Below are 125,165 nucleotides of genomic sequence, written 5' to 3' on the forward strand. Positions count from 1 at the left end.
AAGTACAAGATACTGTTTTATTATTACAGAGAAAAAGGAAATCATTTTTTTTTTTTACCATTTTTGACTAATTTGTTAAATATTCAAAATATAAATATATACAGTATATATATAAAATAAATATGTCTATGGGAGACTGGCTTCCCGTAATTCAGAGCTTTCTGTATAACAGGTTTCAGGATAACGGATTCCATATCTCTAGCAGTTTTGGATACACGAACTGGGTGTCACATGCCCCTCCACCCCAAATTCAAACCAATTGTGGGGCCTTCTTGTATGTCTGACCTATGTCTTTGAGCTTTTGATAGACCAGTAGTACAGTTTTGGTCTCCATCACTCAAACAGGACATTATTGTATTAGAGAGGGTACAGAGAAGGGCAACTAAGCTGGTAAAAGGTATTGAAAATCTTAGCTATGAGGAAAGACTGGCCAAATTGGGGATGTTCACGCTGGAGAAGAGGCGCTTAAGGGGTGATATGATAACTATGTATAAATATATAAGGGGATCATATAATAATCTCTCTAATGCTTTATTTACCAGTAGGTCTTTCCAGCTGACACAAGGTCAACCATTCCGATTAGAAGAAAAGAGGTTCCAGCTAAATATTGGGAAGGGGTTTGTTACAGTGAGAGCTGTGAAGATGTGGAATTGTCTCCCTGAATCAGTGGTACAGGCTGATACATTAGATAGGTATAAGAAGGGGTTGGATGGTGTTTAGCAAGTGAGGGAATACAGGGATATGGGAGATAGCTCATAGTACAAGTTGATCCAGGGACTGGTTCACATTGCCATTTTGGAGTCAGGAAGGAATTTTTTCCCCTCTGAAGCAAATTGGAGAGGCTTCAAATGGGGTTTTTGCCGTCGTCTGGATGAACTGGCAGTTAGGCAGGTTATATACAGACTTAAAAGGTTGAACTTGATGGATGTGTCTTTTTGTCAACCGAACTTACTATATAGTAGTGAATTTAATCAACAACTAAAGGACTGCTGTTTGGTAGAACTGTTTAAAACTACTGTTACCATCTCCTCTTACTTCTGCCATCTTGTCCGACTACATCTGCCTTTCTTACCTATTACAAGTCATTGAAGAAAGAATACAGCGTATTAACCATCAACTAGGAATTATGGGCGGTGGTATTTATAACATTCCATGTCACTGATGGTATCATGGCATCTGAACCAGAGCTAAAGCAGTAGAGCTGTGGCATAGCACCAAATATACAGAACTATAATAATAATACAAAGGGGCAAATTTACTAAAGGGTGAAGTGACTAATGCGGGCGAAAATTCGCCAGCATGACATAATTTCTGTACTTCACCAATTTACTAACGGTCACTGATATAACTTCGCTAGCGAAGGAGATAGACTCTAGCAGTACTTCGCTCCCTAACACTTGGCGAATTTGCGCTCTGGCGGATTTTATTGAATGTTACCTCTTGCACCAGACTTACCTTCACCAGCTCAGACCAGGCGAAGTGCAATAGAGTAGATAGGAGTTCTTTAAAAAATAGTTTAAGTCCCAAAAAATGCTGGCGTCTTTTCCTTTTTCAGGGTGATAGGCTGAAAAAGAGCATACATTTTTTTTGGGGTAAATGGCTTCCCCCCTACATTTCCTAATATATGGCACATAAACTATACACTGGGCTCATGTGTAGGGCAATAGAACAACTTTATTTTATTTTATTAAGGTTTCCTGGCCTTGTGTAATGTAATGTATTTGCTGCAACATATACGCCCATTGAAATTTAACTTCCCTCCATATGCTAATTAGCTAACGCTAGCGCAAATTGGCTTCGCTTGGCGCAATAACGCTAGCGCAACTTGGCTAGCGTTCGGCGCCCTGGACGCAACTTCGGATGAATGATGAATTTGCATTGTCCTGGCGAATATACACCTGGCGAAGTGTTGAAATGTGAGTGAAGCCGTCGCTGGTGAATTTTCGGAGGTTAGTGAATTTGCCCCATAGAGCCTGTTGCCACTTTATTAAATTATGATATTTCTTCGGCGACAGACATGCTAAAATTATTTGCATCATCTGATGTGCTTCTGCAAACCAAAGGAATTTATTCATTGGAATTGGTTTGTATAGAATACAGAGAGGGTGAAGCACTTCCTATGGGAGACGGGAAGAAATCACGTTAAGACAGGTTGGAAAGCCAAAAAATACAGTGTGATACAGCAGTATCTCTAAGGCCTGCTGAGTTTAGTGTTTTCAAGAGCTGAGACAAGCCTTCTTAGAGGAATAGGAGATCTTTGGCCTTGCAGACGAAGACTACAGCTCCCAGCAGCCTCTGCCAGTAGGTATCTTAAGTGTTGTACGTTGTAATACTACTAATAAAAAGAGAGCAGTTCAGTCATAGTATACAGCAAGACTTACCTTTTATAAGCTACATTTCCATGCCAAATCTGCAAGATTCTATAATAATAAAGCATAATAAAAGATATTAATAAAACTGAACTAGAAAATTGCTGTTCGGCTCATGGTTCATGTTTAGAATGTGAATACACACGCACAAATGTCATTAATAATAACACAACACGAGCTTACAAATAGTGAAAAGTGATGTCTTAGTTATAACCGGTACTTTGTGACGTCACTCAGGGGTGTGAAAATTAGCAACATGCAATTTAAGTTGGTGCTAAATAGTTCTTCATCTTAAAGGTGCTGAGAGCCCAAAAATAGTTTGCTCTGAGGTTCAGTAACGTCTAGGAATGCCACTGATGTAAACATTACGCCCCCCTACAGTCATGTTCATCCAAAAGACAATTTTCATTAGGAGGAAATGCCATGCCTTCAACAATGTATTTCATAACCCTGCATTATTTAAAGGCCTCAATATTCCCATTATGTTTTGTGTAGGATTTTAGTGGGTTCCTCGGCTCTCAGACACACATATGGGTTTTTCTATTCATTTGAGTTATGTTTTAAAACAAAAGCTTTAACCTTTTAAATGCCACAGATCGTAGAATCTACGTTCTGTGGCAAAGGTACTTGAAATGCCACAGAACGTAGATTCTACGTTCTGCAGCATTTCCTGTTTCAGGAGCGGAGGAGCGGCTGTTAGAGCCGCTCGCTCCGTTCCTGCTCGATCCCCTGCCCCTAGGCAACGAGCAGAGCAGGGGATCGAGTGGCCCCTGGGGCGCGATCGCCCAGGGGCCCAAAAACAGCAGCAGGCACGTGTTACTTACGTGTCCTGCTGCTGCAGCCTGCACCGGATCGTCGATCTCCGCCCCCACAGCACACAGACAGGAACCACGAGGCAGATGTCTTCCAGGGGCTCTTCCTGATCGCCTGCAACAGTCTCCAGCGATTTTTTCAGGTTAGTGCAACAATTACACACACAAACACACCAACACACACTTATTACAGTAATACACACTTAGATTCACACTTACACACACTTACACATACATTTTTGGGGATTGGGGGGGTCACTTACACTCACTGCACTTACACACATGTGCACACGCACACACGCGCACATAACATGTAATTTACCATTTGTACACACGCACACGCACATACATGGCATTGTGGCCTTTTTTTTTTTTTTCTTATCGCATCGTTTCTTTTTTTGGCTGAAAAAAATGTTTTATTGCCATTACGCATAGCGTATTCGCTAACCGTACTGTGCAATACCTTTTGTATGTTATTTCGGTGATTATATTGCAATTTTGGGTATTTTGGTGCATTTTTAGCCATTTTATTGAATTTTTAGCCATTTTATTGCATTTTCAGCTCTGCATATATTGTGTTCACTTTTTTCTAGCCGTATAACCTGTTTGGCCCATCTAAAATATTCAAACTGTGATTCTGACAGCTGATAACACTAGTCTGGAAAAAAAACATTGATTTTTGTGGTTTTATTGGATTTTTTTGCATTTCACCCTTTACTGCCTTATTTTGTTTTGCCTTGTAAATTTTATCTACTATATATCCATTTGGGGGTCTCTGTGCGCCACATAGTTTGGTATATCTATGCATTTTGGGCATCAAAGTGTTCAGTAGACCTCTGGCGTTCATATTTAGGATGTTTTATGCTGATACGTTACGAAATGTGGGGCATATAATGGGGTAAAATTCAAGCTTTCTGACAATTTTCAGAAATTTGATAAAAACCGTTATGTTCAGCATTGCTTTGCAGTTTGGCAGTTTGCAGTAGAAACACTTATTTACCCATATTGGATTCGTCAGAATGTGTACTTTCTGAAAATATATGGTTTTCTGGGGTCTTTGTACTGTTAGGGGGGTCTAATGTCGCATAATACACACACCAGGTGCTTATATTGCAGCAGCCAGCGCGTCAGCTGTGAAAATGTATATACACTATTGTCATTTGGGGGTCTCTGTGCGCCACATAGTTTGGTATATCTATGCATATTGGGCATCAAAGTGTTCAGTAGACCCCTGGCGTTCATATTTAGGATGTTTTATGCTGATAAGTTACGAAATGTGGGGCATATAATGGGGTAAAATTCAAGCTTTGTGACGATTTTCAGAAATTTGATAAAAACGGTTACGTTCAGCATTGATTTGCAGTCTGGCAGTTTGCAGTAGAAACACTTATTTACCCATATTGGATTCGTCAGAATGTGTACTTTCTGAAAATATATGGTTTTCTGGGGTCTCTGTACTTTTAGGGGGGTCTAATGTCGCATAATACACACACCAGGTGCTCATATTGCAGCAGCCAGCGCGTCAGCCGTGAAAATGTATATACACTATTGTCATTTGGGGGTCTCTGTGCGCCACATAGTTTAGTATATCTATGCAAATTGGGCATCAAAGTGTTCAGTAGACCCCTGGCGTTCATATTTAGGATGTTTTATGCTGATACGTTACGAAATGTGTGGCATATAATGGGGTAAAATTCAAGCTTTCTGACAATTTTCAGAAATTTGATAAAAACCGTTATGTTCAGCATTGCTTTGCAGTTTGGCAGTTTGCAGTAGAAACACTTATTTACCCATATTGGATTCGTCAGAATGTGTACTTTCTGAAAATATATGGTTTTCTGGGGTCTTTGTACTGTTAGGGGGGTCTAATGTCGCATAATACACACACCAGGTGCTTATATTGCAGCAGCCAGCGCGTCAGCTGTGAAAATGTATATACACTATTGTCATTTGGGGGTCTCTGTGCGCCACATAGTTTGGTATATCTATGCATATTGGGCATCAAAGTGTTCAGTAGACCCCTGGCGTTCATATTTAGGATGTTTTATGCTGATAAGTTACGAAATGTGGGGCATATAATGGGGTAAAATTCAAGCTTTGTGACGATTTTCAGAAATTTGATAAAAACGGTTACGTTCAGCATTGATTTGCAGTCTGGCAGTTTGCAGTAGAAACACTTATTTACCCATATTGGATTCGTCAGAATGTGTACTTTCTGAAAATATATGGTTTTCTGGGTCTCTGTACTTTTAGGGGGGTCTAATGTCGCATAATACACACACCAGGTGCTCATATTGCAGCAGCCAGCGCGTCAGCCGTGAAAATGTATATACACTATTGTCATTTGGGGGTCTCTGTGCGCCACATAGTTTAGTATATCTATGCAAATTGGGCATCAAAGTGTTCAGTAGACCCCTGGCGTTCATATTTAGGATGTTTTATGCTGATACGTTACGAAATGTGTGGCATATAATGGGGTAAAATTCAAGCTTTCTGACAATTTTCAGAAATTTGATAAAAACCGTTATGTTCAGCATTGCTTTGCAGTTTGGCAGTTTGCAGTAGAAACACTTATTTACCCATATTGGATTCGTCAGAATGTGTACTTTCTGAAAATATATGGTTTTCTGGGGTCTCTGTACTGTTAGGGGGGTCTAATGTCGCATAATACACACACCAGGTGCTTATATTGCAGCTGCCAGTGCGTCAGCCGTGAAAATGTATATACACTATTGTCATTTGGGGGTCTCTGTGCGCCTCATAGTTTGGTATATCTATGCATACTGGGCATCAAAGTGTTCAGTAGACCCCTGGCGTTCATATTTGGGATGTTTTATGCTGATAAGTTACGAAATGTGGGGCATATAATGGGGTAAAATTCAAGCTTTGTGACGATTTTCAGAAATTTGATAAAAACCGTTACGTTCAGCATTGCTTTGCAGTTTGGCAGTTTGCAGTAGGAACACATATTTACCCATATTGGATTCGTCAGAATGTGTACTTTCTGAAAATATATGGTTTTCTGGGGTCTCTGTACTGTTAGGGGGGTCTAATGTCGCATATTACACACACCAGGTGCTCATATTGCAGCAGCCAGCGCGCGTCAGCCGTGAAAATGTATATACACTATTGTCATTTGGTGGTCTCTGTGCGCCACATAGTTTGGTATATCTATGCATATTGGGCATCAAAGTGTTTAGTAGACCCCTGGCGTTCATATTTAGGATGTTTTATGCTGATAAGTTACGAAATGTGGGGCATATAATGGGGTAAAATTCAAGCTTTGTGACGATTTTCAGAAATTTGATAAAAACCGTTATGTTCAGCATTGCTTTTCAGTTTGGCAGTTTGCAGTAGAAACACTTATTTACCCATATTGGATTCGTCAGAATCTGTACTTTCTGAAAATATATGGTTTTCTGGGGTCTCTGTACTGTTAGGTGGTCTAATGTCGCATAATACACACACCGAGTGGTTATATTGCAGCAGCCAGCGCGTCAGCCGTGAAAATGTCTATACATATTGTCATTTGGGGGTCTCTGTGCGCCACATAGTTTGGTATATCTATGCATATTGGGCATCAAACTGTTTAGTAGACCCCTATGTTTATATTTAGGATGCTTTATGCTGGTAATGATACATGGACAATACGATGCTGGAAAGTTGAAGCTTTGAGGCAATTTCCAGATATTTCACCAAAACCGCCAAATTTGGCAAAGCCTTGCGACTCAGTAGTTTGGAGCAGAAAGGCATGGGTACCCATTTTAGATTCCGTAGAATGTGTACTTTCCAAAAATATATGGGTTTGGGGGGTAAACATATATTTCTGTGTTTTTACCCCGCAAAAATGCAGTCAATGTGTTGATTTTTCATTAGCTGAAGTTACCCACGGGACTGTTTGTATGCGCTAACTTCATTTTGGGGCCTCTAAATGCCAGATACTTTGGTAAACTTATGAACAATGGCCACCAAAATGTTCAGAGGAACCCTGGCAATCATATTTAGGGTGCTTTTTCTTAGTACGTAATGACACATGGGTGATATGGTGCTGGGAAGTTGAAGCTTTGAGGCAATTTTCAGATATTTCACCAAAACCGGCAACTTTGGGAAAGCCTTGCGACTCGGTAGTTTGGAGCAATAAGGCATGGGTACCCATTTTAGATTCTGTAGAATGTGTACTTTCCAAAAATGTATGGGTTTGGGGGGTAAACATATATTTCTGTGTTTTTACCCCACAAAAATGCAGTCAATGTGTTGATCTTTCATTAGCTGAAGTTACCCACAGGACTATTTGTATGCGCTAACTTCATTTTGGGGCCTCTAAATGCCAGATACTTTGGTAAACCTATGAACAATGGCCACCAAACTGTTCGGAGGAACCCTGGCAATCATATTTAGGGTGCTTTTTCTTGGTGCATAACGATACATGGGTGATATGGTGCTGGGAAGTTGAAGCTTTGAGGCAATTTTCATATATTTCACCAAAACCGACAAATGTGGGAAAGCCTTGCGACTCAGTAGTTTGGAGCAGAAAGGCATGGGTACCCATTTTAGATTCTGTAGAATGTGTACTTTCCAAAAATGTATGGGTTTGGGGGGTAAACATATATTTCTGTGTTTTTACCCCACAAAAATGCAGTCAATGTGTTGATTTTTCATTAGCTGAAGTTACCCACGGGACTGTTTGTATGCGCTAACTTCATTTTGGGGCCTCTAAATGCCAGATACTTTGGTAAACTTATGAACAATGGCCACCAAAATGTTCAGAGGAACCCTGGCAATCATATTTAGGGTGCTTTTTCTTAGTACGTAATGACACATGGGTGATATGGTGCTGGGAAGTTGAAGCTTTGAGGCAATTTTCAGATATTTCACCAAAACCGACAACTTTGGGAAAGCCTTGCGACTCAGTAGTTTGGAGCAGAAAGGCATGGGTACCCATTTTAGATTCAGTAGAATGTGTACTTTCCAAAAATATATGGGTTTGGGGGTAAACATATATTTCTGTGTTTTTACCCCACAAAAATGCAGTCAATGTGTTGATTTTTCATTAGATGAAGTTACCCACGGGACTGTTTGTATGCGCTAACTTCATTTTGGGGCCTCTAAATGCCAGATACTTTGGTAAACTTATGAACAATGGCCATCAAAATGTTCAGAGGAACCCTGGCAATCATATTTAGGGTGCTTTTTCTTAGTACGTAATGACACATGGGTGATATGGTGCTGGGAAGTTGAAGCTTTGAGGCAATTTTCAGATATTTCACCAAAACCGACAACTTTGGGAAAGCCTTGCGACTCAGTAGTTTGGAGCAGAAAGGCATGGGTACCCATTTTAGATTCAGTAGAATGTGTACTTTCCAAAAATATATGGGTTTGGGGGGTAAACATATATTTCTGTGTTTTTACCCCACAAAAATGCAGTCAATGTGTTGATTTTTCATTAGATGAAGTTACCCACAGGACTATTTGTATACGCTAACTTCATTTTGAGGCCTCTAAATGCCAGATACTTTGGTAAACCTATGAACAATGGCCACCAAATTGTTTGGAGGAACCCTGGCAATCATATTTAGGGTGCTTTTTCTTGGTGCGTAACGATACATGGGTGATATGGTGCTGGGAAGTTGAAGCTTTGAGGCAATTTTCAGATATTTCACCAAAACCGACAATTTTGGGAAAGCCTTGCGACTCAGTAGTTTGGAGCAGAAAGGCATGGGTACCCATTTTAGATTCGGTAGAATGTGTACTTTCCAAAAATATATGGGTTTTGGGGGGTAAACATATATTTCTGTGTTTTTACCCCACAAAAATGCAGTCAATGTGTTGATCTTTCATTAGCTGAAGTTACCCACGGGACTGTTTGTATGCGCTAACTTCATTTTGGGGCCTCTAAATGCCAGATACTTTGGTAAACTTATGAACAATGACCACCAAAATGTTCAGAGGAACCCTGGCAATCATATTTAGGGTGCTTTTTCTTAGTACGTAATGATACATGGGCGATATGGTGCTGGGAAGTTGAAGGTTTGAGGCAATTTTCAGATATTTCACCAAAACCGACAATTTTGGGAAAGCCTTGCGACTCAGTAGTTTGGAGCAGAAAGGCATGGGTACCCATTTTAGATTCAGTAGAATGTGTACTTTCCAAAAATATATGGGTTTGGGGGGTAAACATATATTTCTGTGTTTTTACCCCACAAAAAATGCAGTCAATGTGTTGATTTCTCAGTAGCTGAAGTAAAGTCCTGATCAATTTGGATGTGCTAACTTCATATTGGTGTCTCTAAATGCCAGATACTTTGGTAAACCTATGCATAATGGGTATCAAACTGTTCAGTGGACCCCTGGCAATCATATTTCAGGTGCTTTTTCTTGGTACCTAATATAGTTTGGGATATGCGGAGCAGCAAAATAAAACCTTTGAAATGATTTTTCAGAATTTTGAATTTTTTTTTGAAAAACCGCTATTTTCAGACAAGCTTTTATGTTTGGTAGTTGGGAGTAGAGAGACATAGTTACCCATTTTGTAATCGGCAGAATGTGTACTTTTCAAAAATGTATGGTTTTCTGGGGTAAACCTACGGTTTCAGGATTTTTTGCCTTGGAATCTAAAGCATGCCGTTTTCTGCCTTAGTGCTTTCAAAATTCGGTAATATACTGCCGGGAGTTTTTGCTGTACAGAAATCCTAAATCTCCCTAAAACTATACATATCTGGTATTGGCACGTTCGAGAGACATAAGGCTTTCCAAATCAGTTGGATTTTCATCCCTAAAATGAAATATTTTTCTGGTATAAATTGATATACGATGAAAAATGGTAATTTTTCATTTTTTTTTGGTATTTAGCACTATAAATTTTTTTGCACAGGTGGAAATACATGAAAACTCCGGCAGATTTAGAAAGCTCAGTTTCTACCGAAAAAAACAATGTATAGTTTTCCTAGGTAAACTATAGGTTTCCCCTCAGAAAATGCCCCTAAAGTGAGAGAGCACAAAATGTTTCAAAAACGGCTGGCATTTCGCGTAACCAAAATGTGAAATTCTGCTGGCACTTAAAGGGTTAAAGAAGGTGCTAATATAACAGAAAGAAGTGGTAAACTTTGCAACAAGCATGTGTGTGTAGAACTGTTGAGTATTAAATGATGTACGTCCCTCCATGTTTTGTGGCCTACCCCACCAATCAGAAAGGAAAACCAAGCAGGTACAAGATATAAAAAGTCCTCTTGTACTTTTTAAACTCTGGGGCCTCTTACACCTGTCTAATATCCTTATCAGTTACAGTAGGGGGTACATTATCCCTTATAATACATGAGTGATACTCAGAGTTCCCTGTATAACTCAGCCTGCAGCCTTGTGCCTTTATATGGTCACAGAACAACTCCTCAGTGACTTCTAATATCCTTATCATTTACAGTAGGGGGTACATTATCCCTTATAATACATGAGTGATACTCAGAGTACCCTGTATAACTCAGCCTGCAGCCTTGTGCCTTTATATGGTCACAGAACAACCCCTCAGTGACTTCCAGTATCCTTATCGTTTACAGTAGGGGCGGGGGGTACATTATCCCTTATTATACATGAGTGATACTCAGAGTTCCCTGTATAACTCAGCCTGCAGCCTTGTGCCTTTATATGGTCACAGAATAACCCCTCAGTGACTTCTAATATCCTTATCATTTACTGTAGGGGGTACATTATCCCTTATAATACAAGTAATACTCAGAGTTCCCTGTATAACTCAGCCTGTAGCTTTGTGCCTTGATACGTTCACAGAATCCCTCAGTGACTTCCAGTATCCTTATCATTTACAGTAGGGGGTACATTATTCCTTATAATACATAAGTGCTACTCAGAGTTCCCTGTATAACTCAGCCTGCAGCCTTGTGCCTTTATATGGTCACAGAACTCCTCAGTAACATCTAATATCCTTATAAGCAGGGGGTACATTACTACATTTCCTTTCTATCAGTCAAATTAGGGAATAAGGAAAAATAAAAAATATGTTGAAACATTCGTACATCCAGATAAGGACTGCGCTAACTGATTTAAAGGTACAGGATGGTGAATCTGGAATATGAATGAGCATTTTCTTCGCTGGATATACATGTTTCTTGGAAGGGACTTGTTGAGCGTGATGAGCGACACCCCACTGTCCCAGGGAATAGTCTTATCGCTAGTAACAGATACAGGTTGTGAGATGTGAAAGAGCAGCCTATAATTACTGCATGTTCTCTTATCAGCTACAGATACAAAAAGGCTCACCACCTTTTCTATAAGAAATCTACTTGCCTTCCTATCTGTTATATTTCAAGAGCATTAGCACAAAGTCTCCTTTATTCCAGTTAAACTGGTAAAATGCCAGGCTGTTGGCAAATCTAAATATAAACACTACAGATGCCTCATCTTTTTCAGAGCAAAAAGCTAAGGGTCGGCATAACAAGAGCGAACCGGGGCCCTGCCCCCAACCCCCAAGGGAGAGGAGCCATGGGGAGGGGGGGTATTGATTTTACTTCGCAGTCTTGGCCCCTCTGTTCCCCAGGCTGCCCCTCATCTGGATCTGGCTTCTCGTGCCAGTACCCTAAATAAATCATCAAAACAAACATTTATAATTTATATATCTTTGAGAATATCTGGTGGTCTAGAGGAGCAGTGGGGACGCCTGTAGTGCTCCTTGCCAGGAGCAGTCTTTTTGTGTTGACACGCGCTGCTTACGTGTTTGACGCACGCACATCCTTTTACTTGTGGCACGCCATGGGTGACATCATCGTTGGTGAAAATTCAATTATTTAAAGGCCCCTTATGGCCAAATACCCAACGTAGGTCTATTTTCTGATAGTTCTTGGGTGTGATTTGTGTCTGATTATCTGTTCTTTGACTCTTGACTGTTCCTGACCTCTGATTGTTCGCTGCCTGTACCGACCTCTGCCTGCTCCTGACCTTTCTCTCTGATCCTGACCTTGTACTGCTTTTCTGTTTGGTTTGACCCTGGCCTGTGTCTTGACTATGCTCCTGGTTCCTGATTCAGTACTGCACTGCCTGATTGGTATCGACCTCAGCCTGACCTTCAACTACGCTCTCTGTTCCCTTGTCTGTCCAGAACTTCCCCCTTGGTCCTCTCACTTTAGGGCCTGGTGCAGGGTCCGACGGGACACCGGGAAAAAACCCGGTGGGCCCTGGCTGGCCCAGAAACACAGTTTCCTGCGTTGCCGCTGTGTTTGCACATGTGTGCTGCGCGTCATTCACGAATGTGCTTTCGGGGGTGAGAGTTTGGAGGTCGGGATGGGGCCCCCGGGAACTGCCAGGAGGACCCTTCATTTTGCAGCCCTGGTGGGCCCCCAAGGCTCCAGTCCGAACCGGACCTGGCGGCATCCGAGAAGCGGAGGGCTTCTCTTGAAGCAAAAGGTGGTTGTTATAGGCAGAAGCATGAGCTTAGACTGGGACTTTGTTCTGGGTTTTGGGATACCATACGTAACAATATCCTTGCTTTAAATATGACAAACTACATCAGGACAGTGAGGGGCATCTGTAAACTGACAATCGGAGTGGCCTAGACCCATTTCAACATTTGTTACCCCTCACCTGTCATTAGCTCACGTGAAATCCAAGAATCTAAATCAGCATATGACCCCAAATATCTCTCAATTATCCCTTTGACTGGGAAGCCAATCCAATGCATTGTTCTCCCCCCCCCCAAAAGAAATGTGGCTTGCTACATTATTTGGGAACCACTTCTCAAGTAGTAACATTGCTGAAAATAACCACCTTACCATAAATCCCATATGAGCAAAGCCATTTCTTTTGATGGTCATTCTTAAGTTGGTCATACACATTCAGATTTTATTCGTCGTACAGCGAACGATTGGATAATGATCATGAGTTTTAATGCAACAATCTAAAATGAACACTCAATTTTAAATTGCAGGATTAAAGTAGGAAAAATAACAAATCAATGTTCTCCCCATTAACTGACATGCAACAATCGTACAAAAGTTATGCCCGACAAATAGTAGTGACAGTCACTCATGGATATCGTGAGACAGGCAACCCATTTATTACAGATATCATTTTCCGACAGAAATGTCTGTCTGATCGACTTAATGACCGATAGCCAAGGTACGAAAATTGTCAGGAAGATTATTTGAAGCCCACACACGAAAGGGATGTATGTCCAGCTTTATAGTGAGTGAAGAACTGCAACAGTAACAAGAATGATAACCTTTCACCATTAAAGGTGGGTGTGGAACAGCATTTGAAGCCTTCACACTCTCTGTAAAACATTAACATCTAAATCATTTTATTGAAGCTCCCTGACATTTGCATTCCTTAACAAATCACACAAAAGTCTGTCATACCCAGTAGGAAGTTACAGTCGTATTTCTGCTAAAATACCATCCTGGCAGTTTAATTAACTCACCAACAGGGCCTTTAATCCAGTCTCCAAATAAACCCCTGGAATGAAAAATCATAGCTGAACAATTAAGCCATTAGCTGCAGAGGAAAGTGCACAAAATAAATGATTCTGGAAACAGAATGTAATGGAAATGAAATTGATTGTGGTTCAACACAATGCATCTTATAAGACTTTAGTCAATAGTATTTTTTTATAATTGTAGAGTCACTAGCCAGTGGGCTGCAGTTCGGTGCGTCTTTATGCATCAGGTAGGGGTTTAAAGGCAAAGCACAATATGTAGATTGGCAACCAAAAGGTGGTTTGGCAACGTTCATGCTGAATGTTTCTCTCCGGTTTAGCTCCATTCATCTCTGTCTCTCTGTGCACACCAGCGGCCTATATTTAAATCCGGCATCAGGCAGACATTGCTCCCTCATTGGATACTCGCAGTTGTTCAGTGTACTCATCCAGCAAGCATTTACCCCATAGTACAATTATATTATACACTCACGAGCATCACAATCTGCAGAATCGTTGTTTGGGATGTTTCTCTCGTGTCTGTCGAATTAATTAGCGTTGTCCCTTTCGTTTTAGGTAAATGCCTTGATTTCATATGAAAGGGGCAGAACAGGTCCTCAGTGCCCACAGTTCTAACCAGGGGGCACAGTCAGCAGAGGGTCCCGGTGCAGAAACAGATTAAAAGCCCCATATAGAGAAATACCTTTCTACTAGTTTCACGCTAAGGGGCACATTTACTTACGTGCACATTTTCACTTCAGAAGTCTCTGGCAGACTTCGCACAATAGTGTTGTGCGGACCGACCCGATGCCCGCAGATGGTGGACGGGTACATGTTGAGCTCTTCTCCTGCTCTCCCCGACCACCACCGTCAAATGCCGGCTGCCGACTTCTTTTATAGACGATGCGCCTGCTCGCCCTGCCCCGTTTGGGACGTAACCGACGGGGCAGGTCGCGCAGGCCTATAAAAGGAACCCGGAAGTCGGGCTCCGGCGGGTGCAGGTAGTGGGTGGTCGGGTGGCATGTGCGAGGAAATCCCGACCCGCACATCACTATCGCACAACTACGTAAGACGCTATTTAGTGACAAATACACGTATTCATAAAAAAGCGCAATTACATCTCAGCAAAATAACGTTGGCATACTTTCATCAGCAATGATTCACTGGTGCGCAAATTTAATAACGAATTTTCTCTAGCGTAACTTCCTTCTAGGGATGCATCGAATCCACTATTTTGGATTCAGCCAAACCCCCAAATCCTTCGCAAAAGATCCGGCCAAATACCAAACCAAATCCTAATTTGCATATGAAAATTAGGGGTGGGAAGGGGAAAAAGTTTTCATATAGTCAAATACAAAAGTCCTCTGCACTCAACCCATTATCAATATATTTAAGACAGAGACATTTTGTGCATACTGCTACTGAAAAATGCCTTACCCTTTAAACAAAACAGGGATTGTTTGTCCATATATTGCAATATATTTAAGCTGCCAACTACGTCAAAGTCATCCCATATCTGGCCAGTCCTATGATTAATTTTCATCTGATTCATTAAGAATTCTATTGCTTCATTATACATTTTACAAAGGGACTAGGTTTTACCTGCAACTTACTTGCTGCTTTCAAAGTAAACCTCCATACTTGGCTGCCCTTATATTAGACACCAATGGGATCACCTGACTATAGCTGGAGAGGGGGTGGGAGCTACAACATGGAGCTGGTCACTGCTCCTGTATAAACGATAACAAACAAGGGAAAGTTGTGCTCACCACTATTTTTTAAAACCATTAGGCGGGGGAAAAAGTTTTCACTTCCTTGTTTTGTGAAAAAGTCACGCAATTTCCCTCCCTGCCCCCAATTTGCATATGCAAATTTGAATTTGGTTCGGCCGGGCAGAAGGATTCGGGCGAATACGCATCCTGCTGAAAAAGGCTGAATCGCGAACCGAATCCTGGATTCGCTGCATCCCTACTTCTTTCCTAGCGAAACTTCATTAACTTACGTCAATTGAAAATTCAGTGGGTATATAAAAGTAATATGTTGTGATGCGCTGATCACTAGTCATACATATGTATTTATAAGTGATGTTGCTGAAATTGATGGAAGTGCCCACTTTTTATTAAAATGTCCAAGAAAGTTATGAAAAACAGATCCTCTATTGTCCTAGTGCAAATAAGATATTTTTTTTGTAAATTTTTAAATTGTAAACATAATCCCACTTTAAATATGAATAAATGCCAGCGATTTGGCTTTAGCTTTTTCACACTTCGATGAACTAGTAGATTTACGATTGTTCGCCTGAGCGATAATTTGCCTGGAGAAATGCAGAGAAAGTTCTCCAGCGACAAGGTAATTCGCTAGCGAAGTCTGTTTTAGTAAATAGGCGGTCACTGTGAATTATCTTTTTAGCAAAAATTAAGTCAGAAAAACACAGTTCACTTTTTAGTAAATGTGCCCCTAAATGTCTAAAGCCTGTGGGACGAGGATCCCAATAAGTGATGAGCGAATCTGTTCCGTTTTGCCTAGAAATTTGCAAACCACACTGAAGTCAAAGGGCATTTTTCTCCATGTTTTTTGTTCATGCAAAATGCATTACAGCAGCAGCATTTTGTGAAGTAATTTGCTGATGGAGAAACAAGTAATTCAACTACTGCAAATCCATTCCTGACAAAAACGTTACTGATCTCTAGTCCCAGTGCAATAGATGCAGTTACCCATAAAGTGGTACCTTTGTACAGGTATGGGATCCCTAATGCGGAAACCCAATATCAAGAAAGCTCTGGATTATGGAATGGCTGTTTCCCATAGACTCCATTTTATCCAAATTTTTAAAAATGATTTCCTTTTTCTGTGTAATAATAAAACAGTAACTTGTACTTGATCCCAACTAAGATATAATTAATCCTTATTGGAGGCAAAACCAGCCTATGGGGTTTATTTCATGTTTATGTGATTTTCTAGTAGACTTAAAGGGATACTGTCACGGGGAAAACATTTTTTTCAAAATGAATCAGTTATTAGTGCTGCTCCAGCAGAATTCTGCACTGAAATCCATTTCTCAAAAGAGCAGTTTTTTTTATATTCAATTTTGAAATCTGACATGGGGCTAGACATATTGTCAATTTCCCAGCTGCCCCAGGTCATGTTTTCTAATGTTTTCTAATGACAGGATCCCTTTAAGGTGTGAAGATCCAAATTACGGAAAAACCCAGGCCCTGAGCATTCTGGATAATAGATCCTATAGCTGTACTAGTTCCACTCATGCCTAATGCTACCTTGTAGAAAATATTCTCAGATGGAGGGCACTCCAATATGACAAATATACAATATTATTAACTTATGGGTGCAAATAAAGCCCAAATAAAGCCCCCATACAAGGCCAAACACAGAATTATGTTAACAAAAAGGGCCTGCCCTCCAAATAAATAGATAGACCAAGTGGTATTTGAATAGTCATATATTTATATATTAAAAAGAAATACATGCATAAGACAGGGCAAAAACATGCCAGAAGATATCACAGAAAATCAAATGTACATACCACTCAAAATATGGTAAAACAGCAATATGAAAAAGAAAGCGGATACACCTGCCCTGAGAGGAGAATCACCCCGACGTTTCGGCTTTTAGCCTTTCTCAAGGGCAATTCTAATGCTACTTGTCCCATTACTGCCTCCATCTCTCTATACACTGCCTCCCTCTCAGTCTCATACCTCTCCCATCTCTCTATACACTGCCTCCCTCTCAGTCTCATACCTCTCCCATCTCTCTATACACTGCCTCCCTCTCAGTCTCATACCTCTCCCATCTCTCTATACACTGCCTCCCTCTCAGTCTCATACCTCTCCCATCTCTCTATACACTGCCTCCCTCCGTCCTCAGCTTGTCCCACACTCGCCTCCATGTCTCTCTATAGTCTATACATTACTTCCAGCCAGTCCAACACGTGCCCCCGCCATGTCTCTGTACACTGCCTCCCCACTCTTCCATTCTCATTCCTGCCCGTCTCTCCATATACACAGTTTCCCCTCTCTCCCAGCCAGTCCCATTTTACCTGTCTCATCTCTCTTTATTTACACTTCCTCCCATACCTGCCCCACACACCGCCAACCCTTTCCTCTCACTTACAGCGCCTTCCCCTTCCTCCCCAGACAATGGAACCCTCCCCCCTCACACGGGTCCGTTCATCCTAACGGTCCTAGGTATCTGATTGGCTGAGCAGCGGACTTGCTGAATTTCTATTGGCTACTCGCGATGAGTTGTCAGTCGGACCCCAGCCCTTGTGCCAGAGCCTGGGAAGCGGCGAGCAGAGAAGCAGGAAGCGAAGAATTGCTCCGAGCGACAGCCATGGGAGTGGATCTGGAAACTATCTCACCTGGAGACGGTACTGTACCCCCTCTCCTCAATTCTTTTGTATCCCCAATACTCACTGACTTCTATGTGACGTATTTATATCATCTGTCAGCTCGTGTCAATACTGAGCGATCAGCTCAATCCCTGAGATCCACCTGCTCTTTACTGTCATCTCTTCTCTATTCCCCGTATCCCACGGCCGTGCCCTCAATTCCAGATCTGTCTACCGATCTCTCTACCCAATGTGTCTACCGATGTATCTACCGCTGCTGTGCCCTCTATACCCGATCTGCCATACACTGTACCCTCCTCTCTGCCCTAAATATCTAGTGACATGTACTTTAAGCTCAACTCTTCTTCCAGATTCTTCCTGATCCCCCACTTATCTATATGCACTGCTGTCTCTCCCCTATCTCCTCCCATGTACTATATGCACTGCTGTGTCTCCCCTATCTCCTCCCATGTACTATATGCACTGCTGTGTCTCTCCTATCTCCTCCCATGTACTATATGCACTGCTGTCTCTCCTATCTCCTCCCATGTACTATATGCACTGCTGTGTCTCCCCTATCTCCTCCCATGTACTATATGCACTGCTGTGTCTCTCCTATCTCCTCCCATGTACTATATGCACTGCTGTCTCTCCCTATCTCCTCCCATGTACTATATGCACTGCTGTGTCTCTCCTATCTCCTCCCATGTACTATATGTACTGCTGTGTCTCCCCTATCTCCTCCCATGTACTAAATGCACTGCTCTTTTGACCCTGCCATGTACTTTATAAACTGCTGTTCTCCCTTCCATGTATTGTAGGCACTGCTGTACACAGATTTAAACCTTCTTATCTTCATTTATATTCTTATCTTCATTTATATTCCCCTCTCATATTCTCCATACATGAACGCACCGTGTGGTTAGCGTGTACCCATTACTTCCTATAACCTACTCCCATCTTGTGCAGAGATTCCTGCCTTTCTTTAAAGTGACTAAGTTGCTTCCTGCACCCTCCCCATGGTTCCCTCTTTGATTATTCCATCCTTGTATGGAGCCAAGTGCTGCATTCTTGTGCTATCCCATTTCATTATATACTGTGCTTTCCCACTGACCTATACACAGCCAACTACTCTACTGCCTGTGCTGTTCCCTGACTTGTTTTATCCTGCCCTGTGCATGTAATGCATTTAGCTCTACCCCTGCCAACCTTGCTCTTCTCCCCCCAACACTTCTTTCCCTATCAGGCACCAGCCAGACTTGTGCCCCAATCCTACATTTCCTGCCCATTCTCTGTGTACCCCTCTTCTCCAGACTTATCTCCCCTGCACATACACAGTGCTTCATTTCTGCACTTCGCCTACCTCTGCTGCCCATGCACAGTGCACCCCTCTGTCCATGACCTACCTCTGCTGCCCATGCACAGTGCACCCCTCTGTCCATGACCTACCTCTGCTGCCCATGCACTGTGCACCCCTCTGCTCCGACTTACCTCTGCTGCTCATGCACTACTTTTCCTGCCCATACACAGTGAGACCTTCCTGCTGCCAGTCTACCTTTTTTGCCCATACACAATGAAGCCTTCCTGCTGCCAATCTGCCTCTCTTACCATGTAGCCTTTCTGCCCCTTACTTACCTCCTGCCCATGCACAGTGCACTCTTATGAGCCTGACCTACCCCCCTGCCCAATGTGCAGCTTTTCCAGAGCTGCACATTGCAGTATTATTCAACCCAGCCTACCTCTTATATTGCAACCTTTCTGCCTCACCTACCTGTCTTGCACACACACACCAGCCTCTTCTTTACATCCCCTAATGGAGGCCTCTTTACCCAAATGTATCTGTTGCAGACTTTCACAATGCTCTGTCCAACTGAATTGTATTGCCCCTTTTGCACCTACCCATCATGTAGCAGTTTATCCACAGTGCTGCCCTGTATGATCCTCCCTTCTGTCTTGTAGATTTAATATGCCTTGTCTGTGGTTCCTTGTTCTCCTCCTGCAGCTCTGTACACCTTGTGTTATGCCATCTTTATACCTAGGCAAGCCTGGCACAGATACCCCCATAAATCTAACACCTTGTGGGAAAGGTCTAAGGTTTCTCATATATCTTCTGCAGGCTCAGTGCATGGACACAAACTCATTCAATGCCAGGCCTTTCTGTATAGCCTGGTTGTGCCATGGCAATTAATCTGGATTCCCAGACAGTAATCGGTTAGATACGTGGTGTGTGTGTGTGTGTATATGTGTGTCTGTGTGAGAATGTGAAAATGGAACTGAGCAGCTGCGTTACACACACATTATATATATATATATATATATATATATATATATATATATATATACTGTATTTATGGAAGAAGAGACTACAGTTACATATTTATTTGCTAATCATAATGCCAGTGTTTCCGGTGCTCTACTTTCCCTCAGATTTACCTTTATTTATGCAGAATCAGAAGCCATATATTTTGCTATAAAGAGGTTTGTTTATAAAATTCTCCACAGGGATGAGATATAAAGGCTGCAGCAACGCTCAAGAGTAGCAATAGAGACTCCAGCTGCAGAGTTATATAAAGCCAGACATGAGCAATCTGCCATTATATCTCTCAAAATCAGCTGTGGGCGGTGTTGGGAGTTGTAGTTGTAGATTGGAAAATCCTTTAATAATAAATAATGGGGCTCGTCAATGTCTCTTTTACCCCAGGCCCCAGTATAGCTTAGAACAGCCCTGATTATAACATTATTAAACATCCACAATAGAGAATCAGGAGAATCTTCATATATTCCCAATCTCTCCGTGTTGTCAGCCATGTTGTGCATGTTCAGCGGGTGTCGACTACAACAAGTCTTCTCCAGACAGGTCTGCATTATAATGCATTCAGTAGTTGTGGAACAAATCCAGGGCAGCAACTTGTCTGCAAAGTTCTTTATTGGGATAATGAGTGGTAACTCATTATCCCAATAAAGAACTTTGCAGACAAGTTGCTGCCCTGGATTTGTTCCACAACTACTGAATGCATTGAACTATTGGGTATTACACACAGAATACCTGTGGAAGAAGCCAACAAAGAAATTCGGTGAGCTTGCTCTGAATACTATAGGTCTGCATTATAGTCCAGTGGTTGGCCCCCGAGTTCAGTTGGATCAACCTGATTTGGGATGGCAGGGGGATTGATCGGTGATCCGCTTGGCAAAGGAGTGCAATGTATGCCCAGAACGGAACAAAGCTTTCCACCTCCTGGGCTGTTAGTTTTGGTGATTGCTGTGGGAAGGGACTGGGTTTATAGTTTGTCGTTCTCTTTATGTGTGACATTCATACCCTGCCGGCTGTGTAACAGGACCTTCCACTGAAAATTGACAAGGGAAAAGGTCAGTCATAAGATGTTACTGTGTCTAACACTCTCTGCCCCAGCAGCAAAGGAGTTAACCATTTATTTCCAAGGTGGAATATCATTTATTTTTCTATTTTTATTTGAACAAAGAGAGTAAAGTTTAAAAGATGTGTTACGTGCTTAGTTCCCTCTTTTTATATTTGCATTATTGAATCTTTCTGTACAAACCCTTCCTTATTAAAGGACTTCCGTCATGATTTTTATGATCTAGTTTTTATTTCTAAATGATACTGTTGACACTGGAAATGATTCACTCTACAATATAAAATGTCGTTCCTGAACCAGTAAGTGTAATTTTTTTTATTAGTTGTAATATCGGTGTGTAGGTGCATCTCAGGTCATTTTGCCTGGTCATGTGCTTTCAGAAAGAGCCAGCACTTTAGGATGGAACTGCTTTCTTGCAGACTGTTGTTTCTCTTACTCAATGTAACTGAATGTGTTGCGGTGGGGATTTTTCTATTGAGTGTTCTTCGACCAGGCAGCTGTTATCTTGTGTCAAGCTGGCCATAGACGCAAAGATCCGATCGTACGATCTTGATATCACTTCAACTTGCGGTACAGCAGTAAAGAGTGACTGAAGTTTATCAGAGCACAAGTCACATGACTGGGGGAAGCTGGGAAATTGACACAATGTCTAGCCCCATGTAATTTTTCAAAATTAAATATAAAAAAACCTGTTTGCTCTTTTGAGAAATGGATTTCAGTGCAGAATTCTACTGGAGTAGCACTATTAACTGATGCGTTTTGAAAAAAAAAATAAAATTCCCATGACAGTATCCCTTTAAGCGTAACTATTGCCCACTTACTGGGATAGTGGTTTTGGGAGTGTTCAAGTCCTTTCTCAAACTCATGCCAGGACAGGCCCAGATTAAGAAGGGGTAGGCTAGGGTGGATACAGATGGGAAAACGTACAACCCGTGCATCGCTAGATCGCATCTAGGCCCAGATTTAACTAGCCAGCTTCCCAAGGCCTCTGTCACCGGCTCGTCATGACTGCCCCCTCCCCTTCACGCATGAGCAAATTCCCCTCCTTATCTGAAAACCCTCAGGTCCCAAACATTCTGGAAAACAGGTTCCATACCTTTACTTTAATTCCCATCCATTAGTGAATAATGGTAGATGCATGTAAGTTGGATGGCAGTTTAGACCTTCTAGTGAGAAAACATGGAACTGTTGTGAAGTCCACCTGCCAAGGAAATGGTCTCCATGATTGTAGCAGTTTGTGTGTGGGTTACCTTGAATACTTATATGCACTAGAGTATAAACTCTTCTTCCCATGCAATAAATTATCGACTTCTTTGTACATTTGTCAATGGAGGCCCTTTCCTGTTTCAGCACAATAATACCCCCATGCACAAAGTAAAGGTGGCCATACACTGAGATATCTGCTGGTTTGGCGATGTTGCCAAACCAGCGGATCTCTCCCCGATATGCCCACCTTGAGGTGGGCAATATCGGGCTGATTCCTTTGTGGGCCCTAGGGCCCAACGATCGGATCCTAGTGAATAGCAATGGGTGGTCAGATCGCAGGACCGCATCAATGAATAGATGCGGCCGTGATCCGACGGGATTTTTCGTCCCATCCGATTGAGATCTGGCCGACTTTCAGCCAGATCTCGATTGGTGAAGCCCGTCAGGGGCCCCATACACAGGCCAATAAGCTGCCAACAGCGTATGTCGGCAGCTTTTATCGGCCCGTGTATGGCCACCTTAAAGTCCATGCATAACTGGTTTATAGAACTGGGAATGTAAGAAGTTGTCTGACCTGCACAGAACCCTGAGCCCAACCCAACTGAACACTCATGGATAAATTAGAAGGATAACTGGAAGCCAGGTCTGATTCCCAGCAACAGTGCCCTCTTACATTTGAATGGAAGTTAAATCCCATCAGTTGTATCTAGTTAGAACCTTTTCAGACTAGCGGTAAAGGCCATTTTGGCAACAAAAATAGGACTGGCTTCATATTCCTACCCTTGGTTTTGGAATGAGAAGACAGACAGTTGTCCACATTGTTTGGACTTTAAAGTGTATGAATGCCCAAAATGCTACAAGAGAAACCTCTCTGGAAAAATATCCACAAAGTAGGCATGGTATAATCTGTATTCTTTAAAAAGGTCCAACTACTCTAAAAAGTTTAATCCATCACAGTTATTAAATGATTTAATCAAAGGTACAGTTAAGTAATTTCAATTTTTTTTTATTCTACAGGTAGGACATTTCCAAAGAAGGGCCAAACATGTGTAGTCCATTACACAGGTAAGACCATTCTTGTCCGTGGGAAGCAAGTACTAAAGCTAAATAACCAAAAGTAATCTGGTACTGCTGTTGGCTTTTATCATTATGAAAGTGATTGGGATTAGAATTAAGTAAAATGAATATTATGATTATGGCAAGTGTGTATGAATCTAGTTGGACAGCTAGAAAACAGGAATAAATGATAGACGGACACCATGATATGGATACTGGAACAAAGTCAAACAGAAGTTGTATATTGGAGGCACTTAAATACATTTTTGGATTATGTGAAAAGGGAAAAAAGTTGGATGTGTTGGTAATCAAGAGCTAAATGTGAGGAATTTAAAAGTAAAGATGCACCAAATACTTTAATAAGTTTTGGAGTTGGACAAATGGCAAACTAAAGATTCAGAAGAATACAGAACCAAATTCACAATAGAGCCATTCATTTATTTGTTCTGGTTTAGTTTGGCTGAGCAATTTGGTTTTTGCTAAATCCTTCAAAAAGTCCTGGGGTTGAGTCAATTCTAAAACCAAATCTTGGATTTGGTGCATTTGAAGGTAGCATTTGAAGAAAGGTTGCCTGCCACCTGTCCGGGTTTGACCTGAACAGCCCGGTATTTTCAAGGGCTGACTGACGTAAAACTGTCTGCTGGTTTTCCAAATTCGGAAAACCTAGCAGGATTCCCTGAGATTGAAGAGGCGATGTGTGGAGTCATAGCCCCGCCCTATATAGACCTGCTCTGTAAGGCAACAAATGTATAGTTATTCGTACTTTTTATTACTCATCTTTCTATTCAGACCTCTCCTATTTATATCCCAGTCTCTTATTTAAATCAGTGCATGGTTGCTAGGGGAATTTGGACCTTGCAACCAGATTGCTGAAACTGCAAACTGGAGAGCTGCTGAATAACAAGCTGAATAACTAAAAAAAAACACATTTAATCAAAAAATGACTGCAAATTGTCTCAGAAAGGTTAACAACCCTTTTAAAGCTTAACAAAGACTTAGTTGAGAAATGTTGTACATTATGTTTTGGGCTTCTGTACCAGCCCAAGGCCCTTAAGACCTTTCACTCCAAAATGCCCACAGTAGCTCCCCATCTTCTTATCTGCAGTTCGACCAGGAAAAACACCAATAGATGTTCTCTCACCATTTGTACCTGAGCAGCATGTTTGTGTTGTTTGCAGCAGGAAAAAACCAGTTACCTTGCAACTGAAACATGAAACATCTGAAAACAATGAGAAAATTGATCTATACAGCTACAGTTTATTCTCTTCTTCAAATTGTGCACGTTAAACCGGTAAACCTGTAAAGCCGAATCCATAGAAGGTGTAACCAGCGTTTTCTTGTTAACTGCTCGTTCAAACGTTGGTCACATTTCATCTGGTACACAAGCAGAGAATATAGATTAAGCTACTGCAGGGCTTGAGATAAAGCATTGCTATTGATTTAGGGGGAGTCTTGCCTCCAGCACCAAATCCTTTCATATTCTTTTAGAAAGTGCTGTATTCCTTCTTTGTTAATGGATGGAGTACATTGTGAGTATCTCAAGCCTTTGGCCTCGGTCCTTCTGGAATCATGAGCTTGCGAGTCGGAGAAGGATGAATAAAACATAGCCCGCTCTATACATTTTAATGGATTGCGTTTTCCACTACTGAGAATTGTTTGAGATATACACTCCAGTGATAGCGAGTTAGATAATAATGAGCTTACCTCCTGACGGGCATTCTACTAAATAATTCTTTCTTGCCACCAGCTGGGGTACTCTTCATCCAGAGATGCACGTGCTCCTTTAATAATGCCATTTCTGAAACGACGGGTGGCTCTGGGAAACCTCTTATAAACCACCATTTATTCTTGAATTTTCTGATTTGCAACATATCAGGAATTCTCTCCCAGCAGGCATTCATGGTTTCAGATCCTTGTTATTATTGTGTTCACTTGCAGCCTATTTCTGCATAGAAGGGATAGCATCTCCGGTATGGGATTGGTTATCTGGAAACATGTTATCCAGAAAGCACCGAACTACGGAAAAGTAGACACCATTTTTATCCAAATGGGATCAGTTATCCAGAAACCTGTTATCCAAAATGGTCTGAATTAGGGAAAGGCTGTCTCCCATAGACTCCATTTTATCCAAATAATTTCCTTTTTCTCTGTAATAATAAAACAGTAGCTTGTACTTGATCCCAACTAAGAAGTAGAAGTAGCTCCTGTCCAATAGGATAGCACGACTGTTGACACTACTCCCCCCAAGCATGGCCACTCGTTGGGCAGCAGTATGTTTAAAAATGGGCCATCTAGCGTTACCAAACCAGGCATATATGGCCGACTTTAGTAATTTGGCCATAAAATCTCTTGCATTTTCCTTCTTGTTGGTTTTGGCGTATCATAACGTTAAATTTTTAAAGATGTGGTTCACCTTTACGTTAACTTTTAGTATGTTATAAAATGATCAATTCTAAGCAACTTTTGAGTTGGCCTTCATTTTCTTTCTTTTCTTTTTTTTTATAGTTTCTGAATTTTTTTGCCTCCTTAGGGGGGGTCACTGACCCCATGTAAAAAGCAAAAACTCTCTAGGCTACAAATGTATTGTTATTGCTAACTATTATTGCTTATTTATTATTATTGCTATTTATTATTCTATTCAGGCCTCTCCTATTCATATTTCAGTCTCTTATTCAAATCAATGTATGTTTGCTAGGGTAATGTGGACCCTAGCAACTAGATTCTGCAAACGGGAGAGCTGCTAACTAAAAAGCTAAATAATGCGGAAACCACATACCTGAAAACCAATAGAGAATTGTTTCAGAATATCACTCGCTATATCATACTAAAACATCATTTAAAGGTGAACAACCCCTTTAACTCCTAAATTACTGAGCCTTATATACACCTTTCATGGAGAAGACACCCACACCACTGTGAGCTCCAATCACAAACGAGATAAATGTTCATACATTTTAATTAACATTTCTTTACAATCCAAAATATTATCTCCCGTTTGTCTATTGCTATAATTTGTATATGTTTGTATCATTGCAAAATCTGGGACAACCACGATTATCGTAACTGCTGGAAGGACTGCTAATATTTTCTGTCGTGCATTATTCACTGTTAATAGTGACATTTGGGGAGGAGAGGCCCGTGGCATTAACTAGCGTTTAGTAATTGAAGTGCGTGGGCAGTACGACACATTAATCTGTTAGGAGCAGTGCGTTTGTGTGTGTGTGTGTGGGGCTGAAACATTTTATGCGCCAGGGAACAAAGATTTCATTAGCATAATAATCTACAAATGTGTATGGGAGACGTGTCTATCAGCCCCGACACACACGGAGTGATGCAGGATGAGCCTCAAACCTAATAGGAATATATCAGCCTTGTTTATATTATTGTCTTGAAGGATATGCCTTGCCAGCAGCAGTTCTGTTATTGTCATTTCTCTCATTACTCTTGTACAGGTATGGGATCCAGAAACTAAGATATAATTAATCCCTATTGGAAGCAAAACCAGCCTATTGGGTTTATTTAATGTTTACATGACTTTCTAGTAGACTTAAGGTATGAAGATCCCATAGCTGTACCAAAAAATTTAGCATTACTCAGTCTATTACGCTTTTTCCCCGTGCAGTAATCCATAGCAACCACTCAGCAGTTAGCCGCAACTGGTCTAGTACTGGTAAAGCTTGCCCCTGTTTTTACCAAACCCTCTTTAAACAATTCTGCATCCTGTAATGCAGTGATCCCCAACCAGTAGCTCGCGAGCAACATGTTGCTCTCCAACCCCTTGGATGTTGCTCCCAGTGGCCTCAAAGCAGGAGCTTATTTTTGAATTCCGGGCTTGGAGGCAAGTTGTGGTTGTTTAAAAACCAGATGTACTGCCAAACAGAGACTCAATGTAGGTTGACAATCCTCATGGGAGCTACCAAATCGCCAATCACAGTCCTTATTTGGCACCCCAAGAACATTTTTCAAGCTTGTGTTGCTCCCCAACTCCTTTTACTTCTCAATGTTGCTCATGGTTCAAATGGTTGGGGATCCCCTTTGTGTAATCTTTTCTACGGGATCTGTTCAGCCAAACTAAATACAAAACCTGAAAGTCACAGGACTTTACAGCTCTGGACAGCTGCAATTTATTTTCTGAAATTCGAAGTTGCAAATTCGGGTTCATAATCGTTTGGTATTCGCCTCGGCTCAATATTCGGATTGGGTGGGTGCATTCCTAATTGTTTGTTCTTGATATACAGTTACAGGACCTATAATCCAGAATGCTCGTGACCCCCATGTGAAAGCTGGAAAGAGTCAGAAGAAGAAGGCAAATAATTCAAAAACTATAAAATAGAAAAGTTGAAGGCCAGTTAAAAAGTTGCTTAGAATTATGTAAGCAATTCCTATTCCCAGGTATTTAATTACAGTAAACAACTAGAATTAAGCTTCCCTGTTGTTATTTGTGACATCTTGGCATATTGTTGTCCCCCATGGAACAAATGAAAGCAAATACTTAGGCGTATAGTCATCATTATTTTTGCCCCTTCTTGCCCATACTCATTAAGTTCTATGACATATGTAGCCTGATGTTGCTATCAGCAACAAACGTGTGAGTTACGTGGTTGCACATTAGTCCTGCATTTTTTTTATGGGCTCATCACACGAAAAAAAGATATTTGCATTCTTTTCAAGGTCACTTTGTCCCCCCCACATTCCCCCACCTTTTTTGCCGCAGAGAAACACTAAGGGGGTTATTTACTAAAATCTGAATTTATCTCATTGTCTCAATAAAAAAAGCCTGACCAAACTCCCATGCCGGGTTTTGCCTTATTTATTAATAAATGAACTCGATTTATTTGGATCGGTAAAATAAATTGCGTGAAAAGCTCAATATTTTCGAGTTTTTGCCCAAAAACGCCTAAATCATCGGATTATCGGGCTACACCAAACGCACATACTGTAGGGTTGCCAGCTTTTCTCCTCCCGTGGAATCCAGGCATCAGGCGGGGCCGTGATGCGGTGGGGGCTGGGTGGTGACGTGGCAGGGGTGGAGCTGTGACATCAGGGGCAGGGCTATGACACGCAATCGACAATTGGCCGGTCATGCATCAATTATAACAGGGCTGTCCGGGTGAAAACCTGGCAGGTGGCAACCCTAAGCGCAGACCTTAATACCTTCCATTTGGTATAGGGACCTCTGCCATTGACTTATACAGGACCTAGACAGGTCTGAGATGGCAGATTTGCGAATTCGGGCATGTTGCAGCATCAGGGTATAATAAATCTTGAAAAATGTGAGAATTTTTTTTCCACAAAAAAAATTTAGTTTTTGCCCCAAATAACCCCCCAAGTGTGAACATTATCCTTAACATATTTGTATGGGCAGCATCATTATCCATGGGACCATGAGTGATCCAGAGCACAGGAGGATTTTTGAGGCGGCCAAGGAACTGGCTGAATATTTCATGATGTGTGGTCTGTACATGTACTGCTGTAAATACACACAGCTCCTCACAATGATATAATACATAAGTGGGAACCATAACAGTGTCCTCCTTCCCCCTCACTGGCTTTGATTGAAAACATTGCTTTCTGCGATCCATTATATACTTGTTATTGTGGTTAGAGACATCGCACACAATGCAGCGTGTTGGCGACAAGTACACCATCTTGAATGCTCCACGGAGCGAGAGAGAGAAACCCAGGCATTTGTGTTCATCAAAGGAAGATTCTCTCAATGAAAAGTTCATTTTTAAAAGCTTTTATTTGAATTCATTCGTTCAATACAGGAAAGCAGAGACTGCAGCAATAATGCCGGTTAGATGGTTGTGGATTGTTTACGAGCTGGTGATTTCTGTTGTAGTAATGGTGTTTTAGAAGTCAGTTCCCTCCATTTTAGCACCAGTAACTGTCTTCTGCATATCTAATATGTATCCACGCCAGACTTCCCTGAAAAAGAAATGATACCCACTATCGCTGCTTACCCCAAAATGAATATATTCATACATATTCTGTGGGACTTCTTAATAAACTGGAATATATATTTGTTAATACTGTCATTTTACATCTCTTGCCTTGAGCCACCATTTTGTGATAGTCTGTGTGCTGCCTCAGAGATCACCTGACCAGAAATACTGCAGCTCTAACTGTAACAGGAAGAAGTGTGGAAGCAAAAGACAGAACTTTGTCCGTTAATAATTGGCTCATGTTATCTAATGTATGGTTTGTTAGTGTGCACCGTAAATCGTAGGATCCCACAGAGAAGCCCTTATTTCTTAAAATGGCAGTTTTCTATTAATGATTACCCAATGGCACCATAAATCAGGTGTGGGACACTTTACCTGGAAACCCGTTATCCAGAAAGCTCAGAATTACGGAAATGCCATCTCCCATAGACTCCATTTTATACAAATTATCCAAATTTTTAAAAATGATTTCCTTTTTCTGTGTAATAATAAAACAGTAACTTGTACTTGATCCAAACTAAGATATAATTAATTATTATTGGAGGCAAAACCAGTCTATTGGATTAATTTAATGTTCACATAATTATCTTGTAGACTTAAGGTATGAAGATCCAAATTACAGAAAGATCCGTTGTCCCATACCTGTACTAAAAAACTATATTATTATGAAAATGTTTTAATTACATAAAACACCTACTTGCTCTTCTAGATACTGACCCTGAACAAAAAAGTCTGACAACCATTGTTATAAGGGTTTACATTCAGTTTAACTGAGCACTGAATTCAGCAAACAAAAGCATACAATTTATCAAAATTCTGAACCAAACTGCTGCATCTCTACAACTTTATTATTTTTGAGTGGGCTTTTAATTAGGGATGCACCGAATCCACTATTTGGGATTCAGCCTAATCCTTTGCGAAAGATTTGGCCGAACCGAATCTGAATCCTAGTTTGAATATGCAAATTAGGGACAGGAAAGGAAAAAGTGGAACTTTTTTTTTTTTTTTTAATTTCCTTGTTTTGTGACGAAAAGTCACTTGATGTTAGGATTCGGATTTGGTTCTGCCAGGCACAAGGATTCTGCAGAATCTGAATCATGCTGAAAAAGACCAGGTGCATCCCTACTTTTAATACACCCTATATTCAGAGTTTAAAGGAGAAGGAAAGGTCATCTAACTTGGGGGTGCCAAATGTTAGGCACCCCCAAATAATCCGATGTATTTACCTGAAACCCCGGTGTCATGAACTGCACCCAAAATCCAGAACCGATGCTAGTCTCCCTGGTCTCGGCTCTTGCTTTCACCTCGGGAGGAGCCCTCAACTAATCTGATACCGCCGGAAAATCTTTCAGAATGGTCAAAATGAGTATGAATGAAAAGTCCCTTTAAATACCTCGCACCAAGTCATGACGCCGATGCCAAGTCATGACGCCGGCGATATTGCGCGTGTAAAGCCCGGAAGTATACGCCGCACGCGCCCTAAGGCAGAACAGTGCGAGCATTAAACAGGATGCATCACGCGACGGACGTCCCCGCAGGCCCACTGGACCACCAGGGTGAGTGGCCCTTACACCCGGCCGGTGCTCCAATCAGAAGAAAACTGCACCAGCCCGGGATTATTCCAGCGAGCACCACGGAGCGATCGGCTTCCGGCTTCTACTATCTTCAAATTCCCCAGGGCAGACACATGGGCAGTAGAATGAAATAGCTGACTTTTTAGTAAAAGTTCGGCTTTTCGTGCCACTGCACATGCACAGCCGTGAGACAAAAGAAGAACCAGTAGAGGATCGATCTGTGGTGCCCGCTGAAAGGATCCCAAAAGTTAGACACCCCCAAGTGATTGCATGTTCTTACCTGAAACCCCCGGGCCAGTTCTCCTATCGGAAGAAAACTGCACCTTCTCCTTTAAGTTTTATTTCTATGTTTCTGGAGGTCATTCAAAAACTTGGGTGTTGGGTTTTATTGAACTGAAACCTTTGACTCAGAGATGGACTTGAATTGAAGCTTTTTCCTAAAGATAATTCCGGAAAGTATTTTTATTCCCAGACAGCCTTGTGTCCATAAGATGGGGCAGATAGAGCAGCCTTCTAACATTTCCCGTGCAGTTGCTTTTTTCCATGGCTAATTATAGGCGCAAGCGGTGGCAGTGTGCAAGTAATATTGCTTAATGGGCATTATGCGGTGGGCTTGGAAAACAGCAGACACATTAATAGGACCTGCCAGCTCCAGACAGATTTGTGCCGGATTCTCTTACTGTGAATACTACTGTACGAGTACAATCCATACTGTATGCTGGCAACTTTCAGACGGGTTAATGGACAGTAATGCATTGGATTTGAAAAAAGCCAATTATATATTACTGACTGGATCTGAAACATGACGTCAGGCCCCGGCGGAATTAAAGTGAATTGTTTGGGGAACTTTACTTCCTGCTGAGAAGATATAACTCCATTATCATATTTAATTTTGCAGGATTAGCAGACATAATGCTATTTGGGAGAGCTTTGCCATTGGAAAAAAAAAAGAACTGGGCGGCAGATGTGATTGTGTTTAGAAGCTGGGGGTGAATAATGTAGCTTTTAATAAGCTTAATGACGTGCCAAGGTACAGCATTAGTGAACAATATATAGCTGCCTAATCTTTTTCCAAATGTGTCTACATGCAAGGAGGTTATTTAAAAGTTGGTGTAACTTCACTCCCACTTTGTATTTGTTAAATGGAAGGATTAAAGGAGAATGAAGAACATTTAGACAACCTCTGCAGAAGCTTCCCTCCTGCCCCCCAACCACCGACACCTCCAGTACATCCCCAGTCCCCATTGATAACAAACCATATTGGCAACACCATATATAAGTCTAGCGCTGCCCTAGGTGCCAGACCTCTGACCACCTCCTCACCACCATCACCAGTCGTGGAAGACAGGGGTGCCTGGATGGGGGGGATTTATTTTAGTAAGCATTTCCCCCCTATATAGACACCTGAGGCCCACCCCCTTAAATGGGGGGTTCACCTTTAGATAAACTTTTAGTATCTTATAGATAGATGCCATTTCTAAGCAACTTTTCAATTGGTCTTCGTTATTTAATTTTTTTAGTTTTATGATTATTTGCCTTTTTCTTCTGGCTATTTCCAGCTTTAACATGGGGGTCGGTGACCCCATCTAAAACCAAATATTCTGTAAGGCTACAAATGTTATTGTTATTGCTGCTTTTTATTACTCGTTTTTTTATTCAGGCCTCTCTGTTATTCAAATCAGGGCATGTTTGCTAGGGACCCTAGCAAACAAATGGCTGACATTACAAACTGGAGAGCTGCTGAATAAAAAGCTAATTAACTCAAAAACTACAAATTGCAAATTGTCTCAGAATATCACTCTCCACATCATGCTAGTGGTCCAGGGGCAAAGGGCCCAAACTGTCCAGGGGTGCAGTCTGATATAGAGCAGAGGCAAATCCTTCTGCTTTAATGTGTAGCCATAGACAACTCTTGCTCTTACCCTACTCTGTAAGCTGCATCTGTGTGTTCCAATCTTATAAGGCTTGGGGTGAAATTGCTTTTCCCTAAATATGTCTGTTAAAGTAAGTGGTCCTAAAACATATGGCCAAGACATGTAGGGGCAGATTTACTAAAATTAAAATTGTAAATTCAATTTTTCTAAAAAAAAACTTTTGGTCAAAATTCACAAATTCGAATTTAAAAGCAATGAATTTGAATGTGAGTTTTATCACACCTCGACCCAGGAAATGGTTTTAATTCGACTATTCTCCACCTAAGACTTGCCGAGTTCACGTAGAAGAGTCCCTTGAACTATTTATAGTAGTGATGAGCCAAATTATTGACACGTTTCACTTCTAAAATGATGCCCCATAGACTCCAATGGGAGAATGCAATGTTTCGCATCAAAAAAAATGTGTTGTCCAAAAGTCGAGTTTTTTATTTTCTGGAGGAAAACTCGAATTCGATTAGAGTTTTTCGGTCGGGACAATTTGATCGAATTTTAGACGATTTTTTTCATGGATAATATACCATTTCGAATTGTTAATTAGCTTTTTAACATCAAATTTATTAGAGTTTAAAAACAAAAATCACATTACCCTAGAATTCGACTTTTGATAAGTAACCCCCGTAGTGTCAGAAATCTGGTCACTGATTTGTGCATGGGATCTGTTTCCATGACCTCGGGCACAAGCTGTTGGCTGCCCTAGAAAACTATGGTGGAAATTATAGAAAGAGGGGAGTGGGACTGTTAAAGGAGGGGGTCATTTGTTTCAGAAGTCAATAGGTGAAAGGATTACAACACTGAGGAGGGGGTAGACTTTTTTCACAGTTTAACAAACCTGCCCATAACCATTGGAATGTTGTGGGTAGTCCCTACAAAGACACTGATGATGTGTCGGGGGTATCTGACTTTCCTTCAGGGCAGAGACACGTGCTTCGATTCGGGGATTAGTCGCATGGCGACAAATCTCCTCTTCTTCGGGGCGACTAATTTGTCCGAACTGCCTTCCCGCCAGCTAGAATGAAAATCGCTGGCTCGGAGTGCTTTGTTTTCCCAAGTCACCCGAAGTTGCCTCGAAACATTCGGGCGACTTTGGAAAACGAAGTGATCCGAGTGCTATCTCGCCGGCGATTTACATTCTAGCTGACAGGAGGCAGTTCGGGTAGATTAGTCGCCCCAAAGAAGAGAAGATTTAATATCCCCAAATCTGACCGTGCGTCTCTGCCCATACTGAAATAGTACTCAATTAATCGCTGCTCTCCTTCCCATCCACCAGACAGAAAGAAAACCACCTACTCCTTTTTAGTGACTAATAATTATGTGGGTCTTTGTGACATGCCTTGTTGGAAGGAGCAGGCTGTGCTATTGTTCCCTTTGCTTGGCTGCATGCAAATGCCTTAACCCACACACTCCTCGCCAGGCACTTTTTCCTTTCACCGGAGTTGGAGGGATTGCCATTAGGCGCTGGCATATTCGTAAGAGAAGCCAGCTTTTTGTACATAATTGGAACCCGGCAAACTTCCCAAAAAGTAATAAAGATCTGAGCGTCTCTACTCGATTATTGTTCTACTTCTACGCCTTCTGTGCAACCGCACTGCCATAGCCACCAACTGACTCGTATGATTCTCAGGGAGCTGATGGTTGGACATTTGTCTGTGACGTCTTATGTATGACTTGTGCCTTTATATGCTCATGAACTTGGTACTTATTTTTTATTAAAAGGGGTACATTGTTTTCTGTATATTACACGAGAGCAGTTAGCAATCAGTGACATGTATACTTCCAAACAGTGCTTAGTAATGTCATCTGTTATAATAATTATTGTTGTAAATATAAGGATGGGATATTAGAAAACACCTCCAAGATTCCTCAACTTGTACAGTATATTGTATCTCTATGTGGTGACAGAATCTCTCAATGACTTCTATTATCATTATAATTTACAATAGGGAATGCATTATCCCTTATAATACATGAGTGATACTCAGAGTTCCCTGTATAACTCAGCCTGCAGCCTTGTGCCTTTATATGGTCAAAGAACTCCTCAGTGACTTCTAATATCCTTATCATTTACAGTACGGGGTACATTATCCCTTATAATACATGAGTGATACTCAGAGTTCCCTGTATAACTCAGCCTGCAGCCTTGTGCCTTTATATGGTCACAGAACAACCCCTCAGTGACTTCTAATATCCTTATCATTTACAGTACGGGGTACATTATCCCTTATAATACATGAGTGATACTCAGAGTTCCCTGTATAACTCAGCCTGTAGCATTGTGCCTTTATATAGACACATAACCCCTCAGGGACTTCTAATATCCTTATTTACAATATTTACTCTGAGTTCCCTGGCCTGCAGCCGTATGCCTTTATAAGCTCCAATTACTTGTAATACTTTACTCTTGATGGGTGTATATACTCTCCATATAATTTATAGTACAGTATGGGGTACATAATATATATGCATCACATAAATTAATATAGTCACTTTTGTGCCTCATTTAGCATCTATACCACTCCCCACACACATATATAATCATTAGGCAGATATAGATATTTAAAAAGCTAAATCCAGCCCAAGTATTTCTTTCCCTTGGGTGTTTAGTTTAGTACAGGTATGGGATCTGTTATATGGAAAACCTTTATCCAGAAAGCTCTGAATTATGGAAAGGCAGTCTCCTATAGACTCCATTTTATTCAAATAATCCACATTTTTATTTTCTCTGTAATAATAAAACAGTAGCTTGTACTTGTTCCCAACTAAGATATAATTAATCCTCATTGGAAGCAAAACCAGCCTATTGGGTTTATTTAATGTTTACATGATTTTGTAGTAAACTTAAGGTAGGAAGATCCAAATTACGGAAAGATCCATTATGCGGAAAACCCCAGGTCCTGAGCATTCGTGATAACAGGCCCCATACCTGTATTATCTGAAATGATGTTGGTATTGAACTCCACCAGGCACAGCGCACATTTTTCCATTTATGCAAAGCAGAAAAAAGCACAGGCAGTCGTCTTATTGACCTTATCTAAATGTACAAGGAAGTGCTTACAAAACCATTATAGTGAGAATATGGCTTTCAGCCAAGTGCTCAATAGCATTTTGATGGGAGACACTAGGCAAGGTAAAGCATATGGTTCAAGTCACCCTACGGCCTAAACACACTTGATTTCTTATTCTGGCATGAATGTTAATTCTATATATATAGTTGCAGAAAAATACACACACACACACACACGTGTGTGTGTTGTGTGTGTGTTGTGTGTGTGTGTGTTGTGTGTGTATTTTTTAGCATAGTTTGTTGCACCCGTGCACAGCATATCATATAAGCCACTTTAGGCTGACAAAGTCTTTAGAAGTTATGTAAGGGTTTGGGTTAAAAATAGATCATCCGAAAATTGTAGAAGCCAGCAGTGAAATGTTAGTAGCCTGTTATTCCCAGAGCTGCTCCTTGTACCCAGCCAAAACAATCTGGAAGGAAGAGACTGAATATTTCAGTAGGAAAGGCAACCCCCATTGCTTTGGGATAAGTTTAATTTGAAGATTTTTACTAAAGGAATGTTAAATTGTTAATAAGTTTTTTTTTTTTTTATCTTCATAGTTCAGAGCCTACAAAAGGGCCACATTTTTAGCCAGCTGCTTTCAGATTGGTTTGTTCCCAGTTCATCATTCTGTCTCTGAAACGTGAGCCGAAACAGGGAGTTGTCTCTGGTAAATCATACGCGGGGTATTTCCCTAGCCATGAGCTAGAACAAAGATACCAGTGTGATATATTGTCATAGGTATAGAATCACTTATCCAGAAACCTCTCACTCATGGGAAGATCATCTCCCTCCCATAGAGTGTATTTTTCATTATTTCCTGTTTCTCTGTAATAAGAAAACATTGACTTGTACAGGTATGGGACCTGTTATCCAGAATGCTCAGATAACAGATGTTTCTGTAATTTGTATCTTGATACCTTACGTCTACTAAAAAATCATTTGAACGTTAAATGAACCCAGTAAGCTGCTTTTGCTTCCAATAAGGCTTAATTATATCTTAGTTGGGATTAATACAAGCTACTGTTTTATTATTACACAGAAAAAGGAAATGTTTTTTTTTTTTATTTGGATAAATCGGAGTCTATGGGAGATCCCGTAATTCAGAGCTTTCCGGATCCCATACCTGTACTTGATGGTAACTAAGCTGCGTGAATCCATATTGGTGCAAAAACAATCCAATTGGGTTTATTTAATGATTATATATTTTTAAGTAGAATTAACGTATGGTGGTTCAAATTATGGAAACTTTTTTCTCGAAAACCCCAGGTCCCAAGCATTCCGAATAATAGATCTGTGTTCATATAAAGGCACAAGGCACAAGGCTGAGTATATACAGGGAACTCTGAGTATCACTCATGTATTATAAGGGATAATGTACCCCCTACTGTAAATGATAAGGAAATTAGAAGTCACTGAGTGGTTGTTCTGTGACCATATAAAGGCACAAGGCTGAGTATATACAGGGAACTCTGAGTATCACTCATGTATTATAAGGGATAATGTACCCCTACTGTAAATTATAAGGATATTAGAATCACTGAGGGGTTCTGTGACCATATAAAGGCACAAGGCTGCAGGCTGAGTTATACAGGGAACTCTGAGTATCACTCATGTATTATAAGGGATAATGTACCCCCTACTGTAAATGATAAGGATATTAGAATCACTGAGGGGTTCTGTGACCATATAAAGACACAAGGCTGCAGGCTGAGTTATACAGGGAACTCTGAGTATCACTCAAGTATTATAAGGGATAATGTACCCCCTACTGTAAATGATAAGGATATTAGAAGTCACGGAGGGGTTCTGTGACCATATAAAGGCAAAAGGCTACAGGCTGAGTTATACAGGGAACTCTGAGTATCACTCATGTATTATAAGGGATAATGTACCCCCTATTGTAAATTATAAGAATATTAGAAGTCACTGAGGGTTTCTGTGACCATATAAAGACACAAGGCTGCAGGCTGAGTTATACAGGGAACTCTGAGTATCACTCATGTATTATAAGGGATAACGTGCCCCCTATTGTAAATGATAAGGATATTAGAAGTCACTGAGGGGTTCTGTGACATTTTAAAGGTACAAGGCTGCAGGCTGAGTTACACAGGGCAGGGAAGTCACTAAGCACCATTAAGAATAATTTATTTAATGTTATTCTTGGCTTTTGTGTATTTGGTTGCTATAATTTTATCTCTGAAAGAGAGAGAGACAATATGAAGCACTATTATTGTAAATCAAAACTGATAGGATGAAGTTATAGAACAAGACTTTTAAAACAAAAATGTATTAATTAATAATATGTTGGTGTTTTATAAATAATAATACAACTAATAAAAACATCTGTTTAAGAAATGGCAAAAGTTAAATAATGTTAGGAAAACATCTCCTCCACAATATAATGAATGGCAGCAGCTGGTAGAGGAAACTAGAAAAATGGAAGAGATAACAGATATATTACAGAATACAAGAAAAATGTTCTGGAAGACATGGGAACCCTGGCTAACCTTTCTTAGAAGGTAGATTTTTAGGTTGAGAATGTATAGAGCACCAAAATTGGATTTCCCAGTACAGAGGGAGTTCTAAAATTAGACAAGGGGCTATATTAGAAAGAATATCAGAAATATTAGTACAATTGTATAAATGCTTACGAGTATAAAGTGATGTTTTAAATACCATATTATATAAAGGTAACCATATTTTATAAGAATTTCTTCTTCCCCCTCCTTTCCCCAACCTTTTTACTTTCTGTACCCTATTCCTTAAAATGTTTTTGAAAAATATAAATAAATAATAAAATAAAAAAGGTTAAATAATGCTAACTGTTCTTGTGTGCAAAGCAAGTGAATAGCAGGAGTCAGGTCCGGACTGAATTAAAATAGGCCCACACAGAGGCCCAAACAGCCCCCATCAGCCCACTAAATACTGACTTTCTATGGCACCTTATAGCAGCCCCTCTGGCATTTGCCAGAACCCACAGATTGCCAGTCCAGGCCTGGCAGGAGTGCAACAGAAATAGGAGTCAGCTATGATGAAAATGTATCCGTTGCTAAATCGGTACATAGAGGCACCGGGTTAGTGAAATGTGGCCGTTAAAGTGACTGACGGCTCCAAAGTAACTTTCACTGTGTCACAGATCTCCACACATTGCTTTGTACTGTTTGGAACTATTTGTTTTGTCTCATGTGGCAGCTCAATAACTGACAGATAGCATGGATGACAGCGTGGGTGAAGGTCCTGTAGGGTTGCTGACCTAGATCATCTTCTTTCAGTGCAGACCTTTAGCCTATTTAGTTGCAACAGGGGCAGGGGGGCCTGAAGGCAAGTTAGGGTCAGATTTGGTGAAAAAATCTATTTGCTCTCTTAGATACACCCTAATCTCCAACTTGAAGGCCAGTTTGGGTGAAATTTGATAAAAAAATCTTTTTGCTCTCTTTGATAAATCTAAAAACACAGCTTAAATGCCAATTAGGATGAGTTTTGGGGAGAATACTTATTTGCTGTCCTAGATACACCCAAAAGCTCAACTTGAAGGCCAGTTAGTGTGGGATTTAGAGAGAAAATGTATCTGGTCTCCTAGATACATATAAAAAAAAACCCATCTTAAAGGCCAGTTATGGTGAGATTTGGGGAGAACACCTATTTGCTCTCCTAGATACTCCCAAAAGCCCAGATTGAAGGCTATTTAGAGTGAAATTTGGGGAGAAAATCTATTTGATCGCATAGATATTACTGAAAGCCTGGCTAAAAGGCATTTAGGGTGAGATGTGGGGAGAATGAATATTTGAGATTCAAGCTGTGTTTTCAGTTGAGAACAGTTGGGGTGAGATTTGGGGGAAAACATTTGCTACCCTAGATACTTTAAGAACTATGGCTGAATGGTTGATACACCAATATTATATTAATTTATATCAATAATATTGTAATGAGCTATGGGGGGCCCTGACCCATGGTTGGAATTACAACCAGCATTGGTTTTAGGACAAAAGAACAGAGCTTGGAAGCCACTAGGATTTATTTTGGTAATGGGCTGCAGTCTGAAACACAGGGGCACCACCTTTTCACCAGCGCCCATTTGGCTAACCCTTACTCCAGTATAGCTCACAGCCCTCTAAGTAGGATTCCATGGGTACACATAGATACCCTCACACCTCCATGAATAAAATACAAGGCATTCATCCAGAGAGCACCTATACACTGCCACGTCACACATAATGCATTGATAATTATTTAATGAAGTATATAGATTAGGCACATCAATTATATCCTATAGAATGAACATAGGAGTGATTTCACCATTTCTTGATCTTCCGAAGCTCATGAATCCCATAGTACATTCTCCTGTCCAGGCCGATGGTTTCCATGTTAGAATGTATGTTCTTGCTCTCAGCCAATTGAGCAGTCAGACACACGGCATTCCATCTCACCTTGGAAAATAGATAAGAAGGGATGGTTCGAGCTCAGTTGAGTGGAGATTATATCTGTTGCAGCTATTGTCAGACATGGCTTTATTTATAGAAATAGACAAGTACGGAAAGGTCTTCAGCAGATAAAACACTAAAAAAGGGAATAGAGCAACCTTGAAAAGGTAATGTCAAAGGGAAAGTTTATTTTCACACAATTACACAATTCTAATTTCAAATTGATATTCTTGTCAAAGAGAGCAGTTTGTTGGATTTTCCCACAAGCAGGAAAGTGCCCAAAAATACATAAGTGCCATCACTCTAAAAGCCTTAGGGTAAGGACACACAGGCAGATTTGGGAGATTAGTTGCCTGAATCTCCCCAAACTGCCTTTCCCTACCTTCCCGTCGGCTATAATGAAAAATGACAAGCGGGATGGCACTCACGGCTCTTCATTTTCCGAGGAAACTTCGGGCAACTTCAGAAAATGAATCGCTCCGAGTGCCATCCCGCTGGTGATTTACATTTTAGCCGGTGGGAAGGCAGGGGAGGCAGTTTGGGGAGATAAGTTGCCCTGAAGAAGAGGATATCTCCCTGAATCCGCCTGTGTGCCCTGACCCTTAACCACAAATGTAAACATTTAAGTTGGTCAAACAAGAGTCAGATCTTAACAAACAACCTTTTAGGATTTCATTAAATCAACTGTAAATAGCATAATTAAAGGAAAGGTCTAATCAGTCCACTGTGTTAAATGCTTGGAACCCATCCCATGATTATAATAGCTTACCTGAGGCCCTGGCCCGGTGATCCTGTTGGCTGAAAATGGCACTGGTTTGTGGTACAGGTATGAGAGCTGCTATTCAGAATGCTCAGGGGTCTTTCCGTAATTTGGATCTTCATACCTTGTACACTAAAAAAATCATTTAAACATTAATTAAATAGGATTGTTTTGCCTCCAATAAGGATTAATTATATCTAAGTTTGGATCAAGTACAAGGTACTGCTTTATTATTACAGAGAAAAAGGAAATCATTTTTAAAAACTTTAATTATTTGATTAAAATGAAGTCTATGTGAGATGGCCATCCTGTAATTCAGAGCTTTCTGCATAATGGTCTTTCAGATAATGGATCCCATACCTGTTCAACTATCGGAACACCGTGTGGCAATATTCTTATAGTTCCTCACAGTGGCCCTGGACCGTAAGCAAACGTACAGTAGAGACGATTGTTTAAATGTACGATTTGTCCGTCAACTAAAAAGACCATTTCAAGCTATAGTGCCAGGAAAACTGAGGGGAGCTGCCTGGTTGGCATCTTTGCGTCTATGGGGATCTTTAGGGCAGATACACATGCTGCTATTTCGGGAGCTATTCGTCCAGCTATAAATCGCTTCTTCGGGCGACTAATCTCCCCGGACTGTTTTACCGCCGGCTAGATTGAAAATCACCTGCGAGATGGCACTTGGATCACTTCGGCTTTTTCGAAGTCACTGAAGTTCCCTCATGAGGTGACTTCGGAAAACTAAGCTACAGAGCAGAATGGACACGCATTGAGGGTTAAATGTGTAAATGCCCCCCAAGGGGTATTTCTACATCAGGAAATCAGTTATTGCCATAGTTGTAAAAGTATTTGTATCTCTTTGTGACTGGTGGATACTTTCTGCAGTAAATTATGTTTTTAAGGGGAACTAAAGTCTAAAATAGAATAATGCTAGAAATGCTGTATTTTGTATACTAAACATAAACATGAACTGACTATACCAGAAGCCTAATAAAACACATGATTTATGCTTTCAAAGTTGGCCACTGGGGGTCATCATCTTGTAACTATGTTTAACATCTTTTGCAAGACCAAGACCACGCACATGCTCAGTGTGGTCTGGGCTTCAGTTGATAGGTTAAACTTTGGGAAGTAAGGTGGGGGCTCCCCCTGCTGTTTGAAAGTATAATCAGTTTCCCTGCAGTGCAGTTAGGGACCGTCCTATCCTCAGCAGTCAGAGCAAGTAAAACGAAGGGGGAATTTCTCATCAGGTTTCTTATAAAAACTGTACACATTTTTTAATTGAAGTATATTGAAGATAGATTCCTTTTTCATTAACAAAAGTAAAAATTGGATTTCATTTTTTGCATTTGCATCCCCTTTAAGAGCTGGATTATTAATCAGACCTGCATATAACCTGCCACTGCAATGCTGGTTCTGAATTTTGAAACAATTTAGCAAAAGCCAGCTCATTAACAGATGCATGACAGGTATTTTGGGTTAATTTTTTTATGTTCTTCTTTCTGATTGTAGTGTGTTTTTAAAGGAAAGCAAGTACAGTCCTGGTGTCTTTCCTTTTCCAGCCAGCAAAGGTCAAAGTCAGACTCTGGCTTTCCAAGATCTGTGTAGCAAGACATTTTTCTAGGAAGTCAGCATAAGGGCAAGCTCTTCATTACAGGAAGGTCTGAGCATTCAGCCCTGCGGTATAGACCTGCCGAGCAAAACGTATCTACTGAATCGAATCGAAATAACCAATATAGGAAGAGCTTTGCCAGGGCTACGGGTCACATCTTGCCGCTCTTTAGTAAATGCTATAAGTCATGTCTTTGCCTCTGTGAACAATGATAATGCTTTCAGATTGTTCAGCCATCCGTCAGACTGAAAGGGAGTCGATTCAGCACAGGGTTTCCCAGGGCTCAAAGGGCAAATTGCCATGTTGGGGAGCAGAACGCCTTTCTGATAACAACTCCTTTCCCTTAACTTGAATAATTTAAAAAAGGACATTTATTAGCATAAATTATGAAAACAGACACATTTATCACATGTTTCTGAACCAGTCTCCTTCTGATATGTTTAATTTCTAACAGGCAGAACAGAACAAGGGGCTGTATTTACTAACGGCAAGCACAATGCTTGGTATAAAAATGCCACCCACAGAGCATTTGCAACATGCAGAAACTCTGTAGCACCTAGTGTGCCACCCATTCATTATAACCGCAGAGCATTGCTATAGACTGCCTTTGAGCACTCAGAGGAGCAGGTCACCATAAAAAACTAATCATTTTTAAATAGTACATCATAAATAATGACTATTTCAGTTTTCTGTATATTTTTTTGACGTTTTTCTATATTTTAGGCTTTAATTAAGAATTACTATGTCAACATGCACCAGCCCACCCTCCGGTCGTCTGCCAGCTTTCATTTAAATATTTGTGTATTAAAGAAACCAATGTATGAGTTGTCACCGCTACTCTGTTATAGACTTTATTAAAGGGTGGTTCATTCTTAGAATGGCATATTCTATTCATATTCTAGTGTCTCATACAAATCACTGCTGGTTGCTATGGGAAATTTGACCATAACAACAAGATACAGTAGCTTCCCAAACTGGAGACCCGCTGAGCAATAAGATAAATACTTTTTTTTTTTTTTTTTTTTTAAAAACCAGAAAATAAAAAATGAAGATTTTTTTTGCAAATTGTCCCACTGTCTGCATTATACTTATAGCTTGTGTAAAGGCAAACTACCCCTTTAAAGCTCAGTTAGCATTATTCAATAGGGGCTGAAACTGCTGCTGAGAAATCTGTTAATATATTGTATCAGTTTGGTCATGGATCCCACTTACTGAGATGCAAGTGGTAATGAAAAGGAAAAAATAATGGTAAACTATAGAAAATAGAAAGAAACTGGGAAAAGTCTTTTGTGAAGGTGAACTGTCTCTTTAAGTCCTAGAATGCCTGTGTGCTTAGAACATGGATGCTATTTCTTTTGTACCTATAATTGACGTGCCGAATAAACCCATGGTGTGCCTAGGTATTGCTATATTGACAAAATGTACATTACAAAAGAACGTTAATTTCATCCCTGTATTGGTGCAACTCTTACACCTGACTGCTGTAAAAATAAACACAGCTAATTCAGTGGATTTTACTCCTGGCCCTTTGTACACTGATATCAAACATTCTCTGACAGTAAAACAAAATTGGCCTGGTTTCTCATTGTATATTGTCTCAGCTTCATATGAATGCATACATGAAATACATGGGCAGTTTAAGTGGCCCCTGTCAACCACATTATAGAAAACTTTAAGTACATAATAATAATAGTAGGAAATTGTTATATCCTTCTTTATGCTTTGGAACATACAGATGTGAGCTAGTGGCCACCCATGTTGAGTGTCGTCTCTATAATGAAAAAAACCTTACAGAGTATTTCTGCATGTATTTGCTTTTCAATCGTTTTTTTTAGACCCATGAAAGAAAGATAAAACTATATGAATTTCCTATTAATTTCCATGAATTTTCCTGCTGCTCTGCATTCATGCGGCATACCTAATTATTTTCTAAAAGGAGGTTTGTCAGAATGGCCCCCCGAGAACTAGAGAACAGAACACTTGCTAATTATATCTGGATCCATGCACAATAATTCCATGTGGGAAAGTGACTTTGTGTTCTGTTCCTCTGCACTGTGTCACATTGAGCGAGAGACAAAAAAAAAAAGGTGAAGTAAAACTCTGCAATGATTTCTAGAATGTTTTCCTCTGTCCTTGTCCAAAACCTGCACAAGGGATGGAACATTTGCAGCTCCCATTGTTCAGCTGGGGGTTATACAGTACAGTGCCGGAAATACAGTAATCTGGGAGCTGCTAGCAGGAAAGGAAAGAACAGTTCAGCCTTTCTCTCAGGCTACAGGAAAATACTTAAAGGTACAGTTATATACAACATGCTCTAAATTGCATATTAATGACTTTTCTTGAAAACATATATTTTATATATGATATGAGATTGTGTAGATTATATTAAGGCAATGCAGCAAATCCCTGGTGCATTACACCTAGACCCCAGAGATTGCATAAGGAAAGGGCTAACTGCAAGTGTTTGTGTATGGGACTTTAATGCCCATGATTTTGTGGCGCTTAAAGGAGAACCAAAGCTTAACTAAAGAAGTAGCTAGAAATGCTGTACATTACGTTTTTCGGTTTCTTTACCATCCCAAGGCAACCACAGCCTTTTTGCAGGGAAGATCTGTGTCTCCAAAGAAACCCCAGTAGCTCCCCATCTTCTTTTCTGCTGATTCACTGCACATGCTCTGTGCTGCTGTCACTTACTGAGCTTAGGGACCCACTCACAATATACAGTACATATAGAATAGAAATGTCACAATAAGCCTGATTAATAATTAATACAGATAATTACTACATGACCGCACAGAAACCAGTGCAACTAGCATCAGAATGTAATAATCAGCCATGTTGCATCAGCTTATTTATATTAAAGGCCAACCTCATTTTCTGCTTGATAATTTGTGACGACCCCTAAGATTAGCTTCTCAACAGCTGCTCAGAGCCCACTGAGCATGTGAGTGTCGCGAACACTTTCCAAGATGGTGACCCCCTGTGACAAGTTTGAAGTCCTGGATCATTGCTGCTATTGTGAAGCTGAAACTATACGCTGGTGCAATACGCTCAGTATATAAAATATGCCATTTTTAGCCATATTCATTTTTAGGGTTTAATTCTTCTTTAAAGGGGTTGTTAATTTTCAACTTGTATTATGATGTAGAGAGTGATATTCTGAGACAATTTACAATTGGTTTTCATTTTTTTTATTACTTGTGTTTTTTTTTTGTTATTTAGCTTTTTATTTAGCAGCCCTCCAGTTTACAATCTGGTTGCTAAAGTCCAAATTGCTCTAGACTAGTATACATGTATTGATTTGAATAAGAGATTGCAATATGAACAGGAGAGGGCCTGATTAGAGACATGGTTTATAAAAATAGCAATAACAATACATTTGTAGCCTTACAGAGCTTTTGATTTTTAGATGGGGTCGGTGACAAAGTTAGACAGAGTCAGAAGAAGGCAAATAATGCAAAAACAATAAAAAAATTAAGGCCAATTGAAAAGATTATTAGAATTAGCTATTCTATAACATACTAAAGATTAAATTGAAGGGAAACCACCCAGAGGAACTGTTCTTAAACAGAACAATCAAATAATAGATCTACTTGTTAGGAAAACAGGGAAATTGTGGCTTTGTTTCTTTATACCAGGAGTAGCATTAAGGTGACAGAATTGCATCATACAGACTAGACGGACCACAGACAGCTCAGTTCCTTTTTTCAATAACTGTCTCCACCAAAAGTAGCTCTCAAATCCGACAAGCTCAATAAAGAAATAGTAGAGTGAAAAATAATCTTTTATTTATGGGTACAGAATGTGGCTGTAATGTATCCCACCGCTGGGAATTGATGTGTGAGAGGCACAAATGTTGAGGCTGATACTTGCCATTGAGCCAGGTTGTTTATGTGAGTGGAGCCTTGGAATAATTCAAGCGCCGACAAGCTGTTCTGCTGCCAATCATATTAAAGAGCAGCTTTGGACTCTGTGCCTAAATTGAAGCCACATAGGTATACATTAAGAGCTTAATTAACACCTATAATGGCGAGCACTGAAGAAGTGCACCTATAAATTGGCTCCCCCCATCATCAAAGACTCTGTCTATGGAAATGTGACCAATAAATGCTGCCTGCAAGGGTGATGCCATGTGGCTCTTTGCTTATGAGGGCAATGATGTATGTTTCTACTTCAGACCTCAAATTGTTGCTCAGTTGGAACGTTCCCAGCTCTATAAGAGGTTTGTGACTTGTAATTATAATTACGCCAATGTTTTTTTTTATATCTGATAATCCAGCTCTAGCCATGAAGCAGTCTCTTTCATTATGGGTCTGTGCCGGTCTGCTCATAAATTCATATCACTGTTGCACATGATCAACTTATGCAAACAAATATATACTAGAACACCCACCTCGACTTGACTGGCTGAGACACGTAGGCATATGAACATGCATGTATAATTTACTCAGAGTCTAAAAGAGATATGTGCTGGCTTCAATAATAAGTAGTGGTACGTATGGAGAGTGCCCTCGCAAAGGCAAATGTACTGGTAGCCATGGGTGCTGCCAGTCATGTTTTTATATGTAAGTATTAAGTAATTTTAAGGCAAACATTTAAGGATATAAGTTGGTAGGTAGTTTTAATCAAGACCTATTGATTTGCAGAATATTAATGTAAATGTGTAAAGTGCTTGCCTTAGAATGATCTCCAGGTTTCTGTAGAGCCACATTTGCTGCTACTTTAAAATAACAAATGGATACACATGTTCTGTTTGAAGTCATTTAGACTGGTAGGCTGTTGTGTTCATGTACAACTTGTATAGCTTCCAATGGAACACTGGGAGGCTGTACTCGCCCAATAAGTAATGACCATCACTCATAACCTATGATGGCTGTGCTTAGGTATTTGTCAGTTCCCTCTTTGCATCACTGGCCCATGTCTGAAATGTGCATGAGATGGTAATTACATCAGGGTTGGAATCAATTCTATTAAAGCTATGATGTTCTTCTTATTACAATTACCATATAAACAATCCGCCTGGATACTGATCTTGTGTTGTACTGACTGATCATTTGCATTTTACTTTCTATTAAAGAGCTTGAATTAGGAGACCTCACGCCCATCGTATTCAGGTTTGGGCTTGACTTGTTCTTATGTTCCAGAGTTTCACAACAAAGGATTGGTTGTTTTTGAGACATGCTATCATACCTCTATATGAAAACTGATACATAGCTTTTATTCTAATCTAGACCTCCATTGCTGGTAGCCAGATCAATATCTGTTTTAAAGGGTTTGGTCACCTTCAAACAACTAGTTGTTTTCTGATAAATCACCAGAAATAACGACTATTTCCAATGACTTTCTATTTTCTATTTGTGACCCTTTTTCTAAAATTGAAGTATAATGTGTAATTTTTCTCCTTCTGAAGCAGCTCTGGGAGGGGGGGAAAACTTCTGGGTATGTAAACTGAGGTTTCACTGAACTTTCACTGCACTGTATACAAATGCCTTATGTGGTCAATAATACTATAGGAAGAAATAAAGAGCAAACCTGCTGAAACAGAAGCTACTGTATGTAAGAGCAGCCATGTGTTTGTTGGTTTTCTTCCCCCCCAAAATAATGTTATGAAAAATCAGATTTTGCTGAAATTCTGGAGCTCAATAGTAAGCGGGTGTCTGTCAGGCTTGGCAGCAATGCAGAAGTTTTAATACATGACTTTGGCTTCAGGACTAGAGCAGGAAATGGAACAGAAGGTGGGTTTTTTCGTCAGATTGCAAATCACACATCTGAGATCATTTTGTGTGTTCCGTCCTGGCCTCTTACATGTGGGAAGGCCACCTGCCATTACATGTTGGCTTTAATGCTTTTCCGAGAGATGAAAACCTGTTGGGCCATCTCTGCATGCATGCTCCAGCTCCTATCACCTGTTAGCCAGAAAGATCAAATCAACAAAATTGGACAAGGAGTTAAATAATCACTAGAAGCATTATTTATTAATGCTAGGGTTAAAGCTCATTGTTTTTGTTTAGTTAATTATCTTTAAAGGAGTACTATACATTCCAAGTGAAAAATAAACCAACAGACTTATAAGAATCTTCAAATTGGCATATACATATCAGAAAATATTGCACCTCTACATCTGTTACCTTGAGCCACCATTTTGTGACTAAAGGTGGCCATACACAATAAAATCCGCTCATTTGGCCAGGTCGACAAAGAGCGTAGCTTAAACCGATATTCCCAACAAAGGAAGGGCGATATAGGGTTAATTTGATTGTTCGCCCTAGGGCAAAACAAACGGATTACAATGAAGGAAATGGGCGCAGATGGGACGAGGACTGCATCAACTAGCCAATGGGGTCCTCGATCGCCAAAAAAATCAAACCTGCCTGATTGATATCTGGACGATTTTTGGCCTGATATAGATCAGGAAGGCTCATTGGAACACCCCCTACACAGCCAGATAAGCTGTCGATTGATCTAAAGGACCGATATTGGCAGCTTTAATCTGCCCATGTATGGCCACTCTTACTGTGTACCACTCACTGATCAACTGACAGGAAATAACGCAAGTTCTTCCAGTAACAGGAAGAAGCGTGGGAGTAAAAGACTTGCTCTTGAGCCACCATTTTGTTTGTTCTGTGTGATCACCTGACAGGAAATAATGCAGGTTCTATCTGCAAAATGAAAAGATGTGGGATTAAACAATGCTCTTGAGTCACCATTTGTGTTGTTCTTTGTTACTCACAGATCACCTGTAGGATCTAACTGTAACAGAAATAAGTGTGGGAGTTAAAACACTCTTGAGATACTATTTTGTGATGTTTGTGTATCATTCACTGATCACCTGACAGGAAATAAAGCAGGATCTATCTGTAACAGAAAGAAGTGTGGGAGTTAAAACACTCTTGAGCCACCATTTTGTGATGTTTGTGTGCCAGTCACTGATCACCTGACAGGAATAGGGCAGGTTCTATCTGTAACATGAAAAAGTGTGGGATTAAACAATGCTCTTGAGTCATCATTTGTGGTGTTCTTTGTTACTCGCAGATCACCTGTAGGATCTAACTGTAACAGAAATAAGTGTGGGAGTTAAAACACTCTTGAGATACTATTTTGTGATGTTTGTGTATCATTCACTGATCACCTGACAGGAAATAAAGCAGGATCTATCTGTAACAGAAAGAAGTGTGGGAGTTAAAACACTCTTGAGCCACCATTTTGTGATGTTTGTGTGCCACTCACTGATCACCTGACAGGGCCAGACTTTAGTACTTGTGTTTAGGGTTGCCATCTAGCCAGTATTTTACTGGCCTGGCCAGTAAAAAATTATGCTTGATGCCAATGTTATTAATAGGAAAAACAGCAAGAATATAGGAAGGCCATTATTTTTTTCCAGAAAAGGTTTCAACTCTAGCAGTGTTTCATTAAGAGATTATCCAATGACACCTACTAAGAGAAACATATAATTGGAGCACTGTTAATAAAGGGGACATTTACATACATTTTGTCTATTTGTAGCAATAATATTTCTTCATGGGGCCAGGACTCCACAGTGTTTAAAAATAAATAAGGCCAGTACTGCATAAGATAAACAGCACAATATAATAATTTATAAATAGGTAGGGCCATATTATCTTTTTCTATCTGGGTGCTCCCTGAACCAAAGTTATCATTAATTGCCCTCTTTCTATAGTAATGTCCAAACCTTTCAGCCTGTCTCAGTAGAACAAAATCCCATGGTTTAATAGAACAAAACTATTTATCTTTCCTTTCTAGTTTTCAGTATCCCCCTGTGCCCCATATTCCTGGTTCTGCTCGGAGCACCTGCCAATTCCAATAATGCATAGAAGTGTGGAGTGAGGATCAGATAGGACAGGGCCAATGGCACGATGCTGCTCGGAGCTAGATATTCACACAGGGTGCATCAGTCTTGTCGCTGATAGCTCAGTTACATGTGTAATCCTGTTCATCCATCAGGCACACACCTCATGAGACTGGAGGCTTTAGTTGTTGTTAATGCACATGCCCTCTTAGCATATGTAAATTTAACTTATACATGATCTTGTCCTCATGTGTTAATTCAATTTCACTTATTACTTACCCCAGAAGAGGGTAAAAAGAAAAGGCAGAAGAGGGAATCGTTAGCAATGTGCACACTGTTCTATTTCATATTCTTAAGCTGGCCACAGATGCAAAGATCCGATCGTACGAATCAATCTACCATCGGACTTTCCCATCTCCCGACCTACCACTAACCATTCAGATCAAAGTCTTACCATTCCGACCAAATAAAGTAGTTAAAGAACAGATCAGCCGATGTTCTGCCCCTGACAGCAATCGTACGATAGACAAAGCTAGTGACAGTCTCCCACAGAAAATCGTACGATCGGCAATACATGCAGAGATATTATTGGCAGCCGTCAGAAATTTTCTAACCTGTCCGATCAACCAAACGACCGATCTCCGCCAGGATGAAAAATGACGGGACTCTCCACACACGTTCCGAAAATCCAGCTAAAGGGCCTTGCCTATATATCACACAACCGAATGAACTGGGCAAAGTTTTCCCCAGCTAAGTAAGCAAGGGTGCCCCGATTCCACAATTGCAGGATTTGTCTAAATACGAAATACACCACAAAAGAGGCTGCCAAATCTGAATGATATTTTGCATATTCAAAATCATGGGGTAAAAATCAGGCTCAACTTCGACCAAACCCCAAAATGGGGATTCAGGGCATCCCTGCTAGAAACCTGAAGCCTCCAATCAATAGCTATCATGAAAAAGTGGACCTAAAGTGGGTCTACTGCGATCCTTCTGATTTAGCACTGAGAAGTTGCAAGGGCAGTACAGTCAGCCCTGTTAGCTTGGGGGATGAAAGGCAAGTGATAGGCAGAATGCAGGTACACAATAACCCATTATGTTACAATGCATGACAAAAGTTGTGTGCTTGAATGAGAGATCAAAGTAAAATGAATCTATCTATCTTGGATTTTTTATTAGCATATTTGAACCAAAAAGCTTAGCTACTGCAGAACGTCAACTCCCAGAAACCTCCAAGCAGGTCAGGCTGAAAACCCAAATATTCATAGCTTTGTACAAAACAGGATTTCTGTTCCTGCCAAAATAGCAGGGGTGTATTTACAGGAGGAGGTGAAACTGTTTTAATTCAGGCGCTGTCAGCAGTGCCGCCTGCCTCTTTGAGACGCACAAAGATAACAGGAGCCAGAGGCGATGGAAAATTTGACATAACAGAAGAGATGGAGATTGTATTGACTTGTCAGGTTCCAGTGGAAGTCCTAAGTGTTCTTTCTCTATCACTGGGGCCCACATTCCCCATTCCTCTAGGAGATTCACTTCATTAATAGTGCAGTACTGTTCCCCCCTACCCCCATCATTGTTGTAGTTGCGTGGGGTGAGTAGGTTGCCGGCTTGGTTGCCTAGGGTGTTCAGTCGGCTTGGCCCCTCCCTGTTAGTCTATCAGCTCCAGTCTATTAAACTTCATCATATATTTAATCACTATTATTAACAGATTTTTAGAGCGCCAACATACTGCGCAGCGCTGATTTATGAAACGCATTAAAAGCAGCTCATTGAAACAATAGATCACTGGTGCAATGAAAAAGATTTAAAAGCGGAAGTATACTCTAAAAGTCTCAATTTTTTTTTAATCACATTGAAGAGGGAAGCTACTTTTAAACAAACATATTTCATTGGCGGGTGACCTAATCTGTGCAAATTCAAAGCTGGTTTTATGCAAGTTTATTTATTTATTCATTTATACCATCTTCATTTCATTGTGTATTTTGACATGTATAAAGCGCCTGTCTTGTTGCTGTGGCTTAGAGACCCTAGCCACAGATAATGGATAAGGGTTATGGCACCTCCTTGTCACTGAGACCTATTGAAGCATGTTTAGTGTCAGGCATACTGTGGCACTAAAAGACTCTCTTGAGGTCCAGCTGTCACCATTCCTTGTGTGTCCAATATGGCTCTTTTTATTCTCTACTCTCAGGAGCAATGATAGGTAGACATTTGTCTGCCATTGTTTTCCGCCAGAGACAGCAGTGGACAATTGCCTTGTGTCCCCTACCCTGTAATGCCTGAACATCATCCCACGTGCCATAGCTTCAATTTGCTGCCCTGGATTTCTCCGAGAGACAGCAAGTGACCCTAATGAAACCTTATAGCTCCGTCTGGAGAAACTGAAACCTTTCCAGGAAAGACTTAGTATAACCACTGCAAAATAACGGCCGCCCCTTGGCTTTTCTTTTGTTGCACAAGGAGAAACAATGTTTCTTTCCCTTCTGTATTGCTGCCGTTGTACAGCAGCCAAAACCGTAGAGGATTCCAAGATCTTTATAAACACATTTGCACTTACATAGTAACATAGTAAGTTAGGTTGAAAAAAGACACACACGTCCATCAAGTTCAATCTTTTATGTCTATATATATATATATATATATATATATATATATATGTCTATATATAACCTGCCTCACTGCTAGTTGATCCAGAAGAAGATCTTGGGCCGTAAAAAGGAGAACTTCCCTGTGACTTTCACTGTGCATTATTTCCTATGTGTCGCACAATAGTTCAAGGTTCAATCGTAATAGTGGCTGTAGATACAGATACAATGAGAGTAGCTTGCAAGTAGAAGTACAAAAGCACACTGGCACCTAACTGACTGATATCTGCTATCTACTCTGTACATTTACTTCTCTGGGTAGCTTTTTCACTTGGGGGGGTTATTTACTAAACTCCGGTAAGGCTTTTTGGGACATAATCAAATTTTGTTGTTTAAAAAAAAAAAAAAAAAAGATCTATTAAAGCCAGATGCAGCAAAAAGCCCAAATCCAAAAAACCCTGTATTAATTGTGGTTCTATGAGTTGAAGTAATTCAAACACACCAGCTACGTATAAGCAAAGGTTTATTACATACATAGAATGAAAAAGATATACATTACCGAATGAGTAAAAGAGCAAAGCAAACAATCTGCTATCAAGACTGGGAGATCCCGAACAGTCAGCAGACAGAATCCCTCAAACGGTACACGGGAGGTCCTGTGGCGGCATGCATCAACCCCACAAGTGAGATCTCAACGAACCAGACGGAGACCTCCAGTTTTATATGTGACTATACAGAATGAGCTCATATAGTAGTTTAATCAATAGCTCATATGATTCATATAATGGTTTGGTTAATAACAGATCCTGCTTCCCATGCGCTCATCCGAAGCTGGCCAGACTCCCAACAAGCGCATCCGAAGCAAAGATCTTATCTGGCTAACTAATAGCATATTGTGCCCCTAGCGATGATAAAGAAGAGTCTGATAGGGACTTGAAAACTCCTAAACATATTAGACAATACATATGAGAACATCCAGAAATTTCCAAAAGTCATAAAAAGAACCAGTATTAGGTCATCAGGACATCAATTTTGATTAACTTCCCCATCGACAAAGCTTCATTATACAAGATTAAAGCTGCTTTGTATATTTTGTTGGGTTCAATGTTAGTATGATACAAGAAGCTAAAAGCTGCTTTGTAAATCATGTTGAGTACAAGAAACTACTGGGTTCAATCAAAGTATTACCATGAGCCATTATTGATTAAAAATCCCTCTCATTACAAACCCCTATCCTATTTTGAAGTTTCTGTGGACTGTGTTGGACTTAGCCCAAAAATCCGACGATTTTGTGCAAGAATCAGAAAAATTCGTGTTCTGATTCTTGCACAAAATCGTCTGATTTTTGGGCTAATTGAGTGTTTCATGGGGAAAAAAACCCCTAAAAAGTGTACGATTCGGGTTTAAGCTTAATTTGATTGATTTTTTACCTGAACCTTTTTTAAAGGAACAGTAACACCAAAAAATGTAAGTGTTTTAAAGTAATGAATATATCATGTACTGTTGCCCTGCACTGGTAAAACTGATCTGTTTGCTTCAGAAACACTACTATAGTTCATATAAACAAGCTGCTGTGGAGCAATGGCGGAAATTGAAAAACGGCTATATGGCACAGGTTAACTAATGGATAAAAGATAACACCATTAGACAGACAAAGATTATTTGCTATCTGCTGTGTAACCTGAGCCTTTTCTCCTTTGAATGGCTGCCCCCATTGCTACACTGCAGCTTATGTATATAAACAATAGTAGTGTTTCTGAAGCAAACACAGCAGTTTTACCAGTGCAGGGCAACACTACATTATATTTTCATTACTTTAAAACACTTATTTTTTGACGTTACTGTTCCTTTAATAATAAATAATGTAAAAAATGGGTGTGGGAGTTTGGTTGTGTTTTTTTATTTAAACAATGAGATCAATTTAGATTTTGGTAAATAACCCTCTTGATGTCTTTTGTTTACATTTGATGCTGACCCAAGAGCTAACATCTCATTTGTGCCTGGCAGGGATGTTAACGAGTGGAAAGACATTTGACTCGTCCAGAGACCGGAACAAGCCTTTCAAGTTCAAGATTGGGAGGCAGGAAGTGATCAAAGGCTGGGAGGAAGGAGTTGCACAGGTACTATGTGAGGCAGTGACACATACACACAACATACATGCTCTGTGTGTGTGTGTGTGTGTGTGTGTGTGTGGCCAGATTGGGTAAAGATCTTCTTGTATGTCGAAATCTCTACCACACTTGATAGCATGACACGTTGGCACATGCAAGACAATGTTCATTCACTTTTGCATCTTCCCACATACTGTACATGTACATTCAAGGGCAAACTCACACGCGCACGCTCAGTCACATACACAGGACAGATTGTCTTCTGTGTGTTTCAGTTTCAGTGGTACATGCAGATATTCAGACAAGGTCAAGCGTTATTGACTAGCAGTCATACCAGATATTTGCCGTTACAGAGCTTGTGATACATTTTTTCCCGTACTTGGATATTCAGTTAGACTCGTTAATTCTCTTCAGTTTTATTATGGGAAGTGGCAACCAAATTCAAAATGTGTATTTTTGTTCTTATTATTTAACAGCAGCAATCTATCAAAGTAGAACCAACATTATAAATATACAGTTATTAGGACTCAGTGCTGAGTAACTTTTCCCATGTCGAGCACCAGTTAGCCACTATTCCACCCTTTTGAAAAATGGATAATAATAATAAAATGATAATGTTAAATACAGCCCTCGGACAGACACAAAAAGCATACATATCCATCCTGCCGGCCTTCGGGTGGTCAGCGCTGATTTAAATTATTATGTGCACATTTCATTTACACGCTGGAGCTGCCATATTGCTTTCTTCATCAAAGATACATTTTTATTTTTTGACATTAGAGGCTCTTAAAGGGCATGTAAAGTCTAAAATAGAATAAGGCTAGAAATGCTGTATTTTGTATACTAACTATAAACATGAATTTACTGCACCACAAGCCTAATCAAACAAATAATTTATGCTTTCAAAGTTGGCTATTGGGGGTCACCATCTTGTAACTTTGTTAAACATCTTTGCAAGACTAAGAATGTGCACATGCTCAGTGTGGTCTGGGCTGCTTAGGGATCATCATAAACAAAGCTGCTTGAGTTCTGCATGGCTGGGAAGTAAGGCTGGGGGGATTGTTTCCCTGCAGAGCAGTTAGGGACCATGTGACAATTCCTATCCGCAGCAGTAAATGAAGGGAGAATTTCACTGCATACAGTCAGGTTTCTTATAAAAACGGTACACATTTTTTAATTAAAGTATATTGGAGATATGTTTCTTTTTCATTAAAGAAAGTAAAAATGGGATTTTATTTTTTTTGCCTTTACTTGCCCTTTAAAGCAAGCAACATGGCAGCTCCTCCTTATATTTAAAAATGTACAGAAAAGGAAAATTTTACAAACATGTGTACCATTTAATTAAATGTGCCTAACTGATAATGCTTTATGTTTTTAGTAATAAGGAGCACAGTACCTTTTAAAATTAGACCCTTAAATCCCCTTTCTTTCCTGTGTTGACCATTGAATTGACTCCTGCCATTACCACTGAAGTTAAAAACTCAATAGGCTGGAGCATCAAGTTAAACAGCGTCACCAGCTTATCAGAGCTTTATCCTGTCCCCAGCCCCAACATCACAGCTTCAGCGACAATGCAAGAAGGGATATCAGTGGATGAAGGGAATGTTTCTTTAATAAACTGGAATATGTCAGTCTCACTTTAAATCCATGGAATAAAGAGCCCTGGATAACACCATTATGCAAAGCACTGAATCGAATCCATTAACCAGTTTCAGGGAAAATAAATGACATGTAAAGCCATAATTAGGGCCATGATATGCATTATGTACATTCTCCATTATAAAAATCGTTAAAACACAGTATTGTTTCCCTTTAAGGCATATACAAGAAATGCCGTCATTTTTTAAGGAAATCACATGTTGTCATTCATTCTGCTGTTTTGAGCTGCGTCATTGCTCTGCTAATAGCTTATTTCACACAGATTTTTTAATAAAGGTTTGAGCCTTTTCTTTTTTTCTAGGCATTTCTCAGAAAATGAGCCTTTCTTTCTCTGCTCTTAACGAGGGTGGGTAAACAGAGCTTACAATCTAATGGCATTCTTTATAACATGCACCAGGATTGGCAGAATCCCTATCTGAAAATGAGCCTTTCTTTCTCTGCTCTTAATGAGAGTGGGTAAACAGAGGCCTTGTTCACCAGAGCTTACAATCTAGTAAGGTTGTAATATAGTAGGATCCCTATCTGTCAGTAAACAGAGGCCTTGTTCACCAGAGTTTACAATCTAATGGCATTCTTTATAAGATGCACCAGGATTAGCAGGATCCCTATCTGTCAGTAAACAGAGGCCTTGTTCACCAGATCTTACAATCTAATGGCATTCTTTATAAGATGCACCAGGATTAGCAGGATCCCTATCTGTCAGTAAACAGAGGCCTTGTTTACCAGAGTTTACAATCTAATGACATTCTTTATAAAATGCACCAGGATTAGCAGGATCCCTATCTGTCAGTACCGTGTCGGGCTGATTTTTTCCCAGCGCATCTAGCGAATCAGCTGGCACAGTGTGCAGCCTTCTGATTGGGGGCACCTCCTGCATATATACCACCCCCTGTGCCACTGCCCCAGGAGTGATCACTGATTGCTGTCAATCCTGTTTGATGACAAGAGGCTTTTTGATTCCATTTTCTCTCTCAAAAAGTTGAAAATAAATGAAAGCATTTATAAAAATGCTCAGGAGAGCACTACATGCAAATTTGTTTGTTTGGAGGGTTTACATGCCCTTTAATAAGCTTACACTGGCAGATGTGCATGTTTCCCGTGCAGCCTACAGAATATAGTGCCCTGCGCCGACAAGGTCAGTAATTATTGCTCAGCCGGCCACTCACGCAGGAGGGAAAATGTGACTTTCACACATGATTGATCATTTTGCTGTGCTGAGAAATGACAGTTCCGCCAACACACCTTCCCCCCCCTCGCACCTCAGACACTTCACTAATCCTCTCAAATGGAGTGTTTTATGTTGCGAAAGCCGCGGTCGGGGGAATATGATGGTTCATCGCGACATGCTGCGGCGAGCCGCTCTGTCACCAGCAATAAATCCTGATACCCTAATCAGTGTCCCCTGGTTATTTCCATGGCTCCCATATAACATGGGACTTGTTTGTGCCGGCCTGGAATTAGTGTGTCATTAGGCACAACCCGGCTACACAAATAAATGACATGCTGCTGCTGTCATGTTTCTCCTGGAGATCATCATTTCTATAATAAATATCTAGGTTTTTTTGTGTACATTTCACTTGAGGAGCAATAGTGGATGATCTGTGACACTTAAAGGCTTATTTGCAAAATGAACACAGAGGATTTGTCACCAAAGTAGCGTCCATTTTTGTAAATGAGGCACAAATTGTATCAGGTTTAATGTGGTCATGCATACAAGTTATTTACTTACCATTTAGTTGAGGCAGGTATACAGTACTGGGTAGAGTCCTGCAGCAGGTTGGGTACCAGCAAGTTACCATGGGTCGGATTTTCAGATGCCCGGCCTTCAAGTTGGAATGCAGGTCTTATCTATATTTCTTATATTATATTGTCTATTTAAAAAGTTTTCTGCCCCACCCACTTTTAATGATGCCCCTTCCAGTTTGCAGCAACAGCACCTCCTGTTTAATGGTGGTCAGCGTGTTGTGGGTCAAGTTGGGTAGCTGGTCCAAGCAGGTAATAAATACAGATTGCTGGTTTCAAAAATTGGTTCCGTGCAGGACTGTAGTACAGGGCACATCCACATGATGGGCCAAATGGGGCTGATACTATCATTGGTCCTTATGTCAATTATTGGACTACTGCTTTAATGGGCTCCTTCTCTTGTGGGATTTTTAAACCCGTCCAATTGATACCTGGCTCATTTTCAGCCAGTTGGGCATGCCCATTGGTGGGCCCCATACATGGGTTAATAAGCTGCTGACTCCAAGGTCTTAAGATAGCATGCCTTGCTTTGAATCTGCAGTGATGCCTCTAGGTGTTTGTATAATGCTGTTAATCCCTGTACAAGAAGCCCACCCTTATTGGAAAACAACTGTCATGGACTGGAGGCCTCGGTATAATATAAACATGCATAAAACAAACACGGAGCTGATCATTCATTTTTGTTAAACTACTAAAGCATTTGATACAGTGCCACACAGAAGGTTACTGGTTAAATTAAGGAATGTTGGCCTGGAACATAGTATTTGTACCTGGATAGAGAACTGGCTAAAAGATAGACTACAAAGAGTGGTGGTAAATGGAACATTTTCTAATTGGACCAGTGTTGTTAGTGGAGTACCGCAGGGCTCTGTACTAGGTCCCTTGCTTTTCAACTTGTTTATTAATGACCTGGAGGTGGCCATTGAAAGTGCTGTTTCTATTTTTGCAGATGAGACTAAATTGTGCAGAACTATAGGTTCCATGCAGGATGCTGCCACTTTGCAGAGTGATTTGTCTAAACTGGAAAACTGGGCAGCAAACTGGAAAATGAGGTTCAATGTTGATAAATGCAAGGTTATGCACTTTGGCAAAAATAATATAAATGCAAGTTATACACTAAATGGCAATGTGTTGGGAGTTTCCTTAAATGAGAAGGATCTAGGGGTCTTTGTAGATAACACGTTGTCTAATTCTGGGCAGTGTCATTCTGTGGCTACTAAAGCAAATAAAGTTCTGTCTTGTATAAAAAAGGGCATTAACTCAAGGGATGAAAACACAATTATGCCTCTTTATAGGTCCCTGGTGAGGCCTCATCTGGAGTATGGGGGGCAGTTTTGGACTCCAGTCCTTAAAGGAAAACTATACCCCCCAAACAATGTAGGTCTCTATTAAAAGATACTGAGTAAAACAGCTCATGTGTAAAACCCTGCTTCATGTAAATGAACCATTATCATAATAATATACTTTTTTAGTAGTATGTGCCATTGGGTAATCATAAATAGAAAATTGCCATTTTAAAAAATAAGGGCCACCCCCTGAGATTGTAAGATTCACTGTGCACACATACAAACCACATGTAAGGTCACATGAGCCAATTAACAGACAGAGTTCTGCCTTTTGCTTCCTCACTTCTTCCTGTTACAGTTAGAGTTGTAGTATTTCTGGTCAGGTGATCTCTGAGGCAGCACAGATAGAGTCATGAAATGGTGGTTCAAGGCAAGAGATGTAAAAGGGCAATATTTATGTAAATATATATTCCAGTTTGGTAAGATTCTTTAATATGTCATTCAATTTGATATAAACTATCTGTTGCTTAAGTATTCATTTTGGGGGTATAGTTTTCCTTTAAGAGGGATAGAAATGAGCTGGAGAGACTAAGTGCAACTAAACTGGTTAGAGCAGTGGCAACATGTTGCTCTCCGACCCCTCAGATGTTGCTCCCAGTGGCCTTAAAGGAGGTGCTTATTTTTGAATTCTTGGCTTGGAGATAAGTTTTGGTTGCAAAAAACAAACAAACAGGTGTACTGCCAAACAGAGCCTTCTGTAGACTGCCAGTCCACATAGGGGCTACCAAATAGCCAATTATAGCCCATATCTGGCACCCCAGGATGCATTTTTTTTTACATTTGAATGTGGCTCACGGGTAAAAAAAAGTTTGGGGACACCTGGGTTAGAGGGATGGAAGAGTTAAATTATGAGGGTAGACTGTCAAGGTTGGGGATGTATACTCTGGAAAAAAGGCGCTTGCGAGGGGACATGATTACACTTTACAAGTACATTAGAGGACATTATAGACAAATGGCAGGGGACCTTTTTACCCATAAAGTGGATCACCGTACCAGAGGCCTCAGACTAGAAGAAAAGAACTTTTCATTTGAAGCAACGTAGGGGGTTCTTCACAGTCAGGACAGTGAGGTTCTGGAATGCACTGCCGGGTGATGTTGTGATGGCTGATTCTGTTAATGCTTTTAAAGGAGAACCAAACCCTTTTTATTAAAATCCCCTACCCCACTACCCTACGTAGACCCCCACCTCCCTGCACCCCCCCCCCAGCCTAGGTGTTACCCTGGGTAAATGCCCCAAACTCTTTACTTACCCCTCGTTGCAGATTCAGGGCATCAGAGTTCATGGTTGCTATCTTTGGTAAGGGGGTTCTATGTAGGGTAGGGGATTTTAATAAAAAGGGTTTGGTTCTCCTTTAAGAGGGGCTTGGATGATTTCTTGGACATTGATGCTAAACTCTATAGTTAGTATAAATATGGGTATATATAATTTATGTGAAAGTAGTGAGGGGTTTTTATTTGGAGGGGTTGAACTTGATGGACTTTGTCTTTTTTCAATCTGATTTAACTATGTAACTATATACATTCAATTAAATATTTATAATTTCATGGGCTGTCATCTTCCTATTTATACTTGGGTCTCCCCAGCTTTTGCGAATGTATAGGTTTGTCCCTGCTATAGTCTTACACAGGAATAGAATGGTGACCGCAGCTTGAATGCTATGTATTCCGACATCCCCCACTAAAAGGCTGCACCCAGCCCGGCCTCTTTATAGAAGGAAGTGCTATTTTTACACTAAATATATATAAATGTCAGTGCTGAGCGCATTTAGCCCTATGTTATGATCAGTCCCCTGCCAGTGATACAGGCGCTTTCTGATTCATTGCTCAGGGGGATGAGAAGACCTTCACATGAATCCTTTTAGGAAGCCATCAACAGAAATCAGAAAAGACAGGCCGTGTCTCAACGCATTGTATCCCCATAGCAGTGCGAGTCGTTTAACTGACAGCTTGAACTTTAAGTACATAAATATCTTCATCACCAATTATCTCAAAGTAATTGAAATAGGTTATTGTTAACTGGTGCAACCCTAAGTATGAGTGATGTGCCCCGACACACTGATTCTAATGATTGGCGATACTGTTGCACATGGGTACCATGATAAATATTTATAATAATCGCATGCCAACCAATGTCAGGATGAATTTGCAACACAGGAGTTGCTCTCCACTGTTTTACTCCAAGAGGTGACTGTTTGTTTTTTCAAAATTATATACTGTATTTTATAATAATATAATATACATTATCATATATTATATATATTGCATACTTTTCCGTTACAAACAAGTACAGAGCCAGAGAAAGAAAGAGGGGAAGGAAAGAGAAGTGAGTCTGGCTTCAGAGGGAATCTTTTACCAGTTGCCAAAATTGTAGGGGGGAGCAGATCAAGAGAATTTCAATACAATACAATGACATTCTTAGCATAGTATAGCAACTGTTGCCTCCTGGAAGACTGAAGTTGTAGGTCCCCTGTCAATACTTGCAAACAGAGTTCTGGGGAGCGAATATTTGGAAGAGCAAGCTTCTCATTGAAAAAAATTGTAAGACCTCAACCCAGAATCTCTGAATTAGTGGACAGGAACAAAAAAACATGAAACAGGGAGCCTGTCTCTTCTCTGCATTTGGGCATTGATCCTATAGATTGTCATAGATTTTTAAATACACTCTGTTTAGAGATGTTATTTGGATGTATCTATCCCTTGCAAAAAGGGACAGTTCTGGTAACAACTTGAGAGCATCAGTCCACATCTCGTCTTCCAACGCATCTTTGCCATTTAGTTCTGGTTTTCTCTGGTGGAGAGGGACCAAATAAGGATGCATACAGGGGTTTAGAGGTGACTTGGCTAGGTATACTGAATAAGGCAAGAGCCAGATAGGAAAATCGTAGTATGAGCACGCACTCCTGTAACATACCAGATTGGATAAAATCAGGAGCCAGATAGGGTTGGTGTGGTGGGTGCTGGAATTCAACACTGGCACCAAGGTGAGCCCGGCAAGATATGAGGATAGCAAAGGGAAATGGTGATTACATGGTGTTTTGTAAGCGATTTGCCTGTTCACGACCAAATATTGTCTCTCTAACTCATTAGCCGTCTTGACTAAATTTGAAGGCCTCTGCCTTGTGTATTGGTCCAAAACAGTCACCTTTTCTGGTCAGTATATTATTACAGCAGTTCAGATATCCATTGGGCTGGGAAATAACCATATTTGCCTGTGTATCTAGTCCATGACTAACCACACTACAGAAGCTCTCCATGTGATCTCATTATTGAGGTCATGTTGCTCAGTACTGCTTTTTTGCCTAACTTTGAGAGTCGATAGAAAGTCAAACGTTTAACTTGTATATCAATTTTCCCATTCCTTCCTTTTTTCCAGATGAGTGTGGGCCAGAGAGCAAAGCTAACCTGCTCCCCTGATGTTGCCTATGGAGCCACAGGGCACCCCGGAGTCATTCCTCCCAATGCCGTTCTGATCTTCGATGTTGAGTTAATACGGATAGAGTAGACTACGTCTGGAGAAGGGCCGGCCAACGATCTCCAAACATCACCACCATCCACTTCCTTATGAGACCTCCTCACTGCTGAAGAAAACGTTTCACATGTAGACTCCAACAGTGAGAGGGGGAACATGTCTTCATATTAAACCCTAGTGCTGCCAGAGCAGATAGCTAAGGGGAACATGACTGGCAACAAAGGGTTAAAGGAATCGTCACAGGGCTACCTTTAGGTGAAGAGCAGAAGACCTGCGGTGCTCAAGTTTTTGTATTCCAACCAAATATGTTAACATAGTTCCAATAGTACTGATTATATGTAAAGGCACAAAGTGAGAATGGTGTGTTTTCCCCCAATAACATTTTTTGCCATTTGTCTTTACTAAATTGTAGTGGTGAAGTGAAAACAGAGCTCGCAGGCAGCCTGCCATCTAAAAGTAGCCCGATCTTCTGCACCTAAAAGTGGCAGTCCATTATGTGCGTGAATCCAATTGGCTAAGGGCAATGGGACATCAGTCAATGCAGTTCTCAATGAAAAGTTTAATATTGTCAATTGCCCACTACTGGTTTAAGAAAGGGTTTATACCAAGTTATGTACAATATAAAATAATAATGAGGTGATGTCCTTCATTTATGTGCTACAGAGATCACCTAAACGTGGTGTCCATTTTGTTGAAGATCCAAGTCTTGCTTTATTATTGGCAGTGCTTTTTGGGAATTGTGGATCATTGTTATGTTTCCTCTTATGGCACAAGACCATTATATATAAAGATATAGATGCACACATTAGTAAGTTGAGCTTGGTGCATGGAAGTAGTGCTAGGGCAGGGCCTGGTGTAAACCAGAACAGTCAGTGGGTGCTTCACCAACAACTGAAGGGTGTCAATGTCATCTTCTTGCTTTACTGATCCCATGTTGCTCTGCTTGGCCTCACTGAGGCCCTTGGCAACTGGCCCTTTTTGGACTGCGCTATGAGGACTGCCCCTTTTAAGATGCTCAGAGAAAACTAACTGACCTCTGTTTCCAATAAACCCACATCTGCGATTCTTCCCTGATCTTGGCCTCTTCCCAGGAGAAAAAGAAATCTACCCCGCAGCTAGGGGTAAACACATTGCTGTTATTGTCATTTTACTTTTTTAAAAGTTGTGTCTGTGTTTTTGTCTTGAAGCTTAAAGCCTTGTTGCTTTCCAGCAAAACAAATTGGGGAAGGCGGGTTGGGGGCGGGGCTGGGGATTGGGAAAATACAGCAAGTCTGGCTACAGCATTCTTAAGTTGTACATTTTCTGTAAGCCTTACACTGCTTGAAGGGCCGGCCTTGGCTCACCGAGCTGTTGTTTGGCCCCTCCGGCAGGGAGATGGGGTTTTAATTTGCATGTGACATAATTCACAATTATAAATCAAAAGAATGATCTAAAAAAAAAAAAAAAAGAACCACTGCCTTACAGCACACTTAGTATCAGGACGACTTTGCTCAGAAATATCTGTGTACAAGGGTAGTACACACATGGGCATTAGCTAACGGTTATTTCGCTTCTACACTGACTCAGACCTGTAAGTCTTGCTTGCTGCTGTTTTAAAGAAAGCCTCTTCTTTAAATACGTATATATAATACAGATCTATATATATGAAGAAATAAATAAAATCTCACTACTTTACTGGCTTGTAGGTCTTTTTATTTGTTTGTTCAACCAACCAACATTGTCCTTCATAAAGTGCCATTATAGGAATGTAAATCCAGACCTGCAGATATGGCAGTATTACCATTCAACTGCACCCATGTGGTGAACAGTAAATTCTAAGTATATGAAAAATATCATGGCAACGCATCAGTTAATAATGCTGCTCCAGCAAGTGTTGGACTGGCCTGGCGGGACAAATAAAAAAAATACCCGGTCGGCCCCCCCGGGCGAGACCCCTCTCCAGATCTCCAGAAAAAAGGTGTTTTTTTAGGCGCCGCACAGTGCCTTCTGTGCATGTGCTTGGCACCAAACGCCCAGGCGCCTTCACGCAGGTGCGCCTCTTCGTGTGCGCGCACCTGGCACGTCACAGGAGGGGGGCCCTCGACAGTAGTCCCGGTGGGCCCTGGGCCCCCCAGTCCGACCCTGGCTCCAGCAGAATTCTGCACTTGTATTTAATTTTGAAATCTGACATGGGGCTAGACATATTGGCAGTTTCCCAGCTGCCCCCAGTCATGTGATAAACTTCAGTCACTCTTTACTGCTGTAGTGCAAGTTGGAGTGACTCCCTTTCCCCCTAGCAGACTAACTACAGAACAATTGGAGGGTAACCAGATAACAGCTCCCTAACACAAGATAACAGCTGCCTGGAAGATATAAGAACAACACTCAATAGTAAAATCCAGGTCCCACTGCGACACATTCAGTTACATTGAGTAGGAGAAACAATAGTCTGCCAGAAAGCAGTTCCATCCAAAAGTGCTGGCTCTTTCTGAAAGCACATGACCAGGCAAAATGACCTGAGATGCACCTACACACCAATATTACAATTAAAAAAATACACTTTCTGGTTCAGGAATTGAATTTATATTGTAGAGTGAATTTGCAGTTTAAACAGTGTAATTTAGAAATAAAAAACTACATCATAAAAATCATGACAGAGTCCCTTTAACTAATATAGCCTAAAAAGTACTTTTCTGAAGGGGATTGCGGTCATTGAGTGCCTTTTCTCAAGTGCCAATGTGGTTTCATGTGTTGTCTGCATTCCATATACAGGTATGGGACCTGTAATCCAGAATGCTCATGACCTGGGGTTTTCTGGATAACATATTTCCGTAATTTAGATCTTTATATCTAGTCTATTAAAAAATCATGTAAACATTAAATGAACCCAATTGGCTGGTTTATATTGTAGTTAAGATCAAGTAGAAGGTGCTGTTTTATTAGGAAATAGTTTTTTACAATTTGGATAAGATTGAGCCTATGGGAGACGACCTTTCTGTAATTTGGAGCTTTCTGGATAATAGGTTTCCAGATTACAGATCCCATACCTGCACTTGATCTGTACCATATAAACAACATGCATGCCAACCCTTGCTAAGAGCATCAGGATTTGAATGTATGATTTCATTATTACAGTTTTTGCAGTGGGTGGGCTTTTGTTAGGTAAGGGGGTGTGGCTGCTAATGGCCAGTGTAATGATTGGATACGAAGATTCAGAGTCAGAAGCAGTCAGTCACCCATGTGACATACAGTTAACAACCACAATAAAGGAAGAACTTAGATGAATCTTCACTCCTCATGGTGACTGTCTATGGGGCTTTAGTTGGACATCAGCTAAGAATCTAAGATTTATATTAAACCCAGTGTACAACATTGGGAAAGTTTAGTGCAGTGATTACTGATACAGGGAAGCCTCCTGAGATATGACTAGTTATCCCTAATCAAGCCAGAGATAGACATGTTTGTGAATATCACTGGATTAGTGTAATAAAATTACCTGGTGTGCGGCGGCGTGGACGGCCGCCGCGCTCCTGGTCCGGCGCCATCTTGATTCTTCTAGGGCGCGCGCGGCGCGCCTGCGCTCCTCTTAAAGGTACAGGCGCGCTGGCGTGATTGCGCCAGCGCATATTGACGCTCGTTTTGGCGCCAATTTCAAATGTATATAAAGCCCATTCTGACTCCCAGCCAGTGCCCGTGATAGAACTTGTTTCTAGTGGTTTCCTGAGCCTTGTGCATCTGATCTGAATCTCGTCTGTCTGATTATCCGTGTTTGACCTTGCCTGTATCCTGACTATTCTGAAATCTGTATCCTGACCCTTGCCTGCCTACGACAACTCTTCCTGCTTAACCCCTTGATTGACAACCCGGTTTGACCCTTGCCTGCCTGACGATTCTGATATCCGCCTGCCTCGACTCTGCCTGTTTGACGATTCTCTTGCCTGCTCCATTTGTACCGTGACCTTCGGCCCAAAAGACTCTGCTAACTGCCTGCCCCTTTGCCAGCCAGAACATCTCGCCTTGCACCCCTCGTTAAGTCCAGGTGGCACCCAAGTAAGCTGAGGGCTCCTCCCGAAGCCCAACGGTGGTCACACTACTGGTGAAGCCGAGCCGAGACCAGGGTGCTTGGCATTTGTTCTGGTATTGGGTGCCGGTCGTGACAATTAGTCCTCAAGAGAACATCTAGAAAGCATTATCCCCCTAATTGTGCCTGCTGTTTCTGGTCTTCCAAGACCAATTGCCAAACAAAGCAATTTCTACCATCTACCTTGTACCTGAAAGTGCCTGTTTGGACATTTTTGAGCTCCTCTGCCACCTGTAGGAGGGGAATGTGTATAACCTGGTTGGGACATATTATAATAGAGTCACCACATGGAACTTTGGGTCCAGGTGCACATGCCCCAGACCTTCAGCTAGAAAAGAAATCTATAATCCACTATTAGACTGCCCTTTTTTTTGGGCTGGATTATGGATTTCTCCACTGCCACTTTTCTGCTTCCCAGGTAGGCTAAACTAAGAACCTGTTTGCTCCTTCTGTAATGCCACATTGGGTAACCAAAGACCATATGTCAGCACCTTTATATTATGCGCAGGCCTAAAAGGATTATATAGCTACAAATATTCAAACCAAGTCTTCTTGACCATGTATAAATGAAGACCGATGAGCTGTCTGAGAACCAATGTTATTTAAATCTATACAGCAGAAAGATAACAACTGCTGATGGACCATAGCAGATCAAGCAAACCATCCATATGTACAATTAATATAGAGAGAACATTGTTTCCTCTTTATCTGCTCAACCCCTTATTCACTCACTGTTGTCCTTTTTATTTAAGGAACAATAAACTCCGCAACCTCAGGATAGAAAGTATTGAAAGTAATACATAAAGCCTATATAGTTTGCACCAGACATTAGATACAGGGCTCTGTTTGTATGCTTCCATGATAACATGACTACAAATTGCATGTATTGCACATGTATTAGTACAGCACCTGTACCCATGGCACAACTTTTTTGTTAACTGAAGAAGAAATTATATCCCTCTGGGACACCATGCTAATCTGAAGACCATGTAGTACAGAACAGAAGAGCTAAGTAAAAACACCTCCATGCCTGGCCTCCATAGAGGTCCCAGTCATTTAAAAAGAAAGGTGCTGCATAAACACTATCTAGGATAAGATTTTGAGATAAAAACATATTAACTACATTGTATATGCCCCTGGAATCACAAATGTGAGTTCTCATATATTTGTAATTTAGCAATGAGTTTAGGGGCATCTGACGAAATGTTGGACCTTGAACAAGAAGTTTGGAAACCTTCAGCCCAGCTCATCTGCAATCTAGTTTTGAAGTTGCATCTTGGAAATATTTCTAAGGCCAATACTTTATCCTAGCTTGATGCATCCTAGCTATGTGTCAGTGAATTCTTATGTAAATATAGTGAGCCTGGATATCATAACAGTCAGTACATGTACCTTCTTCACCAATGGGCTTTCGTGTTCCTTCTAAGATCTGTCAGGCTATATACAACTGCAACAATCCCAGGCAAGATGACAGGTAAATGAAAGAAAATGTTGCGGGGACCCAAACTACTTTTAATTTTGATAGTCACGGGAATGTATAATTTCATTCTGCATAAAGGAATTCCCTGTTAATAGCAGAAGGCGGAAGACCCCATTTGAGGGTAGAAAAATAACTTAACTATGTCACAACCAGACGAGTGCAGGTTAGGCACCTCCGATGTATATGTTAGTAATCTACAATCCTTTAGACATATTAGGACAGTAAACAGAGTCCTGGTTGGCTGGCTGTGCACCTGTCATTTGGAGCTGCCTGGAAATTGGGTTTGCAGATAAGAGATGCCATACCTGTACTTGCCATAATGACTCTAGAGTGTCAAAGACTTAACAGACCTTGATATTACCTTAAAACCTTTTAAAATGATGTTGCCTCTTCAAACGGCCCAGAAAAGGTGTCCAACCCTCTTCCCTGCATTTACTTTGACAGTAATTTATTTTCTTGTTCAGAAAGTAGCACAGTCATCAATCATTCCCACAGTGGCCAGCTGTTCTTTTTAACTTAAGATTAAATGAGAAAGGCAAGTGGCGGCCTATTATGTAGAAAAATCATTACAAAAATAGAAATACCTGTCCTTCAGGAATTGGCTAGCTGGATTTCCTACGTGCAGAATTTGACTTTGCTCAAAGGCAGGATAGACACTGATATTTGCCGCCAAGGACAATGAAAAATGTAACAAAGTGTGGGGAGCAGGAGCGGAAGAAAGGGGGGTGCTAGGGGTAATCAAATAACTGGGCTCTGTGGTCTCAGACAGCCAAATGGACAAGATTCCTAATGGTTCACATCATACTAAACGTTGAACTTCAAGATTTTGTAGGGATGTAGAGAATAATGATCCTTATTTATATGTATCCCGTGTTAACTATGGGATGGGACCTACCTGCAAGCATAGTGTTTCCCTAGGGTAGAGTAGTGACAGTACCAGTGCAGTCCACTAATAGCAGGTACAACGCATTGTATATAAGGAAGGTGATGAGCCGCCATCTTTAACTCTGAAGCCCTAAGCCTTTATTTTCTTTTTCTGTTCAAGTATCCCTTTAAGTTCCAACATTTGACCCTGTTTGGCTCACACTCTAAACAATTGCGGTAACAACTGTTTAGCCTTAGTCCAGAAAATATCTAGAACAACAAAATATAGATAAATCGTCATCTTTAGGACTGCCTTCCAGGACCTCTCCTCCCTAGCCAATGCTCCAGCCTCCCGATAGTAGGGATGTACGGAATCCAGGATTTGGTTTGGGATTCGACAAGGATTCAACCGTTTTCAGCAGGATTCGGCCAAATCCACGTACTTGGCCAAACTGAATCCAAATCCTAATTTAAGTATGCTAATATGCATATGCAAATTAGGGGCAGGAAGGGAAATCACATAACTTCTTGTCAGGAAGTAAAAAATGTTTTTACACTTTTTCCCCTTCCTTTCCCTAATTTGCATATGCAACGTAGGATTCGGTTCAATATTCAGCTGAATCTTTGATAAAGGGTTCAGGAATCCTAAATATTGGGCATCCCAACCCTATAGGAAACTAGGACCACTGCTCCAAGTCAATTATAAATCCCACTGTAAAAGAGAAGACCTCAAAAAGTTCAAGGGGACCTCTTTAATGATGACTTTTGGATATGGAGATGATCTAGGAGACTGTAAGGACTATTTCATGAGAAGCTTTGTGAGTGGGTTACTACTCTGGGTAATCAACCCCGTTAATTAGACTTAGGACAGACCTATGCTTCCCTGGAAGTCAGCTAAGGAGAAGTTCTGTAAGGTTTGGTTCTGGAGCCCACATTAGAGTACTGAAACTAAAGAGCAGTTGTGTTTTCGTTGCTACTGAATGCTGAATCTACCTGAGTACCAGCAGTTAAGGTATTACTGTTAAAAAGAACCACTGCCAACCAAATGAGTGATTTTGCACCACCTTTAGCCCAAACATCATTCTTCCAAACTATGCAAAGGGTAATGGGTGCTCGGCAAGAAAGACCTGGAAAGTGAACTACAGTTCTGTACGACACTGCTGAAAAGGTTCTTTTTGTCCCAGAGAGAATATCTGCTCTCAGAGATGGCAGCTATACATAGCAGGGGACAGACTGCATGCAGAATAAAATAATAAATGTGTGCCAAGGAAATGTGACTCATAACAAACAAGAACATTGTTGGCAGGAGGAAATCAAACATCAGTCAGAGTTGTCATTTCCACACTTAAAAAAAAACGGATCATAAATTCTTGTACAAGGGAAAAAAACTGACAAATGATATTGATGACATTTCTGAGATCTGTGTTTGAGGGGAGACGCTGCTAGTTGTGGGGTGTATATGGTGTATACTGGCAGTTGTACAACACATGAAAGACTGCATCAAGGGCAACACTGACACTGCCAAAGTTTTTATTAAAACACCAACTATTTGACACTTCCTTTTCCTGCTGCTTGTGGGGCCCATCTATAGTTGGGACCCTGGGCAGTCAAGCCTTGTTTGGTCGCTCAGAACCCAAAAACCCTCAGTGGAAGGTGAAATTCAGCTGTCCAACTCTAGGAGGTCTCAAGTGAACTAACTGTCTATTTTATTTCCCAAAGGGCCCTTTTTATAACATGGTCCAGGGCAAATGTCTCTTTTTTTCTATGCCCAAAAGTAATAGCACATGGGGCTTTTTTTGAGTGCTCCAGTAAATTTTTGTGTGTGATAGCATGAATACAGTTCTAAGCAGTTGATTGTCACTCAAAGTCATGGCACCCAGGGGAAAAAAAATTCAAATTGCCCTGTGTTCTTTAACCCCAAATCTGGCTCTGCAAAAATGAGTCAAGTCCAAAAAAATATATTCCAAAGCATTCTTTCAAAGTTTAAAAAATTATTCTTTATTCAGCATAAATATTAAAAAATGGGCATACAGACCAATTGATGTTCCGCCTTACGCGTTTTGTACCCACTGGCACTTATTCATAGGCAAAAATGAGTACCATCTTGGCCATGACCCACCTTTGTTTTGTCTAGTTGGGTCATGGCCGATCATATCCATGCTAATTTGCTCTTTTGAGTACTTTTGCAATTTATATAGTTTTTTTCCCTAGTTTTCAAGATATTAGCCTTTTGTACATTGCTTATATAATGGGTTTGAATGAAAAAAGCCACCTATTGCTCATTTTGTCTGACAGGCTACAGTCACCAGGAAATGAAGTTGTTGGGAAGAGGATAGTTTAGGAACATTGCTTTGCCTAGCAGAGTAACTAGGGGTAGACAGAAGAGGAACATGCCTAGGGTGCAATTGTTAGGGGGTGCAATGTACGTACCTCTTCTGTCACCTACCCCTAGTCCAGGTCCTTGTTCCCCACCAGGTGATGGATCATATGAAAAAGTCAGCACACGCGTCAATGTCGTGGAAAGCTGGATTGCCTTGGGAGTCCAGCTGGCCAGTACCAGCCCTGTTGCCTGGAACATACCAGAGTAACATCAGTTGTCTCTTTAGTGCTAACTACTGGTATTTTCTGAGCAGAGCACCATCACACGACATTGCTCTGCTCGCTAACTGTGTGGCAACTGTGGCTATTTGGTTGAAATGAAGAACAGGCGGGCTGCTGTTCCAAATTCATTCAGTGGCGTAACTACTTGCCAGCGGCCCCTGGTACAGGATGGGTACCTGGGACCCCGTCAGGCCCTACCCCCTATGAATTGTGCTGTTGGCATGCATGCTGCAAAATCTCCCCTGCCCAGCCTCCAACAATAACTGCTATCATGGCTCCGGTGGGCCCCAAGGGGGTGCAGACACGGGTACGATCACACCCCCTGCACCCCTGGTAGTTACGCCACTGAATTCATTATGTTAGCAGTGTAAAACTGGTTATATCTTAAAAACTAGAAAACCAATAATATATATTGCAAAAGTGCTCAATCTTACATCAAATTGCTTTATGTTTCCTTTAAGATTACGGCAATTGGACGGCATACAAGCCTTGTTACATCAGCCATTTATTTTACACATCTTTTTACACCGTTTCTTCAGCGAGATTATTTTTACCCAGCATAATAAATAGGCCCGCCCAAGAGCGACATTAGTCTTATCGGGTTGTATAATCGCCAAATGGTGCCACTTTCATGTATTTTGAGTATAATTTAGGAATTAGAACCACCAACCTAGTGACTATTTAATCTGGGAAACGTTCCCAGGAACAGTCAGTTCTAGTGCAGAGCGAAGGCTGAAATGATTCCATATCCCACGCCAATGACATACAGAAATGTACAGGGAACATTACAGGTCGCAGACGTGTTTTATAGTTGTACATTTGCAGAAACCTGACATCTGTGTATCCTGCTATGTCCTTCTGCGGTTTCAACTGTCCCTTGCACCCCATCCCCGGATGCATGAATTCATCCTTTGGAGCCCATCTGCGTTGGCCGCCTTCCCTTTTGCGGGTCTGTACGGTGGCAGTGACAAAGCCTCCTGTCATCCTGTCAGGCACGGCGGCACCTCCTCCTCCTATTCAATGAAATAACAAGCAAAATCTGTTCTCTAGCAAATTCTCCTTCACTTTCCCCCTTCCCTACTTTTGTGCCGGCACCAAACGAGCTGGAATTTATTCAACAAAGCAAAGTGTAACTGGGAAATTAGTCATATTGTCTGAATAGTCGGAAGGGATATTTGAAATTCTGTAGAGAAATAATTATATATATCTTTATAGCTGTACAACCAGCCAACAAATCTCAATCCTTTACATGAATACAATGCTGGATTAAGGACTTAAACCCTGAGACTGAAGGATATAATTATCCAAATTCCCGGAGAGTTTTAAGAGATTTAACATTTTTTGCTTCATTTAAAGTTTCACACATGCATTGGAACATGTCAGAATCACTTTCCTGGGGCTATTTTTACTGTTGAATGAAAAACTTTGCCTCAGATCAGCCTTCCCCATGTCCCACCAGCAAGACACAGACAATTCTTCTCCACCATGATGTGATGTCAATCTTGGGGCGGGTAAAAGACCAGATAGACTGATGACTGTTTATATATTGTTTCCAGCCTATTGAATCTTCCCCCTACCCTGAAGCCTGGTGTCATGGCTGCAGCACCACTGGGATAAAAAGGTCCAAAACCAGTAAGTAACAGGGCACTTGGGGAGGGGTTTAGGCTGCAGCACCACTGGGATAAAAGAGTCCAACACAAATAAGAAACAGGGCACTTGGGGGAGGGGTCTAGGTTGCAGCACCACTGGTATAAAAGAGTCCAACATAAATAAGTAACAGGACACTTGGCAAAGGGGTCTAGGCTGCAGCACCACTGAGATAAAAGAGTCCAACACAAGTAAGTAACAGGGCACTTGGGGAGGGGTCTAGGCTGCAGCACCACTGGTATAAAATAGTCCAACATAAATAAGTAACAGGGCACTTGGCGAAGGGGTCTAGGCTGCTGCACCGGATAAAAGAGTCCAACACAAGTAAATAACAGGGCACTTGGGGGAGGGGTCTAGGCTGCAGCACCACTGAGATAAAAGAGTCCAACACAAGTAAATAACAGAGAACTTGGGGGAGGGGTCTAGGCTGCAGCACCGCTGGGATAAATGATTCAAACACAAATAAGTAACAGGGCACTTGGTGGGAGGGGTCTAGGCTGCAGCACCATTGGGATAAGAGAGTCCAACACAAATAAGTAACAGAGAACTTGGGGGAGGGGTCTTGGCTGCAGCACCATTGGGATAAAAGAGCCCAACACAACTAAGTAACAGGGCACTTGAGGAGGGGTCTAGGCTGCAGTACCACTAGGATAAAATAGTCCAACACAAGTAAGTAACAGGGCACTTGGGGGAGGTGTTTGGGCTGCAGCACCATTGGGAAAAAAGAGCCCAACACAAATAAGTAACAGGGCACTTGGGGAGGGGTCTAAGCTGCAATACCACTGGGATAAAAGCGCCTGAAAAAGGTACTTGGAAAACTCTGCTATTCATTTCCCATCCTCCTGGGACCCGCACCATATTGTATTCCCTGACTGTGCTTTATTGAGTCTCTCTCTATTTAGGGCCTGACTGGCCTCACGCAGGGATACAGTGTCGGACTGGCCCACCTGGATACCAGGAAAACTCCCGGTGGGCCAAGGTGTCAGTGGTCCCTCCTGCTTCTAACCTTTTGGCCTATTTCAATGTAATTCTCTATTTCTTTATTGGAATAAAGAGGCTTGATAATGGAAGAATAGAGTATAGTATGTAGAGAAAAGAGACAAGGAGAATAAAGAGATTGAGTGAGGAGGTATAATAGTTTGGAAAGTGGGTCCATGGTCTAAGGTTTTCTGGTGGGCTCCTGGAATCCCAGTCCAACACTGGAGGAATAACCCACCTTCTCCCTACTTTCCACACAGTGGAGTAACTACGCACGCTGGGCCCACCTGCAAAAAGCTTTTTGGAAATAAGTCAACTCGCACAGTAACCTCTACAGCAGGGGTGCCCAAGAGGTACATCAGGATCTACTAGTAGATCTTTAGCTGGTGATCAGTAGATCTCGAGACACTGTTTAGTCTTGAGATCTACAGCTTGTCTAAATCACCCTTCTGTTTAATTCAGATATTTATTCTGTTTATTCATAAGAAATAGTTAATAATAATAATAATACATGATTATAATAATAATAAAACAATATCATAATAATACATAATAAAATTCTTAAATATAGCAATATAACTTTACCCATAAATGAACATAATAATTTAGCAATACAAAATGCTCACAATGCTATTATGGATGGAGATCTTAATGGGACATCACTAAAAGTGGCCCCTGCATTAGTAAAGTGTGGGCACTCCTGCCCTACAGCGCGTGCTTACCTGTTGTGGCTATACAGCAGACACTGCAGTCTGGGACCCTGGCAACCACGGGGTCTGCTTCTGCTATAGTTACACCACTGCTGACACAAAATATAGGATATACAGCACTGACAACTGCTACATGCCATAGACTGCAGTCACTTTTGCCTAAATGGCTGTAACAAGAAATATAACCGGAGTTCCACTTGCGGCACAGGCTTGTCAGAATGGCACAAGCAGAGTGAGGGAACTGAGCTGAAAAGCGTCCGGAGATGCTTCCTACATCAGTTTATGAAGCTGCCTAGCCCTTGCCTGGGCAGAACAACAGGGGGTGCTCCAGGTGCACATATATGAAATTAGTAATGTAAAAACTGCTTATATCATAAATCTAAAAAAAAAGGGGAGCACTTGGACAATTAGACATTGTTCTATGTGGGGTATATGTCTGCTTTAATGTGTCCTTTAATGTGCCCTTTAAGGGCAGATAGTGGAAGGGAACACCATGAAATTATGCAGGTTACAGACAATATGATTTGCAGGAGTAGAATTCCGGGGAGATGTGGGCTCACGAGGAGGAGAAAGGCATATCAGATAAATATGTTTCTCCCTGAATCAGGGATCAGAAATGACATGGCAAGATGTCTCGCAGCTTCAGATTTTATTTCCACTGGTTTATAAGGAAACAAAATGATTCATGTATTATTCATGCGGCCACATTGCTGCTTCTTTTACAGGCTGTCATTAAACACTGGAGGGTATTTATAGCGAGCCATTAACATTTACAGGTAGAGAATGGTAACAGGTTAGTGTATGTCGTGTAATACATCGCTGGGAACCCTCCCTCTGATACTTCGGGAGGCTCCTTAGCCTAATAACGTTTTTATTAAGGGAAAGGTCTATAGATGTTATCATTGCGGAAAGAGAGGATTAACAATACGTTATATCTCTTTAAATAGATATTTACTTCTTAGTAGTGCTGGGCAGTGTTTTGTACAGTGGAATAACAATTCTCTTGTTTTTTTTAAAGATTTTTTTTAGTAGCCCCACATTACAAGATCCGTGATCACAATTATTTTTTATTAAAAAAAGCCCAGCGCACACTTGTGTAGCGCACCCGTAGGTGTAGCTTTTGCTGTGTATTAAGGCTGTGTGTGACCAGGCTAACACTGCTTGTAGTGTGCCCTGGACCCCCAGTGTACCTGTGCAACTCCCGGTACCTGGTGTAAATCAGTGCAGCCAGATATTCAGCGAGACAGTTTCTTTGCAGTAAACTATAACTTGTTTATTAACAGAGAACAGGGAAAAATCATAAGTCACAAACACTTTGATGTTCACAGTAGTTATAGCGTAGCCTCCAAGAGCAATATTCCCTCCAGGGGGTACAAGATACAGCAGATGGAGTAGAAATCAATATAGATCAGTAACAATATACTTGGGAAATAGTTACCACTCTCACTGGGCACTATCCCTCTGGTTAAGCACTAGGGCATGGGTTTCTCAGCCTGGGGTCTTGTATCTTGGCACCGGACTTGATCCTCACCTCACCCACTGTATTCAGCCTGGGGTCTTGGGTCTTGGTACCCTATCTGGTCCTCAACTCACACACTGTAGTCCCTGCTCTAGTGGTTCAAATACCACGGGGTCCTAACCCCACTCTTTCTCCTCGTTGGAGCCACATCTGCTCACTAGCTACCCTGTGCTGACTTTCACTCCTAGAGTGACTATTACTGTATTACTATCACTATCTTACACTTAACTAACTTTCCCGGCAGACCTGGACCTAGGGTTGCCACCTGTCCGGTTTTGAACCGGACAGCCCGGTATCTTGAAGGGCTGCCCGGTTTTCCAAATAAGGAAAACCGGGCGGGATTAGCTTGATTGACGCCGCGATCGGCCAATCGGCGATCGCGACGTCATAGCTCCGCCCCATGACGTCACGGGAACGCCCACTGACATCACGGGAACGCCCACTGACGTCACGGGAACGGCCACTGACGTCACAGGACCACCCCCTGTCCGGCTGGAGCCACAGGGAAAGGTGGCAACCCTACCTGGACCTGTAGTACCTCTCAGTGAGGCAAAGTCCCAGGACAGACCCAGACCGCATGGTGCTAAACCCTTTTATTTTGACAAACAGTGCCATCTAGTGGACAATCTCCATGAACTAATTTGGACCCAGCAAGGGACATAGCTGCCTGAGTTAACTAAAGGGCCCTTAGGTGTCCAAATACTAAAGAGGAATGCCTGAGATAAATACACCCAAATCTCAGGGTCTCTACATTTGGTTATGCCCCAAATCCGCCCAACCCATACCCTGTTATGTTAACCCCCTCTGCCTGTCATCTGTCCAAGCACTACACACTTCCCATCAATCCCTCTCTCCTTTGAAGGCCAGGGTCTTTTTGGGTCCCCCTCTGCCTCAGGCTCCATGACTGGAGTACCTCATGTACCCCTCAATGGCTGACCTTCACCAGCATTCAGCACAGCAAGATGAAAGTCTCTGACAGGCAAGGGGTTAGGCTCTAAATAAGGGTTGCCAGGTCTAATTTTCAAAACCAGCCAAAGTCGGCTACAAAATCAGCCCAAAACTAGCCAAGAGGCACTTCAAAAGTAGCCCAAAAATAGCACATGTGCAGTGAAAAAAAAATATGAATATATGTGAAAATACGTCTTTTTCAAATTTTCACTCATTTGCAAATTTTTCCATGAAGCAAAATGGGACAGAATCACCCCCTTCACCAGGGGTGTAACTACAGAGGGGGCCCCAGGAGGTATACGGGCCCCATAAGGCCCTAATACATATACAATTGCAATAAATATTGGTAAAACAGGTCAACCTCTAGACATTTTGGTGGCCAGCTGATTTTTACCCCAAAATTGTCTGAAATTGAGGAAAGTTATCGGAAAATGCGTGAATGCTTAAAAGGCTTGTAAAGGCAAAAAAAAAAATCCCATTTTTACTTTCTTTAATGAAAAAGAAACCTCCAAATCTCCAATATACTTTAATTAAAAAATGTGTACTGTTTTTATAATAAACCTGACTGTATGCAGTGAAATTCTCCCTTCATTTACTGCTGTGGATAGGAATTGTCAGACGGGCCCTAACTGCTGAGCAGGGAAACAATCATACTTATGAACAGCAGGGGGAGCCCCCACCTTACTTCCCAGTCATGCAGAACTCAAGCAGCTTTGTTTATGACGATCCCTAAGCAGCCCAGACCACACTGAGCATGTGCACAGTCTTAGTCTTGCAAAGATATATAACAAAGTTACAAGATGGTGACCCCCCTGTAGCCAACTTTGAAAGCATAAATTATTTGTTTGATTAGGCTTGTGGTGCAGTAAGTTCATGTTTATATTTAGTATACAAAATACAGCATTTCTTGCATTATTCTAATTTAGACTTTACATGCCCTTTAAGAGTGACGGGAGACTGGGGTACAGAGCCCAAAATCTGGTAACTCCTGACTTCTACATAAGTCAGTCCCATTGCATGCTGGGTATTGTAGTCTTTCATTAAACTTGGCAGTCTGCAAATTATTACACAAAAACTACATTACCCAACATGCATCCCTAATGCATGTTGGGTAATGTAGTTTTTGTGTAACAATTTGCTGCATGCAGGTGTGGCACATTAGGGCAAGAAAAAACTTTGGCTTGTTTCCAAAGTAAAAAATAGCCATAGGCTCAAAAAGTAGCCAAAATCCGTACCTTGGCTAGTTTGTACTTTCATACCCCGCCTGGGCTTAAAATTAGTAGCCCAATTTGGCTGGAAACCCTTCCTGCAGTGATGGAATTAATACATCCAGGATCACTGTGGTCTGAATGATCTTAGTGACTGTGTAACATGAATAGCAACAAACTGGTGGTGGCATGAAATATTGAAATTATTTGCTTTTGGGCAGAGATCCAGGAACCTGCAATACCCCCTAAACTCACCACTGGGGGGAAGGGGGCAAACAGGAGTAAGAGGCATGGATGATACTATATTACTCCTACATCAGCGATCTCTAGTTCCCAGTTAATTGCCGGACTGGGGACAGGACCATGACATCACAAGGCCGTGACATTGCCGGGGCAGGACTGTGATGTTGTGGGGGTGAGCGGCTCATCGGGGGCTATGATGTGGCGATCAGCAATTGATCAATCGCCGAGTCAATCACAGGGAATCCTGCCTGGTTTTCCTAATTTGGAAAACCGGGCAAATAGTTTCGACCCTTCAAAAAAACTGGGCTGTCTGGATCAAAATTGGACAGGTGCCAACCCTAGTGATCCCCAACCAGTGGCTCGTGAGCAACATGTTACTCACCAACTTCTTGGATGTTGCTCCCAGTTGCCTCAAAGCAGATGCTTATTTTTGAATTCCAGGCTTGGAGGAAAGTTTTGGTTGAATAAAAACCAGTAGTACTGCCTAAAGGTGGCCATACACTATAAGATCTGGGGCCGAACGATCGGATTACAATACTACGAATGGGCTCTGACACAGGGCCGGAACTAGGGGTAGGCAGAGTAGGCACGTGCCTAGGGCGCAAAGCTGGGGGGGCGCCAGGCACGTACCTTCTCTGTCGCCTATCCCAAGTCCGGTCCCATCACTCCCTATCTTCCTGCACGGTTTGGCCTTTCTGCGCATGTGCGCATGCTGATTTGCGATTGTGCGCATGCGCGCTGGCGTCAACACGCCCACGTGCGCCGGCGTCAACACGCGCATGCGCGCCGGCGTCAACACACGCGTGTGGACCGGCGTCAACACACGCATGCGCACGCTCAGCCGGCGCCACAACGGGACAGGTTGCCTAGGGCGCCTAGGGCTCTGCTCTGACACATCAACTAGCCGATGCGGTCTTGGATCGTACAAAAACTCAAATATGACTGATCGATATCTGGCCGATTATTGGCCTGATATCGATCGGGAGGACCCGTCTGGAGCCCCCACACATGGGCAGATAAGCTGCCGAATTGGTCTAAAGGACCGATATTGGCAGCCCGTGTATGGCCACCTTAACAGAGACTCCTGTATTCTTGACAGTCTACATAGGTGTTAGTCAATCACAGATTCCCTGTCTTTTAACTAGAGTGAGAAGACTTGGGTACAGATTGGAAGTGGGTCCTGCAATGGCAACATTTTGTGGGTTAGGGTTGAGTTGGGTGTGGATTTAGGTTTTGCAGGTTAGGGTCAGGTGTGGGTTGAGTTTATCCTGACCTGCACATCACTAGTGGGCAAATGTAAGTCACACTACTTAGAAAACAATATATATATATATATATACCAATAGCCAACCGCAGTCCTTATTCGGCCTCACCAGGGACTTTTTTCATGCTTGTTTTGCTCTTCAACTCTTTTTACATCTGAATGTGGCTCATGGGTGAAAAAGGTTGCTGCAGAGAGAAGATCCTTCACAAACAGTCAGTATAAACCATTGTTTGAATAGAGCTCATCGCAGTGTTGAGTCAGCTCGGCCGGACAGCTTTGTGCAGACACAATGTAAATAAGCAGCACAAGGCCAATGTGATGCATCTGGAAGAATAAAGCCAATTGCTCCTCAGTGTCTCACTAGAGCATATTGTTTGCTTCTTGTACTAATGGCTCTGCGCTTGATATTACATTTGTAACATAGCCATCGCCGGGGCAAGGTTAGTGCTGATGTAAAAGCCCAGTACTGTGAGTTTGGAATCACTGAATGGCTGAACAAACACACAAAGAAGCTGTGAGTAATATGTCAGCTATCTGTGTATAGGGGCAGGTGGCACAGGAGCTGCTGTTCTAGCTATAGTAAAGCACCAAGCAACAGAAAACAATAGGTTTTTATCCCTCTGAATAGTTTGTTATAGACTGTATTGTTTATTCAGGGCTGAAAACTAGAATATTGTTGTATTTTTTTATCCCAAGGACCCAAATAAACACAATGTAGGAAAGCTGCACTTCAAGGCCGTTCCCGGACTCTTTAGTATTTAACAGCAGAAGCAGAAATTCACTTACTTTGAAAGTAACTTTTTAGTATAACGTAGACTGACTTTTTATCCAATGCCAGTGCAGCTTCTGTGGTACCGAGGGCAGGGAATTTTTCTGGGTTATGTGGTGGAGGGCAGATAATGGAAGGCAGTCTTGATCACTCCATCTTTTTTTAAACCACGCCCATTTTTAATCACACCCATGCTATCACAAAAAATGTTAAGACCACACCCACATTAATGGTGGTAGCACACCAAAAAACGGTTGGTACTCACTGCAGGGATATCACTCATATGTGAAGCAAGTTTATGTCATATTAAGACATATCCTTGAACCAATATGCTCCTCCTCCCCTGTGGATAACACAGCACCACCAGCACATGATTAAACACCTTAGCATAGGACAGGCAGAGTATGACACACACAGGGAGTATCATCATCATCATCATTTATTTATATAGCGCTGTCAAGATACGCAGTGCTTATATAGGGCAGACAGAGTATGACACACACAGGGAGCATAGGACAGGCAGAGTATGACACACACAGGGAGAATAGGGCAGGCAGAGTATGACACACACAGGGAGCATAGGGCAGAAAGAGTATGACACACACAGGGAGCATGGGGCAGACAGAGTATGGCAGACACAGGGAGCATAGGGCAGACAGAGTATGACACACACAGGGAGCATAGGGCAGACAGAGTATGACACACAGGGAGCATAGGGCAGGCAGAGTATGACACACACAGGGAGCATAGGGCAGAAAGAGTATGACACACAGGGAGCATAGGGCAGAAAGAGTATGACACACACAGGGAGCATGAGGCAGACAGAGTATGACACAAACAGGGAGCATAGGGCAGACAGAGTATGGCAGACACAGGGAGCATGGGGAAGGCAGAGTATGACACACACACAGGGAGCATGGGGAAGGCAGAGTATGACACACACAGGGAGCATAGGGCAGACAGAGAATGACACACACAGGGAGCATAGGGCAGGCAGAGTATGGCACACACAGGCAGAGTATGGTACATGGATTATTATTGTTGTTCTCACTTGATGTAATATTTACACTTGTAATTGTAGATTATATTGTTGAAGAAATATTGTTGGATTGGCTTTCTATGTAATTTGTAGGGATCAGTCTTTGCAAATGAAGCAATCAAGTCGTCATTATCTAGTTTTCCTGCGTGGCTGCTTTACAGTACAAGTATGCGGCCTGTTATGCAGAATGCTCGGGACCTGGGGTTTTCCGAATAAATGATCTTTCTATAATTGGAATCTCTATACCTTAAAATTAAACTCCAAAAAGGTGTAAAATCCTTAATCCAGTGATGAAATTAGTCCAAAAAAAAAAGATTAGTATCCAAAAAGATAAACAAAGAAACAAATTGATATAGTGAAGTCCATTTGTATCAAAAAAGATAACTAAAGCAAAAAATGTATATTGTAAAAAGACAGATATCATAAAAAACTGTTAGATTATATAGCTTTGAACATTTCATTATGATCTAGCATTCCTGAGACGCCAATAAGACTCATTCTGCATACCACACTCAGCACTTTTCTGAGACACCTTGTGATAAGGTGACCAGATTTTTGGAAAGAAATCCGGGGACAGGGTAGAATGTACGCAGTGCGCCGCGGCAAATTTTTCAGAATAATTCTGGGGGTATTGTACATGGAATTGCCTTTATGCCATCCTACTATGAGTTCTGGGGGTATTGTACATGGAATTTCCTTTATGCCATCCTACTATGAGTTCTGGGGGTATTGTCCATGGAATTGTCTTTATGCCATCCTACTATGAGTTCTGGGGGTATTGTACATGGAATTGCCTTTATGCCATCCTACTATGAGTTCTGGGGGTATTGTCCATGGAATTGCCTTTATGCCATCCTGCTATGAATTCTGGGGGCTACGGTACATGGAATTGTCTGCCATTACATTCATTAATATATCCACAGAGGGTGTATTTGTAAAATGGGGAGTTGTCAAGCAGGGGTGTGTCTTACAAAGTGGGCATGGTCTAAAAAAATGCCCTGGATTTCTTTCCAAAAATCTGGTCACCTTACAATGGGAGAAATTAGGTGAAGCAGCTAAAACTTTGTAATGAAAGAGCATTGATAAGGGAACAGTGGGGGGGGGAGTGAAACTCAGTGGACAGAGAAAATTAACATTACATTACCAGCATTCTCTGCCTGCCACTGATCGTGTGGGAGGAGGGGGAGAGGGGGGGGAATCAGCAGCATACTGGATACTGTCTGGAACACGATCCTGCCGGGTCCACCAGAGGTGCATAGTCGCTCCTTTCCTCTTCACAGTCTCCTCGTGGCCGTGCTGGTGATGTCATCAGCCTGCTTGCTCTCTCCTGCGCCCTCTGCCTGTGGAATTATGCAGTGCGGGCCCTGATCGGCCGCTTCACAGGGATTTTTTTAAGATATTGCTGCAGACGGGGACGCTTCCCACTGGGACCAAGGTCCTGAAACGGGGCCTGTCCCCGTGAAACGGGGACGAATGGTAAGCTTACCTTGTGATATGCAAGATGTGTTGTCAGCACTCAGGGTGTTCTCTGCAGATCTTTAGTAACCTAGAAAATAATAGGTTACTAGTAATTCTAGGTTACTAAAGATTAATGATGGGCGAATTTGTCCAGTTTCACAAATTTCCCACGAAACTGGCATATAGTTTGGGAAACGCCAGATTTTGACGCCAGTAAGTCAAAGTTGCAGCTGGAGCCCATTAAAGTCAATGGGCTTCTGTTAAACGTTTGACGCAGACGTTGGAACTGTCACCAGTGTCGAAAAAACTTTGACGTCAGCGTCGGAACCGGCGATGGTGTCAAAACTTTTCCGCCACTGGCAAATTTTCACAGCGAATTATCAAATTTATTTGCCAGCGGTGAAACGTGCAAGTTCCCCCATCTTTACTAAAGATCTGCATAGAACACCCTGTATTGAGAACACATCTTACAACACATCTTGCATTTTATAAAAGTGCTGCGTGCGGAATGCAGAGTGAGTCTTAAAGTGGACCTGTCACCCAGACACAAAACTGGTGCTTTTCAAATTAAACATGAAATCCAATTTCTATTTTTTATTAAAGCATTACTAACTGTTGTAAGCTCATTTTAAAATCTCCGCTGTCAATCAAATATTGTCTGTCTATAATTGTGAATTCCCAAACTGAGGGAAACATTTCGACATTCAAATAATTTATATCGTGTAAATTCATTTTGCTTGACTAATGTGATAAAATAGGATTTTGAATAAATTTTTTTGGGTGACGGGTCCCCTTTAAGGTGGCCATACACGGGCAGATAAAGCTGTCGATATCCGTCCTTTAGACCAATTCAGCAATTTATCTGCCCGTGTATGGGGGCTTCCAATGGGTCTTCCTGATTGATATCTGGCCTTGATATAGATTGGGAAGGTTTCATTTTCCCTGCGACCGACCCGTTGGAGCCCATTGCTCCTCACTGCAATCCGTTTGTTCGCCCTAGGGCCGAATGTTTGGATTACCCCCATATAGCACTGCTGTTAGTGGGCATATCGGGGAAAGATCCACTTGTTTGGCGATGTCGGCAGACAAGCAGATCTGTTTGTGTATGGCCAGATTAACTGGCGTCTCAGGTATGATAGATCATAGTGAAATGTTCAAAGCTATTTAATCTAACAGTTTTTTATGATATCTATCTTTTTATCAATTTGTTGCTCCGTTTTGATACAAATGGACTTCACTATATCAATTTACTTTGTTTATCTTTTTGGATACAGATGGATTTATTTTGAATAATTTGTTGGACTAATCTTTTGTTTGGACTAAATTCACCACCGGATTAAAGGAATTGTTCAGTGTAAAAATAAAAACTGGGTAAATAGGCTGCGCAAAATAAAAAATGTTTCTAATATAGTTAGTTAGCCAAAAATGTAATGTATAAAGGCTGGAGTGATTTGATGTATAACATGTCAGTCAGAACACTACTTCCTGCTTTTCAGCTCTCTTGGTTTACACTGACTGGTTACCATGGCTACCAGGCAGTAACCAATCAGAGACTTGAGGGGGGCCACATGGGTCATATCTGTTGCTTTTGAATCTGAGCTGAATGCTGAGGATCAATTACAAACTCACTGAACAGAAATGTACCATGTGGCCCCCCTTATAGTCGCTGACTAACTCAGAGTTATAGAGCTGAAAAGCAGGAAGTTGGATTCTGGCTGTTTTATTAGACATCTGTTCACTCCAGCCTTTATACATTACATTTCTGGCTAACTAACTATATTAGAAACATTTTTTATTTTGCACAGCCTATCTATTTACACAGTTTTTATTTTCACACTGAACTGTTCCTTTAAGGACATTACACCTCATTGGATTGGACTGAAATGATATCGAACTTTATGTAACACTTTTGTGATGCCACTACAAGGAGAGGGTGGAGTAATCAAAATCGGGACTGACCCACAAAAAACGGGACAGTTGGGAGGTATGCTACAGATTCTACCGCTGAGCCCCCCTGTCCAACGCACAGTAGCCCTTTTATATACACATGCACCAATGAGAGTGGCCTTTCTCATGTATAGCTGTATAGCACCACCCAGAGGCCAAAAAATGGATGCACACTTTCAGGACACAGCACAGAATATTGGGAGAATTCCGAGAGTTGATTTTTATTAGTCACTACATTTAAGGATAGGTACCCACTGGGTTTTTTTTTTTTACTGTTGATCCCCCTTCTCTCATCTCCAATCCTGTTTTAACGTTCACCTTCTCTGCATCACTTAAAGGGGTTGAGTTATCTTTTAGTATGATTGTAGAGAGTGATATTCTGAGACAATTTGCAATTGGGTTCCATTTTTTATCATTTGTGGTTTATTACCCTAGCAACCATGCACTGATTTGAATAAGAGACTGGAATATGAATAGGAGAGTCCTGAATAGAAAGATAAAAAAAACTAGTAGTACTAATAACAATAAATGTGTAGCCTAACAGAGCATGTGCTTTTTAAATGGGGTCAGTGACCCCCATTTGAAGGCTGGAAAGAGTCAGGAAATGGTAAATAATTAGGGTTGCACAGAGTCCAGGATTTGGCTTTTTCAGCAGGATTTGGACGAATCCTGCTGCCTGGCTGAACCGAATTTGCATATCCAAATAACGGCGGGGAGGGAAATCACGTGACTTTTTGTCACAAAACAAGGAAGTAAAAAAGGTTTTCCCCTTCCCACCCCTAATTTGCATATGCAAATTAGGATTCGGTTCGGTATTCGACAGAATCTTTCGCAAAGTATTTGGGGGTTCGGCTGAATCCAAAATAGTGGATTCGGTGCATCCCTATAAATAATTTAAAAACAATAAAAAAGAAAAAAATTAAGGCCAATTGAAAAGCCGATTAGACTTTCTATAGATGGCTAAAAGTTAACCTTAAGGTGAACCACCCCTTTAGAAGGACAAGTGATGTAAATTGCAAGAAAATCGAACGACCCTAACCTGAGTGTATATGAGCAGAGGAGTAAATGATGAAATGATTCCCATCTGATTCACAAGTCACTGCTCATTCCATGAAGCTTCTGTCAGGGCCTTCGTCTGCACTCAGAGCAATAATAATCCTTAATGGCAGTAATGAGGGCACCGGGGACAAGAGCAAGTCCAAGGCTGATGTGTTGGAGGCTGAAAGCACAGAGAACTCTGTCAGCAGAATCAATAATCCAGAGAAATGGGGGCAAGTAGTGAGTTAATTAACACATACACAGTCTAACAGCTCTAATGATGAGCGTATATATACAGTATATATATATATATATACCCTCAGGTGCTGATATTCACCATTTGCAGCCTCAGCAGTTTATCACAATCTGACAGTTTCATCACTCAGCAGCCAATATGCAAATCCGTTACATTCGCCCATGATCTGTATATTCTTTACTATATTTATTAACTTCTTCTGCATACCCCAAGTCTACTAAAAAAAAAAAAAAAATCAGCTAAACTAGAAATAAACTAAAGGTAAATTAATGTGAATTATTGCTATTTGTTTTAACATTACAGAGAAAAAGGGAATCGTTTTGAAAAATGTGAATTATTTGATTAAAACGGACTCTACGGGAGTTGGCCTTCCTGTAATTCGGAGCTTTCTGGATAATGGGTTGCCAGATAACAGATCACATACCTGTAATGAGAAGTTGTATACCCCAGTATTCATTTAATTCTGGCACCTAGAGATAAAATCAAGTATGGAGTCCGGCTCATATTGCACCTTATTCAAATGCAGTTAATCAAAAGATATTGGAACAGTTATCCAGAAAGCTCAAAATTATGGAAAGGACGTCGACTATAGACTTTATTATCCAAATAATAAAAATTTTAAAAAATGATTTCCTTTTTCTCTGTAATATTAAAAGGGGTTGTTCACCGTTGAGAACTGTTAGTATGATGTAGAGAGTAATATTCTAAGACAATTTGCAATTGGTTTTCATTTATTATTTGTGGTTTTTGACTTATTTAGCTTTTTATTCAGCAGCTCTCCAGTTTGCATTTTAATCTGGTAACTAGGGTCCAAATTCCCCTAGCAACCATGCATTGATTTGAATAAGAGACTGGAACATGAATAGGAGAGGACTTGAATAGAAGAAACAGTAATAAAAAGTAACAATAACAATACATTTGTAGTCTTACAGAGCATTTGTTTTTTTTAAAGGATAAGTAAACCTTTAAAATAAGTGCATGTAAAATTGACAAAGGTGCTATTCTTATAACTTTTGTAATGTACATTCACTATTAATTTTGTTCTTATTCCAAGATATTAAGGGATACATGTACTATTAAAGGGCATGTAAAGTCTAAATAGAATAAGGCTAGAAATGCTGTATTTTGTATACTAAATATAAACATGCACTTAATGCACCACAAGCCTAATCAAACAAATGATTTATGCATTCAAAGTTGGCTACAGGGGGTCACCATCTTGTAACTTTGTTATACATCTTTGTAAGACTAAGACTGTGCACATGCTCAGTGTGGTCTGGGCTGCTTAGGGATCGTCATAAACAAAGCTGCTTGAGTTCTGCATGGCTGGGAAGTAAGGCGGGGGATCCCCCTGCTGTTCAGAAGTATGATTGTTTCCCTGCAGAGCAGTTAGGGACTGTCTGACAATTCCTATCCACAGCAGTAAATGAAGGGATAATTTCACTGCATACAGTCAGGTTTCTTATAAAAACGGTACACATTTTTTAATTAAAGTATATTGGAGATAGGTTTCTTTTTCATTAAAGAAAGTAAAAATGGTATTTTATTTTTTTGCCTTTACATGCCCTTTAACATGATTACATTTTGTTACAACAGCGCCACCTGCTGGTCATTTTCTGACCAGTCTGACCACCAAGTAGTCAAGGAAGTTGTCAGGAGAAAGAAAGGAGGCTGCTGATGTTCTTCTACTTCGTAAAATAAAAATAGAAATTTTTCTCAAATCTTTCCTAAGCAGAAGAACATCAGAGCAGCCTCTTTCTTTCTCCTGACAACTTCCTGGACTACTTGCTGGTCAGAAAATGACCAGCAGGTGGCGCTGTTGTAACAAAATACTTACATATTAACAGTACATGTATCCCTTAATATCTACAGGTATGGGATCCATTATCTGGAAACCCGTTATCCAGAAAGCTCCAAATTATGGAAAGGCCATCTCCCATAGACTCCATTATAATCAAATAATCCAAATTTTTAAACCAACAAGCCTTTTTATTATAAAGTTTGCTACAGGCCAAGTCAAGAACAGCAACCCGTGTCCTGTTTCAAAGCAAACACCTTATTGGGGAGTATAGGTTACTGCACCTGCACAAGATAGTGTTATGCTAAGAGACACACACACACACACAACTGGTCTTGTTGTCTTTATATTCTATGGGTTTTTATTATTTTTATTATTATTATTTACTGTATGTGTATTCTTTTGTCTTGTAACTTGTAGGCTTGGAATTTTAACAGCTATCCTGCTGCTAGGGCTTAATTACCCTAGCAACTACGCAGAAGTGGGCAAGTCATAACAGAAAATATAGCGTATGAATATACGCAAATAAGAAAAAAATAGGAATAAGGGTAAAATGGAAGAAGAAACTCACAATCAAACAATGCCAAGTATTTTGAGGCGCAGGCCAGGAAAGTGTAGAACAGGAATGCAATAGCTAATTGCAAACAGACATTGTTACTAGCAATTAAAAAGGAGATTATATATTAGGTTAATTTAAAACATGATTTTAAAGACAAACTTCCCCTTTAACCAATATATCCGTCACTGGTTATATATACACCATACACATACAAGACCTGTGAAGCGGTTTATTGGCTTTTCTGTTTCCTAGGGAACAGCTTCACCCACAACTACTAATATTGACCATTACTATGTCGTCAAGTGGATTTTATTGTCATTTCAGCCATATACAGTAAATAAAGTACATAGTAGAAACAAAATGTGTAGTAATTAAAGGGATACTGTCATGGTAAAAAATATGTTTTCCAAATAGTGCTGCACCAGCAGAATTCTGCACTGAAATCTATTTATAAAAAGAGCAAACATAATTTTTTATATTTAATTTTGAAATCTGACATGGGGCTAGACATGTTGTCAGTTTCCCAGCAGCCCCCAGTCATGTGACTTGTGCTCTGATAAACTTCAGTCACTATTTACTGCAAGTTGGAGTGAGATCACCCTTCCTCCCCCCCCCGCAGCAGCCTAACAACAGAACAATGGGAAGGTAACCAGATAGCAGCTACCTAACACAAGATAACAGCTGCCTGGTAGAATTAGTTGACCTAGTGCGATTCCCACTGACAAAGAAAACGACATTAAAGGGTAGGGACACACTGGACGATTTGTCGCCAACATTTTTAAAAAGCAAATCGCGGCGACATATCGCTCGTTTTGTCTCTGAACAAAACCAAATGAAAGACGCCAGCTCCTGTGCCCACAGCGCGTTTGTGAATCGCCTGTAGCTCCAAAACGCACTGAGACCCTTTTCCGAGCGATTTATCAGAAATAGCATGTACTTAGAAAAGCACTGAAATCTCCTAGACACGCACACACATACAGATAAGTAGCAGCAATTGTAACGCAATGACGCAAGAACGCAAGCACGTAAAGACGCCAGGTTACAGCGGGAAGCACAAACCGTTTCCGGTTTGGGTGGAGCACGTACCGCACAGAGTAATGGGATACAAATCGCTCTGTGCCAATAGTCGATGTGAATCGTCTGTTCAAAAAAGACGATCGTCTTGTCGCCGCGATTTACTTTTTTAAAACGTTGGCGACAAATCGTCCAGTGAGTCCTTACCCTAAAACAAATGACCACCTATATACATCATGTTGGTTTTAATGATAAACGTACAAAAAATACTTTCCCAGGAAGCAGACCCTAAGGCCTAAATGGTCACCGTGTATAAACATCCGGGGGATTAACTGAACGTTTCACCAACTCCATTTCTGAAGAGAAAACAATAGAATATGCAGCTCATTGTCTGCTGCAGTTTCTCTGCCCATCCTATTCCTAACCCACATGTACAACACTCGCAGCCCATCAATAATGAATGTTTAACTCATAGCAGGAGTTTCAATGGTAGCTATATTGTATTGTACTTTATAGAAGGTGCTGAATATTTCCATAAAAATCCTGGTCACATGATATACAATATATAGTGGAACCTCCATTTTACATCCCCTGATTTCAAGTTTCCCCACATTTTACATTGTTGTTTTGCGGTCCCATCTATACATTATGCATAATACATTTTCCTGGATTTTTTAAGGATTTTACACATTTTTTTCTTGTCCCCTGAAAAACGTAAAATGAGGGTTTTACTGTCTATATTCCACTGGAATGGTATGCTCCTTCTAAACAGAATGATGTGGGGGAAAGTGGTACTCGGTGTCTTGGGAAATACTGTCCAGTTCACATGCGAGAAGTCCATAATCAGTCATTCAAAAATATTTATAAAGCTTGCAAAAAATGAACAAAAAAAGTCTAAAAATAAATAAATAAATAAATAAATATATAACCATTTATTTATTTGGGGGGATCTGTGTTGATTCCATATTTCTCCTTGAGAAGTTTCAGCTGTTCCTCCTTCTTCTTTGTGTCCATCTTCTGGAACGCCTATGGATACAAAAACAATGAGTCATTACAATGAAGCTGGCGGTTTTTGTACAATGAAATATATACAGCGGTAAAATAGTATCGCTCTCTTGCTTTATGGCGTTATATCGACAAACCAAATATCATAGGGGAAATGAGCTTCATAGAATAGACAAATCTTATGGGAAAGTGACAATCTTTATATGAATAATATATATACGACTTTGAAATTGAAAAGGGTGAATGTATTTCTAAAAAGGGTATCTGTGCCTTTAAAGCAAATGTATAGCTAAATAACAGAATATATGGGGGGTGCTCCAGAAATAGCTGTTGCAAGGCCACCTACACATGAGGCTGTGACAGGAACATAATGGAGTATTGAGAAGCACACGCAGGGGGTCTGGGAGCAAAGAAACATGAAATGGATGTGCGGTTTTACAGCTCAATGATTGCTGCTGTGTCTAACGGCACCTCCTTACTGGTTAGAAGTGCGACATAATTCAAGAGGAAAATCTAATAGGCAAGTCTTTGAGCTCAAGAACAACCAATTAAATCTGTAAATGGCACAATATTTTATTTCACATCTGTTGTCAGCGGTGCTGCTTTCAGACAAAGTTTAAGCAGGTCCTTATTAGAATGCAGAGAGCTCTGGTAGACATTAACAAGCTGAATATGATTTGGAGCAACATGGGATCAAATGGACACCCCATTTTTGTCTTTTCCATTTATTACAGAGAGTTAGCTGGCAACACTATGTCCCCCCTTAAGCTTGCACATTGCACAAAAACAACCCCCTCCCCATCTAGTTCCATTGTAAAGTGATGGAATCTGGGATTATTCTGCTTTCCAGAGTGGGTGCTGCATAGATTCTTTGCACAGCAGAGGGACTTCAAGTCTCAGTGCGCAAGTGAGCGGCACGGGGCGCAAGTGAGCGGCACGGGGCGCAAGTGAGCGGCACGGGGCGCAAGTGAGCGGCACGGGGCGCAAGTGAGCGGCACGGGGCGCAAGTGAGCGGCACGGGGCGCAAGTGAGCGGCACGGGGCGCAAGTGAGCGGCACGGGGCGCAAGTGAGCGGCACGGGGCGCAAGTGAGCGGCACAGGGCGCAAGTGAGCGGCACGGGGCGCAAGTGTCAGAAACATGGTGGGATGCAGGTCTTTTTTCTCCCACTTGAACAATGCCCTGCCCTTACTGCAATTATTGAGAGCTCAGAGAAGATACTACCTGCTGCTAAAATACACCTAACACAGTGACTACATCTCTCTCTCTACTGATACAACACTGACAAATGCAAGGACTTACCCTGTTGGCATTGTAATACAACACAACCAGGTATCTGTTACAGACGTTGAAACCAGAGAGATGATCACAGGCGTTCTTGGCATCAAAGATGTCTTCATAGACCACATATGCCGTGCCCCTGGTTTCTGGTGTGTTCCCACTGTAAAGAGAGATTAATTATAAGGCGTTACGCAAACTACAAAATTCACGAGAGCGTCAACTATATTAGTCAGAACCAGCAGTACAAAAAGAGGTCAGCAACAGCTTTCAGTTGCAATTATAATTACAAATAACTTTTAAAGGGATTCTGTCATGATTTTTATGGTGTAGTTTTATTTCTAAATTACACTGTTTACACTGCAAATAATTCACTCTACAATATAAAATGTCATTCCTGAACCAGCAAGTGTATTTTTTAGTTGTAATATCGGTGTGTAGGTGCATCTCAGGTCATTTTGCCTGGTCATGTGCTTTCAGAAAAAGACAGAACTATAGGATGGAACTACTTTCTGGCAGGCTGTTGTTTCTCCTACTTAATGTAACTGAATGTGTCTCAGTGGGACCTGGATTTTACTATTGAGTGCTGTTCTTAGATCTACCAGGCAACTGTTATCTTGTGTCAGGGAGCTGCTATCTGGTTACCTTCCCATTGTTCTGTTGTTAGGCTGCTGGGGGGGAAAGGGAGTCGGGTGATATCACTCCAACTTGAAGTACAGCAGTAAAGAGTGACTAAAGGGCATTCAAGGCCCGAAACATGTTGTGTAATTATGTAGTCTTGCATTAAAGGAACAGTAATGTCAAAAAATAAAAATGTTTTAAAGTAATGAAAATATAATGCAGTGTTGCCCTGCACTGGTAAAACTGCTTTGTTTGTTTAAGAAACACTACTATTGTTTATATAAATAAGCTGCTGTGTAGCAATGGGGGCAGCCATTCAAAGGAGAAAATGCTCAGGTTACACAGCAGATAACAAATAAGCTCTGTCTGTTTAATGGTGTTATCTGTTTTCCATTAGTTAACCTGTGCTGTTTTTCAATTTCCACCATTGCTACACAGCAGCTTGTTTATATGAACTATAGTAGTGTTTCTGAAGCAAACAGATCAGTTTTACCAGTGCAGGGCAACACTACATGATATTTTCATTACTTTAAAACACTTAAATCTGCTCTCCTCACCCTTTATCTAAAGAGTAACTATTGGGAAAGCAGTACCCTTAAGAGGATTGATGCATCTACACTGAAAAAGATTAAAGGCAGAGTGTAAGAACAATCTCCAAAATTCCAGTGACTGAAGTTTATCAGAGCACAAGTCAAATGACTTTAGGCAGCTGGGAAACTGACAAGATGTCTAGCCCCATGTCAGATTTCAAAATTAAATGTAAAAAAATGTGTTTGCTCTTTTGAAAAACCATATTTCAGTGCAGAATTCTGCTGAAGCAGCACTAATAACTGATGCATTTTGAAAAAAAACATATTTTCCATGACAGTATCCCTTTAAGACAATTCAAAATTTGTAATCAGTGTAAACTGAAAACATGCTTAGAATTATATTTTCTTTTAAAAGGCAAAATTGAATTATGATTCAGTAGAAAACCATGTTTCAGAGAATGCAGAATCATTCTATACATAATCTATATAGAAACTCATACTTGCATTGGACAGCTTCTTGCAGAAAGCTTTCGAAATCATACAGAACTGTAATATAAAACTATGATTATATTGAGTTCAAATCTTGCATCCAAAAACAGTTCTAATAACCTAATTCTTCAATCCCCCCTGTTTGTTATCAGAAAAACTATTTATGAACAATAGAGTCTCCTATGCTAAAGAACTAAACACATTTCCCCCATGCTTTCATGCCGCTTTAACATTCTTAGAAGAAGTATTACTTACACCCTGATCTGTCGGATGGGTCCATATTTGCCAAATATATCGTACATTTCCTCCCCAGTGATTTTATAGGGCAGGTTTCGAATGTATAGAATTCTGTTCACTTCTGGTGGTAAACGAATCTGTAAAAGAAATGGGGTGTCGCTGTATTATTATCAGTCAATGTAAATTTTAAATACAGCCATATACAGACCTGAAACAGGATAAATCCCTAATGATATAAAAACATAAAGCACTAACAAAGCTCCACGTACATGCAGCATCTGACAGTTACTAACATATCTTAGTCTGCAAGTCACAGAATGGACAAGTGTCCCCCAAGAAATGATTACTCATTTGCTCACTTGCACAACATTATCAGAAACGATCCCAGTCAGTGGGTGCAAACAGGTAACTGTATAATGTTACTCTCCAGCTGCAACACCAAGCCTCTGACTTACCTCCGCTATATAGATGACATATTTATAATCTGGACAGATACTGAACAAGAACGTATTCAGTTTCACAAACAGTTTCAAGACTTTCATCCAACTATCAATTCCACTCACATCCACTTTCTGGACACAATCAGGGAAAATACTATTCAAACCACCATATATCGAAAGCCAACGGACAAACCATCATATCTAATGTATGACGGCTTTCACCCTGACCACACTAAACACTCAATCTACAGCCAGGCTTTACGGTACAATCGTATATGTATACCTGCCCACACATCCTGACTTCAGACAAAATACCAATTCCGGACACAGAGGAATACATAGACAAAAATTAGCAGCACACTGTTAAGTTGCAAAAGTGCTCAAGTGCATAATTTATTTAGCCCATAGCATACAAAGGCAACGTTTCGAGCCAACCAGGCCCTTTATCAAGCCATTAGCTTGATAAAGGCAGCCATCTTGGATTTCACTGGCTCCTCCTACCTATATCTTCCCAGCCAACTGCAGCTCTGAAATCTCGCACATGCTCAGTTGAAATTCCTTGTTGCTTATCAACCCTTCTAAGCTATTTTCAAATCAGCCAAACCTGTGTGTTAGCTGCTGTTCAGTAGTGCTGCCACCTGCTGGAAGTTACTGTGTGCCCTTCATTTGCATAATAACATCACCAGCAGGGGACAAGATAGGGAAATATCCTGATACTTCTAGTGGAGTTTACTAAAACAAGGCATTCTGGGTAGAATACTCAAAGCAGTGTTACAATCTGAGCATGCTCCTGAAATTTGCATATTAGAGTCTCTGTTATAGTCACAGTATGGCCTCCCTCAGTGAAAGAACCCATTTGCAAAGTAAGGGATTTTTTTTAAACCTGCAGTTTTTTCAAAAAACTATATATGTAGTTTGATTAAACATGTTTAGCTTGTACTGGTCAGATTGTTAATATGTGTTTGATTTTGGCTGTGATAGGTGCCCTTTAAGGGCAATTTTAAAACAGATAATGAAAGAAAAGTGTGGGAATACAAATTAATGGAAACTTTCAATTCTCTGAACAATGGACTAAACCTGGGCCTTGGATTTATGGCTAATGATGTGGACTAAGAAAGGACTGCACCAGGTCACAAATACCAACATGTCTGGATATGGACTCAGATCATATGGAATTCCTTTGATTCTACACTCCAATAATTCAGCCTTAATTTATACTCAGCCTCTTTGACCCACATTATCTTGTACCTTATCTGCTTGTCTCTTGCAGATCCCCTCGTAAATGACTGACGCCTTACACCTAGATTGATATTCCTTTTTGTTGGTCATTTGACCTATGAGCTGAATGTTGTATATATACCAGAGAACACCACAGCTTCAGTGTAATCCGACTGAAAAAGTAACTAAAATGTTCTGAAAGCTTGTTATGATTATATTAGTTAGCCAATAAAGGTATCACCTTTATACCACTTTTGTTATTTTTTTTTTTATTTCAAACGGGTTGCCCTGTAACATTTTTACTGGCTAACACGGTACAGCAACTTTACCTGCAATTATAATGTTATACTAACCTCAAGTCTGACCCCTTATTTCATAACACGGTTATGAACTAAATCTCCCCCTAACTGGCCTTCAGACTGGGCCCCTTAGCTCATAACAAGGTTACAGATATATAGAAACATTGGGGTAACAGTCAACCTGCTATATTTCCAGGGGTACCCAGGGTACAAATAAACACTCACCCCAAATCTCCCCCTAACTGTTCTTCAGACTGGGCTCCCTTAGCTCATAACAAGGTTACAGATATATAGAAACATTGGGGTAACAGTCACCCTGCTATAGTTCCAGGGGTACCCAGGGCACAAATAAGCACTCACCCCAAATCTCCCCCTAACTGACCTTCAGACTGGGCCCCCTTAGCTCATAACAAGGTTACAGATATATAGAAACATTGGGGTAACAGTCACCCTGCTATAGTTCCAGGGGTACCAGGGTACAAATAATCACTCACCCCAAATCTCCCCCTAACTGGCCTTCAGACTGGGCCCCCTTAGCTCATAACAAGGTTACAGATATATAGAAACATTGGGGTAACAGTCACCCTGCTATAGTTCCAGGGGTACCCAGGGCACAAATAAACACTCACCCCAAATCTCCCCCTAACTGTTCTTCAGACTGGGCCCTCTTAGCTCATAACAAGGTTACAGATATATAGAAGAAACATTGGGGTAACAGTGACCCTGCTATAGTTCCAGGGGTACCCAGGGCACAAATAAGCACTCACCCCAAATCTCCCCCTAACTGGCCTTCAGACTAGGCCCCCTTAGCTCATAACAAGGTTACAGATATATAGAAACATTGGGGTAACAGTCACCCTGCTATAGTTCCAGGGGTACCCAGGGTACAAATAATCACTCACCCCAAATCTCCCCCTAACTGGCCTTCTAGAGAGTCCCACTGTGTCAAATTACTTATCAATATAATAATGAAGTATTTCTAGTAAACAACAGCTGAGTGGATAGTTGAGTTCTAAAGAAACCTTTAATAATCCTCTCGGTTTCCATTCAGCACACAAATGCCAGAGCATGAGGCATTGTATATACAGAGTTGTCACGGGCTGATTGTGCTGCAGGACTAGAAGCAACACTTCCCGCTCCCCATATCCCTTATGACTATGAGCAATAGAAATCCCCACAGCACGAGACTCACATTGGCGCGTTTGGCCGCTTGCATAGCCATGGTGCCCGCTGGATAAGAAACCTTTCCCCCTTACGATAAAAACAAACCAATTTCCCGGCAACACACGCACCGACCGGAACAGGAAGTGTAAGAGTGCGACGTAATGGCAACTTCCTCTATTGACCTAGGAAGTTACGTCCGCCTTGAGTCACGTGGTTGTTTGCTTGTGGCGAACCCTAGCGTTGAACTGTGGTACAGCCGATGATGCTGCCTGTGTGTGCGCCCGGCTCTGGGAATGTCTGTGCCCAATTAGATACATTCCTGGAATAAATGATTGTATTTAGCAATGGATAGGGAACAAAACAAACGTTACATATTAGGAAACATTTACAACCAATAGGGCTTTCCAGAGAGACAGTGTTAATTAGGGGCAGATTTATCAAAGGTCGAGCTGAATTTTCAAATGAAAACAATTAGCTATTTTATGTGTACTTTGACTGGGGAATAGTCCAAATTCGAATATCGAAGTTTATCATGTACTGTCTCTTTAAAACTTCGACTTCGACCATTCGCCTTCTAAAACCTGCCGAATTGCTGTATTGTTGGTAGGGTTGCCAGCTTTTAAAGAAAAACTTACCGGCCAGTGGTGGGGGCGGGAACTAAAGGGGCGGGCTGTGACACAAAAAAGAGGTGGAGCCGAGGGAGCAAGACACAAAGGGGGCGGAGCTGAGGGATCCTGTCACAAAAAGGGGCAGGGCCACAACGCGAGATACTGAGAGGATGAAGAAAAGGTAAGTTTCCACCAAAGGCCAAGGGCTTTGCCGATAAATTTGTAATACCGGCCCCGGCCTTGGCAGGTGTTTTACCGGCTAGGCCAGTAAAATACCGGCCGGGTGGCAACCCTATTTGTTGGGGGACCTCCTAGAACTTATTTGGAGTCAATTGGTGGACTTTGAAAAATGTAAGCTTTTTTTGGGAGCCACTTTGAATCGAATTCGATCGAATGCTCTATTCCTTTGATTTGTACGATTCGAATTCAGCCAAATACGGACCTATTCGACCAAAAAAAAAAACTTGGACTTAATTATGGTTGGTCTTTTTGAATTCGAATTTCGAAATGTTTTCAATTTGAAATTCGACCCTTGATAACTATGCCCATTAGTTTGAGGGAACTGTTGCGAAATTTTTGACCACACCCACTTTATGGCCACCGCCCCCCCAAATACCACATCTATTAAATATAATGTGGCAGGTTATGGAAAGTTTAAACACATTTATGGGGGTTTTAGGGTCAGGTTTTATGTGTTATTATAATTTTGATAATGAAATTTGCCATTTAAGCTGCAAGTCACAGTTTCCCCATCAGACCTGCTTATCTTATAGTTACAATTGTAACTTTGCTTATCTTAAATTGCTACAAATGTATCTAAGTGCACCTGTGGAGTATTCTGGGCTCTCCGACAAAAGCACCTCATTTAATTTCATTTCATAAGCTTTGTATCTATTTCTGGCTGTTCAGTGCAGGAGATCAAAGAGAAAGTCGGGACATTTCACTAACATTCTGGGACTGCGGGCTGAGCTGTCAAAATCGAGACTGTCCCGCAAAAACGGGGACAGTTGGGAGGTATGCACTTACAGTCATATGAAAAAGTTTGTTAACCCCTCTTAATTCTTTGGAGTTTTGTTTATCATTAAGTAGCAACTTCCTTTTAATATATAACATGCCTTATAGAAACAGTAGTATTTCAGCAGTGCCATGGAGTTTATTGGATTAACAGAAAATATGTAATATGCATCATAACAAAATTAGTCAGGTGCATAAATTTGGGCACCCCAACAGAGATATTACATCAATACTTAGTTGAGTCTCCATTTGCAAATGTAACAGCCTCTAGACGCCTCCTATAGCCTTTGATGAGTGTCTGGATTCTGGATGTGGCTATTTTTGACCATTCGTCCATACAAAATCTCTCCAGTTCAGTTAAATTTGATGGCTGCCGAGCATGGACAGTCTGCTTCAAATCATCCCATAGATTTTCCATGATATTCAAGTCGGGGGACTGTGACGGCCATTCCAGAATATTGTTCTTGTCCCTCTGCATAAATGTCTTTGTAGATTTCCAAGTGTGTTTAGGGTCATTGTCTTGTTGGAATATCCAACCCCTGAGTAACTTCAACTTTGTGACTGATGCTTGAACATTATCCTGAAGAATTTGATGATATTGGGTTGAATTCATCTGACCCTGGACTTTAACAAAGGCCCCAGTAGTCCCTGAACTAGCCACAAGAACTAGCCACAAAGCCTCACAGCATGATGGAACCTCCACCAAATGTGACAGTAGGTAACAGGTGTTTTTCTTGGAATGCGGTGTTCTTCTTCCACCATGCAAAGTGCTTTTTGTTATGACCAAATAACTAAATTTTTGTCTCATCAGTCCAAACACTTTGTTCCAAAATGACTGTGACTTGTCTAAATGAGCTTTTGCCTACAACAAGTGACTGTGTTTGTGTGAGTGCAGAAAGGGCTTCTTTCTCATCCCCCTGCCACACAGATGTTCTTTGTGCAAATTGTGCTGAGTTGTAGAACGATGTACAGATACACCATCTGCAGCAATATGTTCTTGCAGGTCTTTGGAGATGATCTTTGGGTTGTCTGTAACTATTCTCACAATCCTCCGCATAAGCCGCTCCTGTATTTTTCTTGGCCTGCCAGACCTGGGTTTTACAGCCTGTGGCCTTCCATTTCCTGATTACATTCCTTACAGTTGAAACTGACAGTTTAAACCTCTGAGATAGCTTTTTGCAACCTTCCTGTGAGAAAATCTTACCCTGGTGGTCTAGTGGGGGGACGGCAGGCACGCCCGCCGCGCCGATCTGTTTCCCTGCAGGCGCCGGTTAGTTAGGGCGCACGCGCGCCTCATCCTGGGTTTTATGCGCATGCGCGCTGACACGATGACGTCAGCGCGCAGTGGCGCGAAATTCAAATGATATTTAAAGGTATCTCTAGTTTTATTCTGTGCCCGTGATAGGATATAGTTTCCTGGTGCTTCTGAGCCTTGTGCTATATTCTGAACCTGTTTGATTCCTGTTGTGACCTCTGCCTGGCTATTTTGACTATTGTGACTTCTGGATTCTGACCCTTGCCTGATTACCGACTACCTCTTCTGATTAACCCTCTGATTGACTTCCTGGTTTGACCCTTGCCTGCCTGATAACGTTTATTCTCTGCCTGCCTCGACCCGGCCTTATCTGACTACTCTTTTGCCTAACGCCTTGTACTACGATCTTCTGTCTAAAGACTTTGCTTTTCTGTCGTGCCCCTCTGCCTATCCAGAACCCTCATCTTGCACCTCTCGTTTAAGTCCAGGTGGCATCCAAGTAAGCCGAGGGCTCCTCCTGAGGCCCAAAGGCGGTCACACTACTGGTGAAGCACGAGCCGAGACCAGGGTGCCTGGTGTTTGTTCTGGTGTTGGATGCCGACCGTGACACTTCCCCTAAACCATGATACTGAACAATCTTTCAGGTATAGGATCTATTTTTAAGGTAAATGTGGATACACAGGGGGTTATCAAAATCCAAATTTTTCTCATTTTTTTAAATAAAAAGTCAGACCAAACTAGAATCCACAATTTGATTTGACTTGATTTATTATTTAAAAAGCTTGATTTAATCGGTTCAGGTAAAAACTCGATAAAACCTGAATCGTAAAATTTCTTGGGAGTTTTTTCCTGAATCACTCGATTCTTTCAGGCTTCTTCTCGAAAAGCCCGAATTTTTTGGATGCCAGAATTAATTCCAGCACAGACCGCAGACATTTCCAAATAGTATAGGGACCTCTGCCAAAGACTTATACCAAAACCTCACCAGGTCTGAGATGGTGGATTTTTGGATTTGGGCTTTTTGCTGCACCTGGCTTTAATAAATCTCGAAAAATTCAAGTTTGAAAAAAAAAAAAAATTGAGTTTAGTAAATAATCCCTCAAAAATCAACATTACAAGTCTATGCTTTCTGTGGTGCTCCTATCATTACAGTTATGGATTGTCTACAATGATGGAAATTGTAGTCCAGCTACAAAGCAGCCAGTTAAAAATGCAGGGTGGTTTTTTTTTGTTTGTCCTTTTTCTGTTATTTTCTTTGAATGCTGGAATTCTCAATGTTTCTGAACAATTTGTGTATAGTGGGCAAGCTATCACTGTATCGGAAACAATTGTTTTTACCAGATTTTTTTTTTAATATTCTTGCAAAACAAAATAAGAACTATTACAAGTATAGAATCCATTATCCAGAAATCCTTTATCCAGAAACCTCCAAATTAAGGGTAAGCCATCTCCCATACACTATAGGGGCAGATTTACATAGGGTCGAATATCGAAGGGTTAATTAACCCTCGATATTCGAAGTTAAATCCTTCGACTTCGAATATCGAAGTCGAAGGATTACCCCAATTCGAAGGATTTTAATCCATCGATCGAATGATTTTTCTTCGACCAAAAAAAGCTTACAAAGCCTATGGGGACCTTCCCCATAGGCTAACATTGAGGTTCGGTAGGTTTTAGATGGCAAAGTAGGGGGTCGAATTTTTTTTTAAAGAGACAGTACTTCGACTATCGAATGGTCGAATAGTCGAACGATTTTTAGTTTGAAACGTTCGATTCGAAGTCGTAGTTGAAGGTCGAAGTAGCCAATTCGATGGTCGAAGTAGCCAAAAAAATCATTTGAAATTTGAACTTTTTTTTATTCTATTCCTTCACTCGAACTAAGTAAATGTGCCCCTACAATTTAATTAATTAATCCACATTTTTAAAAAAAAACTATTTCCTTTTTCTTTGTAATAATAAAACAGTAGCTTATTCTTGATCCCAACTAATATATAATTAATCCTTATTGGAGGCAGAACCAGCCTGCTTTCAATAGCAATTGTTTTTACAAATAACTTTAAAAGCACTGAAAATCTTCAATACGTGTATACTGGAAAGTTGCTTAGAATTATTTTTTCTTTTATCAGGCACATTTTTATTTTGGGGTTGCCTTGCCCTTTAATGTGAGTCGGCAATACAATGTAGGAAATGAACCCCAGTAATGGCAGTAACATGACTGTAGGAGATAGGCTCTTGCGTATTAAATTAAACCCAGGTGTAACACCAATGTAATTTAATTCTCTCACAGACAGTATATTTTATTATACAGTTATGCTGAACCTGCATTTCTCATCTACATACAGCTGACAATGAAGCAGGAACAAGCACAGACCCCCTGCAGCTGACAGCTTTGTTTTGCCAGCTCTCCAAGTGTAACCCAGTACCCAAATAATTGGGCCACTACCAAGGAAACCAGCTAACAGCTAACGTCCTGCTCACCTTCTCAGCGGAGGTATCAATGTATTCCACACCCTGCCTTTTTATTGCTCTGTTTAACTCTGTAAGTGCTTGTCAGTGTGATGATGGTTTATGATAGGGATAAGGGATGTTTTTATTACATTACATTATTATTAAAGCAGAGGTATCCACTGCAGGGGATATATAGTTGTATTAAATGATTTCAGACTTCACCCCAAATCTCCCTCTAACTGGCCTCCAGGCTGGGCCCCTTAGCTCATAACAAAGTTACAGATATATAGAAACATTGGGGTAACAGTCACCCTGCTATAGTTCCAGGGGTACCCAGGGTACAAATAAGCACTCACCCCAAATCTCCCCCTAACTGTTCTTCAGACTAGGCCCCCTTAGCTCATAACAAGGTTACAGATATATAGAAACATTGGGGTAACAGTCACCCTGCTATAGTTCCAGGGGTACCCAGGGTACAAATAAGCACTCACCCCAAATCTCCCCTAACTCAATTTCAGGCTGGGCCCCCTTAGCTCATAACAAGGTTACAGATATATAGAAACATTGGGGTGTCACCCTGCTATAGTTCCAGGGGTACCTAGGATACAAATAAGCTCTCACCCCAAATCTCTCCCTAACTGACCTTCAGACTGGGTCCCCTTAGCTCATACAAGGTTACAGATATATAGAAACATTGGGGTAACAGTCACCCTGCTATAGTTCCAGGGGTACCCAGGGCACAAATAAACACTCACCCCAAATCTCATTCTATTTGGCCTTCAGGCTGCACCCATTTACATATAATGAGACAATAGTATATCTGTGGTGTGTATCAGACAAATATTTAACCATTGTCCGACCACCCTGCTTTGTATTTTATATAAACCCAACTGGAGTGTTGGGAAAGTTATTGTTCTCCATGGCATTGACGTTAGTAAGGAAATCTCCTTCTCTATCATACCACTCTATTAGATGCAGAATTTAGTAGTAGACAACCCGCACTTAGGTCACCTCTCAGCATACACAACCCCTTGGCCTATTTTTTGCACAATACCCTGCACGCCTCTGTGATTGACAGACCTGTCAGTAAAGAAAATAACAAAAAGTCCAAGGCATTTTGTTACCTGAACTCCTGGCTGGGGGGCAGTTCATACTTTGTTTAGCTATGGGGATGGTGATATCACACAGCAACCAGGTGAAACGCTCACCAGAATAATCCGACACTAACCATGCATTGTGCTCAGTGGGTGCCGGGTATTTGACACCATCCTATTTACAACGGTGCACCAGATGAGGCCAATAAACGACAGTCCCCGAGGACACAAATCACCTTGAGGAAGGTATCAATAAGTAGCCATTGTTCTCTGTCAGTACCAGGATCATAATGACAAACAAAGCTCTATCGATATATAGTGATTATGTTTGGCAAGCAGAGCAGCTTTTGCTAATGATATAGCAACATTTTACTTTAACCATTGCTTTAGCAGAGCCAGCAATAAAACAAATATAAGTGGATCAGAAATAATTCTAGGTGGGATATAAACAAGCTGTAATTATACCAGATGATTTTTTATGACCAAGGGTCCCCATTTGAGGCTAGGGTGCAGAGAAATGCCCTTTTGTCTCTTGAGGATTTAAAGCGAACCCGTCACCCAGACACACACAGCTAAATAATACAATTTCTTTTTAAATTAAACATGAAATCCAATTTATATTTTTAATTAAAGCATTCATAGCTGTTGTAAGCTCATTTAAAAATCTCAGCTGTCAATCAAATATTGTCCTCTATGCCTTAGGCAATTACATTCACTTTCCATTCAGCACTTCCTACATGTCACTGCTCTCCACACATTCCCCCAGTTCTCTTCACCATTTAATTGTGTAACCAGGACATGGGGATGTCCTGGTTACACAATTACACAATCCCCCATTCTGGTGCACAAACAAGATTCTGAGATGATACAAGACTTGTCTTAATAACAGTGTCCACAAAATGGCTGCTGCCTGCTTGTTATAATTATGAATTCCCAGACTGAAGGAAACAAGATTCAAATAATTTATATAGTTTAATTAAAGTTAATTGTGCTTGACTAATGTGATAAAATAGGATTTTGAATAATTTTTTTGGGTGACGGGTCCCCTTTAAGATCCAGACACAGCGGGCACGGATCACCATTGCTCAGTCACATTTGTATATAGTCTAGAGCACTGAGATTATTTAGAACTGAATGTGTATTACATAGTTACATAGTTAGTTAAATTGGGTTGAAAAAAGACAAAGTCCATCAAGTTCAACCCCTCCAAATGAAAACCCAGCATCCATACACACACCCCTCCCTACTTTTAATTAAATTCTATATACCCATACCTATACTATATTATGTAAAGTTCCACAATTGGATTTTTTTTCCCAACCAAATGCAAAAGTAAATATCAGCCAATTGTGTTGAAAAATGGTCAGAATGGGTTATTTTATCTGCTTGTGTATCCAGCTTTCAAACAAGAGCCACTGATGTACTCACTAGCAGCAGCTACCATCACAAACTCTGCGACATATGGGGCTCCCTATCACATACTGAAACATTAAAGGGATCATGTCATCGGAAAACATGTTTTTTTCAAAACGCATCAGTTAATAGTGCTATTCCAGCAGAATTCTGCACTGAAATCCATTTCTCAAAAGAGCAAACAGATATTTTTATATTCAATTTTGAAATCTGACATGGGGCTAGACATTTTGTCAATTTCCCAGCTGCCCCCAGTCAGCTGGGAAATTGGTCTGGGCTTCAGTTGGGAGGCTAAGCTTAGGGATCATAATAAATTATCGAAACAGCACAAGTCAAATAATATCTGCCATAGAAGCAGATACAGTAAGACTGATTAATAATCAGAATATACAGACTGCACTGGGCCTGCGGATACAAACAGGGAAACAAACAAAGCTGCTCGAGTTCTGGGAAGTAAGGTGGGGGCTCCCCCTGCTGTTTGAAAGTATGATTGTTTCCCTGCAGAGCAGTTAGGGACCGTCCAATCTGCAGCTGTCAGAGAAAGTAAAATGAAGGGGGGAATTCTTATAAAAGTGGTACACATTTTTTTAATTAATGCATATTGGAGATAGGTTTATTTTTCATTAAAGAAAGTAAACATAGGATTTAATTTTTTTGCCTTTACATCCCATTTAAACTGTGATGTTAGGGTACCAGGCAATCTGGTTTTACCCTCCATACCTGTAGTATTTGCACATGAAGTCAATATTATTTGGCTCAATGTAGAGTCCGGCACAGAACCAATTTCTAAGACCTGGACCCGACTAGAACCCACAGCCCGTGACCCGAACCACAACCCGCATATTTACCCACTTTGATCCACTACCCGACCCGCGATCCGCCGACCCACATCTATACCTGCACCTGAAAATACTCCACTCATTCCACAGGGTGCCCGCTTTTTTTTTATGGGTAACCCACGGGCACTCAACCCACTGCAGGACTCTAGCTCAGTGCCCTGCTTACCAGACCTACATTCACACAGCAACCACCTCAGCCGGGCTCCAGGGTCAGACTGGACCAGCGGGACACTGGGAAATAACCCGGTAGGCCCTGGCTGTCATGGGCCCCAACAGCCCAGACCTGCTCCTCACCTAAGACTAATGACTCTTCCCTCTGGCCTCCCCCAATCATGTCCACAAAGGAAAAAGTACAAAGTATGTTCCGGTTGTGGAAGCAGTGTCAGCACGTGGAGAACCTCAACGAAAGAAACTGGGGGCCTGGTGGGTGTGTGGGGGACCCTGAGATGTTAGCCCTAGTGGGCCCCAGATCGACGCTGTACAGCTTGGTTCATATGCACTCATAGAACATGCCGACACCCCTGCCTTCTGATTGTATCTGCACTGTCACTGCTTGCGCCTGTCCAACCAGCGGCTCACGAGCAACATGTTACTCGCCAACCCCTTGGATGTTGCTCCCAGTGGCCTCAAAGCAGGTGCTTTTTTTTTTTTTTTGAATTCCAGGCTTGGAGGCAAGTTTTAATTGCATAAAACTAGTAGTACTGCCAAACAGAGTCTCCTGTAGTCTGACAGTCTACATAAGTGATAGTCAATCACAGATTCCCTGTCTTTTAACCAGAGGCACAAAGAGAAGTAGCGTACAGTGAGAAGACTCGGGTACAGATTGGGCGAGGGTCCTACAATGGCAACACAGGGTTCGGATCAGTGGCGGAACTACCGGGGGAGCAGGGGGTGCAAGCGGGCCAGGGCCCGCACCCCCTCAGGGCCCCCCGGCAGTCCGTTCGCTGCTGAAAATGCGGGCGTACAGAGGGGGGCGGGGCCCAGCTGCGCGTCACGCACCAGGGCCCGCCCCCCTCTAGGATCGCTACTGGTTCGGATTAAAGGAATAGTTCAGTGTGAAACTAAAAACTGTGTAAATAGATAGGCTGTGCAAAATAAACAATGTTTCTAATATACTTAGTTAGCCAAAAATGTAATATATAAAGGCTGGAGTGAACAGATGTCTAATAAAACAGCCAGAATCCAACTTCCTGCTTTTCAGCTCTCTAACTCTGAGTTAGTCAGCGACTTGAAGGGGGGCCACATGGTACATTTCTGTTCAGTGAGTTTGTAATTGATCCTCAGCATTCAGCTCAGATTCAAAAGCAACAGATATGACCCATGTGGCCCCCCCTCAAGTCTCTGATTGGTTACTGCCTGGTAGCCAGGGTAACCAGTCAATGTAAACCAAGAGAGCTGAAAAGCAGGAAGTAGAGTTGTGACTGACATGTTATACATCGAATCACTCCAGTCTTTATACATTACATTTTTGGCTAACTAACTATATTAGAAACATTTTTTATTTTGCACAGTCTATCTATTTACCCAGTTTTTATTTTTATACTGAACAATTCCTTTAAGGTTTTGCAGGTTAGGGTCAGGTACAGGTAGAGTTTATCCTGACCTGCTCATCACTAGTGGAACATTTATTAACATACACTGTTCTACAAATGTAGTCTCTCTCCTGTCACAACTGTTGTTGCAGTGACTTCCATTACAGGTATGGGATCGGGTATCCAGATTGCTCAGGCATTTAGGTTTTCCAGATCTTTCCGTAATTTGGATCTTCATACCTTAAATCTACAAGAAAATCATATAAACATTAAATAAACCCAATAGGCTGGTTTTGCCTCCAATAAGGATTAATTATATCTTGGTAGTACAAGTTACTGTTTTATCATTACAGAGAAATCATTAAAAAAAATTGATTATTTGGATAAAATATTTGGATCCCTTTACTTTCTTCATTTATTAACATTTCATTACTACACTCTGTTAAGGCGTGCCGGAAAGCACCCAATTTACAAGCAACTCTGTTTTCTGAACAACGGCCACAGCTGACACAAAAATTCCCTTGTTGCCCCAGAATTGATTCCTGTAAAACGCTAAATAATGAATCAGATTGTCGATACTGAAATAAACACTCTGAGCCCCATGACTTCTACTCAAGCCAGCTTCATTATATTGGCCTTGTTGACTGACAGCACATTGTGTTGCTGGAGCTGCGGAGCTTTGTAATCATCTCAGACCTCCCACAAGAAGAGGCGTCAGGGATTTGCTACAGCAAACAGAACATAATACTGACCAATGCACAAGTACTGGGGGAAGAACAAAGATTCAGAGCTCCAGCAGAGTTTCTAAACTTATGGAAAAGGCTCTGTAGCGGGCGGGAATTATCGGCGTTCCTTTAGTCTCTTTGATCAATAATTAAGGTAAGAAATATTTCATCTTTTCATTTGGCTTTAAATACGATTGATTTATTTTAAGCCATATAATCAGTCAAAAGAGTAAATATTATGTTTTTATGCATCTGATTGGGTGGAGAATTGAGTCTCCTGTTATCTGTTGCCTATTCATCTGCTGAAATGCACAGGGGTCCTTAAAGGGATACTGTCATGGGAAAAAAAAATGTTTTCAAAATGAATGAGTTAATAATGCTGCTCCAGCAGAATTCTGCACTGAAATCCATTTCTCAAAAGAGCAAACAGAATTTATTATATTCAATTTTGAAATCTGACATGGGGCTAGACATATTGTCAATTTCCCAGCTGCCCCAAGTCATGTGACTTGTGCTCTGATAAACTTCAATCACTCTTTACTGCTGTACTGCAAGTTGGAGTGATATCCCCCCCCCCAGCAGCCAAACAAAAGAACAATGGAAAGGTAACCAGATAACAGCTCCCTAACACAAGATAGTAAAAACCAGGTCCCACTGAGACACATTCAGTTATATTGAGAAGGAAAACAGCAGCCTGCCAGAAAGCATTTCTCTCCTAAAGTGCAGGCACAAGTCACATGACCAGGGGCAGCTGGGAAATTGACAAAATGTCTAGCACCATGTAAGATTTCAAAATTGAATATAAAAAAATCTGTTTGCTCTTTTGAGAAATGGATTTCAGTGCAGAATTCTGCTGTAGCAGCACTATTAACTGATTCATTTTGAAAAAAAATGTTTTTCCCATGACAGTATCCCTTTAATGGCTTAGGGTTTTTTTTTGTGTGCTGAAAACGTCCATAAAGAAATAAAACACAAGACATGGATGTAAGTAGTTGTGTTGTTGTCCATCCATATGGCATTTCTGCTATTTTTACTTTAACTGGTGTCCATGTTTTTTTGGCCCTTGATGTATTGTTGCCATGGAAGGGGCTGTATTACATGCAAAGCATTGGTTGCTAATTATTTATTGCCCACCATAGCCATGAGTGAGCCCCATATTCATGTCAGTTGGGCAGTTTATCATTATGGTCTGATACCATATAATAATCTATGGGAGGTTACTTATTGAAGGTCGAGTAGATTTTTACCCAAAAAATTTGAGTGTTAGAGGGTTATTTTCTGTCAAAAGTCAAATTTTCATATTAAAAAAAAAATACAATTTTCCGAGATTTATTATACCCGAAGCTGGAAATAGCTTGAATCCGAAAATACTCCAGCTAAACCCTATCAAGGTCATGTAGAAGTCAATAGCAGAGGTCCCTTCATCCATTTGAAGATGTTAATAGCTTTCATGTTTGAGGTTTTTTTGGTGGGTTTCACTCGAAAAATCGATTGATTCGAGTTTTTTTTAGAATCAGGGAATTTGGGGTGAAAAGCCCAAAAACTCATATTAATGTGTTTTCTGGGTTTTTTTACTCCAAATTCACTGATTCAAGTTTTTTAAATCAGAAAACATTCGAGTTGTGAGTTCATTCGAGGTATAAAAAAAAACTCACAAACCTCTAAAACTCTTTGATAAATAACCCCCTATGAGTAGTAGTTCTGAGATTGAAAAGTTATTTTTATTGTAGAAACCCAATTTTACATATAAAAATCAGAATTTTAAGTGGAAAAAAAACCTCAAAATTTTCAAAATTTATTAAAACCCCAGGATGGAAAAGGTCTGAATCCGAAAATCCGGCATCTCAAACCTGCCGAGGTTGCATATTAGTCAATGAGAGAGGTCAGCATCCTATTTGGAAGTTTCTGTGGTCTGCTCTGGAATTAGCCTGAAAATCCAAAATTTCTGACTTTTGGGGCAAAAATCTGAAAAAATTGGGCTTTTCAGAGAAAGAGGCTGAAAAAAAACGAATGGCAAAAAACTCACCTTTGTCCCTGATCTGATTAAATTGTGATTTTTTAAAAATAAATAAGGTCCAATCATGGATTCTAGTTTGGTCGGACTTTATTAATTAAAATAATCATAAAAATTTGGATTTTGATAAATAAGGCCCTCCATGTTTTCCCAGAATTGACACCGTTTTTTCAGGCAAGAGGCATCTTTTTTTCAACACTTTTCTTTTAATAGAAATTGACACTATTTTGACACCGTCCCCTGGGAAACATAAGACCAGGGTTCTACTGTATATAGAAATGTCACGTAACATCGTATGTTTATATAAAATTTTAGAGACAATTTCTGATGTTATACATTTTCACAAGTTGCTCATGAAGCCATCACACTGAATTGCAGGAAATCAAACATCCCGAGGGTAATTATTTGCTAGGCTTATGTGAGAACAATCAGGGTTACAGTTGTCTTATAGGAAACCTTCATGAATGATGTGATTCAACTGTATTGGACTAACACATTAGCTATGAGTAAATTGCACATAAGATAATTATTTATTATTTTCCATACTCTCATTCACCCCAACATAAAGGCATTGTTTAGGTGTTTTGTTGCCTGTGGGGAGAATGATTTCCAGTGGGTGACAAAGTGCCCTGTGTTGTACAGGTAAGGGACCTGTTATCCAGAATGCTCGGGACCTGGGGTTTTCCGGATAACGGATCTTTTTGTAATTTGGCTCATCATACCTTAAAGAGCATGTAAAGACTAAAATAGAATAAGGCTAGAAATGCTGTATTTTGTATACTAAATATAAACATGAATTTACTGCACCACAAGCCTAATCAAACATATATAAAAATAATTTATGCTTTCAAAGTTGGCTACAGGGGGTCACCATCTTGTAACTTTGTTAAACATCTTTGCAAGACCAAGACTGTGCACATGCTCAGTGTGGTCTGGGCTGCTTAGGGATCATCATAAACAAAGCTGCTTGAGTTCTGCATGGCTGGGAAGTAAGGCGGGGGCTCCCCCTGCTGTTCATAAGTATGATTGTTTCCCTGCAGAGCAGTTAGGGACCGTCTGACAATTCCTATCCACAGCAGTAAATGAAGGGAGAATTTCACTGCATACAGTCAGGTTTCTTATAAAAACAGTGCACATTTTTTAATTAAAGTATTTTGGAGATAGATTTCTTTTTCATTAAAGAAAGTAAAAATGGGATTTTATTTTTTTGCCTTTACATGCCCTTTAAGACAGGCTTCCCCAACCTTTTTTTTACCCATGAGCCATATTCAAATGTAAAAAGAGTTGGGGAGAAACGCAAAAAAAAATACTGTGATTGGCTATTTGGTAGCCCCTATGTGGACTGGCAGCCTACAGGAGACTCTACTTGGCACTATATTGCGTTTTCATGCAATTAAAACTTGCCGCCAAGCCTCACATAAAAAATGTTTTTTGGATCAGCGCCTAAAGCAAAACAGAAACAAAAATATGGTGCAGTATTTCGGGTTCTTTCTGGAGCACCCTGTGCTGGAAAAAAAGTTACTAGTGTGAGTTCCCCTTTAAAAGAGACTTTCCTTTTGTTCCGGTTGTATATATAAATAGATCAAGTTTTTTCAGAAACCATCACCAAGTTTGGCCAAAATGCTTACTTACATGATTGTAGTAGACTTAACACATGTAGTAGTGGTCACCAGTATTCTTCCCTACTTCCCAGGCCACTGTTAGACTCCAACATAGGGATACAGAAATCTCATAGTATAATACTGTAATTTAAAAAGCTAAAAAAATTGTAAAATATTTCAGTCACATTTATTTCCATGAGTTGGTTCCCAAGGGAGAAGATTTGAGAAAACTGGTGATCACTACTACACGTGTTCATTCTACTACAATCTTGTAAGTAAACCTTTTAGCAAAATTTGGTGAAGGTTTCCGAAAAAAACTTGATTTATTTATATACACAACTGGAACAAAAAGGAAAGTCTCTTTTAAAAGGAAACTCGCACTAGCGATTTTAGATCACTGCTTTAAGTCTACTAGAAAATCATGGAAACATGAAATAAACCCAATAGGCTGGTTTTGCTTCAGATAAGGATTAATTATATCTTAGTTGGGATCAAGTACAAGCCACTGTTTTATTATTACACAGAAAAAGGAAATACAAAAAATCTGGAATATCTTGATGAAATGGATTCGATGGGAGACAACCTTTCCTTAATTTGGAGGTTCCTGAATAACGGGTTTCTGGATAATGGATCTTTTACCAGGCTCGTATTTGTCGAAAGGCCACCAAGGCCCGGGCCTAGGGTGGCAGAATTTAGGGGGGCGGCATGCTGCCCAACCACACCCACATTGGTTCAAAAACACTGGGGATGCGCAGGAGATACAATTTGCACAAATAAAGGGGAGAGGACAGGGGCGACAAACGGCTGTGGGCCTAGGGGCACCCGCTATGTAAATCTGGCCCTGTCTTTTACCTGTATTAATATTAAAGGAATACTGTCATGGGAAAAAACATTTTTTCAAAATGAATCAGTTAATAGTGCTGCTCCAGCAGAATTCTGCACTGAAATCCATTTCTCAAAAGAGCAAACATATTTTTTTATATTCAATTTTGAAATCTGACATGGGCCTAGACATATTGTCAATTTCCCAGCTGCCCCTGGTCATGTGACTTGTGCCTGCACTTTAGGAGAGAAATGCTTTCTGGCAGGCTGCTGTTTTTCCTTCCCAATGTAACTGAATGTATAGAATTCTGCACTGAAATCCATTTCTCAAAAGAGCAAACAGATTTTTTTATATTCAATTTTGAAATCTGACATGGGCCTAGACATATTGTCAATTTCCCAGCTGCCCCAAGTCATGTGACTTGTGCTCTGATAAACTTCAATCACTCTTTACTGCTGTACTGCAAGTTGGAGTGATATCACCCCCCTCCCTTCCCCCCCAGCAGCCAAACAAAAGAACAATGGGAAGGTAACCAGATAACAGCTCCCTAACACAAGATAACAGCTGCATGGTAGATCTAAGAACAACACTCAATAGTAAAAACCCATGTCCCACTGAGACACATTCAGTTACATTGAGAAGGAAAAACAGCAGCCTGCCAGAAAGCCTTTCTCTCCTAAAGTGCAGGCACAAGTCACATGACTTGGGGGCAGCTGGGAAATTGACAATATGTCTAGCCCCATGTCAGATTTCAAAACTGAATATAAAAAAATCTGTTTGCTCTTTTGAGAAATGGATTTCAGTGCAGAATTCTGCTGGAGTAGCACTATTAACGGATGCATTTTGAAAAAAACATGTTTTCCGATGACAGGATCCCTTTAAATTATGATTTTATGTAAAATAAATGATAAAGACAACAATTTATCATTGTTGAGATAAAAGTTATGTTTTGTCATCTGACCCTAGCCTTAGGGTGTTCACACGTAGCCACAGTTATCCCAAAGTCAGCAAAAGTTCACATTGCGACATTTGTATGTTTATCAAAAACAAAAAATCGAGAAGGTCCTACTGTTTAGTGAAAAAGTAGCCCAAACATTTTTTTAAAAGTAAAAAAAATCTTTATTAGGACATACATTAGCCTAACGCGTTTCGTGCCGAGGCGGGCACTTACTCATAGGCTCATATGTTTCTTGTAAATGAAATGTTAACAGTTTTACTATAGAAAAGATTTTTTTTAACACTGAACCTTCTTATCTCAAACAGAGTTTTCTGCCATACTACATTCATGGATCAGCCTATTAAACGCAGGCCCAAGACAGCTCCAGCACTGAGTGAGGTTTACATTCTGAATAAGCGAGAAGAAGAAAGTCTATGTGCAAAGCTGGATGGGATTCACTACAAGCACCATGCAGGGCTGAGAAGGCTGAGTCAAGATATTGACCAAATCGCAAGGCAACGGCACAGTTTGCTTAACCAAAGGGCTGTTACCCCACAGTCAACATTAGAGCACAACATGAATGATATTAAGACTTTCAAACAAAACAAACACGGCAAACAGAGGACACTGGGACATTTACCAGCTAGTACAGAGATAAGCGTTGAGGTAATAGATATGTATTCAAAATGGCCTCCTTCTTCATTGAAGAATAATAGAAAAAGGCAGAGTTTCTCTCTGTCTACACCAGAAAGAACTTCTCTGAACATGAATCCAAGCACAGATCACAGAAATCTAGAGTATTCAGAGAAAAACATTGTTTGGAAAACGAGGCCAAACTCTAGCGGGCTACAAAGGTCCACCAGCGGGACTGACCTGTTGACATACAAGGAGCTGGGTGGAATTGCCCGACTGGACAGTATTTCTATAAGGGAAGCTGAAAAGAGAGAGAAGCAGAAGCTCTTGGTCAGACAAAGACACAGCAAGTCCCTTGACATTGAAATACGACAAAGAATTGATCAGTTCTTTATGAAACTGGAGTCACGTTGAGATGTTTGCAGATGGTTTTACTAGAAAGGTTTTAAACAAAGCCAAGATACAGGTTAAAGGGGAAGGAAATCTAGTTGGCGCAAAAACTCTCCCCCCCTCCCGTTTGTTGCCCACCCTCCCCCCTGGTCTACCCGTCCCGCTGGGCAAATGCCCCTAACTTGTTACTTACCCTTCTGCGCAGGTCCAGTCCAGGGAGATGACATCTTCTTCCACGCAATCTTCTTCCTGCTTTGAACGGCGCATGCGCAGTAGGATCATTTCGCCGGTACGGATCTACTGCACATGCGCCAAAAGTCACGCGCATGTGCAGTAGATCATACTGGCGAAATGATCCTACTGCGCATGCGCCGTTCAAAGCAGGAAGAAGATCGCGTGGAAGAAGATGTCGTCTGTGAACTCCCTGGACTGGACCTGCGCAGAAGGGTAAGTAACAAGTTAGGGGCATTTGCCCAGCGGGACGGGTAGGCCAGGGGGGAGGAGGGAGGGGGGGCAATACACGAGAGGGGGGGAGGGTTTTTGCGCCAACTAGGTTTCCTTCCCCTTTAAAGAAGGTACTCCTTATTCCTGAGATTATTTTGTCTTCACTAATTCAGTTATATATTGATGAAGAACCTCCAAACAGAATATTGATGTGCTGAAAACCATAATAGGAAGACATCAGCCAAGACACCTGATATCACAGAAGGGCAGTATATAATTATACTGGTCGCCTCCTGGGTCAGTGCAATGAGACTTGTAGTTTGGCAGCGACTGCCTTTTCTTTTTATCCTGGATCCTCATTTTTATTGACTTTTCTGAAGGTAGTTTTTAAGACGTTTCATTAATTCGATTTTAAATAACAGTGTCCTTTATCCTCATTATATATATCTACATCAAAATCTAAATGTTATTATAGACATACAAATACCAATCAACATTTGAATGTTTTTCCTGCTTTTGTTTTTTAATAAAGGTGTAACTGCTGTTCATTCCCTGTATAACAAGTATATACGCAGTGTCGGACTGGCCCACCGGTAGACCAGGAAAAGTCCCGGTGGGCCAAGGTGTCAGTGGGCCCTTATGCTCAGGGCTGGAACTAGGGGTAGGCGGAGTGGACACGTGCCTAGAGCACAAAGCTGGAGGGGCGCCAGGCAAGCACCTTCTATGCGTCTCCTACCCCTAGTCGATTCCCCTCTCTGGCTGGTGTGAGTTAGTTTGCTCATACGCGCTGTCCCTTTCGCGCCTCATGTTTTCGCGCTTGTGCACACAGCAGGTTCTTTGGCGCATGAACACGGTTTTCCACGCACACCATGTTTTCTGCGCATGCGCTGCTGGGCCGCTCCAACCAGCCGGGCTACCTAGGGCGTCTACCCAGGCTGGCCCGGCACTGCTCATGCTGCTAAACATTTGGCCTATTTCATGGCCATTCCCTATTTCTATGAGAACAAAGATAAAGAAATGTCGGGATAAAGAAATGTTTTTTTCCATAATAAACAAAGAGAAGTAAAGAAAATGAAGAAAAAAGTGTTCCAGGAATTCCATATTGACATTTGTAATAACATCAGCTTTGTCTGGTTATTGCACAACATACCTGAGATTACATCCACATTTACATATACAATAATAAAACAGGCACAAAATATTCGCTTCTAGGGTTGGTCATTTGGGCAGCTCAGTTGCTTTGCCCCTTTTCAGAGTTATACATGTTATTGTTATATATAATTAGAGTTCTGGTACTGGCTTCAGTTGCTTTTCTCCCTATCATCCCCCTTGGGCACAGTGAGTTCCTAAGTACCTTATGTCTTTTACAGTTTAGCCTAATCGATTCCCATATGTCAAGCAGTCACCCCATTGATCCAAATGTTAAGTATACCTTATTTTCCTATTTCTCTAGGCCAGGGATCCCCAACCTTTTTCACCCGTGAGCAAAATTCGGATGTAAAAAGAGTTGGGGAGCAACACAAGCATAAAAAATGTTCCTGGATGAAGCCAAATAAGCACTGTGATTGGCTATTGGTAGCCCATATGTGGACTAGCAGCCTACAGGAGACTCTGTTTACCATTACACCTGGTTTTTATACAACCAAATCTTGCCTCCAAGCCTGGAATTCAAAAATAAGCACCTGCTTTGAGGCCACTGAGAGCAAAACCCAAGGGTTTGGGGAGCAAAATGTTGCTCACGAGCTACTGGTTGGGGATCACTGCTCTTGGCTATATCATCTGCAGCAGTCCTGCCATCTGGTTATGTCCCAGTTATTCCAAACTTTATTGAAAATATCTATCCTGTCATTTCGGAGTGCTGTCAAGTGTTCCATCCTCCTGATATAACGAACTCTCTCCAAGAGCTCTGATGGAGGAAAGGTGCTTTTCGATTTCCCCGCCATAACACATCTGGCTGCCGTGAGAATTGAGTTAGCTAATTTTTGGGTTGGGTTTTTCTATTTAGGGATTCTCTTCCCCAGTATGAACATTAAAGGGTCCAGTTGTGGTTCAATCAGTAACACCTTAAAGGGCATGTAAAGGCAAAAAAATAAAATCCCATTTTTACTTTCTTTAATGAAAAATAAAGATATCTCCAATATACTTTAATTAAAAAATATGTACAGTACTGACTGTATGCAGTGAAATTCTCCCTTCATTTACTGCTGTGGATAGGAATTGTCAGACAGTCCCTAACTGCTGAGCAGGGAAACAATTATACTTATGAACAGCGGGGGGAGCCCCCGCCTTACTTCCCAGCCATGCAGAACACAAGCAGCTTTGTTTATGACGATCCCTAAGCAGCACAAACCACACTGAGCATGTGCACAGTCTTAGTCTTGTAAAGATGTTTAACAAAGTTACAAGATGGTGACCCCCTGTAGCCAACTTTGAAAGTATAAATCATTTGTTTGATTAGGCTTGTGGTGCAGTAAGTTCATGTTTATATTTAGTATACAAAATACAGCATTTCTAGCCTTATTCTATTTTAGACTTTACATGCCCTTTAAGTAACCATTGCCTCACTCTCTCCCAAAATGATTTGATTACTGGACATGTGCAGAATATATGCAATAATGTACCTTCATGGCCACATCCCCTCCAGCATTGAGATGGTACAGATTGTGGAAACCACTTGTGTAGTAACGAGGGAGTGCAATACTATCCCATTAATATTTTATAAATGTTTTCCTTAAGGGTGACACATATAGGCGTTTTTGTAGCATTTCCCCAAATATTGTACCAAGTGACTAAGTCTATGGTTTGGCCCAATGGCTCTTCCCATTTTTTCATATATGTATGAGGAGCGGCATTGAGATCTTTCTCATTAAGGAGATCATTCCACTGGGATATCAGCTTCCTCTGGGAGAATCCTGCCTTATAGATTCTCACTATCCCATTGACTTCTGGGGCTTGACCTCTCGGACAGTGAGAAAGCGCAAAGTGCCTTAGTTGGAGGTATTGCTTGTTAGTAAGACTGCTCATGTTCACTTCCTCTCGCAACTCTTGAACTTGTTTAAGTTTCCCCCGTTCGGTGGTGAAACAGTCTGCCTAAGGGGTCAGGAAAAATGCAGCATGTTGCGTCTCAACCTGCGTTCGGCGCCTACATGCGCCTGTGTGAGTACAGCCCCATTTGAAAAAATGAAATGCGTCTATTCCTGCGCTCCCCTGCGGCTGAACGCCGAAAAACGGAACGCAGGGGAGCGCAGGTAAAAACGCTCATGAGTAAGAGCCCTAAATGAAATAGATTCCCGTCCCTTGCCAAAGCAATAAAGTTTTCTGAAAAACCTGGGGGAAAGTCTGGGTTCTTAACAGGGGGGTTAAGTATGCCGGGGGGGGCTGTTATACTTCCATTTTCCATCATTTTCAGCCAAAGGGAAATTGTATCTACTGTGGGACATCTTTTCTCTTCCGTCTAATCAAAGTGGCTTGTTTGACCACAACCATGAGCCAGATGTGGTCAAGACATTATAGTCAAGACTCTAGGGTGGCCCATTTTGTTGAAGGGGTAAAATTCACCCAATCACCCACTTGTTTAATTTGAGCTGCCAGGAAATAATGCAAAATGTTTGGGACCACCAGACCCCCCCATAGGTTTTGAGCAGTACATTGTATTCCTTAAGACTCTAGGTCTCCTGTATGCCCAGATGAAGCTAAAGATTGCCGCTTGTATTTTTGTGATGTTTCTAGAAGGCATTAGAATTGGAAGTGTGTCACAACAATCTAGGGAGTAGATTCATTATAACCAAAGCTATCCTACCCATCCATGATATAGGATATCCACGCCAAGTTTTTCATTCATTCCACAGTTTATGTAGAAGAGCTGGATAGTTGTGTTTATAAAGAGATGCATAGTCCCTTGTTAATTGTATCCCCAGGTACTTAAGTGACTTTCCCACCCACCGGTACTGGAAATGTAATTGTAACAATTTGAATTGGGCTTGTGGGATAAGAATTGGGAGAGCCTCTGATTTCTCATTATTCACTTTATATCCTGAAACACGTCCGTACTCTGTGAGCAGGTTATGGAGATTTGGGAGTGTGGTTAACGGGCAGGTAAGTATTAATAAAATGTCGTCTGCATAGAGACTTAGTTTATACTGCTTGCCCTTGAGTTCTATCCCTTGTTTGTCTGTGCATAGACGTATCAACTCTGCCAAGGGTTCTATGCTTATGGCAAAAAGTAGTGGGGACAACGGGTAGCCCTGCCTTGTACCGTTCTTTACCAAAAGAGGGTCAGACACCCGGTTATTTGATTTGGGCTGTGGGGGAGGAATACAACGATTGAAGGGCTGTTACAAATGATCCCTGGAACCCCCATAGCTCCTAGAGTTAAGAACATGTAGTCCTACCTAAGGCAATCAAAAGCCTTTTTGGCATCTAGGCTAAGGATTATTGTTGAAGTCTTGGTCCTATTAACTATATCTATGAGATCTACTGTCCTCCTTATATTGTCCCTACCCACTTAGGACAAAACTGACTTGGTTTGACTTTATTAAAGATGGAATTAGTAAATTTAGCCAGCAGCGTAACTAGAGGGGGGCGGGCCCTGGCGCGGGATGTGCAGCCGGACCCCGCCCCCCTCTGTACACCCGGAAACGGCTTGATTTAAAGGTGCATTTACCTAAAAACACAATGGTGCACGACCTGCCAGGGGGCCCTGAGGGGGTGCGGACCCTGGCCCAATCGCACCACCTGCTCCCCCGGTAGTTACGCCACTGAACTCAGCCTGTTTGCGGAAAGCTTTGAGAATATTTTTAAATCTGAGTTTAGGAGGGAGATGGGGCGGTAGTTTGCACATTGTGTATGATCCTTCCATCCTTTGGCAGTAGCGTTATGAATGAACTGAGAGTGGTTTTAGGAATGGGTGTCTGGAATAAAGAAATGTTAACGCACATTTAATGGTTCTGGCTTCCCCAAAATACTTACTCCCAATAATCAGTAAAGCCCCCACCAGACAACCAGTAGTTGGAGGCTGAAAAGTAGTTATTGGGCATAATTAGGGTTGCCACCTCACACCTTTAAAACCAAACACATATGGAATCCACAGCCTGCAGGGCTAATTAGCATTTCATTTAGGGTAGAACTACATGGACGAATTTAGGTCCAATGTGACGAAACGCTAGCGTCAAGTCGGATGCGCCGGAAATAAGGTAAGAAATAGAAATGTCGGATGAAGTTGCAGCGTGCATCCGGCAGTCGTGTTGTATGAATGCTGCGACACCATCCGACATTGCTATTGCTTATCTTATTCTCCATTGCATCCGATTTGACGCCTGCATTTTGGCGCTGCGCGTCGGATCCACCAGAAATGCACCAAAGTCGTCCATGTAGTTCTACCCTTAAATGCATGCTGCAGACTGAACCGATTTATGTGCAGCCATACATCATACATCAAATGAATTGCTAATTAGCCATGAAGGCTGTAGATTCCATATGTGTTTGGTTTAAGGGCTCTTACAGACTAGCGTTTTTAGCTGCGCTCCTCTGCGTTCCGGTTTCATGCGTTCAGCCTCATGGGGAGCACAGAAGTAGACATTAAATTATCATCAAGGGGGCTGTACTCACACAGACGCATGTAAGCGCCAACGCAGGTTGGGACGCATGTTGCATTTCACTTGAATTCGTCGCTTACATGCGTCTGTGTGAGTACAGCCCCCTTGACGATAATTCATTGCATCTACTCCTGCGCTCCACTGCAGCTTAACGCATGAAACCGGAATGCACGGGAGCGCAGCTAAAAACGCTCGTCTGTAAGAGCCCTATAAGGGATGAGACGGCAACCCTAGGTATAATGTACTGGACAATAAGTGCGTCCTCTGTAGGTGAATACACTGGCGATGTGCAAAAAGCCACCATTACTGTGATATATAAGCGGCGCGATAATAGAAAGAAAACAAACTCCAACATGAACATTTTCTTTCAACTTTATGTACACGTTGGCATTGACACAAGTGTAGGGCAGAAGTCAGACTGTGAATCAACTTAAAAACAAAAATATTTTCACGTAATAATTTACATTTATGAACAAAACACGTGTGTCATTTTTATATCATAACATGTCACAGCATTTAAAAAAAATATATATATATAATTTCTTCAATAAGATGAATATGTTTGTGTATTGCAACCTGTTTGCCTCGGCTTGCGCTAAACCCACCAAGTGTTATTATGTTACAGCCAGTGTTACACGGCAGGATCTCAGGCACCTTGATCTGGAGAGAAGATTTTGCAGAGACATTCATAGGATTAAGGCAACGGTCATTGGAAGAGCCGGAATAAATGCGAGGAAAGGCGACTTCTCACGGCAGGTAAGTCCTTAAGGCATAGTACAAAGCAATCGTTATTCCGTTACACCCATGCAGCAGAGTAATAATGAAAACAAACTGTCAGTTTTCTCCTCTAGGGGGCAGCAGTAAAACACAGAGAGGCTCATTTATAAACACAGGGCTAATTTGCCCCAGGCAGTAACCTATAGCAACCAATCAGTGATTAGCTTTTTTTCAGCCAGTTGCAGGTTGAACACTGAAAGCAATCATCTGATTGGTTGCCATCTATGCGCTCAAATAATTTCTAAAGAAGCATCCAGTGTTAGATATGGTAAGAAGCAAAACGAATGGGGGGTCCAGGTGATCAAGCCCCAGACCTTCAGCTTGGGGAGGCAGATAATGTGATTTTTATGCAGTAGTAGGCTCCCACCAACAGGACCGCACTCCAAAGTTTGATGCAGTTTAAAAAGTTTATTTAATAGAAAATAATCTAAAAATAAAAGCCTTACACGTTTCATGCTTTGTGGGCTTCATAGGCAAGTGTTTGACCAAAGGCTCCCATACACAGACCGATTCAGCAGCTTATTGGCCCGTGTGGGGCCATCTGACGGGTTTTCCAGATCTCGATTGGGCAGGTTAAAAAATCCCGTCGGATCACGGCCGCATCTGTGCGTTTATGTGGTCCTGCGATTCGACCGCCCGTATCGGATGTAATATGATCCAATCGCTGGGCCCTAGGGCCCACAATTGTATCAGCCTGATATCGCCCACTTCAATGACCGCTCGTTTGGCGACATTGCCAAACAATCGAATCTATACATCTATGGCCACCTTAACTTCCCTACAAGGCACGAAACGAGTAAGGCTTTTTTTTTTACGTTTTTCTACTAAATCAATTTTTTTAACTGCATCAAACTTTGGAGTGTGGTCCAGTTTGTGTCAGCCTACTACTACATATAAAGTCCATCTACATGCCGTTTTGTTTGTCAGTTCAGATGAGCCGGGTTATACTCCATACGAAAAGCAAAGCACCGATATATTTGTGGCTATAATACATGTGTGTGTGACCCAGGATGCAGCCCTGTATACACGGTTTATGGGCATCTAAAAAAAAAGTCCTTGCTCTGGAAAACTTATTGAATATGGGGGGTAAAATAGTATCTGGCACCCGGTGGATATTGCTGCAAGTTTGCCTGAAATGTCAGCAGTTCCAGCAGGAAAAACAATTCTAGATCGATCGGTGTTCCTTGCAAACTAAAGCTTAATTAAAGTAGTAGCTAGAAATGTTGTACATTATGTTTTGGCTTCTTTACCAGCCCAAGGCAACCACAACCCTTTATCAGTAAAGATCTGTGTCTCCAAAGATGCCCCAGTAGCTCCCCATCTTCTTTTCTGCTGATTCACTGCACATGCTCTGTGCTGCTGTCACTTACTGAACTTAGGGACCCACTCACAATATACAGTACTCATAGAATAGAAATGTCACAATATAAGGCTGATTAGTAATTAATACAGATAATTACTACATGGCAGCACAGAAACCAGTGCAATTAGCATCAGAATTTAATAATCAGCAAACCTGTAGCATCAGCTTTTTAAACCTCATTTTCTGCTGGATAATTTCTTACAACCCTTAAGCTGATCTTCTCAACAGCTGCTCAGAGCCCACTGAGCATGTGCAAGTCACAGACACTCCTAACCAAACCTAAAATAAGAAACTCCTGTGACAACTGTGAAAGCATGGGTTATTATTATTATAGAGATGCTGATCCTTGAGGCTAGTTCAATATAAAAAAGATGGCATTTCTAACCATATTCATTTTTTGGGCTTAGTTCTCCTTTAACTAGGCTACATACGAGAAGGCATTCAGCTTTTTTTGTGTCTCAACACTGGCACAATGTAAGGCAGGGAGTCCAGACTAAGATCAGGACAAATCTGTGACATATGAATGGCATTTTGTAAAAGGTGTTTGGTGCTTTAAGGGATACGGATACTACGAAGACCTGATTTCCTATGAAAACAAATGTGATGTACCCCTTTAAGTGTCTTCAGTAGCAAAGAGACTCATCTGGCGCTGGGGTCACTGATTTAACTGGACAGCATTTTAACCCTTTTGGCACCAGCATTCTTTCATCTTGCTGTAAAAAAAGTGTTGCCAGGAAACCTAAGGCCCAACACAGGCTGCATTGCCCGGTATTCTGCACTACAAATCCCAGCATTCCCAGCTAGCAGGGCCGGATTCCATAGTGTGGCGCCCAGAGACCTGTAGTCCCGGCCATTTGCTCCTGCCCACATGGTCCTAGCGCCAGAAGATTATCGCGCACAACGAAGCATAGGAGCTTTGAGTCCCCTGTGCTTCTTAACGATGTTGCTCCCAAAATGTTGCCGCCTAGGCCCGGGCCATTGTGGCCTCACCACCAATCCGGGCCTGCCAGCTGGTGACCTGTACTGCACTTTTGCCACTCCCCTGAGGTTCTATTACATCATCAGATGACATTTATTTCCTGCTTCTGTACTGGTTAATAAGGGCCACTAGTAAGAGGGGTTACAGTATCTTAAGGCACATTATAGAGGATGTTTGATTTAAATTCCATAAAAAAAAAAGATAGTCGGGCTAATTTATCAATACTCGGCAAATTTTCCCATGGGCAGTTTCTAATAGCAACCAATCAGTGATTAGCTTTTTAAAGCCAGCTGCAAGTAAAACAATGAAAGCAGCAAATTTGCCCATTGTCGATAAATGACCCTCAGTGTGAGATACCTATTAACGACAAAATCTCTAGCCGAAACTCTGTCTGAAAAGGAAATGTGACTTTCA

The 125,165-nt window shown here is 41.2% G+C and overlaps 3 protein-coding genes across 5 annotated transcripts; 2 read left to right on the top strand and 1 right to left on the bottom strand.

Moving 5' to 3' along the window:
• The first annotated feature begins 17,873 nt into the window (after positions 1–17,873).
• On the top strand, positions 17,874–65,036 carry fkbp1b.L (FKBP prolyl isomerase 1B L homeolog). The gene is given in 4 exon segments (NM_001090116.1): positions 17,874–17,979; positions 23,538–23,585; positions 55,269–55,381; positions 63,494–65,036. Coding segments are annotated over 4 exon segments (327 nt in total). The 5' UTR covers positions 17,874–17,942; the 3' UTR covers positions 63,623–65,036.
• Positions 65,037–71,967: 6,931 nt separating this feature from the next.
• LOC108717209 (splicing factor 3B subunit 6) lies at positions 71,968–98,514 on the bottom strand. 3 transcript variants are annotated; one of them, XR_005961411.1, is made up of 6 exons: positions 98,297–98,514; positions 95,166–95,284; positions 93,295–93,433; positions 91,919–92,015; positions 87,364–87,543; positions 71,968–73,607 (listed from the first exon to the last, which is right to left on the bottom strand). XR_005961411.1 is itself a non-coding variant. In XM_041563579.1 (5 exons), exons 1-4 carry the CDS (start codon positions 98,324–98,326, stop codon positions 91,926–91,928), a joined length of 378 nt encoding a protein of 125 aa, XP_041419513.1. In that variant the 5' UTR covers positions 98,327–98,514; the 3' UTR covers positions 87,163–87,543; positions 91,919–91,925. The 3 variants fall into 3 exon arrangements, 2 of the variants coding, with proteins under 2 accessions (XP_041419513.1, XP_018119542.1); XM_041563579.1 differs by lacking the exon at positions 71,968–73,607 and having other exon boundaries at positions 87,163–87,543; XM_018264053.2 differs by lacking the exons at positions 71,968–73,607; positions 87,364–87,543 and having other exon boundaries at positions 91,466–92,015; positions 98,297–98,510.
• A 10,349-nt stretch (positions 98,515–108,863) lies between these two features.
• Positions 108,864–115,693, top strand: LOC108716382. The gene is made up of 2 exons (XM_018262476.2): positions 108,864–109,350; positions 114,898–115,693. The coding sequence occupies exon 2, from the start codon at positions 114,920–114,922 to the stop codon at positions 115,616–115,618; it is 699 nt and encodes a 232-aa protein (XP_018117965.1). The 5' UTR covers positions 108,864–109,350; positions 114,898–114,919; the 3' UTR covers positions 115,619–115,693.
• Positions 115,694–125,165: the final 9,472 nt, after the last annotated feature.

Source organism: Xenopus laevis, chromosome 5L (assembly GCF_017654675.1).
Source record: "Xenopus laevis strain J_2021 chromosome 5L, Xenopus_laevis_v10.1, whole genome shotgun sequence".
Classification (NCBI taxonomy): domain Eukaryota; kingdom Metazoa; phylum Chordata; class Amphibia; order Anura; family Pipidae; genus Xenopus; species Xenopus laevis.

Bases quoted from the DNA above. Each gene is read 5' to 3' on its own strand.
- LOC108717209 (XM_041563579.1), bottom strand. From the start codon at position 98,326: ATGGCTATGCAAGCGGCCAAACGCGCCAAT. The intron at 95,285-98,296 runs GTGAGTCTCGTG...TTTCTTTTACAG, and splicing joins AAGCGGCCAAACGCGCCAAT to ATTCGTTTACCACCAGAAGT. The intron at 92,016-93,294 runs GTAAGTCCTTGC...TTGTATCCATAG, and splicing joins TGTATTACAATGCCAACAGG to GCGTTCCAGAAGATGGACAC.
- LOC108716382 (XM_018262476.2), top strand. From the start codon at position 114,920: ATGGATCAGCCTATTAAACGCAGGCCCAAGACAGCTCCAGCACTGAGT.